The following is a 144,179-nucleotide window of genomic DNA, read 5'->3' as shown; positions in this document are numbered from 1 at the left end:
TGCCTCAGAACATGTCCTACCAACCGATCCCTTCTTCTGGTCAAGTTGTGCCACAAACTTCTCTTCTCCCCAATCCTATTCAATATTTCCTCATTAGTTACGTGATCTACCCATCTAATCTTCAGCATTCTTCTCTAACACCACATTTCGAAAGCTTCTATTCTCTTCTTGTCCAAACTATTTATCGTCCATGTTTCACTTCCATATATGGCTACACTCCATACGAATACTTTCAGAAATGACTTCCTGACACTTAAATCAATACTGGATGTTAACAAATTTCTCTTCTTCAGAAACGCTTTCCTTGCCATTGCCAGTCTACATTTTATATCCTCTCTACTTCGACCATCATCAGTTATTTTGCTCCCCAAATAGCAAAACTCCTTTACTACTTTACGTGTCTCATTTCCTAATCTAATTCCCTCAGCATCACCTGATTTAATTAGACTACATTCCATTATCCTTGTTTTGCTTTTGTTGATGTTCATCTTATATCCTCCTTTCAAGACACTGTCCATTCCATTCAGCTGCTCTTCCAAGTCCTTTTCTGTCTCTGACAGAATTACAATGTCATCGGCGAACCTCAAAGTTTTTATTTCTTCTCCATGGACTTTAATACCTACTCCGAATTTTTCTTTTATTTCCTTTACTGCTTGCTCAATATACAGATTGAAAAACATCGGGGAGAGGCTACAACACTGTCACACTCCCTTCCCAACCACTGCTTCCCTTTCATGTCCCTCGACTCTTATAACTGCCATCTGCTTTCTGTACAAATTGTAAATAGCCTTTCGCTCCCTGTATTTTAACCCTGCCACCTTTAGAATTTGAAAGAGAGTATTCCAGTCAACATTGTCAAAAGCTTTCTCTAAGTCTACAAATGCTAGAAACATAGGTTTGCCTTTCCTTAATCTTTCTTCTAAGATAAGTCGTAAGGTCAGTATTGCCTCACGTGTTCCAGTGTTTCTACGGAATCCAAACTGATCTTCCCCGAGGCTGGCTTCTACTAGTTTTTCCATTCGTCTGTAAAGAATTCGTGTTAGTATTTTGCAGCTGTGACTTATTAAACTGATAGTTCGGTAATTTTCACATCTGTCAACACCTGCTTTCTTTGGGATTGGAATTATTATATTCTTCTTGACGTCTGAGGGTATATCGCCTGTTTCATGCATCTTGCTCACCAGATGGTAGAGTTTTGTCAGGACTGGCTCTCCCACGGCCGTCAGTAGTTCCAATGGAATGTTGTCTACTCCCAGGGCCTTGTTTCGACTAAGGTCTTTCAGTGCTCTGTTAAACTCTTTACACAGTATCATATCTCCCATTTCATCTTCATCTACATCCTCTTCCATTTCCATAATATTGTCCTCAAGTACATCGCCCTTGTAAAGACCCTCTATATACTCCTTCCACCTTTCTGCTTTCCCTTCTTTGCTTAGAACTGGGTTTCCATCTGAGCTCTTGATATTCATACAAGTCGTTCTCTTATCTCCAAAGGTCTCTTTAATTTTCCTGTAGGCAGTATCTATCTTACCCCTAGCGAGATAGGCCTCTATATCCTTACATTTGTCCTCTAGCCATCCCTGCTTAGCCATTTTGCACTTCCTGTCGATCTCATTTTTGAGACGTTTGTATTCCTTTTTGCCTGCTTCATTTACTGCATTTTTATATTTTCTCCTTTCATCAATTAAATTAAATATTTCTTCTGTTACCCAAGGATTTCTACTAGCCCTTGTCTTTTTACCTACTTGATCCTCTGCTGCCTTCGCCACTTCATCCCTCAAAGTTACCCATTCTTCTTCTACTGTATTTCTTTCCCCCATTCCTGTCAATTGTTCCCTTATGCTCTCCCTGAAACTCTGTACAACCTCTGGTTTAGTCAGTTTATCCAGGTCCCATCTCCTTAAATTCCAACCTTTTTGCAGTTTCTTCCGTTTTAATCTACAGGTCATAACCAATAGATTGTGGTCAGAGTCCACATCTGCCCCTAGAAATGTCTTACAATTTAAAACCTGGTTCCTAAATCTCTGTCTTACCATTATATAATCTATCTGATACCGTTTAGTATCTCCAGGGTTCTTTCATGTATACAACCTTCTTTCATGATCTTAAACCAAGTGTTAGTTATGATTATGTTGTGCTCTGTGCAAAATTCTACCAGGCGGCTTCCTCTTTCATTTCTTAGCCCCAATCCATATTCACCTACTATGTTTCCTTCTCTCCCTTTTCCTACACTCGAATTCCAGTCACCCATGACTATTAAATTTTCGTCTCCCTTCACAATCTGAATAATTTCTTTTATTTCATCATACATTTTTTCAATTTCTTCGTCATCTGCAGAGCTAGTTGGCATATAAAATTGTACTACTGTAGTAGGTGTGGGCTTCGTATCTATCTTGGCCACAATAATGTGTTCACTATGCTGTTTGTAGTAGCTTACCCGCATTCCTATTTTCCTATTCATTATTAAACCTACTCCTGCATTACCCCTATTTGATTTTGTGTTTATAACCCTGTAGTCACCTGACCAGAAGTCTCGTTCCTCCTGCACACCGAACTTCACTAATTCCCACTATATCTAACTTCAACCTATCCATTTCCCTTTTTAAATTTTCTAACCTACCTGCCCGATTAAGGGATCTGACATTCCACGCTCCGATCCGTAGAACGCCAGTTTTCATTCTCCTGATAACGACATCCTCTTGAGTAGTCCCCGCCCGGAGATCCGAATGGGGGACTGTTTTACCTCCGGAATATTTTACCCAAGAGGGCGCCATCATCATTTAATCATACAGTAAAGCTGCATGCCCTCGGGAAAAATTACGGCTGTAGTTTCCCCTTGCTTTCAGCCGTTCGCAGTACCAGCACAGCAAGGCCATTTTGGTTATTGTTACAAGGCCAGATCAGTCAATCATCCAGACTGTTGCCCTTGCAACTACTGAAAAGGCTGCTGCCCCTCTTCAGGAACCACACGTTTGTCTGGCCTCTCAACAGATACCCCTCCGTTGTGGTTGCACCTACGGTACGGCTATCTGTATCGCTGAGACACGCAAGCCTCCCCACCAACGGCAATGTCCATGGTTCATGGGGGGGGGGGGGGGGGGGCATTAGCGTTATGGTAAGTTAAAAACTTCTACGCACTGCTATAATAGCCTAATTACCTATCTATAGCAGTTTAATGTTAGCCCTAGAGTCGTTATTTGGAGACGGGTAGAACTTTGGGATGCAATATTTCAGTATTTCACTATACAGCGGAGAGGTAAACATAATTACAAATAACATTAAATTAAAATAAGTGTATTAAAATACACTTCGATTTATTTTGTACGCCAAAAATCGCATTGTTCAACAAAAATCTCACCCAAACGGCTATAGCTGCAGTCCTTTACAAAATTTTCTCAAAATTCTATCATTATTAGCCCAAATGGTAAAATATTGTACAATCTGGTCGCCCAGGCGATACTCAATTATAAAAACCAGTTCCGATACGGAACGATGGGGAGGGGTTTGTGGAGAGCGGAAGGGGTATTTGTGATGATAGCGCATTCCATAGTTCGTTCGTTTCTAAAAGATCTTTCCATCGCACTGCTTGATTTCAATTGAGCTGACTGCGCCTTGTATCCCCCTCCCCTTTCATACAAAATCTATTTTCGCTTTTCAACACTACAATAACTGAAAAGGGCTCTGAGCACTATGGGACTTAACATCTGTGGTCATCAGACCCCTAGAACTTAGAAGTACTTAAACCTAACTAACCTAAGGACATCACACACATCCATGCCCGAGGCAGGACTCGAACCTGCGACCTTAGCGGTCACGCGGTTCCAGACTGAAGCGCCTAGAACTGCACGGCCACACGGGCCGGCTACAATAACTGAAGACACGAATTCCCTGTACAATTAAATCTTAAAGTAGGCATGCATTCATCTACTATCAGACGACGAAACACATACAACTAAAGGAAAAACATGCAATAACAGTGTTGTGATGCATTTTATTTTATTTGGAAACAGTGCACAACAACCAGTTTTTCAAATTCTCCAATGTGTGGGGTAGCTCTTTGCCTTGAGGTGCTGAGAGAGAAATTCCTGGATTCGAGAGGCGAGCTGTTTCGAATCCATCCTCCGGCAACTTTGTAAATAGTGTCCTATGGTCTCCCATTATCAATTTAGGCAAATGCTAAGGTTGGTCCCTTACTATAGGCTACAGAAAATTCCTCTCAAGTTCCTTTCTTTCCTGACGGTTTCCTCCCCCTTGAGGATGCAGCCTCTCTGATTAAATGAAAAGTGCTCCATTGAACATCTCTTTGGAGACTTCTGGCACTAAAAGCTGCTGGCGATCGTCATTTTCTACTATGTATTTGTGCATAAACATGCCTCACTTGTGGAACGGCGATGTATTGTGTCTCCAAGTTTTGCTGCAAGAACGATGTTCCACTGTGGAATGTCTTATTCGTAACATCCTCGGAACAGTGAGTCTGACCGTCACAACACTAACGTATTTGTCAATAAATGTCATACAAACAACAACGAATCGTAGAGGCGTTTATTGGAATCAAAGGAGGTAAACTATATTATCATGGGTAAATTCAAACTCATTTATGAGGTCACATACTCTAGAAGTCTAGTTGAAATTAATGTGTGATTTAACTGTGGCTCATAGTATTTGTGTATTGGTTTCGTTTTATAAATACACTATGTGATCAAAAGTATCCGGACACCTGGCTGAAAATGACTTACAAGTTCGTGCCCCCCCCCCCCCTCTCCCCCATCGGTAATGCTGGAATTCAATATGGTGTTGGCCCACCCTTACTCTTGATGACAGCTTCCACTCTCGCAAGCATACGGTCAAGCAGGTGCTGGAAGGTTTCTTGGGGAATGGCAGCCCATTCTTCACGGAATGCTGCACTGAGGAGAGGTATCGACGTCGGTCGGTGAGGCCTGGCATGAAGTCGGCGTTCCAAAACACCCCAAAGGTGTTCTATAAGATTCAGGTCAGGACTCTGTGCAGACCAGTCCATTACAGGGATGTTATTGTCGTGTAATTACTCTACCACAGGCCGTGCATTATGAACAGATTCTCGATCGTGTTGAAACATGCAATCGCCATCACCGAATTGCTCTTCAACAATGGGAAGCAAGAAGGTGCTTGAAACATCAATGTAGGCCTGTACTGTGATAGTGCCACGCAAAACAAGGGCTGTAAGCCCCCTCCATGAAAAACACGACCACACCATAACATCACTGCCTCCGAATTTTACTGTTGACTCGACCATGAAATCCAAGTTTTCTCACCTCCCTCCTAACTGTCATAGTACTTGCAGTGGATCCTGATGCAGTTTGGAATTCCTGTGTGATGGTCTGGATAGATGTCTGCCTACTACACATTACGACTGCCTTCAACTGTCGGCAGCCGGCCGCGGTGGTCTAGCGGTTCTAGGCGCGCAGTCCGGAACCGCGCGACTGCTACGGTCGGAGGTTCGAATCCTGCCTCGGGCATGGATGTGTGTGATGTTCTTAGGTTAGTTAGGTTTAAGTAGTTCTAAGTTCTAGGGGACTGATGACCATAGATGTTAAGTCCCATAGTGCTCAGAACCATTTGAACCATTTTTGAACTGTCGGCAGGGTCTGTCAGTCAACAGACGAGGTCGGCCTTTCCGCTTTTGTTCTGTACGTGTCCCTTCACGAATCTACTTCACTATCACAAGTGGATCTAGAGATGTTTAGGCGTGTGGAAATCTCGCGTACAGACGTATGACACAAGAGACACCCAAACACCTGACTACATTCGAAGTCCGTGAGTTCTGCGGAGCGGTCCATTCTGCTCTCTCACGATGTCTAATTAGTACTGAGGTCGCTAATATGGAATACCTGACAGTAGGTGGCAGCACAATCCACCTTATATGAAAAATTTATGTTTTCGGGGTGTCCGGATACTTTTGATCACATAGTGTAAATTTGGTTGCTATAGTTTCAAGTTGACCCCTGAAATAATAATTTTTTAAAGTGTTTTAATCATTTTATGATGTTGAAGGATTTTATTCAAATGAAAGATGTTAGTTTGCTGCAAAAGCTCGTAACGGTTTTGATTTTTTCATGTTGGTATTCTGTTTGCTCTGGTTTTATTTATCGATTGTCATTTTTATCTATAGTTCACTGTTGCAGTCTGAGTTTACATTTTGTCATTTAGAGATAGTGAGTGGGGCTGTGGACTCCTGAAAATGGAGGGCCAAGTGGAGAAATCAGAACATTTCTGGCATATTCTTCAATTTGTGCTCAATAGAGGAGTAATAGCAGCGGAGGCGACCAAAAACATTTGTGCCATGTATGGGATAATGCTATGTGACAGTGCACGGCAAGAAAATAGTTTTCTTGTTTTAATAAGGATCGTTTTGACATTGGTTGCTGTCTTCCAAGTTCATCAAGATCTTCGGGGTTTGATGAAATCGTTTAAACGCATTAATCCACAGTGGCCCAAGTAAGCGTACTCGAGAACTCGTAAATGTGGTGAACTGTGACCATTCCACCATGGTGCGACACCTGCATGCAATGGGGAAGGATCAAAAATCGGATGTATGGATACCTCATGTTCTAATCCAAAATCGCACAAAGTAGGAGGCCCCATGTGCATTTCTGCTTGCTTGTCACCAATTGGCTCGTGAAAAACACCGACCATTCGTGTCCTGTATCGTTTAGGATGACGAGAAATGGTGTGTTTATGCTAACATAAGGAAAAGAAACGGAAGGTTTAGCCCAAACAAAGCAGAAATTCCCTGTGCAAAGATCTACACGCATACACAAAAGATAATGTTATGCATCTGGGGGAACGGTGTTGTGTGCTACGAATTGCTTCCCTGAGGTGTAACCATCACTGCTGATATTCACTGTCAACAACTGAGACGTCTTACAGACTCCACGATAACGCCCGCCCGCGTTCTGTTAGACAGACAAAACCACTACACGGGACTCGGGTTGGGAAGTCATTCCGCATCCACCTGATTCAACTGATCTTGAGGCCTCAGATTTTCACTTTGCCCTCTCTCTATCGAAGAAACTTCAAGAAACTTTCTTTTCCGATGAAAATGCGCTCCGAACATGGCTCGACGAGTTCTTCGCCACAAAACCACGTGATTTCTACAGTCACCCAATCGAAAAGTTACCCCAGCGTTGGCAGGCTGCTGTAAATAGTGAACAAGAATTTATTATTGATGACTGAAGTCTCTGTTATGTGTATTTGTTGTGTTTATTAAACTTATAGGAAAATGCTACGAACTTAGGCACCAGCCTATTACTTTAATAAAATTTGAGACTGAATTGAGGAACTTGGGAAGCACTGATATGCTGAAGAACTTATGACTTGGTTTCAGGTAGATCGTAAATTTAAATACAAGATGGTAGTAGGAGAACGGTAGCTACTGTCAAAAGGGATTTGAATCCGTTTAACTTTATAAGTTATTCAACCCAACGTTAAGAGTCTTCTACTCTACGACGATGAACTTCATATTAGAAGACTGAAGTGTGTTTTGTTAGCAAATTGGCAATACATTATATTCGTATTTTAAATCGTTTTCCAATAGAGTGAAGTTACATTGCCAAATAAAGAAATATTTAATTGCGATTTAGGGTATTTCTTGTATATATACTAAAGAGAACATACATCTTACTTTTTAAAACACAATTGCTTTTCTTGCTTAATTTTTTAGACCACATACTATTTGTATGGAGGCCTCACAAAGGCAAACTGTATACAAAAAATTAATAAAGAATATATGTGTTTGAATATAAAATGAAAAACATGAGCCATTTTAAGGTCCTCTTTAGCAAATTGGACTCCCCCATTGACAAAATCCTGGCTGCGTCCTTAAGTGTTGTTGTTTTGTTTGCGGAAACGTATGATTAACTGATTAATAACAGTAATATTGTACTTATACAGGGTTAATCACCTAAAATTTGCACTACAAATATCACGGAAATGGAAAGTGCTACTGACGTGCAGTTTTCACAGAATGGATTGGTAGTCAGGGACTCGCACTGTTAAATGCGCTTCATTTATGTTGGCGGCCGAGTTTAGGTTCGTTCTGCGCATCTGACGTCACAAAACACAGTCAGCCAATGAACAGAGAACGACGTTGCCACATCTCGACTGCAGTGCAGAGCATGGACGAGTGTCTTCAGTTTTAGAAACGTTCAGTCATAAATAAAGTAATAGAACAAAAGCAATGTCTTGATAGCAGACATTCTTTTATAGAAAGTTTGGAAAAAGCATTCTTTATACCAATTGCTTCATATTCTATTAATTAATTAAACCAAACAAGGAATAAGACTCCTAATTCAGGCGATAGCAAGAAAAGGTGTTTGTATCACTCTCACGAACCGCTTTTTCGCAATAAAGAACAGCGGTAATTGTTTATTTCCTATTGTACTTCGACGAAGCGTGAGTAATTCATAGTCATATCAACAGTGTCTGTCAGTATTTTGCGTGACGTCTTATACTCCTTGTGGCGTTATGCAGTCAGACGAGGTGCGTTAGCGTAACGGTTAAGGTGTTGGGCTGCTACGTGATAGATTATGACTTCAAACCTTGTGTGGTGCTTTATATTTTCCTTATTTAAAAACAATATCGAAGTGCCTTACTTCACGAATTATATTCATTTGAATGCAATTTTTTGAAATTTCTAGTGCTTTGTCTCTTCGTTAACCCTTTCGGTGCTGCAGACACGTGCTCCCCGCATTCCGCGCTGTGCGCGATTTTGTCATCACTGCACTGCTCGCCTGTGCGGACACATGGTGTTCCCACTGCTTTGACACACTTATCATTCGATTTCACAAAAACTATTTGGCCCAAAAATTTAATTTTTACACGTCTTCTTGACTGATATCTTCCCCCCATAAATGACTTAATTTTGTTTCGATGTTCAACGCAGTTATTATGCAGCATTAAATGTAGTAAACCACTGCACGAAATTTTGAAGAGTTTGCAGAGGTAGAAGTCCATAGCGTATACTTTCCGTATGGTTGATTTTACTTGCCACAATGTTGAGAATAAAATGTGGACAAGATACCTAAATTTCATATAAAATTTTCTGTATAACAATATCTCATTTAATTTAAGTACGACATAGGTGTCGTATGTAATATTGAGAAATATTCCGTCTTTCGCGACTGTAATAAAAGTATTATTTACGCCGGACGCGTTTGGCTTTATTTTAAAGCACTTCAATCAAGGAAAGGTATGGCACATACACAATGGTACTCATGTTCTCTTTCTTGTTTTTGTTCCACAGTCGCAGTTTTACCAATGGTACTGAAATATATTCCTCTTCTGCAACTGTAATAAGGGACTTATTTAGACCAGACGCGTTTCTCTCTTTTGAAGCATCTTCAGTGGACAGCATTTTGTCTCCTCCATTGCCAAGTCACTTTTCGTAGTTTTGTGCTGCGGTAACACAATATTCAACGTTTGTGTTGGCATATCAGTGTTTTAGCAAATAAATGATGTTTGTGTGTGCCACACACAAAAATTATATTTGACATAGCTCAGAGCACTTCACTGATAGACGGTATATTCAAGTCCTAATATTTTTGTAAGTCCACAGTTTTGTTTAATGTATTATGTCTACTTCCTTTTGATTGATTGAAGTGCTTTAAAATAAAGCCAAACGTGCTGTGCTCAGTGTAAATAAAACTTTTGTTACAGTCGCGAAAGACGGAATATTTCTCAATATTACATACGACACCTATGTGGTACTTAAATGAGCTATTGTTATACAGTAAATTTTATATGAAATTTAGGTATCTTGTCCACATTTCATTCTCAACATTGTGGCAACTAAAATCGGCCATACAGAATGTATACTCTATGGACATTTACCTCTGCAAACTCTTCAAAATTTCGTGCAATGGTTTACTATATTTAATGCTGCATAATAACTGCGTTGAACATCGAAACAAAATTAAGTCATTTGTGGGGGGAAGGTATCAGTCAAGAAGATGTGTAAAAATCTAATTTTTGGGTCAAATAGTTTTTGTGGAATCGATTGATAAGAGTGTCAAAGCAGTCGGAACACGATGTGTCTGCACAGGCGAGCAGTGCAGTGACAAAATCGCGCACAGCGCGGAATGCAGGGAGCACGTCTTTGTAGCAGCGAAAGGGTTAATGCGGCCGTGGTGGCTTTACTTCACGAACTGCGCACTCCCCCCTACACGTAAGCTTGCGAACTATGCTATACTATGGCGCTGCTTCTATTGGTGCGTGCGTCGTGTGCAACTGGCAACGCAGCAATCTCCCGCGTCTGGGCGCGCATGCGCGAGCCGCCAAGATAAAAGAATTGAACTTATAGCCAATGCCGGTCGTAGTGGCCCAGCGGTTCTAGGCGCTACAGTCTGGAACCGCGCATCCGCTACGGTCGCAGGTTCGAATCCTGCCTCGGGCATGGATGTGTGTGATGTCCTTAGGTTAGTTAGGTTTAAGTAGTTCTAAGTTCTAGGGGACTGATGACCTCAGAAGTTAAGTCCCATAGTGCTCAGAGCCATTTGAACCATTTTCTGTTAGCCAATAAATAGGCTGTAATAATACATAAAAAGTGTATCTTTTGTGCAAACATGCACTTTTTTCAATGAAAAATGCCTATCGGTATTAACAAGCTGAAAGCAGGGTACATTAGAATGTCAGTGGTGTTTGTTGCGGGGTTCTAGTGCGAGTTGTTTACGAGATATCGCATTTTGAAATGTTCCCACACTGACGCAATACGTGTGACAGCACACACTAAAGAACAACACAAATGCATATCTACATCTACATACATACTCCGCAATCCACCATACGGTGCGTGGCGGAGGGTACCTCGTACCACAACTAGCATCTTCTCTCCCTGTTCCACTCCCAAACAGAACGAGGTAAAAATGACTGCTTGTATGCCTCTGTACGAGCCCTATTCTCTCTTATCTTATCTTTGTGGTCTTTCCGCGAAATGTAAGTTGGCGGCAGTAAAATTGTACTGCAGTCAGCCTCAAATGCTGGTTCTCTAAATTTCCTCAGTAGCGATTCACGAAAAGAACGCCTCCTTTCCTCTAGAGACTCCCACCAGAGTTCCTGAAGCATTTCCGTAACACTCGCGTGATGATCAAACCTACCACTAACAAATCTAGTAGCCCGCGTCTGAATTGCTTCTATGTCCTCCCTCAATCCGACCTGATAGGGATCCCCAAACGCTCGAGCAATACTCAAGAATAGGTCGTATTAGTGTTTTATAAGCGGTCTCCTTTACAGATGAACCACATCTTCCCAAAATTCTACCAATGAATCGAAGACGACTATCCGCCTTCCCCACAACTGCCATTACATGCTTGTCCCACTTCATATCGCTCTGCAATGTTACGCCCAAATATTTAATCAACGTGACTGTGTCAAGCGCTACACTACTAATGGAGTATTCAAACATTACAGGATTCTTTTTCCTATTCATCTGCATTAATTTACATTTATCTACATTTAGAGTTAGCTGCCATTCTTTACACCAATCATAAATCCTGTCCAAGTCATCTTATATCCTCCTACAGTCACTCAACGACGACACCTTCCCGTACACCACAGCATCATCAGCAAACAGCCGCACAATTCTATCCACCCTATCCAAAAGATCATTTATGTAGATAGAAAACAACAGCGGACCTACCGCACTTCCCTGGGGCACTCCAGATGATATCCTCACCTCCGATGAACACTCACCATCGAGGACAACGTACTGGGTTCTATTACTTAAGAAGTCTTCGAGCCAGTCACATACTTGGGAACCAATCCCATATGCTCGTACCTTAGTTAGGAGTCTGCAGTGGGGCATCGAGTCAAACGCTTTCCGGAAGTCAAGGAATATGGCATCCGTCTGATACCCTTCATCCATGGTTCGCAAGATATCATGTGAAAAAAAGGGCGAGTTGCGTTTCGCAGGAGCGATGCTTTTTAACGCCGTGCTGATGCATGGACAGCAACTTCTCTGTCTCAAGGAAATTGATTATATTCGAACTGAGCATATGTTCGAGAATCCTGCAACAAACCGATGTTAAGGATATTGGTCTGTAATTTTGAGGATCCGTCCTTCTACCGTTCTTATATACAGGCGTCCCCTGCGCTTTTTTCCAATCGCTCCGAACTTTACGTTGGGCAAGAGATTCGCGATAAATGCAAGCCAAGTAAGGAGCCAATGCAGTGGAGTACTCTCTGTAAAACCGAATTGGAATCCCATCAGGACCTGCCGATTTATTTATTTTCAACCCATTCCGCTGCTTCACAACCCCAGGGATGTCTATCACTATGGTCTCCATACGGGAATCGGTACGAGACTCAAACGGCGGTATGTTTGTACGATCCTCCTGCGTGAAATATTTCTCAAATGCTAAATTTAAAATTTCAGCTTTCGTTTCACTGTCTTCCGTTCCAGGCCAGACTGATCAGTGAGTGACTGGATGGAAGCCTTCGACCCGTTTACCGATTTTACGGAAGACCAGAATTTCCTTGGGTTTTCAGCAAGATCTTTTGCTAAGGTATGACGATGGTAGTGGTTGAATGCTTCGCGCATCGCTGTTTTTACAGCAGCACGAATCTCGACTAACTTTTGCCTGTCCTCATTCTCCCGATCTTTCTTGCACCGCGAGTGCAACTTCCTTTGCTTCCTGAGCATTCTCCGAATTGCGCTGTTAAACCACGGTGGTTCTTTTCCGTCCGTAACTCACTTTTTCGGCACATACTTGTCCAATGCGTGATTTACAATGTGTTTAAAATTTGCCCATAATTCTTCCACGTCCATCGTACCGGCAGTAAATGAAGTCGATTCATTTATTATTAGTTACATGGATTCTGACCAGTAACCAGACAACTGACTATCACAGGCTGTGTTCAAAATTACCACCGGCATTGGCAACACACATTTCCAGACTGGTATGGAGCGACTGCTGCAGACGTGCTAGCATTTCAGCGGAGATGTATGAGCAGGATGCAGTAATACGTCATTGCATATCATCGGGTGTAGTTGGTACGTCCTTGAAGACAATGTCTTTCAGCTTTCCCCACAGAAAAAAGTCTAAAGGCGTCAAATCCAGGTAACTAGTCAGCCAAGGAGCAAGTCCTCTGCTTCCAATCCAAATGATTTGGAACCAATTCGCGAAGACATGCTGTAATACTTGGCGCACTATGGGCAGGACAGCTATCTTGTTGGTACCACAGGTTCCTCCTAGTCTGCAGAGGAACGTCTTCTAGCATCGGTGTAAGGTGGTCTATCAAGGAGGCTGTAATATTTGTGCGTGTTCATTGTTCCGTCTATGAAGCACTGGCTTTTGAGCTGATGGTTCCCTTCCCTATTCCACACCACACGCTTCCACTCCATGTTCGCTGCTATTCCACCTGACGAAGTCAAGAGGTGATTGTCAACAGACCAAGAGTGCATGTTTCGGCAGTTTACCTGGCCACGATTGGTAAATATGGTTTCATCACTAAAGAAGATACATGATACGTCTGGAGTATCCTGTCTTAATGCTCATGTACGGAAGTTAACACGATTCTCGTAATCGTTCCCATGCAGCCCTTGGTGGGGAAAGACGTTATAGGGGTGTAACCTATCTCGATGGAGAATGCGCTGGACACTTGCCTGATTCCTGCCACCTCCTCGTGCGATTTTGCAGGAGTTAGCGTGCGGATCAACTGCAACAGCAGCAAGAACATTTGCCTTCCCCTTTTCTGTCGTTACTGGTTTCCTTCTGCTACGTTGTCTAGGTGTTACTCCACCATTTCACATAACTGGTTGAAGAGGTTGATAAATTATTGCCGAAATGGTTTCTATCTATTTGGATATCTTGATGCCTACATCGTGAAGGACGAATTGCATTATTCCTAGACTCTCCATACACCATGAGCATGTCGGCTTTTTCTGCACTGGTAAATCCCATCGTCCACTCACGACCTACTGTTTGTACTGGCACACACTAACTGAGGAGTAAGTCACAGTGCACTCAAGAAACTCACAGCACACAGTAAGTAAATATAATAGCATCACACCTAGCGACTACGAAGATTAAATGACACAAACAAGTGTAGGTGTGCAAACTTTTCACGATACGGTATCTCGTAAACGACTCACACTAGACTCCTGCAACAAACACCACTGACATTCGAATTTACCCTACAGTACTTACAGTTTGTTAATGTCAATAAGCGTTGTTCCAGTTAAAAATTGTGTGTTTGCACAAAAATACACTTTCCAAGTGTTATTATAATCTGTTTATTGGCTAACAGTGAAAGCCCCTGACTACCAACCCATTCTGTGAAAACCGCACATCAGTAGCACTTTCCATGGAAGTTTTAGTTGATTCACCCTGTTTTTAACAGCGTTAGACAATCTGCGGTACGATCACAAATGTTTACTAAATATTTCGAACGTAACTTTTTTCCTATTCATTGCGTTGTACTACAACAGCCTTATTTTAATTTAGTATTCCTTGCAACAAATATGTACCGCATTTGAAGATGGCCGTCTCTATAATGCGCATTGACCAATCCACGGTACTTAAAGCTAAAATTTGTACCACAGCAGCTGATCGCTACGAGGCACACCCACCCAAGAGTTCTCAGCTCTGGATGACAAACAAGAATATACTCCAACTAAACCACCATCTATCTGTCCCAGCACACAGCTTCGCCCCTGATAATGACAGGCGCGGCTCCTATAATTCCAGATTTGACGAAGAGATCTGGTACAGTCCCTTCTAAATAACCTTGGGTACAGTCAACAGATCCAACTGGTAAGTATTTAACCGTTACTGGTTTCGGATATACGTAAGTTATCCTCCTTCAGAAGCTATTAAACGTTAGCTGCTGGCTGTAACTGACTCCTTCGTCGAATAAAATTATTGTGTAGTTGCTGACAATGATTAGCCATGTTTGTGATATCAAAATCCTCCAATATAGAGCAAAAGAATTTTAAATTGCCGCGCACCGGTTTGACAACAATTACTGAGCAAAAAAACCTCTCTTAAGAAGTTCTTAACGTTACTTGTTTTTGGATTCGGCTGTTGGTTATAAAATACAGCTGAGAACCAAAGCCTGCAGTAATACTTGACTAGGGCTACGTGTGGCCCATGGGGGTTGCAGTTTGACGACCACTGACTCAGATGGATTACGGAAGTCTGACCTCTCATCTCTTATATGTTACATTCCTTGTCGAAAATCATGTCTTGAATGTCCAGTCCACAACGACAAATTTCTTCTTCTTTGAATGATGGATACTGCAGAACTTTTATGAGTGTATTGTTCCTTTACAAGCACTACATCCTGCTGCTTCATACATTCAATGCATGCCTGCAAATTGAAACTCCGTCTTAAACAAGCCAGTCATGAATGGTAAACAGTGGTTAACTCTAATGTGGCCATATCACAGATGATTATGTATTATTTCTCAAAGTAGTGACACAAGTGTCAGTGCAGCAGGTAGACGCTTCTTATAAAACATATTCAGCTCTTAAGCATGTGCATCCCACCCACTACTAGATCAGTAGGGCCTATACATAACTGAACATTTATTTCTTATCTCAAAATCCTCCATTCAAGATCTTCTGTCATCTGTATAATTTTGAAGATAAAGTTTTGGGATACACTGTACATTTAGGAGCTCGAAAGTGGAATAAAATGAGGTGCCGCATTAAGAGCTGAAAATGCACAAAATGGGTGCCTTTCCAAACAATGTGATATGGACATCCACTATCTCTAAGATGATAAATGAGACAGGAAATTGGTTTCGGTATAACAATTTGGTCACATACTAGGAAAAAATGGTATGGTTGACTTTCAGTAACATTATAAGCAGTGTAAAAGCTGAGTTAGGGAACCATACTATTACATAAGCTCCATAGAAGTATCTAGAAGCTTTGAATAAAAAACTATTACATGCTAAGAATTGGGAATGTTGCAGCAATGGATCACTGTTCTGTGCCTATTATGCTTGGGTCAACAGCTTGCTTAAATATGGTGTGATCTTCTGGGGATGTACGGGTATGGCACAGCAAAGTATCAAGTTCCGAATAAGGACTATCAGAATAATGAAAGAAGTTCCCCATAGAGAGGCATGAGGGGAAATATTTAAAGAATTTAAAATAATGACACTTCCTAGCTTATACATTTATGAATGCATATGTGTCCTAAAAATTCACCAGGAATTTTCAACATTAAACAGCTACAAAACAAGAAACAGAGATGATTTTCTCAGAGCTGCTCACAAAAAATTCCTTTAGTAAAAAAAGTGTCCATTATCAACCCAAAATGCTTTTTAGTGCATTGCCTGCTACAATACGGAAAACTACAGAATTTCATAACATTAGAGTACAGATAAAGCAATTTTTAATAACATGTAGCTTTTATAATATTGAAGAATATATGAATATGAAAAAAAAATTAAATTTCTTACGTATACTGATGTTAGATGATTTTATTTATATGTAAGTTTGTAAACAAGTTAACTATAAGAAATTTTACTGTAACTAGACCTGGCTATGAACTGACTACATTCATACAATGTCTTTTGTTCATGGGTGAATAAAGGGACCCAATTATGTGTGCTTTTAAAAAATGGTATATTCAAGTAGTGTCAAGTATATAATAACACAAATATTGCCTCTATTGAGGAATGGAGTGCTGGAAGTGGAATGAGTATAATTTGTGATGTGAGTAGGTGTTGTTGACTAGAATATGCCATAACAATTTAATTGTTATCCTATATAGAAGCATAGAATTCTGAGGATTAGAAGTGGAACAAATGTATTCAGAGTCTGCCAAATCATTGCCTATACTGTAGAGAGTGATATCCACAATCACTAATAGCAAGACTTAACAGGCAAATTTGCCTGATGACTAGTGTCAGAACTAATAACATCATAACAACCACACTCTCTAGGTAAACTGTCAGTTAGTAGCTGCACACAGACATAAAAAATAGCTCTTGGCAGGCTTTTCTAGAAAATGAAGAGAAAATAAAGCCTAATATTAATGACATCTGAAGAATACAGAGACAGCAGTTAGTAAAAAAACATTATCAAATGTCTAAAGGTCTTTTCTGTTATTATTGAATTTTTAATTTTTCTGTATTTTAATATTTTATGAAAACTTTCATATGCTAGTCTCTAAATAGGCACCATGAACAAAAAATGGTGCACTCAATCATCAGTAAGCCACACTCGAGTTCAATCAGTATGAGTGAATATAAATTCAGCCACCATCAAAGTCATTCCACATTGAGTCAGGTTCGAAGCATCATTGTTCCCCTTAGAGTAGTAGTAGTACTTGTTGATGTTGTTATGGTCTTCAGTGCAAAGATTAGTTTGATTCAGCTCTCCACACTACTCTATCCTGTGCAAGTCTCATCATCTCCAAATAACTGTTGCAACCCACATCCGCTTGAATCTACTAACTGTACTTGTCTTTTGATCTCTCTCTGCAATGTTTACCCCCATGGCTCCTTCAAATACTAAACTGGAAATTCCTTGAAATCTCATAAAGTATTCTATCACATGATCCCTTCTTTTAGTCTAGTTATGCCATAAATTTCTTTTCTCCCCTATTCTACGTACTACCTCCTCATTAGTTATGCAATCTATTCATTTACTCTTCAGTTTTCTTCTGCAGCATCACATTTCAAAAGTTTCTATTCTCTTCTTGGTTGAACCACATATCATCCATGTTTTACTTGTTTGCAAGGCTACTCTTCAGACAAATACCTTCATAAAATACTTCCTAACACATTTGTAGTCAGTGTTCACAAATTTCACTTCTTCATAAACACTTTTCTTGTTATTGTCAGTCTACATTTTATATCCTATCTACTTTGGCCATCATCAGTTATTTTACTGCCCAAATAGCAAAAGTTGTCTACTACTTCTAATATCTCATTTTTTAATCTAATTCCCTGAGCATCACCTGATGTAATTTGACTGTATTCCAATACCCTTGTTTTCCTTTTGTTAATGTTCATCTTCTATCATCCTTTCAAGGCACTGTCAGTTCCATTCAACCCCACTTCCAGGTCCTTTACTGTCTCTTACAGAATTACATCATCATCAGCAAACCTCAAAGATTTTATGTCTTCTCCCTGAAATTCAATTACTTCTCCAAATTTTTCTTTGGCTTCCTTTTCTGCTCACTCAATGTACAGGCTGAATAGCATTAGGGATAATCTACAAACCTGTCTCATTTCTTTCTCAGCCACTGCTTTTCTTTTATGCCTTTCAACTCTTACAATTGCCATCTCGTTTTTCACTCCCTGTGTTTTAACCTTACTACCTTCAGAGTTACAAAGAGAGTATTCCAGTCAACATTGTTAAAACCTTTCTCTAAGTCTACAAATGCTATAAATGTAGGTTTGCTGTTCCATAACCTATCTTCTAAGAGAAGTCACAGGCTCAGTGTTGCCTCAAGTGTTTCAACATTATTCCTGAACCCAAACTGACATCCCCCAAGGTCAGCTTCTACCAGTTATTTCCATTCCTCTGTAAATAATTCATGTTAGTATATTGCTGCTTTCTTAGGAACTGGAATTATTACATTCTTCTTGAATGTCTCATATTTCTTACAGACTAGATGGAATAGTTTTATTTTGGCTAGAACTCCTGAGGATATCAGTAGTTCTCAGAGAATGTCATCTACTCTGGATGCCTTGTTTCAATTTAGGAATTTCAGTGCTATGTCGAATTCTTCTTACAGTATTGTACACTATGTAATCAAAAGTATCCAGACACCCCCAAAAACATGCATTTTTCATATTATGTGCATTGTGCTGCCACCTACTGTCAGGTATTCCATATCAGCAACCTCAGTAGTCATTAGATATCATGAGAGAGCAGAACGGGGCACTCTGAAGAACTCACAGACTTTGAACGTGGTCAGGTGATTGGGTGTCATTTGTGTCATACATCTGTATGTGACATTTCCACACTTCTAAACATCCCTAGATCCACTCGTGATAGTGAAGTGGAAACATGAAGGGACACATACAGCACAAAAGTGTAAAGGCCGACCTCGTCTGTTGACTGACAGAGACCACTGACAGTTGAAGAGGGTCATAATGTGTAATAGGCAGACATCTATCCAGACCATCCTCACACAGGAATTCCAAACTGCATTAGGATCCACTGCAAGTACTATGACAGTTAGGCACAAGGTGAGAAAACTTAGATTCCATGGTCGAGTGGCTGCTCATAAGCCACATATTATGCCGGTAAATGCCAAAGAATGCCTCGCTTGTTGTAAGGAGGGTAAACATTGGATGATTGAACAGTGAAAAATGTTGTGTGGAGTGATGAATCATGGTACACAATGTGGCGATCCAATGGCAGAGTGTGAATATGCCAGCGTGTGTAGCGCCAACAGTACAATTCGGAGGTGGTGCTGTTATAGTGTGGTCGTGTTTTTCATGGAGGTGGCTTGCAGCCCTTGTTTTTTTGTGTGGCACCATCACAGCACAGGCCTACATTGATATTTTAAGCACCTTCTTGCTTCCTGCTGTTGAGGAGCAATTCGGGGATGGCGATTGCATCTTTCAACACGATCGAGCACCTGTTAATAATGCACAGCCTGTGGCAGAGTGGTCACATGACAATAACATCCCTGTAATGGACTGGCCTGCACAGAGTCCTGACCTGAATCCTATGGAACACCTTTGTGATTTTTTGGAACGCTGACTTCATGCCAGGCCTCACCGATCAACATCGGTACCTCTCCTCAGTGCAGCACTCCATGAAGAATGGGCTGCCATTTGCCCAGAAATCTTCCAGCCCCTGATTGAACATATGCCTGCAAGAGTGAACGCTGTCATCGAGGCTACGGGTGAGCCAACACCGTATTGAATTCCAGCATTACCGATTGAGGGCGCCACGAACTTGTAAGTTATTTTCAGCCAGGTGTCTGGATACTTTTGATCACATAGTGTATCTCCCACCTCATCTTCATCTACTTCCTCCCCCATTTCTATAATATTGCCTTCATATTCATCTCCCTTGTATAGACCCTCTATAGTCTATATATTCCTTCCACTTTTCAGCTTTCTCTTCTACTTGTTTTCCACCTGAGCTATTGTTATTCATGTAGCTGTTTCTCTCTTCGATAGGACACTCCCATTTACTGTAGGTGGTATCTGGGTATCTGTAATTCCCTATTTATACATGCTTTTAGAGACTTGTATTTACCCTCCAGACATTTCTACTAAGTCAATTTGCACTTTCTGCCACCTTATTTTTAGATGTCTGTATTCCCTCTCATCTGCTTCATTTGTTGCATTTTTATATTTTCTCGTTTCATCAAGTATCTTCTGTGATATCCAAGGGTATCTGCTAGGCCTTGTCTTTTTTTCCTTTTCGATAATCTGCTGCCATCACTATTTCATCTTACAAAGCTACCAATTCTTCTTGTACTGTATTCCTTCACCACTTCAGTCAACCGTTCCTTAATGCTCCCCTTTTTGCAAATTCTTCAGTTTTAATCTACAGTTGATAACCAATAAATTATGGTTAGAGTCCACATCTGCCCCTGGAAATGTACTACTGTTTGAGATCTAGATAATAAATCTCTTTGTTACCATATTATCAGTATGAAAACTTCCAGCAGCTACAGATCTCCTCCACCTGCAGAACCTTCTTTCATGGCTCCTAAACTAATTGTCAGTGATGATTAAATTGTGCTCGGCACAAAATTCTACCATGCTTCTTCTCCCCCCCCCCCCCCCCCCCTGCCTTCCCAGTCCACGTTCTCCTATTCTCCTGCTATTCTTCCTTGTGTTACTCTTCCTACTATTCAACCTCTTCATCATCTGCGTAGTTAGTTGGCATATGAATTTGTGCTACTGCGTGTTGGTGTTGTGTCTGTCTCGACTACAAAAACATGTTCACTATGTTGCTCTTAGCACCTTACCTGCATTCTCAATTTCTTATTCATTTTAATTTTGTATTTATAACTCTGTACACCTGACCAGAAGCCCTACTCATCATGTCACCAAACTTCACTGCTCCCCACCATATCTAACTTCAAACTATCCATTTCTCTTTTGAAATTTTCTAATCTACCTACCTGATTAAGTAATTAACATTATATGCTTCAGCCCACAGAATGGCAGTTTTGTTTTTCCTTATGACATCATCCTCCTGAGCAGAAGCCACCCAGAAATCCAAATGGGTACTATTTTACCTCCGGCACATTTTACCCATGAGGATGCCATCTTCATTTAACCATACAGTAAAGCTGTGTGTCCTTAGGAAAGGTAATGGCTGTAGTGTCCTCTTGCTTTCAACCATTCACAGTATCAACAAAGCAAGGCCATGTAGGCTGGTGTCACAAGGTCAGATCAGTCAATCATCCACATTGTTGCCTCTGCAACTACTGTAAAGGCTGCTGCCCCTCCTCAAAAACATCATATTTGTCTAGCCTCTCCACAGATACCCCTCCAGTTTGGTTGTGCATATGGCATGGCTATCTTTATCATTGAGATATACAAGCTGCCCCACCTCAACAATGACTGTGTCTCATGGGGCAGTCCACTTAGTTCTTATCTAACAATGTCACCACTCAAACTTGGAACAAAATTTCCTCGGAATTCCAGGGTGAGGAGGAAGATGGTGTCTAGAAGCTCCTGATAAATTAATAGTGAACAGGGGGAAGGGGGACGGGGCAGCATACAACAATAATAACCTTTCTTTCCTCTCAGCTGAGCTATATACCAGCCATAAGCAGTATTTTAACCACGGTTTTTAAACATCGGTAATTTATCTGGAATAATATGCATAATTATAATTAACACACTTTGAAATATTAAGTATTTTAAAATTTTTGATTTAGAAAACTCAATAAAATCCAATATCAATGCTTGGTTGTTGTTGTTGTTGTGGTCTTCACAAATTCCATGAGATTTCTCTGATTTTTTCCAGGTAAAATGTAATTGCCTGAGAATTCCAGGTTTTCCAGAAGAATTGCCACCCTGAATTTATGTTATTTATTCATCCATTCATTGGATTATACAACTTTACAAGCAGACACACCAAAATGGATCTAATAATTGTACTGTGACTCCACTTACCATTTTATGTTATATCTATGTAAAAAAAAAAATCACATTTTACAGGAACATAAAAGGTCTTTAAATATTCTTCTCAAGTGACCATTGGATACCATAAATTGTGGCTCTTTTATATACATGGAAGGATGTGTGCTATGAATTGTCACTGTTGCCCCCTAGCGCGAGTGAACCGATAGCACCCCAGTGGTGAAAGTCGGCAAAAACCAGTGAATCACTATCGACTACCACTGTCAACATATTCTGCCAGCTGAATGAATGATCACCATTTATAATGGCAGATAAAAAAGGTTCCAAATTTTGCTTAAAGCATAACCACTGTCTCTATTTAAAATGCTGCCTGAATGGTAAGATTAAGGGCAAAGTGTTTGTGTCTGCTCCACCTCCACAGATTTCTCATGCTTCATCAATTGTGTGTGGATATGCTGCTCAGTACATGTGTGCAGAATGGTGTGAATTGTCCTGCCAACATAAATTCCCCACAGTGGCAAGGGATTTAATAAACATTGGTGAACTGTGAATTTACTTTCAAAACCTTTTCTGAAGAATTTACTTTATTTACTAGCGATTCATCAAGAACATTAACACTTTTAATCATACTCTGTGAGCATGGAAGTAGTTGCCAATGGGTAACTGATGACACAAATTAAATTTTTTTTAATAAATGGGAATTTTATTCCTAAAAGCCTTTTTTTAACAGATTTAAAAATTATGATCAGAAAGCACCCTGTAAATATCAAGTTAAAAGTTATTCAGAGCCATAAATAACATGAGCTTTCGGGCTGAGAAAGTTGCCACTCCCTTTTAACAACATGGCCGTGGTCACGACCACTCACAACAACCTGTGAAAGACTACACTGGCGCAAATCTGTAACACACCAGATTACTTTAAACTAAAAATTTCAACAACTCACACAAACACATAAACTATGCATCCCATACGAGTGATGGAAATGATACAAAACACTCACATTAAAAATATTTGCCACTGAAAGTGCAACTTGTTTTTAAAGGAACTCTTACGGTGGAAGGGTGGCAACTTTATATACTAAAATGACCATTTAAATAAAATCCATACAGTGCAGTTTTACATAAAATGTACCAACATGCTCTACATTACACATATACCACCTCTCAAGATGATAGGCCAGATAAAAACATATTTCAGAAATTCGGCCTTTACACTTTAAGCAATAAATTTGCTAACACTGAATCCGACAAACATGACACAGGTAACTATTAACATACAGCAGACCAACAGACAGACAGACACTAACTGCCTAACAAATGCGAACGAGGGACAGATGAGCAAGCTGGGGATTGTTTTGTTTTTGTTTTTGTTTTGTTTTGTATTTATTGGTCCAGTAAATCTTACATGTACAGTACAGCACATCAGATATTGGACAGGTCAAAGTATATCTTATAATTAAAACACTTTAGAAACTAGAAAATTATGTTCACAAAATTTTACAGCACTTCATATACTGGGCAAGTTAATGTGTAAGTTATAATTAAACCACATTAGAAACTTGAAGTTTACAACTGAATACATGTATAAGCCAATATTAACGATTAAAGTATTTGCATGATCCTCACTTAAGCTCTAAGGATTTTTGAGGAACTCTTCTACACTATGAACTGACATGTACACTAGAGAATTACATTCACAGAATTTTACTTCATATACTGGGCAAGTCGCTATACAACTTATACTTGAACCCCATTATAAACTTGAGAATTACATCTGAATGTATTTATAGGCCAATATTAATGGTTGCAGTATTTGCATAATCATCACTTAGACTCTCGAGGATTTTGGAGGAACTCTTCCACACTATAAAAGCAATGTGTCAACAGATATTCTTTTAATGCTGCTTTAAAATTTTTTACATCTGTCATTACTTTAATTTCTCTTGGCAATTTATTGTAGATAATTTTTCCATGGTGTAATGTTCCTTTTTGGCACAAACTGGTTTTTGTATGGAGTACATGAAAGTCAGTTTTCTGTCTTGTATTATGATGATGAACATTTTCATTTTTGGGGAGGATACTAGGATTTGTTATTGTATATTTCTTTATAAACATTGCACTTTCAAATAGGAAAATACATGGAAGGGGAAGAATCCCCATCCTTTTAAATAATGGTCTACATGGTTTGTTCCTTTTTATTCCAGCCATGATTCTCACTATTCTTTTTTGCATCCTGAAGAGTTTTAGGCAGGATGGCGAGTTACCCCAAAAAGTGATCCCATATTTTAGGACAGAATGTATATTAGAATAGTAAACTGTCATTAGACAGTCCTTATGACAGCAGTTTTCTAGCACTCTCATTAAATAACACATGGTACTTAACTTCTTTAATATGTTGTCAATGTGAGTTTCCCATCTAAGATTATCCTGTAGCCAGACCCCCAGAAATTTTGTATTAGGCACACTTGCAATATCCGTGTCTGACATCTGAATTTTTATATCCTCTTCAATGTTTCTCTTGATATTATGAAAATTTAATGCTACTGTTTTGCTTTTATTTATTATTAGTTTGTTTTGGTTGAACCAGTTTACAACATTTGTTAATGCTTCAGACAGTCTTGTCTGTAGTATCTCTGCAGTCTTCCCGCTGACTAATATGCTTGTGTCATCTGCAAACTGGATAGTGCTATGACACTGGTTGGCTGATGTTAGGTCATTTATATATATCAAAAATAGGATAGGGCCCAGTACCGAGCCCTGCGGTACTCCATATTTTACTGCTTTATAATCAGAATAGTGTCTTGTTGATTTATTTTCTTTGTGAAAATGTATTTCTACTACTTGCTTGCGGTCAGTAAGATATGATCTAAGCCAGCTGTTAGGCATACCTCTGATACCAATTCTTTCAAGCTTCTGCAGCAATAGAGTGTGGTCTATGATGTCAAAAGCCTTAGACAGATCAAGGCATATGCCAGTTACTTTTTGTCCACTATCAATTTTTTCGAGTACTTCACCCAGAAATTCATATATTGCTGTTTCTGTTGATCGGCCTTTCCGGAAGCCATGTTGGGTTGTGGATAATATTTTGCACTTTTCTAGAAAATCTAGCAACCTCTTATGAAAAATTTTTTCTAGTATTTTAGAAAATGTAGATAGCAAGGCAATAGGTCTATAATTGGCTATGTCTTCTTTCTTACCCTTTTTGAACAGTGGTTTTAGTTTCACTGTCTTTAAGCAGGAAGGAAAGACTCCATTTAAGAGACTGATTAAGAAAACAAGTAGAATTTAACAAGTAAATGAAACAAGATATCATGAATCACTTAACTTCTAATAAACTGCGATGTCTGGCGAAGACCTGGTGCAGCACCTCCAAAAACGCTCTCCTCAACCGCCGCTGCCAGCCGCTTCAACGGACGTAGGAAGGCGCGCTGATCTCCCGTCTCACGGTGTCGCAGCTCGCACCGGCCAGTCCGACGTTGTGGGCTGTTCCCTGCTGCTCCTACGTCGGCCGCGAAGCCACTGCTCCTGCTACATGGCGCGGCCCACTGGACTGACGTGGCGACCTCACACGCGCCATGCCCAAGACAGACAAGTCATCCCGTGTCTCAGCGTGGGACCGACCAGCCGATCGATGCAACTTCCAACGACCACTGCCCAGACTAACTCGAGCAGACTGGCAGCCTAACCCATACTAGCACTCTAGATGACAGACAGACTCTGACGGCCCCACACTGAGCCAGCTGACCAACTGACTAGCCTCTCCCAGCCTGACAGACTGACCGACTTACCGACATCACTGCTGGTCTGTCTCCAACTGCCTGCTCAACGAGCTGATAGCGCCCCTTAAATGCACATGAAGAGGCAACATTTCCCCTTTCCCACCAGAGGGAGACACCAAAGCTGTGATTGCCATAGCGGTGCCACTGCCAGAAACGGAAGGCGACTGCTTTACACTACGCACTGCAGCGCGCTCTTCAAAACAGCAAATTTTTCCCACGGCTCAAATGGGCTTCCTCAATCCTCCATCAAAAGGGCAGCTATCTGATCCATGAGAGACAATTTTTATTTGTTAATCCTATTAGCAGACAAAAGGTAATGCACTGGTTTCTCTTTCTCAGGATGATTATGTGGGCAAAATGTATATTTTACTTAAGGGCTTGGTATACAATGGATTGCAGAATACCACAACTGAATTAATAAAACAGAAGACACTATCACTTTTCAAGAAGAGTTAATTATCTGATGATGTGTTTAAAAAACATCATCCTGCATACCTATGAGATTATATGGTTTACCCAAAAGTACACAAAGGAGGAGTTGCACTATGTCTCATCATGAGTGATTTGGGCATGAACACTTACAACTTGGCTAAGTATTTAGCATCTGTTCTTAGCCCTCAAAGAAGAAAATGTGAATATATTTCCAATTCTATGATTTTTATCCAGTGGTTGAAGTCTCTGTGTCTTGGTCCATCAGATTTGCTTGTGAGCCTCAATGTAGTGCTGCTAATTACCTGGGTTTCTCTTGAAGACTCCTTGATGTTAATTAATGAAAAACTGGACATGGAAATGAAAAAGCTTTGTCATCATGTGTTGACATCGATATATTTCTTTATTCAGTGAAAACTATTTTGTGCAAACTGATGGAGAGGCTATAGGGAGCCCATTATCCCCCATAGTTGCCAACTTATTTATGGAAGATTTTGAAGACAGAGTGCAGAGGATGGCATTTTTAAAATCCACCTGTCTTTGGAGGTATGTTGACAATATGTTTATGGTATGTCCACAAAGAATTCACACTCCTAATTGTTTCCTGGATCATTTTAAATGCCTTCACCCCAGCATCAAGTTCACAGTGGGGGTCAAAGAGGATGGAAAGCTTCTGTTTTTAGAAATATCAGTCTATAGAAAGGACAATGGGACACTAGGACACAGTGTTTGTTGAAAAATTTATGCACACAGACCAGTATCTGCATGCAGTGAGTTACCATTCATTGTATAAACACACAGGGATCGTGCAGACTTTGGTAAAGAGGGTTTATGCCATCTCAGATGCTCATAATTTGACACAAGAGCTTGATCACCTTAAGCTCATGTTAAGTCTGAATAGCTACACAGATAGACCAGTTTGGACTTGCACCAGAACCTCATGAGAAAACCTGTAGATCAGCAACTTTTCTATCATATGCCGGGGGCATAGCTTCAAAATTAGGAAGAATTTAAAAAATATATCAAAAGTGTATTTCATCTGCCAGCCAAGGTTAGAGCATTCCTTGGTTCAGTAAAAGATGACACAGGATTGAAGAAGCCTGATGTTTATAAAATCCCTCGCCACTGTGGGAAATTGTATATTGGCCAATCAATTTGTACCACTCAACACAAGTGTACTGAGTACCATCACCACACACGCTTCATGCAACCTGAACAATCTGAGGTGGTGGAGCACTATGTTACATAGAGCACAGAATGATATTTGATGAGACAAAAATGGTTGCCCCTACATCTCATGATTGGGACTGTGTTTTAAAGGATCCTATCAAAATTAGATTTCCAGACAACATTATCAATAGAAACAAATGTTACCCTTTAAGCCAGACTGGGAATGCTGTTTCATCTGATATTAGAAAATGTTGTTGACTCAGCTGGCAGAATGTATTGACAGTGGTACTTGACTACGCTTTATTGTTTCTTTCCAACTGTCACCACTGGGGTGCTGTAAGTTCACTTGCACTAGGGAGCAGCAACAGTCATTTCTGGCGCTTGCACTGTTGGCCTTCTGCGGCTTACAGAAGGGCCACCATGCATGTTATCAATCAGTTCCAGTGAGGTTAGCATACAGTGTTGTCACCTGAACAGCATGGCCAGGTGGACCATAAAAATATTGTGTTCAGATGATTGCATGATCTGGCTGCATACCTGAGAAAAATTTAATCTGTTAATAAACTGGAAAAGTCTGCTTGGTACTTTATTATATTGTGTACACATTTCTTTGAGACATACACTTTGCAATGATTTTCAGATAATTTATTTGCTCTTATTTCTTTAAATGAGTTATTTCCTACATTTGTATTTTATCTTTTGCTTTATAACTTATCAGCGTACTGAAATGTATTAGGTTAACATGTTTTTAATCTTTTTAATTATTTTTATTTTATGATGGAAGAATCTCTTTTACGCTATATTGCTATACTAGCCAATGATGTGTGCATATCATGTGACTGACTATAAGTTTTTTTTTTTTTCATCACTGAATCTTGTTGGTTTTATGCCATTCATAGCACTATTGACAAACTACACCTTCTGGCACAAGGTATATGTGGGTTTCATGACATTATTTGTGATTCCTTTGATGGTATTGTTTACAACATTACATGTTTTTAATTTTTGTTTTGTCATCTCTCTTTCCTTTTCCAAGTTAAGTGTCAAGATGACCTGCAGACCAGATTGAAACTGGTGGTCATTAATAACACTGCTCTGCATTTTAAAATCTTTAAATGATTTTTTGGTTTTGAATAATGGTTTTTCATACTTTTGGGGTGTTGAAAGCGAATATGTTATCAGTTTTTTGGCATCACATCACATTTTCTTGCAAATAAGGATAATAATTTGTGCATCCACATACATTTTTAATTATACATCACATTTTTTCAGTCATATTATTTCTTACAAATTACTATCAATAATTTACAAGAAACAATGGAAAAATAAACGAATAAGTAACACATTCAGATTTCAGTGTGTAGGGAAGAGTTTTTTTTCATTTAACCATTTTACCTTAACCTTCTCTAAGGATGTTGACTCTTTTTCAGAGAACAAAAAATCCAAACCCCATAATACCATTTTTCAATGTCCTTTAAGCCTTGGTGAAAGTGTTCACCATGTTCCTCACTGTAAACTCCAAGATTGTGAGGGAAATGGTCTATGTGAGAATGTAAAGAAATGCAGTGTAATACTCACGTTGCATGTTTTCAAACAGTTCTTGAACCATTTGTTTGTACTGTGGACTCATGTAGTTACAAGGAAGTTTTCAGTAAAATTTTTGAAACTTGTCCATGGTTGTTTCTCAACTTGTGTCATAGTATTCTCAAATTGTGGATAATATTGTAACATTCTTTTCTCAGGTCCAGTAAATACATCAGCCGCAAGTTGTAAATGACATGCAGGTATATTTGAAGGCATTACCATTCTTAACCATTGCATGCACAAACTGGGACATAATTCCCAATTTAATATGTTTTGGAAGAAATAATATTTTGTTACATTCCACAAGCATCTCATGTTTGATATTCATGTAACCAGCAGACAGAGATATTCAGGATGGCCATTCTTTCCATTGCCAAAGCTCAATCCTTGCACAAAAGTTCAATTCAGACTACAACACCCTCATTGGCATTGTAGCAAGAAGGAAGTACTTCTCTGGGGGGTATCACTAACCTGGTGTCTTGCTGCTTCAGAAAGTCCCTCATCACTCAGTAGTAGCGCTCAGTCGCTAGGTTCCATGTAGGTGGTGATCCTGCTGAAGTGGAGTGTTTAGGGATGCCAGTCGTTAATTGTCAACAATGTTTGTAGTATACTTGTTTTAATACAGAAATTGCTTTGTCACACACATCACAGAATCAGTATTTGCAATATGGCGGCTCTGGACTATGCCGTTATATTCGACCCTTTCCACACATTAACATTGTTTTCTGACTGTACATAATAATAGACGCTGCCCACGAGATGTGGCATTCTTATAATTAATAACTTCACTTTATATCTTGTTTAACATCCGAAATATGCACTCGTGACCGTCCTTTTAGAGCCGCCCTGGTTACTCGACCGTGTGTTTTGAGTGGCTCCTCACGACTGACTCGCCCTGTCTTCCCGAAGGACAAGAGAGACCCCCTTTTCTCCCTCAGCCAATAAGGACACTTCTCTCACTTTTATATATATACAGGGTGAGTCACCTAACGTTACTGCTGGATATATTTCGTAAAGCACATCAAATACTGACGAACCGATTCCAATAAAAAAATGCCAGAAGTATGTTTTTTAACACAAACCTACGTTTTTTTAAATGGAACCCCGTTAGTTTTGTTAGCACATCTGAACATATAAACAAATACGTAATCAGTGCCGTTTGTTGCATTGTAAAATGTTAATTACATCCGGAGATATTGTAACCTAAAGTTGACGCTTGAGTACCACTCCTCCGCTGTTCGGAACACTGTCTCAGATTGTAAGATCCTACTCCCGAATAGTCGGATCTTGTCCCTACTAAGGTTGTACAACATTGCCTCCTATGATTTCATCACTAATGCTCTTGCTGATGCTTAATTGTTAAATGTACATGTAGCCTGGCTGCTACTGAGCATTCCCGATCACATAAATGTGCGTAATACTTGGCTTAAACATGTGAAGGGAATGCATATATGCATTACAAGACAAGAGACAAGAATGTTTGGCATAGTCCATTTGAAAGCCCACTAACATGCTTATCATCTCAGTCACCACACAGAAGCCACTGATGATCTTTTTAATTAATGCACTGCAGCAGACACTTAATACTTTCGTAAGTTCTTTCATGTGAATGGAACAGACAACAGGAATAGACCCAAGGTGATTTCCATTGTGGAGCAACACATGCTTTAAGCTTGACTGCATGAAGTCAATAAAAGGTCTCCACTGAGACGCCTGATAGTCGACACCAAGCCACTCTACCAGTCCTGATATATCACTGCAGTAAACCACAGACTTGTGTTTGGAAAAGAAAGATATGATATCCTGTTCCCTTATTCCATACTTCACAAAAGTAGTCCCAAATGCGAAAAGATTTTTGAATTTGCAATTTGCTTCTGCACTTTCTTTTGATAAGTTCAGTTCATTGATCAAGTCATTAAGTTCTGGCTGCGTAAATAACTCTGATGGTGGCACTAACACTGGGCTCAAATTCATCACTATCTTAATGTTATGCTAAAGACACGCAAGTTGCAGACAAGTAAAATGAGAAGACACTTAAAGCTTTCAGCCACAGCCTTCATCAGTAAAAGAGAGGCACACACCATTCACACACACAAGCAAGCACACCTCATGCACACATGACTGACAACTACAGCATCTCTCGCCTGAGATGGAGCATGCGTGAGGCATGCTTACAATCACAATAGCAACACCGTGTCCAATGACCTCGTTGTCAGCAGGACGTTAAACTCTGATCTTCCTTCTCTTGCAGCATCAGCAACAACAACAACAACAACAACAATGCTCTCCCTACCCTAGTTTGCAAAACTATAGTTCCTCAGTGAGATGCAGTGATTTCTACCAAAAGAGTGCCATTTCATAGCCGTTTGATCAATTTACGACTAAGTGGAATATTTTCCTGTGGGTTATGGTTGCCCTGAAGAACTCATCATTTTTAACACTCCAGGGGCAATCTGTAACTTATCAAAAAGTATGACTGACATAAGAATTACCACCTACTTCTGCAATGGGCATTATTAACCACAAAACAGATGGGCATTATGAAGAAAGATAAATATGAACCAATTAATATTACAAAACTGATTTGTATTTTGCAACTCCAGATTGACATCAGCTGTTTGTGTGTCTGAAAGTGATTGTAATTTGAAGATACAGACTTTGTACAAGCACACACATTGTCACTATCAATGATGAAACCAATTAATATTAGCACAATCCTAGTGCTGAAATATTGTCATAAGATACACAGAAGTTGAATCTCCCATTATATATTAAGAAAGAGCTTCAACACTTTTTTAACAAACATTTTGACAATATGATAATATGAGAAGGCAAACTGCCTTTCAGTGTACTTTCTCATCTTGTTCAAGGTGATTGTAATAGACAGTCTGTAAGGGACCAATCTCATAGACTGGTAAGCATAATGTAGTTATCTGGATGGACAATTCCATGTATTAGTTGTCATTTCATTTTCTTCTCTCCCTGATCTTCAGTATGGACAGGGAGCTAGTGACAAGGTCACCGTTTTATTATTGTTATTATTATTAAAGGTCTTGACATCTGATAAGGAGGGTTGTAGTGGAGGTGGAGAGCAAGTTGACTGCCATTGAGCATTGAAAGTTATTGGCCAAAGGCTTATTAAAGAAACTCTCTCTGAATTAATGAAAATCAGTAAAATACAATATCTCATCAACAGTATCCAGACACCTACAGTCCCTGGCCAAATTATTAGATGCACTGCACATTTTTAATGTTATTTGTAATAATTACACAATGAGTACTAACTATATTTACTGCAATTAATCAGAAAATTTATGACTGTTATTCAGGGCACTTATCATATTGTTGAATTTTGTATCTGTTGTTGGTACGTGACACTGGATTGTTGACTTATTTTAGGTATCAATGTGCAGAGTACAGCATACAGGAAAGGACCAGTTCAGTGGTGTTCTCATGTATAACTGGTGTAATACTTTGTTCACTTTGATTATCAATTTCATAATATTGATATCACAATTGATTGTTTAACAGCCAGATATTACTAATTGTGACCTTTAAAAATGGGTAAAAGAGGGGGCATTTCACAATGTAAAAAAGCTGAGGTCAACGCCCTCGATAATACGAAAATGTATACCAATCGTGAAATTTCATGAAGGTTGGAAATGTCAGAAGCTAGCGTGAGGCACATAAAGAAGAAAATTGATTCAGGCAAAGACTTGAGCCCTAGAAGGAAGAATGAAAGTGGAAAAAAACTAATTTTCACCCCAAGAACAGAAAGATTTCTCACAAGAATTTGCCTACAAAACAGATTTGCAACAATGAAACACACAAAATCTCAACTGGAAGAGGCCGATGTGAATGCATCCAAACACACTGTTTGCAGAGAGTTGAAGGATATTGGTTTCAAGGCCTGTCGACCCGCTGGAAAACCAATGTTAACAGCCACAATGAAAGCAAAGCATCTGAAGTGGGCTAAACAGTGGTGTGATAAGGATTTGGACTTCTGGAGATCAGTAATTTAACTCTAAAATTATTATTTATGATATGATATAACCTATGTATTCATAGTATATTAATTATGTTTCTTGATTTTTACAGGTATGCTTCAGTAATGAAAGCATGTTTGAAATTTTAACTAACAAATCTCTGTATGTGTGCTGTTGAACGGGAGAAAAATTTCATCCCAACTGCATTACTCAGGCCATAAAAGACGTAACTAATGCGATGATTTGGTCTGTCATCTGTGGCAAGGGTACAGGATGTCTTTACGTGGCATAATTGGGCAAGACAAGTATGTGGAAGTCTTGCAAAAACAGTTAATACCACAGATCAGAGAATGGTTCCCAAATGGGCAACCCTTTATTTTCATGCAGGATGGAGCTCCCTGTCACACAGCCAGGTCAGTTAAATCCTTTATGAAGGCACAAACTATCCCTCTGTTAGACTGGCCAGGTAATAGTCCCAACGTGAACCCCACAGAAAATGTATGGGAACTAATGAAGAGGAAGGTGACAAAAGAAGTCATCACAACAAAAACACAGCTCTTAGGGAAGATCATCCATGTGTGGCATCATCATCCACCAATGCAGGACACAGTACAGTCCTGCATTGAAAGCATGCCACATCGTATTAAGGCTCTCATAGCTCCAAAAGGTGGCTCAACAAGATATTAAAAAAATGTTTCCACTTTCACAATATTTTAATTTCTGTTGTAATTATATAATCATTTTATCACAATCTATGTATTAAAATAAAAAAATTTCGTTAGACATAAATCAAAATTTGCTTACAAACTGTAATGCATCTAATAAATTAGCCAGGGACTGTATTTGTGGCATTACTACGGCATGTGTCCACCCTTCACCTTTATGACCGCTTGAGCTCTTCTGGGGATACTAACAAAGAGGTGTTCCACAAAATTTCGGGTGAACTGCCAGATGTTTGCAACTTCCTGCCACAATATTTCAGCGCAGAGTCTTCTGGCCATCTTCAGGTGATACTGGCGAAAACTCCCTGAACTCTGGTATTTAAGGCTCCTCTGGCACATGTGTGGTGGATTCACTGGGAGTCGCGCATGTGCTACTTGAGCGCATTCGATTCTGCTGTGCCGCGCGCCCTGTATGGTGAAAACTCGCCGCATCGATATCAATTTGATTGTCTTCCTGTAGTTCCATCACAGAACTATGCCAGCTACAGAGGTCACGAAGTTTTCGATTATTGTATTCCATGCTGAATTCAGTTGGTAACCGCCATCATGATTAATAAGAGACTCATTGTCAGACAGCCATATTTCCACAGATTCATTAATAATAGACGTCCAAAAGTTAGACATATAGGCCACAATTTTTGTCTCATTGTAGTTCATTGCATGACCAGTGGAAATACAGTGTTCGGCGATGGCAGACTTACAAGGCTGAAGAAGACGAGTATGCCGCTGATGTTCTGCAATGCAATCCTGCACAGTATGCATCATTTGACCTACATAGGATTTGCACATTCACACGGAATCCTGTAAACACCTGCCTTGTGCAGCTCTAGGTCGTCTTTGATAGATCCCGACAGTGACGAAATGTTTGAGGAGGGCGAAAAATGGTTTTCAGTTTATATTTTCTTACAGTTCTGCCTATTTGTGCTGAAATATTACCAATACATGGTAAATAGGCAGAGGTTTTAAAGGCCTCTTCTTCTTCCTTGCTCTGTCATTTGCAGGTCTGCAGCGCTCTCTCCACTTGCTGGGATGAATACTCATTCTTCAGAAGTATAGTCTGCAGGTGCTCAAGCTCCATTTGTAAACTATCGGTGTCAAAGATGACATGGGCTCAGTGAATAAATGTCTTCAAAACACCCATCATTTGTGCTGGACGGTAGAACTAGCAGCTTGCAAGTAAAAGGCTGTGTGAGTGGCTTTCTACAAACGATGGGTGTTTTGAAGACATTGATTCACTGAGCCCACGTCATCTCTGACACCGATAGCTTGCAAATGGAACTGGAGCACCTGCAGACTGTATTTCTGAAGAATGGGTATTCATCCCAGCAAGTGGAGAGAGTGCTGCAGACCTGTAAACAACAGAGCAAAGAAGAGGAAGGGGCCTTTAAAACGACTTCCTATTTACCATATAATGGTAATATTTCAGCACAGATAGTCACAATACTAAGAAAATAGAAAGTGAATGGAATCTTTCGCCCTCCTGCAAAAATTTCGTCACTGTCAGGATCTGTCAAAGACAACCTACAGCTACGCAGGGCAGGTGTTTACAGGATTCCGTGTGAATGTGCAAATCTTATATAGGTCAAATGATGCGTACTGTGCAGGATCACATTGTAGAACATCAGTGGCATACTCGTCTTCTTCAGCCTTGTAAGTCTGCCATCGCCGAACACTGTGTTTCCACTGGTCATGCCATGGATTACAATGAGACAAAAATTGTGGCCCATACGTTTAACTTTTGGACTTCTATTATTAATGAATCCATGAAAATATGGCTGTCTGGCAATGAGTCTCCTATTAATCATGATGGCGGTTACCAATTGAATTCGGCATGGAATCCAATTGTCGAAAAACTTTGTGTCCTCCCTAGCTGGCATAGTTCTGTGATGGAACTGTGGGAAGACAATCGAATTGATATCGATGCAGCAAGTTTTCACCACAGATGGTGCGCGGCACAGCAGAATCAAATTCGCTCAAGTAATGCACACGCAACGCCAAGTGAATCTACCACACATGTGCCGGAGAGGCCTTAAATACCAGAGTTCAGGGAGTTTTCGCCAGTATCACCTGAAGATGGACAGAAGACTCTGCATCGAAATATTGTGGCAGGAAGTTGCAAACTTCTGGCAGTTCGCCCAAAATTTTGTGGAACAATATGTACGCTCGGAAACTTTTAAATCTCATAACAAAGAGGTGTCTGAATCTCTGTGGAGGAATGGCAGCCATTCGTCCTAAACAGATGAAACCAAAGAATGTAGTGATGGTGGATGCTGAGGTCTGGAGTGACATTCTAACTCATTTCCAAGATGTTCCATTCGATTCAGGTTGAGACCGGGCAGGTCAGTCTATTTCAGGAACGTTGTTATCCACGAACTATTGCCTCATATGCTGGTTTATGAGAAGATGAGTTGTCAGCTGATTCAGTCAACCATCCATAGTGTTCCTCTAATTGATGCAGTACACTTACCGTAAAATGTGTTCATATCCTTCTGCATTTAGCATTGTCTTAAGCACATTAATGGACCACACACTAGTCACAAATAACACCCCCATGTCATAGCATCAGTATCTTTGTACTTCACTGTTGGCACTACACATGATGGCACATAACATTCTCCATGCATTCGCCAAACCTAAACCCTGCCATCCAATTACAACAGGGTATAGCATAATTCATCACTCCTAATCACTCACTTCCAATCACCTATTGTTCACTGGTGTTTTTCTTTACACCACCTCAGGTGTTGTGTAGCATTCACTACAGAAACGTGTGGCTTCTCAATCACTGTGCCCCATTCTTTTTTATTTCACTGTGCTAGCTGAACTGCTGGTAGCACCTTGGAACTCATGAGTGATTCCTTCTGCCGATTTCATGCAGTTTTTACAACCACCCTCCACAATGCTTGACTATCCCTATCCATCAGTACATGACGGCTGCCTAGTCTTAGTTTAGCTGTCGTTGTTTCTTCACTTTTCCACTTGACAATCGCATCAACAACATTCAACTTGGACAGTTGTACAAGAATTGAAATGTACGGGATGGATTTGTCATATGGGTGACACCCAATGTCTAGTCAATGTTTGAAGTCACCGAGCTCTCCTGACCAATGCATTCTGCTATTATTGCTTTTCTACTGGCAACACAACAGTGCCTGCCTCCTTTTATACTGGTGGGTCAGCCTCTCGTGACTTCTGCTGGTCAATTCCATGTTACATAGGAGTGTCCTAATACTTTCGTTCACACAGTGTAGTTATACTAGGAGTTCAGACAGCTTCCTCCTCAACAGAACTCTATTATTTTTCCGCTGTCACCTTCACCCCTCAAACTACTCCATGTTATGTTAGTATATTGGGATATCCTCACAACATATCCATTCTTCTCACAGTATTTTCTTAACTTATTCCCTCCACTGTTCTACACAAAACCTAATTGTTCTATGGACTGTAAATCCATTTAATCTTCTTGATCCCACCACTGCTCATTTTTTAAGATTCCTGTCTTTCAGCTATCTGTAAAAATTGATTAGTGGAGACATTCATACATTTTGTGCAGTAATTATGTTTAGTCATGCATTTAGAAACCAAAGATGCAACAATTTACTTTTATTATTATTATTTAATAGGTATAGCTGTATTTGACCAAGTGATTATAAGATATTTGTAGCAATTTGGTATAATCAAAATTTGTGAAGAGTTCAGCAAGAACTCTGTCTCATGGCCCTTTCCCTCAGTTGAAATAGAGCATGATTATGGGAAGTTATACCTTTTGGTTCCGGGCATGGGTTAAAGTTCAATGATGTAATTATAAGTCTGTACCAACCTATCAGCTGATAAGTGATGATAGTGGTATCCAGATGGTGTTGTGGCTTGTATTGCAGCAGAAGCTTAGTTGGCTTATGCTCCTTCTCCCCGGCAGCATGCAAATACTATCCATAGACAGCACAAAATTTCATGAAGACTACTGGTACCAGTGTCACATTTACACACATACTATCTAAACTGCAGGCTAGGGAGGCCACATCACAAAAGTTTTAAATATAATATGGCTATCTTTTGAAACTAAGATGTGGCCATTTTACAAATGCAAAAGATATAGCTGTAATTATTTTATATTGGTTTATATGGTTGAATTTTTCAGTAGACTGCTGTCATTTCACAGACCACATGCTCCCACATCAAATACCCAATAATGTCTAGTCAAACACATGACATTTCATTTGGCAAAATTGCCACAACTTTTTAAAAAATGCATGATGGAATTGTGGTAGTTCTTCCATACCTCATTTCAACGAAACCAGGACCCCTAAAATTTGTTACTTTCTGGGCCCAGATACAAATCCTCAAGTTCTTTAAACTGGGGAAAACTATTTTTGGGTAACTTTATTTGTTACCAAGATACTGCAGGAAATGTGCAAGCTGTCTTAAGATCCATAGTGTCTGAAATGTGACATTATAGCAAGGTCATGCAGCCACAATAAGCATTTTACCAGGAGATTCAATAGTCAAATAAACAAATTCAGTTCTTTAATACAAATGAATTTCTATAAAAATATTATTTGTCTTAATAATTATATTACTACAAACTGTTTATGGTTATGTCATTTTCAAAATTAAACTATTGGTTTGTGCATGGACATGAATCTCAGATTTTTTTTTAAGGAACATAGTTCTTAAAAGTAATGTTAGTAAATCAATTTGAATACCTTAATGATTCCCAATCTCTTCATTTTTTAAATCTCATCACCTCATTAAATAACTTCATTGTACAGCAAAATTTTAAAAATTAAATAACAAGCCTTAATTGTGCCTTATAGGCTTTTAATTGAAAAATTGCTCTGAAGTGTTGTTTTTGCCGGTTAATTATAAAAAAAAATGTCATCCAGAAGGGTCCACACCAGAAGTTCAGCTTAGGAGTATATACAGCAGGAGTCTGTGATGATGTTACAAACTTTCAGGGATGATGGAGAAGGGTAAATGTATCAATTTAAGGTAAGGGAACCTAATCTGGAAATGACCAAGTTGAAAGGTAGAAGTGAAAATTTACTGAAGTTCTTCCTTAGTCTCACATAGCAATCAAACTGAGGGCTCCAACCTTTGAATTCTGATCATAACCTACAGAATTCTCACTAAATACTCCCCAACACACTCAGATAATTTCACCTGTTGATAGACTAGTAATGGCACACATAACTTGATGTCAGAGAGACTGAGAGACTGTGGTACAGTAGTAATGAATTCCATTTAGTTGCAAAAGTTACACAAGCTGCTACATTTACAACAGTTGTTCAAAGTGTCAACACAGACATATCATTAAATTGCACAAAGTTCTGTCATTCCCATTTTAATATCCCCGGGGTTGTTTGAACAGTGTTGCAGGCAGTGAGAATTCTTGCCACGAGATTCTCATCCATCTCAACAGACATCTTGTACACAAGACTTTTCTCATGGGCCAGTAGGAAGAAATCAAGTGGGGTAAGATCAGGTGAACATGCTTGCCTGAAATAGGGCCTCCTCTGCTTATCCACTTTTCAGGGTATGTCTGATCCAAGTGTTCACAAACCCTCAGTCCAATGTGAGGTGGGCTTCCACTATGTTGGAACCACACCCATTGATGAATAGCAAATTGGGTATGATCCAGGAACCTACAGTCCCAGTAACAACACTACTGGTCCTTGTATTCCGCTGTTAGAGGTATCAGAACAATTTTTACTCATAACTATCGAATTGGTTATTTCCGGACATTTCTCCATCATCCCTGAAACTTTGTAACATCATCACATAATCACCCTGTATATAATAAAAATGGCCCTCACTGTACCGTTAACCTTGATCTGGAATTCCAGCGACACTGTCCAAACAGGGAAAGGGATGGTTGGACTTAAGATCCCATGACAAAAGACTCCTATAATTGGCCCTTCTCCATGTAGGTGCATGATTTGGGTCTTCCTGAGCCTCATGATACAACACCTGGTCACAACTGAATAAAGTACAGCAAGCTGTAGCAACTTGAGGAAAACCAACAAAAATACTTCTAGAACTTTTTAATAAATAATGGCAGACAGGATAGTTTCTCAAATTATTGAGAGAGTCAATTTTAGTCCCCCTCCTAAAAGTGGGAAAAGATGAAACATGCCCCAATAGTTATCAAAGTGCCACCTTAACTTGCTGTGTAGGAAACATCTCGGAGTGAATAGTACATTGACACCTGTGTGGACCCAAGAGATGACACATTTGCCTCTCTCAGTGTGGATTCTGTGGGTATTGTTCCACCACTGATAACCTGACCTCCTGGACATAGCTCTACAACAGACTGTCTTACACAGAAGCAATCTATAGGCATATTTTTTCTATGTAGATAAGTTATATGATACTGCTTGGAGGCACAATATTCTTGGACAGCTCCATCAATGGAGCTTCCATAGGTGACTTCCTATATCTTAAAGTCCTTCCCACACAAACAATTCTTTAGATACTGAGGTAGCGAATTACTGTCTGGCACATTTTAAAAGGAGAATAGTGTCCCTCAAGGCAGCATTTTGAATGTAGCTCTATTTTCTATTGTTATAAAGAGTATAACATCCACAGTAAGAAGGAAAGTGCTGTGTTCCTTATTTGTAGTATTTTGTTCCTCTTCCAGCCCTATTCATAGCATCCTGCCAACTGCAACATACTATTATAAGTTTGGAAGAGTGGGCTGATCATACAAATTTTGGATTTTCTATATATAAGTGTGTGTGTGTTTTTTTTTTTTTTTTTTTTGTTTTAACTGTACTTGACCAATTTTTAATTTTTACCAGAGTTGCAAATAAGGGACATCGTTTTAAATTCCAAAGAAATTTCTTGGTCTCTTATTTAATTCAATGTTGTCATGTTTATCACACTTAAGGAACCAGAACGAAAGGTCTCCAAAGGCACTGAATATCCTGAAGTGCCTTAGCCATAGGTCTTGTGTAGCAGACTGGGAACATTTACTACAGCATTATAAACCTTTCATGAAATCCCTGATACAGAATGAATGCACATATCTCAAGACAATCAAAATGCTACCCACCAAGAGGGGATTAGTCTGGCTAGAGTTGCCTGCAGGACCAACCCTATACCTAGCCTCTGTGCCGAGGTTAAGGAGCCACCACTTGCCACTGGCCGCAGCTCCTCACTGTACATCAGGCATACAGGTTCTTCACTATTACACAATCACCTGCTTACCAAACCGCTATTTTCCCTGCTATGAAAGCAATTTTCACAAAGCATCCATAACTACTGAGGCCATATGAGATGCATGCAGAGTGACTACACAAAATGTTGGAATCCAGCTGGACACATAGAACAAAGATTAACGATGTTCAGTGTGTCCCATTATTAACAATTCAATGCATTTTACCACCTCACAGCAGTAAAACAGGATGTATTTTATGCTACTTGAAGTTTTAATACTGCCTTGTAAGATGTTATAAATGACCTTAAGATAGCTGAAGATCATCTCAAGACTAAAACCAGTTATGAATAGAGGTAAATTTATTGGCAGATCTTGAAATTTCAACTATGAAGCTATTTTCTGAAATTATGAGTCTGAATTTTTTAGTAGTCCCTGCATTTTATTGTCTTGGCAGTGAAAAAATTCAGGCAATGAAAATTAACACTGCAAATGCTCCAGAAATATTCTGCACAAGGTGGGGCACACATGTAACTCTACATCTAATAGCACAATGAATGCAACACACTCAGTGCAAGTAGGTGACAGACAATGTGGTGTGGCACACAAAAGCAAGGTCTTCACTGTTGCCCAAGTGGGTTGTAATTAGTTCGTCTGCAGTAGTCAATGGGTTAACTACACTTCTGGACTGATGTATTGTCTGTTATGGTAACTGCAAATTCACCATTGTGGTCTGACAGATCAGTTCAGAGTAAATGTTTTATGGCATGATAGTATAAGGTCATATTTAGAGTGATATACTGAGAACAGTTATGTTTTGCTTATGATCTATTGGTGCCTTCAATTTCTGTATTAAAGGGGAAGAAAAGACAACATTTACATATTACAGTACTTACATCTGGTGTAAGTAAAGCAAACTGAAATGATACAAAGAAAATGAAACAAAATTCACAAATTATCTTCAGTGTAATGATTCTTCTCAGAGAGACAACTTGAGCTGTTAACACAGTCCCTGAGCTGTATCAACTGGACAATACACAACAAGAATACTCCTTTGAATAAAAACTTTTATTCAGGCATGCCACCACGAAAGACTGAGGAGGACAAATGAATACTTCTCTGCATGGCAGATGATCCATATCTATTCTGTCCATTCTTCTAACATGTCACTGAAAGATAATTTCTGAAGGTATGTATGTGTCTTCACATATACCTAGTAACCACCAAAGGTAAATATTAGAGTTTTACAGAAGTTATATAGAATGTCATTCCTCAAGAATGTTTTGAAAGTCTACGAGGTTTGTCTAAAAAGTGTCTGACCTTTGCTTTTCCCGTGCAAAATAGAGACGATAGAGTGGCACCACTGCATACAGTAATTCTCCGCAATATTGAGAGTGGTAGTGATGTTCAGTCCCAATGGGGCACTGTTAAGTGGGGCGTTCCCCAAGAGTCGGTGCTGGGGACACTGCTGTTTCTTATTTATATAAATGATATGCCTTATACACTCCTGGAAATGGAAAAAAGAACACATTGACACCGGTGTGTCAGACCCACCATACTTGCTCCGGACACTGCAAGAGGGCTGTACAAGCAATGATCACACGCACGGCACAGCGGACACACCAGGAACCGCGGTGTTGGCCGTCGAATGGCGCTAGCTGCGCAGCATTTGTGCACCGCCGCCGTCAGTGTCAGCCAGTTTGCCGTGGCATACGGAGCTCCATCGCAGTCTTTAACACTGGTAGCATGCCGCGACAGCGTGGCCGTGAACCGTATGTGCAGTTGACGGACTTTGAGCGAGGGCGTATAGTGGGCATGCGGGAGGCCGGGTGGACGTACCGCCGAATTGCTCAACACGTGGGGCGTGAGGTCTCCACAGTACATCGATGTAGTCGCCAGTGGTCGGCGGAAGGTGCACGTGCCCGTCGACCTGGGACCGGACCGCAGCGACGCACGGATGCACGCCAAGACCGTAGGATCCTACGCAGTGCCGTAGGGGACCGCACCGCCACTTCCCAGCAAATTAGGGACACTGTTGCTCCTGGGGTATCGGCGAGGACCATTCGCAACCGTCTCCATGAAGCTGGACTACGGTCCCGCACACCGTTAGGCCGTCTTCCGCTCAGGCCCCAACATCGTGCAGCCCGCCTCCAGTGGTGTCGCGACAGGCGTGAATGGAGGGACGAATGGAGACGTGTCGTCTTCAGCGATGAGAGTCGCTTCTGCCTTGGTGCCAATGATGGTCGTATGCGTGTTTGGCGCCGTGCAGGTGAGCGCCACAATCAGGACTGCATACGACCGAGGCACACAGGGCCAACACCCGGCATCATGGTGTGGGGAGCGATCTCCTACACTGGCCGTACACCACTGGTGATCGTCGAGGGGACACTGAATAGTGCACAGTACATCCAAACCGTCATCGAACCCATCGTTCTACCATTCCTAGACCGGCAAGGGAACTTGCTGTTCCAACAGGACAATGCACGTCCGCATGTATCCCGTGCCACCCAACGTGCTCTAGATGGTGTAAGTCAACTACCCTGGCCAGCAAGATCTCCGGATCTGTGCCCCATTGAGCATGTTTGGGACTGGATGAAGCGTCGTCTCACGTGGTCTGCACGTCCAGCACGAACGCTGGTCCAACTGAGGCGCCAGGTGGAAATGGCATGGCAAGCCGTTCCACAGGACTACATCCAGCATCTCTACGATCGTCTCCATGGGAGAATAGCAGCCTGCATTGCTGCGAAAGGTGGATATACACTGTACTAGTGCCGACATTGTGCATGCTCTGTTGCCTGTGTCTATGTGCCTGTGGTTCTGTCAGTGTGATCATGTGATGTATCTGACCCCAGGAATGTGTCAATAAAGTTTCCCCTTCCTGGGACAATGAATTCACAGTGTTCTTATTTCAATTTCCAGGAGTGTAGTATTACAGGTGATTCAAAAATATTTCTGTTTGCTGATGACACCAGCTTGGTAGTGAAGGATCTTGTGTGTAATATTGAAACAGTATCAAATAATTTAGTTAATGAAATAAGTTCGTGGCTTGTGGAAAATAATTTGATGCTAAATCACAGTAATTTTTACAGTTTCTAACTCACAATTCAACAAGAACCGATATTTTGATCAGATAGAATGGGCATATTATAAGCGAGACGGGACAGTTCAAGTTCCTAGGCGTTCGGATAGATAGTAAGCTATTGTGGAAAGCCCATGTTCAGGATCTTGTTCAGAAACTAAATGCTGCTTTATTTACCATTAGAACAGTATCTGAAATAAGTGAAAGTTCAACACGAAAAGTAGTCTACTTCGCATATTTTCAGACGCTTATATCATATGGTATTATTTTTTGGGGTAATTCTTCTGATTCAAAAAGGGTATTTTTGGCTCAAAAACAGGCTGTTCGAGCTATATGTGGTATAAGTTCAAGAACCTCTTGTCGAGCCCTATTCAATAGTCTGAGAATTCTGACAGTGACCTCACAGTATATATTTTCTTTCATGTCGTTTGTTGTTAGCAATATTAGCTTATTCACAAGAGTTAACAGCTTTCACTCAGTTACTACTAGGCAAAAATCAAATCTGCATGTGGAATGCACTTCCTTGACTCTTGTGCAGAAAGGAGTGCACTATTCTGCTGCGTCCATTTTCAATAAGCTACCACAAGAACTCAAAAATCTTAGCAGTAGCCCAAACACTTATAAGTCCAAACTGAAGAGTTTCCTCATGGCTCACTCCTTCTACTCTGTCAAGGAGCTCCTGGAAAAGCTGAAAAATTAAGCAAATTCCAGTGTTACACTGTTGATTTTCTTTATTTAAACTTACGACTTGTTGCCTGAATATGTTTCTTATATTTCATTTTATCCGTTTCTACTATCGTGTTATAATTTCATGTATTGACTCGTTCCATGACCATGGAGACTTCTCCTTAATTTGGTCCCACGGAACAATAAATAAATAAATAGAGAGACCTTTATGCACATGCGTGAATTATGTCCCCCGCCTTCCAGCTCATCATTCACTGCCTGTCGGTCACTGAGTGAGATGCTACACACTGGGTTCGTCGGATTACTGTTTCTCTCAAGATGACTGTATGTGTTAAGCAAACATACTGCACCAAATTTTGTCAAAAGGTTGGTGATTCTTAAAGCAAAACAATCTGTAAGATTCAGCAGGTGTATGGAGAAGATGCGATGGGTGTAACACAAATTAAGGAGAGGTTCAACTGATTCAAAAATGGCTGCACATCAGTGGAGAGTGACTAGTGTTCTGGCAGGCCCCAAACTGCTCGGAGTGCAGCTGTTGTTGAGAGGGTGCAAAATTTGGTGATGGCAGATCATTGTTTGACCATGTGGGAGATTGCCCAAGAGGTTGGAGTGAGTAAGGATTCTGCACACGCAATTTTTTGTGATGATTTGAACATGCACCGAGTGGCTGCGAAATTCGTGCCCAAGTTGTTGTCATCGGAACAAAAAGACCTCCGTTTTGAGGTTGCACAGGACCTTCTGGACACCACCAAGACTGATCCTGGGTTTCTGAATACTGTGATAACTGGAGATGAGTCATGGGTGTACGGGTATAATCCAGAAACAAAAAGACAGACATCGCAATGGAAGCATCCAAGTCTCCAAGGCCGAAGAAAGTGCAGCAGGAGCAAAGCAAAATCACGGTGATGCTAACTGTCTTCTTCAATGTCCGTAGAATTGTGCATCACGAATACGCACTGGAAGGACAGTGACAAAGGAGTACTATCAAGATATTCTCCGGCGACTCCGTGACGCAGTTTGGCGCAAAAGACCAGACATGTGAATGGCGAAAAACTGGCAACTGCAACAGAATAATGACCACACACATTCATCCCACTTGATCCAAAATTTCTTGGCCAGACATGGAATTACACCCGTTCGCCAACCTCCCTACTCTCCAGACATCGTCCCTTGCGACTTCAGGTTGTTTCCAAAATTGAAGCCGCCCCTGAAAGGATCCCATTTTGAGAGTAGAGAAGAGATAATGCGGAACATGACAACGGAGCTGAACACCATTCCAAAAGAAGACTCCAGAGGTGTTTCCAGCTGTGGAAGGATCGGTGGACTAAATGTGTGGAAGCACAAAGGGCCTACTTTGAAGGGGATTATGGTCCCAATCCCATCAGGTATTCGAAATATTTTTTCTGGCCATACGTCGGATACTTTTTAAGCAGGCTTCGTATTTTATTTTATTCAGCAGTGTGCGGTGTCTCCAATTGCAGCAAGTGGCATATCCTCAAATGTTTTGGTTTTGAGCAAGTAGTATAATTTCAGTGCTTTGCTCACTTTATAATTTCTTTGCACAGCTACATGCCATGTTTAATGTAACTTCCATTCTTTTACAAAATTCCTTCTTAGTGTTGCAGTTTTCATGAATTAGCAATAAGTGTCTAAAATATGGGAAGAAAAAATCAATTTGATACACATCTGCTGGCTACTGTCACTGCAACCCACTTTTTAATTATGCCTATTTTTCTAATAGACAGGGACAAAAACTCAGACTAACAATATCTGGCTTCTTTTCAGTAACCGCTGACACAATAAGGTGATGGTTTTTATTGGTAAGTCTTATAATACAACTGGGGTAAATTTCAAACAGTACACATTCTTAAGTTAAATGTTGAAGGAAAGTTCTTTTAGAATGTAAATAATTCAGGATTGAAGGAGACAACTCATCAAAAAGCAGAAGCATTGAGATGTTGATAGGCACACATAACAGAAAGAAAACTTGCTAGATTTTGGAGTTCTCCTTTGACGACCTAGAGGAAAAACACACACACACACACACACACACCTATGCCCTTACATGGTGCCAGCTAGACAAGAGTGCCAATACTATTTTGCAGCAGGTGGACTGGTAGTCATGAGGGTAGTGTCAGGTACAGTGGGTGGAGGGAGAGGGAGGCAGGGAGAGAGACTGGGGTGGGTGGCTAGCAGCTTGGAGGGAAGTGGCCAGTTTGCTAGCTAGGAATGTGGGAGGGAAGGGTGGTAAGTATATGTGCTGGTATTATTGTAGTAGCTGGTGAGAAGCAGCACACACTGAATGTGATGTGAATTGTGATGGAATGACTGGACAAAAGAAGGGAAAAATGTTGGGTGGAGGGTGTGGGGACAGTGGGTTACCTCAGATTGAGGTCAGGACATTTACAGTAATGGGGGATGTGTTGTAAGAATACATCCCGTGTGTGTAGTCCAGAGAAGCTGGTGATGGAGGAAAGGATTCAGCTGACTTGGGTTGTAAGCATCCGTCGAAACTGAGCACGTTGAGCTTAACTGCATGTTGTACCACAAGGTGTTCAACTCTGTTCTTGATAACAGTTTGGTGTGGCCATTCATCCTGTTGAACAGCTGGTTTGCATTCATACCAACATATCAGGCTGTACAATGTTTGCAGCAGAGTTGATGCATGGCACGGCTGCTTTCACAAATGGCCTGGTCTCTGATTTGGCGAGATAAATCTATGACAGGCTGGGCCACATGTGAAAGCAGCCATTGTTGTTGTTGTTGTGGTCTTCAGTCCTGAGACTGGTTTGATGCAGCTCTCCATGCTACTCTATCCTGTGCAAGCTTCTTCATGTCATATATAAAATTTGATATGGCTACCTGGTGGTACAAAATGCAGCTGAGTACAACACGCTCAATTGCAATGGCTGCTTCACAACCCTAGCCATCTAGATCCTTCTCTTTGCGACAAACTTCTCTGAAGTATGCAGATAGGAGTTATCCTTATAACACATTTTCCACTCCCATAACTGTCCTGACCTCAATTTCTGACAGTCCACTGTCCCCACATTCTCCACTCAATAGTTTCCCCTTCTTTTGTCCTGTCACCCCTTCCCAAATCATATCAGTTTCAGCACGTGCTACTTTCTGCCAGCCACTATAATCATGCCAGCCCATATGCCTGCCACCCCGCCCTCCCGAACTCCTAGCCCGCAAACCAGCCAACTCCCTCCGAGCTGCTAGCCACCCACCCTCAGTCGCCCACCCTGCATCCCTCTTCCTCTACCCACCGCACCCGACACTATCCCCAATGCAACCACTCAATCTGCTGCAAAATAGCCTAGCTCACACCATGGTGTGTGTGTGTGTGTGTGTGTGTGTGTGTGTGTGTGTGTGTGTGTGTGTGTGTTTACTCAAGTTTGTCAAAGGATAACTCCAAAATGTGGCAAGTTTTCTTTCTTTTATGTGTTCCTATCAACAACTCATACTTAAGTTAACCTCTTTAAGCACACTTTCAACTCAGAGTAAAATGACATGTCACATTATAATTTCTTTTATATTAATGTAACTGTGTCATAAAATTTGATATATTTAAAGGAGGGATAATTTTACCTTATCATTTATCATCCTGATGAATTGTAACTGAAATACACAGGTAATAGGGAAAACATTAAGGAAAGAATGTTGTACCATTCAGTGGTTTTTATTTGAATAAAAATAACAGAAAGTATTAATGACTCTTGAAAGGCGCTCAAACTGAAGTACATATCAGCAATATAATAAAAACAAACAGACTGTTTACAAATACATGGGTACATAATACTGTTGAGTGCTCACAATATTTTTTCCACAAAAATAGCTTTTCAATTTGTAATCAATTGCTCCACCATTACCTCAAATATACAATTATTTTGCATGTAACAGTGACAGATTCCTTTAACATACAATGCTGCTTGCAAAATTACATTCATTTTGTAATGTAGTCAGTCTTTTACAACTCCTACATTCATATTACATTATTGCCCACTACACAGGACTTGTAAATCATTCACAAAAACTATTTCCTTTTTTTAACAAAAATCTTTGTTTCACGGAACATCAATTTTTGTTCCACAAAAAACTTTGAAAAACTTCACACATGCAAAAGGTTTTATCTCCCACACGAGCAAAATTTATAAAATCCAATGAAAATTTACAGTGCCTAAAATTATTTCACTGCCAGTATACTTCCTGCCAATAAATAGCAATGTAGTCTTAACTTTTACCTGGAATTTAATAAATATAACTAGTAACTTTCAGGTCTTTGTATCACATATATAATAACAGTCACACAAAATGCAGTGCACAAGAAATGCAGCAATCATTCATAAACAACACCAGCAATGAGCTGCAAGTATAGAAAAGTACAGCTATCCTTTGGTTTTAAAAGAAACCATTATAGCTGAATGCCTCCAATTAGCTCAAACTGGCAACATTAATAACATAAGGCACATTTTTCAGCAAGAAACACACATTCCTTCATTTACATACAAATGCACCATTTGAATTATTAAACTTCAATATTCATTAATTCTAACAAAAGTATCATGTGTTTTACTGTGTATAAGAGAGATGGCAAATGAATATTGTGAATTGCACCAACTTGGGCATATAATACGCAAGTTTATTGCATATGCATTTTAAATTACTTCACTGTCAAAATATACTTATGCACACCTTATTCACAACCCTCAGCAATCTGTTATATTTATGTGTATTGAAAACACTAAACTTTGTCACAAATTTAAGCACTTACTCTGTTAGAGGCACATTTCAAAGCAAATATCCCAGTTTCTACACTTTTGTGTGTGTGTGTGTGTGTGTGTGTGTGTGAGAGAGAGAGAGAGAGAGAGAGAGAGAGAAGAGAGAGAGAGAGAGAGAGAGAGAGAGAGAGAGAGGGTGGGGGGGGGGGGGGGAGGGGAGAGGGAAGGAGAGGTAGGTGTAGAGAAAGAGAAAGAGAGAAAGAGAGAGAGAGAGAGAGAGAGAGAGAGAGAGAGAGAGAAAGAGAGAGAGAGAGAGAGAGAGAGAGAAACAATGATTCTTGCTGCCTGAAGTGTGAGGTTATTCACATCACCCTCTAGCAGCTGCCAGATAATGTAGAGAAAACCACTATTGCTCCTACAATTCCCACTAAGTTCATTTATTACCAGTTTATGATGAATGGAATGTTTGAACCAGAGAAAGATGATTCCCTGACTAACTTTATTGATCTGTCATAATTTATAAAACTGTAGGCTCACCTTAATCAGTACTGGATTACACAAAAGAGCGATTTATCTATTTAATGGACTGTATAAATGAGGATACGTATAAAAGTTGCTCTTTCTCATATTGTATCTTCTGAAAACACAGGTATGAACAGCTTTGTAAGAATCCTCATTCAAACAGTGTTTACGTGCCTATAAAAATGATAACGAATTGAGTGACTGGATACTGTATTCTGTATTTCATTAACAACTGGATACTGTATTCTGCATTTCATTAACTTCAAATACCATCTTTTGTAAGGGTTAGTAATCCAACATTTGGTACAATTTGTTTCCACAATCTGGTCAAAAATGGTGACCTTGGGCTAAGAACTTGTGTTCTTGTTGGTCACATTCAATGACTGGTTGTGGAACACAATGAACATTATTTTGTGTGTACTCAGAATGGTGTTCATGTTATAACAAATATTTCTTATTTGGTGTATCACTTATGAATATAATGAGTACACACAGATGGTTAAAAACATTTGTACATTGTATTTCCAGGCACACCTAATCCCAGCAGTTCACATGGGATAAGTGTAAAAAAAAAACACCTGATCAGTAAAAGAAAATAAGTCCTGAGACCATTGACAACTCCTTAAATATATTTGCACGGCATAAAAATGTCACCTTTGTAACTGTACACAAGGTAGTTTGTAGGGAACTCAGCCTTGTCCCATATAAAGTAAAAGATGTTCAAAGAGTAGAAGACATGTACTGAGGAAACGAATTCAATATCGTGAATAGTTTCAATTGGTTCTAGTGGACATTTTTAATGGTATTTTAAACTATGTTTCCCACACCACTGACTCATGAGAATGGATCACAATAGCAAGGAAATGAAATGACTCATCCTCTTCAGAAACAATTATAATCAATATTGTTGCACTAGTATGTGATAGACTTATAGCTACTTTTGAAGATTTGCAATCCTACAGTCAACTGTCACAGCAAAGTAATTGACTGTGAAATGCTAAGGGAAAGAACAGCAGAATTAATTAATACTTGGCACTCAATTAATTGTACCTTACAGACTGTAGTGAAACCATCATTTTCAATTTACTATCTTTCATAAAGTTGCAGAAAATAGAGGAACAGTTGATATAAATTCTTCATAAAATATGGTGTCTCATATACTTGTTACCTCTACAACTCATAAAAATTTATTTTTCTTTGTTTTGTGATGGAATACCATATGGTAATACACCAACAACTCTGTTCTTTTTGATAGTATGGTCACTAGAAACTAGCACAGCAATAATAAACATTTGCATTCCCTAATGAAGTGCAGTAATCTCTTAAGTACAATTTACAAAGTTTTTATTCAATCACAGTTATTCAAAGCAACCCATAGGCCTACATTATTAATTTCAGCTGGTTATAGACATCTTCTGATGTGATGCTATTACGCCAATTGTCAAATTGTGATTTGTCATAAACGTGCAAAACATCAACTTATACAACAGCATTTCAATACATGTGAGGCAAATCACTACAGCAAACCAAGCAGAAATCATTACTGTCATGAATGGCAGTAAGTATCCCATTAAAATGGGAAGGAGTGGAGAAGGGTAAAAGGAACAGGGGCATAGAGCTATGAAATTGCAGTACATTCTATGTGAGCACATATCATACAGTACACATTTTTCTTGGCTAAAACAATGAAAAAAATTCTAAACCAAATTAGAGAAACAATACATTCTTGAGTAGTGTAAGTGCTCAGATCTTATTTCAGTATAAAACAGTTGATAGTTATATGGGGAAAAAAAAGAGAAACATATTGCTGCAAACCCACAGCATAACTTCCAACGTCTTGCATAGAGCTAGTGACAGACTACTACTGGACATCCTTGAAGAATTGGAAATGAGTGATCACTGAAAATTTCAATAAATAAATGTTTTTGATTAAATTACTGAGAAAAAGATCTTGCTGGATCTTAAAAGAAGATGGAAAAACTAGTGTGTGGTAAAACAGATGTGCGACTTCAATGTGTACACATGGACCAACACAAATGCTGTTTTTGATATTATGTCAACAACAATGATACAAACACTGCAAATGAGTCACATTACAATACAATGTCAGCCATTATGTAGAGTCTGTCAGAGCACTACAAGCAATGCCGTACAATCTATTTTCAATATTTATTCTTTATTTTTAAATATCTGCACCTGTGTTGTTGTTTTCTTTTCTTTTCTTTTAAGCAATGAATTAATATTTTAGCAAATGTTTTCTGTTACTGGCAATGCTATTTTATAATCAGCTACAATTTTATTGTTTAAATTACACAATCAGTATACCACTTCTCTAATTTCCTTTAGCATAAGACAGCTCTATTAATATGCTTTGCCCATTGTTTTACAGAATAAGCAATGAATAAGCTGTGATACACTTTCCAATATAATTTGAAATAGTCTAATAGTTTTCAGCTCTTGATCACCCCTACTTTCTCTATCTTCAATGCAATACTCACTGTCCCAGTACTAATAATATCAAGTCAGTTTTCTGTACTTATTAGTCTCAGAGGTATCAAGTTGTTCTGGCATGCTGCTTTTTGTATCTATTGATGTTTGCTGCATTTTAATTGATCATGTCACAAAAATCGGTGTATAACTATCACATCAGAAACAAGTAACATGTGTTACCTTGTGGAACCATGACTGTATTAAAGCACTTGTAAAATGGTAGCACCACCACTTCAGCAGGATAGTAGGAAGGAATCAGTTATCCTTTAACGTTATGCTCAACAATCTAAATGCATATTCTGTGGACACTAAATTTTAGCTCAAGCTATGTTAGGTGAAGAAGAAGAAAACTGGCCATGAATATTATAGAAATCATAATGGTAATTACTTCAATCACAATGGCGAGATGGGGATTTGGGTCCACACTTTTTGGGCAAATTCATGCCTGACTGCATACATAAAATCATGCCCATTAGAGAAACAATTTACATTATCTTTGATTAGATCTAATATTGCTGTTTAGATCCTTAAAGACCAAGATAGATTGTTATGGGACAGAAGAATCCTTAAAGACTGAGATATATTGTTATGGGACAGATATTTTAAACAACTTTTAAAACTTCAATCATTTTGCCATTTGTAATTACAAAATCAAAATTTCTTTTATTACCTGAATTAAGAATACCTCCATACAAAAGAAACCAGTGGCTCAAACCGTTTAAAATTAAATGAACAATAAGAGCAAAGAAACGAAAGTGGAAAACTTTTAGTAGAACTATGAACATATTAAGAAATTTTGCAATATTCTTTCTCTGTCCATAATCTATTAAACAAGAAATGTACTATCAAATTTTCAATGATCACCATGCTTAGAAAAGAACATGAACCCCCTACATGTGAAATTTATGAAATGAGCTGTCACTTCTTTGTCAGTTTAATGCACAGAAAACTGAGACTGATATTGGTGAACAATTTCTTAGGCCATATAAAAAGTAAAGACTTTTAGGAAGCAAACACACTCTTACAGTTAATTGTAATGGAGAGACTTTTATGACACAAAAATTTGAAGAAAGCTTTAGGAATTGTAAACTGGAATAAAATGAATTATCTCTTAAAGAAAGCTTGACTGAAATACTGAGACAGAGAAGTAACTGACAAAAGCTACAAACATTAACTGGAAGCATCACTGAGTAAGGAACATAAAAAAGTCCTGCACCTATTAAATACATTGAGGTGGTGTTAGGAATCTGAAAACAAAATAGGATGGCTGTGCAGAACCAGTCTTGAAATTGACAGTTCTGGAAACTTTCAAATGTGCCTGTAACAGGAATAAATTCAATTTAATACATCGATACTAATAACATATTTTAGAAATAATAAATTAGAACAACATACTGTGCAATATATGTTCATACATCAGCAGCAACAACCTATTTAGCAACAGTAAGTACTATTTAGGCAGTGCTCTTGCTCAACAGAAAGTAAAGAAAAAGGACTGTGCTTTACCTATGAACCAAATCTGACTCACATGGTTGCACATAATTCAATGTTGGGAAGGTTAGTTTCACTATATGTTGCACATCACAATTCCTTCATTACAAAGAAAAATGTCAACATTGCACATTATAAATACTTTTAAAAAAATGTTAAAAAAGGGTAGTACAAGGAACTTTATAATTCAGTTCTATGTTGCCATAGTAAGAAATAAATAATAAGGAATATCCAATATTAAATGTAAAACCTGGGCAGTGCGTTAATTAAACTTTTACTGTAGGCAGTAGTTATCTTAGTACTGAAAAAAAGTCTTCACATTTCCATCTCCATCAGTATACGTCATACTATTTTCTTTTGATCTTGTCATGTCATTAGATGCTTAAAGACAGGGACACATATGGAAAACTTTAATGAAGCCACAAAAGAAGTTTGGTGCTTCTGAACCAACTTCTAAATGGAGATGTCACACTTGCGAGGTTTGATGATATCCATATTCCTCTCATACAAGATATACTGAGTTACTGCATCACCACACGTTCTCTATGTGTGTTAACGTTACGTTTTGGGTGGAACATTTTAGTTCTATTCGGCGGGTTAGCTCATGTGGTATTACTCGATAATACTGCTCATCATACGAATGTCTGTAAAATAAGAATAAAATTGTTTATGTATATATTCAGGGAGCCTTGCATTAGAGATTAAACAATGATTTCACTAATTAACTTTTATTGTACCCCTAAAAATACAGCATTCATAGAAATTGCAATGATACACAGCACAGTCCAATTATAAGGCAAAGCAGCAGAAGTTAGCATGCTTTCAGACATGGGCAAACACTGGAATTCTGAAAAGAGGTAATAATTATAATCTAGTGATAGGGAAAATTTAAGTGTGATTTTTTGATTGTAGACACAATCACATAACATGATAATCATAGCCAGTTTTGCCCTTACAATGGTAATTTTTCGATTGTATACATTAACTCACAGGAAGCCCTTGGTAAATATTTAGTTCGCCAAATACCACTTACCTTTATCATGCCCTTATCCTGCATCTTCATGAGGTTGAAATGTTAATCTGGATAGTTGGCAATGTTAGTAGAAGAAGGTCGCTAGATGCCCTTTCTGTCGCCATCCCCCCCCCCCCCCCCCACCCCCACCCCCCTCAGGGATGGAATTTGTGTGTACGACATCCACCTGCATCTAGTTATCTCACGTGAAAGTGTGAGAACATTTTCATAATGTTTGTGAATCATGTAACTGAAGTGGGATGTAAGTACCAGCCAGGTATTGGTTGGTTGGTTTAAAGGAGGGGGAAGGGACCAAACTGCAAGGTCATCAGTCCCTTGTTCCCGGTAAAATAATTACACAATGGAAAGAAGAAAAGAAAGGTGCGTACAGCACAGTAACAGGAGAATGGAATAACCAGAAGAATGACAGAAGGACAACCAACACTACTATGGACAAAACAGGAAAAGAAAACCACAGAGAGAAGCAAGAAACAGGTAGAAGGGATAAAAACAAGAGAGCAAATGACCGTGGCTGGCCAACCACAAGAATAAAAAGGAAAAGCCAGCCATTCTGTGACACATTGAAACATCTGGACTAAAAGCATTAGAGTGGAGAATACAAAGGGACAAAGGACACGCATGAAAACTTATATAGAATGATAAAACTCACTGTTACGTATAAAACTAAATTAGCCTATGAGGTGTTGTCAGCTAAAATTAATGGCAATGAGTCCGGTAACTGAAGAGTCCATCTCAGGGCAGCCAAAGAAGGACAGCTCACCAAGAAATGGGCCACTGTCAGCCGGGCACCACACCGACACTGAGGTGGGTCATCACGGCACAGAAGATAGCCATGTGTCACCCAAGTGTGGCCAATGTGGAGCCAACAGAGAACCACAGAGGCCAGCGTGGAGGTCTCCAACACATTCATAGTCTCTTTAATGGCACACAGTTTGTTGTGTGTACTGAGGTTATGATATTCCATCTCCCAAAGCCACAAAACCTTGCAGTGTAGTACTGAACACAAGGTCAGTTGCAGAGAAGCTGATCTCCATAAGTAGTTTCCGTGTAGCCTGTTTGGCCAACCTGTCGGCACGTTCATTGCCTGGGATTCTGACGTGACCTTGGGTCCAGACAAACACCACTGAACGACTGGACCATTCCAGGGCATAGATGGACTCTTGGATCGTTGCTACCAAAGGATGGCGAGAGTAGCACTGGTCGATAGCTTGTAGGCTGCTCAAGGAGTCAGCACACAGAAGAAACGACTCCCCAGGGCATGAATGGATGAGCTCAAGAGCACAAGAAATAGCCATCAGCTCAGCAGTGAAAACACTGGAGCCATCAGGCAAGGAATGCTGTTCAATATGTCCTCCATGGACATACGTGAAGCCGATGTGATCATCAGCCATCGAGCCATTGGTGTAAACCACTTCATGGCCCTGGTACATGTCAAGAATCGAGAGGAAGTGGCAGTGGAGAGCCATGGAGTTAACTGGGTCCTTAGGGCCATGTGAAAGGTCAACGCAAAGCCGCAGCCTAGGTGTACACCATGGAGGTATACGTGAATGTACCACAAGTATAGGTGGCAAAGGCAAGGACTCCAGTTCGGAAAGAAGGGATCGGACACAAACTGCAATTGGAAGCCCTGAACTGGGCCACCGATGCGGGAGATGAACCGCCATGGGTGTAAAAAGGAGATAGTAATTCTGATGCGCAGTCCACTTAAGCTGACGAAGGTGAGGAAGCCAATCCAATTGGGTGTCGAAAACCAGTCCTAAGAATCGATATGTTTCCACTACAGTGAGTGGATCGTCATTAGGGTAAAGTTCCAGTTCCAGATGAGAGCAGTACAACACTGACAAAAGTGCATAACACCTGACTTTGTGGCCGCAAACTGGAAACTGTGGGCTAGAGCCCATGATTGCACCTTGTGGATAGCTCCCTGTAGCTGCTCAGCAACACCACTACTGGAGGAGCAGTACGAAATGCAAAAATCTGCATACAGAGAAAGTGAGACGGACGGCCCTACAGCTGCTGCTAGACCATTAATGGCCACTAAAAATGGAGATACACTCAATACAGAGCCTTGCGGGAGCCCATTCCCCTGGATCTGGGGGAGGAACTAAGGGGGGCACCAACTTGGACATGAAAAGCATGAAGTGACTGGAAATTTTTGATAAAAGTCAGGAGCAGGCCTAATATACCCCACTCATATAATATGGCAATGATATGATGTTGCCAGGTCATGACATACGCTTTTCGTAAATCAAAAAAGACGGCAACCAGGTGTTGGTGTCTGGAAAAGGCAGTTCAGATGGCACTCTTGAGGGACACAAAATTATCAGTGGTAGAGTGAACCTGGTGGAAGCCGCCCTGACAAGGAGCCAGCAGGACATGTGATTCCAGGACCCAACCCAACCACTGACACACGACACGTTCCAGCAGCTTACAAAGAACATTGGTGAGGCTGACGGGCCGATAGCTAGCCACATCAAGTGGGTTTTTACCGGGTTTGAGCACCAGAACAATGGTGTTCTCGTGCAATTGCAATGGAAAGATGTCATCGCACCACATTCAGTTGAAGATGATGAGGAGATGTTGCTTGTAGTCAGATGAGAGATGTTTAATCGTCTGACTGTGGATCTGATCTGACACAGGAGCAGTGTCTGGGCAGTGTGCAAGGGCACTGAGGAGCTTCCACTCTGTAAATGGGGCATTATAGGATGCACTGTGGCGTGTAGTGAATGCGAGGACTGTCCCTTCCAGCCACCATTTGAGAATGCGAAAGGCTGAGGGGTAATTCTCCGATGCAGAGGCTCATGTAGAGGCTCGAGCATAGTGCTCAGCAAAGTGCTCGGCAACCGCCATTGTGTCGGTAGATAACACGACATTTATGTTAACACCCGGAACACCTGGTGGGGTCTGGTACCCAAAAACACATTTGATCCTTGCCCAGACTTTAAGGAGATGTATCTCTCCCAACACTCCTGCTTCCATCATTTGATAAGTTGGCGAATGTGGGTACAGAGCCATTTAAAGGCTATGAGATGCTCCAGGGAAGGGTGCCATTTATGCCGCTGTAGAGCTTGCCAATGCTCCTTAATTGCTTCAGCATCTTTAGGCGACCACCAAGGGACCGTCTTTCGCCGGGGGCACAATAATAACGAGGGATCACATTTTTTGCCACAGAAACAATTGTTGTAGTCACCTGCACAACCATCACATCGATGTTTTCGTGTTTGGGAGATTCAGTGGTGACAGCAGAGGTGAAAGTTTCCCAGTCTGCCTTGTTTAAAGCCCATCTATGCAGGCATCCATGTGCCTGACACTGGAGCAGTGACAGGAAGTGGGGAAGTGGTCACTACCACACAGATTGTCATGTGCTCTCCAGTGGATAGATGGGAGAAGTCCTGGGCTGCAAATTGATAAATCAATGGCCGACTAACTACCATGAGCCACACTGAAATGTGTGGCGGCCCCAGTATTTAAGAGGCAGAGGTTGAACTGAGACCCCACAAGGGGTTATGGGCATTAAAATCTCCCAAAAGTAGGAAAGGTTTAGGGAGTTGATCAATCAGTGCAGCTAATACATTCAGGGGTACTGCACCATCTGGAGGAAGATATACATTGCAGACAGTTATTTCCTGTGTCATCCTTATTCTGACAGCCACAGCTTCAAGAGGGGTTTGAAGGGGCACAGTTTCACTGCAGACTGAGTTTAGGACATAAACGCAGTTCCTGTAATATCCCTTATAGCCATGGAGGGCAGGGGACCGCATTGCCGGGAACCAGATTTCCTGGAGGCCAATGCAAAAAGCAAGTGTAAAAATTAACAGTTGCCAGAGCTCAGCCAGACACTGGAAAAAACTCCGCGATTCCACTGGAGGATGACGTCACTGTGAGACTGGGAAGGCATGTAACATTCAATGAGGCAATTTACGCCTCAGGGTCACCTGCTGCCACTGACTTACTGCCTGAGCAGTCTATATTCATTGTGTCTGAGGGTATGGCAAGATCTACATCCTCAGCGGATGCCAGAATCTCCACCTCATCCGCAGACGCAGAGCTTGTAGGTAGTGGTGGTGTGGGTGCCACCGCAATTTCCTTGGTCTTGGGGATCTTCTTCAGGATTTCTCTCAATGCTCCTTGGGTTTCCCTGGCTGGGAGGACTCCACTGATTCAGTCTCTGGGACTGAGGATGATCATGAAGCCCTATGACCAGCTGCTTTGGGGCTCTTCAGCCACTGGCGGGTGTCATATTTCCCACTAGCGGAAACCTGGGATGGGAGTGACCCATGGGACCCCTTCCTAGCGAGAGGAGCCGAAGATGATTTACACTTCTCTGGCACAGAAGAGGGAACTCATATCCCCAATGGTTGGGGGGTATTGTTCCCGAAGTAAGTGGTGCAGGAGCAACAGGGAAGGAAATGCCCCCATTATCAAGGGGGCAGGTGTAGTCTTCCGGCTCTGAGAGGTGACTGGGGTTGGCGGAGATGATGGGGCTAGAACTGTTGTAGCGGCAGTTTAAGACGATGTCATACGTACAGGATGTAGGTGTTCAAATTTCCTCTTAGCCTCAGTGTAGGTCAGTTGGTCCAGGGTCTTGTACTCCATGATTTTCCTTTCTTTCTGGAGCATCCTGCAGTCAGGCGAGCAAGGTGAATCGTGTTCTCCGCAGTTGACACAGATGGGAGGCAGGGCACATGGAGTATTGGGATGTGATGGGCATCCACAATCTCGACATGTGACGCTAGAAGTACAGCGGGAAGACATATGGCCGAACTTCCAGCATTTAAAGCACTGCATTGGGGGAGGGATATAGGGCTTTACATCACAGTGGTAGAATATCACCTTGACCTTCTTGGGTAATGTATCACCCTCAAAGGCTATGACTGAGGCACCGGTGACAACTTGATTATTCCTCAGGCCCCGTTGGACGCGCCAAACCAAATGTACACCCCATTGCTCTAAATTGGCGCACAGCTCATCGTCAGACTGCAAAAGAAGGTCCCTATAAAATATGATACCTTGGACCATATTCAAGCTCTTATGGGGCGTGATGGTTACAGAAACATCCCCCAGCTTGTCACACACGAGTAACACCAATGACTGGGCAGAGGATGCTGTTTTGATCAAGACTGACCCACATCTCATTTTGGGCAAGCCCTCCGCCTCCACAAACTTGTCCTCTACATGGTCAACAAAAAACTGAAGCTTCATCATCATGAAAGATTCCCCATCAGCTCTCAAACATACAAGGTAACGGGGCGAATAAGAGTGGCTGCCATCCATGGTGTGCCAGGGAAGGGAACAATTTGGGGTCGTACTTCTGTGCATTGAATTGAGCCCATGAACACTTAAGAGACTGCTGGTGTTTGACCACCACAAGAGACGATGTACTACACTTCATCGCATGTCATCCACCCTGATGCCACCCACTCCAACTAAGGGGCCTCCCCACGGCGCCACACAACCAACAGGGTACATGGCGGTCCCACCACAATGGACTGGCTACCGTGCTGGATATCAGGTGCAAGCAAACAAACAAGTCCACTATCATCATCAGCGTAGAAAACGATACTGCACACTTGATGGAAAAATACGCACCCAGGAGGGTGACCTTGCCCAACTTTTGGAGAATGAGCAGAAGTGGAGATCCACGTCGATGAAGGATGCCATAGGTCTCAGCGCATGATGGACATGCACCATGTAAGGCGCCCTTTCCCAATTGGCTCGCTCTTCAGGAAAATTTTGAAAAATGGAAGTCAAACTCTACAGGGGACAATCACATAAAGGCTGAAACATGTGAGACTCCTTTTAGTCGCCTCATGACAGGCAGGAATACCTCGGCCCTATTCTACCCCCCAGACCCGCAGGGGGTCCTGTTCCCAGTAAATGGTAATATATTAAAATGGAGCAAACAAACTACGAACAATACATAGTCTATATTAAAAACTGTTTACACAGGATTGTTAACAAGTTCTGTAAATGTTTACTCTCTCTCTCTCTCTCTCTCTCTCTCTCTCTCTCTCAATGTATTTAGCCAGGAAGATTGTGCATGCACAACAGATCTATGACAAGTCAATCAAATGCTAGCTGGACAGGTTCCACCTGATGCCAGTATCATGGCAGCAGTGCCCCAAAAAGTTGTCTCTCATTTGTTCCCCCACCATCTGCAAGGTTTTGTCAGTGGTAAGGTTCCTTAATGCACAAAACATAGTGCCCATCAAAATTCATCATTTGTTCTGTCAGCTACATGGGCAAAACGTCATGAGCAAACAGATGATGTGTCACTGGTGTAGGATTTTTTCTGAAGGTCATCAAAGTGCACATAATGAAGACCAGAATGGGCAACTATCCCTCATCAATAATCACCTGCTTGAGCTGGTGTGGCGGCACATCCTGGAGAACCATTTCTTCATGATTACATAGTTCAGCAGCAATTTTCCATGAATATCGTGAGCCTTGTCACATGAAATTGTCACTAAGCACCTGCTGTTCAAGAAATTGTGTGCCATGGTTGAAGAAGACTGTCACACACTGGTTCCATTCAGAGGCGACAGACTTCTATGACACAGGAATACAAAAGTTGATCCCATGATATGACATGTGTCTTAATTATTTTGGTGACTATGTCAAAAAATAGCTCAAACATTGCTGTACCTGTTGCCAATAAAGTTTTTCATGTAACTATGTTATCTTTGTTTTAAAAGATAGGGAAACTTACTTTCTGGATGCACCTCATACAAATATCATCGGCTATCATCATCATCATCATCATCATCATCATAAATCATTCAAGTTACTCCCTCACACAGGGTGTATATGTGGACAAGGAAAAAAAAATCTCAGATTTCCCGGTTACAAAATACGTTTTCCCGGGTGAAAATACTTTTTCCATGTTTTCGTAAATATGGACTTATAAATTCAAATTCCACCAAGCACAGCAAGTTAGTTGCCAAAGCATTGAAATCAAGATTGCAATGCCCTTTTGTAAGCCAATCATAATTCTTGTCACATGATCTTGCCAGCCGATGACAGCAGTTATTCAGAGCAGAGGGAACAGGATGTTGTCAGCCAATAGCAACATCACTTAAATGGTTTAAATTAACATATGTAGTGTAGCTACAACAAAAGCTAAGCTTTCACATATAATATAGATCTCGAAGATTAATAAGTGCCGGCCACTGTGGCCGAGAAGTTCTAGACACTTCAGTCCGGAACTGCGCTGCTGCTGCTGCAGTCGCAGTTTCGAATCCTGATTTGGGCATGGATGTGCGTGATGTTCTTAGGTTAGCTAGGTTTAAGTAGTTCTAAATCTAGGGGACTGATGACCTCAGATGTTAAGTCCCATACTGCTTAGAGCCATTTGAGACATTTTTGATTAATAAGCTACAAGAGAAGCTGAGCTTTCACAAGTAATATTAGTCTTTTTTTGCAAGTGTTACACTTTAAGATACATCACAGAAATGTGCCAGTAAAATTTAAAATAATGACATAAATGTGTGGTCTTCTGGGCTCGAAATTCTTCTAAGTGGCTGGTCCTCAACGTGTGATTTAAGAAATACATTGCTCATTCTCACACGTAATATGTTTTATATTGTGTAAAAGAAAATTTACTTTGAAAATAATACTTTTCAAACCACCATTCACAATATTTTCCTGAAATCTGTCAGAAATAGATTCGTTTTGGTAGTTGACACAGAGCGCCAGAAAGCAGGCATTATGCAGCTACGATGGCATAGGAAGCCCATATGTTCGTATTTATAAAGCATTAAGAGGTCTTACAATAAGTCATAAAAGAAACAAGACATCAGAGGATACTCCAAGAGCATCGGAATTTTGTAAACCATACTAAAGTGTATAATTCAGCTTGATGTGCACATTCGCATGTCCATATTCGGAATGAAGTAGGTCCCAACCTCACATTAAGCTTTTCACTATGGTTTTCGGGATGAAAATTTCTTGGAGTACCAGAACTGTACTATCTCACATTTGGTTCTTTATTATGGTAAAATGCCGTACGTGCCAGAAGATGAGAATGTGCACTTGAAATTCTGTGAACAATTGGAACTAGCCATACTGTGGAAGGAAATGCTTTGTTTCAAATAAATTGATTGTCTCCGTGGAAAATATTAATAAAAACCAAGTTTCTTTAGAAAACCGATGAAAATAACTTCACTGTTCCGCAAGGCAATTATTGCTTGCAAGGCGATTATTGTTTGGCTGTCAAACACGTGGAAATAAAATCAGAAAAGTGAAACTAATAATTGTTTTCAGCCTTCCATAATTATGTGAATGTATTTTAATTCATTTCATAGCTCCTGGCCACAGAAGCCTGTTTTGTTTCCATTTGACGTGGGAGCTGTAAACCAAGAGGAAACAGCAAAAAATCACTAAACATAAACACAGGTCACGTGGGAACTACCTCACCCCCCACTACAATTAAGACTGCTCTGTGCATGCATGAATCTGGCAGTTTGGGCGCTCCAGATAAATTTATCCGCTTCGCATCTGCCTACAAGTAGCCAGAAGCTGGAGAAGGTACCGCTCACATGTGACTGAAATGCAAATGTGCATGAGCCCACTGGCAACTGCCCAAACGAATCTAAGGTAAACAGCTTTGATGTCACGCTCATCAGAAGCAATTAGTTGTTACGAAGTACTGCATTGTCTTCATCCGAAGGCCACTGACACAATTTGCTGTTGGCAGGCGGGATGTTGTGAAGTGCGCATTTCCTTTGCAACTAAGCTTTTATTTTTTTTCTCTCTCATTTATGTTTTATTGCTGCAGCATTATTTTGCAGTAGTGGGATAAAGTAATATTCTTTGCTAGAGTATCAGTTTTTAACAGTCAAAATTACATAAATTTAACAGAAAACTAAAACAATGAAAAATTCCTGGAATTCTGAAAAATTCCCGGGTTTTCCACGGTTTTCTCCCGGATGAAAAAATTCCTTGGTTTTTCCCAGATTTCCCGGTTGTCCCAGAGCGTATATACCCTGCTCCCAATATTGCCAACTGCCTCCTCACCACTGCAGTATTCCCAACCACAAAGCGTTGTATGTAAAACATCTTTTGACCAGAAAATGAAATGATAATGACTGTATGTAAAATATAGAAATGAAATAGCCTTTAATTGTGAGTCTCTATCTGTGTCATACAGACAGCTGTACCTATTGGTTGGTCGTCACAAGTTAAGTGTGCATGTCTATCCAAGTTCTGTTGTAAAGGAATCCATACACAAACTGTATCACAAAACAAACAAGTGTCAATTAAACAAGATCATATAAATCAGAAGATGAATCACGGCATGAATGAAGATCCAGTAGTAACTAGAATCCTTTGCTGTGAGTGGAAGTGTAGTACTCATGAGTTATCCTGCTCGGTACCACACTGTTGTAAATCGACTGACCAACCATCATCCATGCAGAGACATCAGCAAATGCAGGTTTTTGTAAGTTACTGATTGACATGCTTGACAATTTTGCAGTTGTGGGTATGACACAACCCCCTCAGGAGACACCGCGTTAACGAAACACTGTCCGTGTAGGCAAGGGAGTTTGTGTGATCCAATGAATTGGAGGGCTATACCAGCGGTAGTGTAACTACCAGCAGGGGCTCCCAAGCCGGACAGGTCTCCATAGAGGATCCTCCAGACGAAGTGTGTCTCCCAGTGTCCTGTCCTGTCCTGTCCTGTCCTATTCTATTCTATTCTATCCCATCCTATACACTCTCTTCCTTTCCTTTTCCTCCCTCTGATTGTGTGGCAGCAGACACAGTCCCTTAATGTGGACAGCGGAAGATCCTTGGAAACCAGGACAACGTTGATGTACATAGGCCTTACTGCGAAGGGATGGATAGTGTTTTGTAGTCGTGGTGAAGACAAGCTATCTAAGGAGTAAGGCCCTGAAATAAAACCTTGGCAGCTGTCCAGGCTATGAGGTGACAGATCCACCAGGACACTCAGGGGCTGTGGGCTGATAACCCACACAACCAAAAAACACATATCACAGAAACTAAAAGGAGAAACAGCCGGGTGGATCTTAAGGATATGACCTTTGGCCTGAAAAGAAAAACCTGTATTGGTTTTTGGTATGTAAGGACGTTGAGAGAGGAAAGGAGGCTAAGACAGGTTAAAAAAGAGATGGGGAACTACTGACTAGATATATTGGGACTACGTGAAATAAGGTGGCCAGAATCTGGGGAATTCCAAACACCGAATGGTGGAGGGCTGCTGTATATGGGTCAGACAGTTGAAGACACAATGCATAGGAATGGTGAAGGGCTCTTACTATCTAAAAGCAGCAAGAAGAACTCACTGGAGTGGAAACCAGTCTCAGAAAGGATAATAACCGCACACTTTAAAACAAATGTGTGATATGTCACTGTAATTCAATGCTATGCACCTACTGAAATAGCTAATGGAGAATTAAAAGATGCATTTTATACAGAGCTTAACAGAGTCCTTAGACAAATAAATTCTAGAGACATAAAAATTTTAATGGGTGACTTGAACGCAAAAGTTGGTTCAAAAAATGAAGGGCTTGAACATATGGGTGTGCATGGTGCGGCGATCAGGAATGTAAATGGTGAACTGTTGATAGATACATGCGCTGAACATGACCTAGTCATTGGAGGCACATTGATTCCACATTGTAGCTGCCATAAGATAACGTGGGTTTCTCCAGACCACGTTAGCAAAAATAAAATAGACTACATAGTCACAAGCCGCAAGTTCCGACACTCTGTTAGATGTCAAAAATAGAAGAGGAGCATACGTTGGAAGTGACCACCACCTAGTTTTGGCAGAATTCAGACTGAAGATAGTGGCAAATAGAACCAAGCTCAATCACAGGTGAAAGAAAATAGATGTGGCGAGATTAAAAGACCAACAGATCAAAGAAACATTTGCCCTTGAACTACAAAACAGATTCCAGGTCCTCTCTGAAGAAAACTTTATGGAAGAGGGAATTGAAACATGTTGGCAAAAAATCAAAGACAGTTATTTAGATGTGGCAGAAAAAATCTTAGGATTTAAGGCAAATCAAAGAAAGGAATGGATCTCTGATGCTACATGGAATAAAATCATCCACGGGAAAGAACTAAAACTTACGTTAAATCTTTGTGAGACAAGAACGCAGAAGAGCGTAAGGAATACACAGAGGCGAACAAAAAAGTGAAAATAAGACTACGTTGAGATAAAAGAAAATGGATAGATGAGCAAGAAAAATTAGCAGAAGAGGCAGCAAGACAAAGAAATATGAAAGAGCTCTACAATATAACCAAACAGTTGTCAATGAAGAACTTCAGACGTGGAGGGCCAGTTACGAACAAGGATGGGGTGATGCTTGCAACTCAACAGACACAGCTACAGAGATGGGAGGAGCACTTCAAGGTACTGTTAAATTGTGAAGACAACCAAGATGAACAGGTAAGAGACATTCCAGAGGAAGTCAAAGAAGATCAAGATATAAATTTGCAGAGCCCCACAATGGACAAAATTAGGATAGCTTTGAAAACACTAAAGAATACAAAGGCTCCAGGCCTAGACAACAGGGCACTGGAGCTCTTAAAAGCTGATACTGAAAGCACTGTTAAAATGTTCCATCCCTTGCTGAAGCATATTTGGCTTGAAGAGAAATCTCCACAGGAGTGGAAAAATTGGTTTGGTGGTAAAGCTCCTGAAAAAGGGAAATTTGTCAGACTGTGACAATTGGCATGGTATTACATTGTTGTCAGTGCCCATAAGGTCCTCACCAGAATTATTTTGAGCAGAACTAAAGAGTCTCTTGGAAAGCGACTGCGTAAAGAACAGGCCAGTTTTATGGCACAGCACAGTTGTGTTGATCGTATTAACACCCTTAGGATCATTTTAGAGCAAAGCAAAGAATTCCAAGCAACCATGTACCTGGCATTCATTGATTTTCAAAAGGCCTTTGATTCTGTGAGACAAAGTGCTCTGGCAGGTGTTGCGGAAGAATGGCATACCACAGAAGATCTTAAACATCATAAAAGATCTATATGATGGCTACAAATGTTGTGTACTCCACAAGGGAAATATGACAGAGGCCATAAAAGTAACAACTGGAGTCCGGCAGGGTTGCATTTAATCACCAACACTTTTTCTACTTGTTCTAGACTCAGTTATGAGAAGAGGAGACGAGGAATCCAGTGGGGGATCCATGAACGTCTGGAGGATTTGGATTTTGCAGATGACATAGTTTTATTAGCTCAAAGGCTGACTGATACGCAAGCTAAATTAAACTTGCTGAAAGAAGAAGTAGAGACTGCTGGCCTCAAGATAAATACAGGCAAAACAAAGGAAATAAGAGTAAATTCAGGGAACACGGAGGTGCCACTGTTAATAGGGGAGCAGCAGGTGGAGACTGTCAACTCATTCCTGTATCTGGGTAGTATAGTGACGGAAGATGGTGGAGCTGGAGATGATGTGAAAAACTGCATTAAAAAGGCAAATGCTGCCTTCATACAATTGTATTCATTAAGGAAAAACAGAAATATCACATACAAAACAAAAATCTGTATTTTTAATACAAATGTGAAGGCTGTCCTTCTGTATGCCAGTGAAAGCTGGAAAATGGATAAAAAGATAACATCCCAGTTACAAAGCTTCAGAAATAGGTGTCTTCGGTGCATCATGAATATCTGGTGGCCAGAAAAAATATGTAATGAGGAGCTCTGGTGAATAACAAACCAGATACCTATAGAAGACCAGAGACGAGAGAGAAAGTGGAGTTGGTTGGGGCACACCTTGAGAAAACCAGATGGAGCCATCAGGAAAAAAATATTGGAATGGAATCCCCAGGGAACAAGGAAGAGAGGAAGACCTAAGGGCACATGGAAGAGGACAGTGGAAGGGGAAGCAAAAAGAGTTAGCAAGACCTGCGCAGAATTGAGGCAAATGTCCAAAGACAGAGACGGATGGCGAGTTCTCCTGGATGCCCTATGCCCTCATAGGGGCCAAAGGAATTAAGTCAAGTCAAGTCAAGTAAGTATGACACATCCATGTGTTGATATAAAGTTCTAGTAAAAATTATTACAGATGGTGATGCATGGTGTTACAGTCATGAGAGCTACTGCAATAATTACAGGTTGCAATGTGGGTATGAGATAACTGGTTCTTCACCATGACAATACTCCAAATTGCAAAGTGTTGTGCATCAACTGTTTTTTTGGCCAAAATACAAAATGATAATGACTTTATGTGACAAGATAAAGATTTGTATTGATCTGTAATCTGTATCTGTAATGAGTTATAGCTAAAAGTGAGCCTCTGTGGGTGGAATAACCGGTACTGTACCGCTCAGAAAGGGCAGGAATCTGGGTTCAAATTCCAGTTCAGCATACCATTTTTACTTGTCTCATACAATCATCACAGCTAATATTGTAAATGGAGTCATCATTTCTTCCTTGTGCCTTTGTCCCATGTATCAACATAGGGTCAGCATGGTCATTAACAGATTTGGCATGGTTAATTTAAGTGTTGGCTGGATGGCCTTCCCCACCACACTATTATGCCCCCCCCCCCCCCCTCACCACCAGAATGGAATATGGGCACCGAAACTGCATGCATGTATTGTTATTAATGTGAAAGTGAGTAAAAGTTCTCTATATGTTTGCAAATCACGTGATTGATGTGGGACTTGGGTACCAGCCCAGTATTCACTTAATGGGATGTGAGAAACCAAAAATAGCTCTGAGCACTATGGGACTTAACTTCTGAGGTCATCAGTCCCCTAGAACTCAGAACTACTTAAACCTAACTAACCTAAGGACATCACACACGTCCATGCCCGAGGCAGGATTCGAACCTGCGAGCGTGGCGGTCACGCGGTTCCAAACTGAAGCACCTAGAACCGCTCAGCCACAACGACCGGGTGTGAGAAACCATCTACAATCCGTATTCAGGCTGGCCAGCACACCAACCTTCACTGTTAATGTGCCAGGCAGATCCGGGCCCGATGCACCTCCCCAACCTGTAAGCAGCATGTTAACACACATGGCTGCTGAGGTGGGTAAATATTCTGCATTGAGTAACATAATTAAGTCTTAAAACTAAGATAGTTTCACACCCATCCTATTCACTGGGTCTGTGTGACTTCATCTTATAATTTAGATTAAAAGAGAGTCCAAGCCTTTTCAGGATAAAGAAAAATGTGAAACGAAAATCACCAAAACTGTGAAATCATTTTTATGAAAACATGCACTCTGAACTAAATGAAACTTCTAGACAGATCGTGATTGCTCAACTGATTCAAAACAGTGTGTAACGAAGTCATCCTGTCAACCTCTACATGGAAGGCAAAAGAAGGTAATGTCCACAAAGCTGCCCCTTTATGTCTTGAAAGCATATTTGAGGTCTTGCCCATTGCTGAGAACGTATCTAATCCAGCATCAGACTCCTCTCTTGTTAGAACCAAAGCCAATCTCGCTGAAAGGTCTGGAGAAGTGCAGAATTTAGATATGGTAGTCAGTGGGAGCTCCAATGTTGGGTGGATGATGGAAGGCCCTCGGAGAAACAGTGCACAAGTTGGGAAAGAAAGCCAGTGTCAGCTAAGTGCGTTTTCTGAGGCTCTCATCTGAGATATGGAAGAGGTCCCACCAGTAGCCACTGAGCACACTGGGTGCAGCTAGCTGCAAATTGTTCATCACTGATGCCTGCCTTCTACATTCAGGGAGAATCTCTGATTTCTGTTGGCAGCTGACTGAATTGTCATTCCCAAAATCAGTTGTGGTCCTCTTCCTTACAACAAATAAAATATCTGAAAACAAAAGCTCATATGATTTTAGAAGAATTACTGTATGACTGAGAAATAGTGCATTGCAATCATATGATCAGTCGATAAGTTCCAACCCCATTAATATAGCAGTCCATTCACTGTTGTGACATTTGATTATTATGTATGCCAACTGATAATCTTAAAGAAATCAGTAAGACATCTTGCAAAAAGGGCACTGAAGCTTCAGGGCACAAAGTCACTGTTACATGCAAAAACAATGATGCTATCTGCTTTTCACAAAATCCATTCAAGGAACATAATAGGTACTGGTTGTACCTATGTAGAGTTGTAGAATTACTGCAGGTTACTGTAAACTACCGTAAGTAAGAGAAGACTACAGTAATTTCCCTAGTTAACTTGGTCAGTTAAGCTCATAACTGCATTTCCTGTATGTTAGGTGTGTTGCATATCTAAGGGGCATTACCTCATTTTCATTGCTCTGTTTGTGAATGAGATCAGTGTCTTCAGTGTCTTACTAGGTTCCCCCAGAAAACGGAAGTGGTGAACTGCTTAGAAACTGGATAAGGATATACAAGGGTTGCCCAGAACGTAATACACCACATTCTTTTTCTCAGCCAAAAACAATGCTACAAGTGTGAAACGTTACATATGTATTATTTGAAGTCTCCTGAGTGAGCGTACCAAGTTTCCGTCACTTCCGACAGATAGTGTAGCTGCAGGACAGTTTCAAAATGTCATCTGTTGGTGATGTACCTTACAAGCAATGTGCTGTTATTGAATTTCTCACTGCAGAGAAAGAAACTGTGGGAAATATTTACAAACACTTGCGCAAAGGTTATGGAGCATCTGCTGTCGACAGAAGCACAGTTAGTCACTGGGCATGGAGGATGAGGTCATCAGAAGGCAGTTCAGTGGAGCTCCTACAATTTGCAGCGGTTGGGGAGGCCATCCATGGCTGTCACACCTGACTTGTTGCAGCGAGCTGATATAGTCATTTGCAAGGACAGACACATTAGGACTCGGCAGTTGGTGCTACACCTGTCAATTAGCAAAGAAAGTGTGGATGCCATTATCTGCCATCAGGACAAGGACTGATACTGACAGGGCAGTCATGCCCTTGTTTCACACTGGAGGAAGGATATAAAATGAGATGGAGATTATGTGGAAAAATAGGGTGTGTAGATAAAACACCACTCTTGTGTGTGTGTAACTCTCATTATGTTCCATAAAGAATTGCTGAAGATGGAAAAATGCAGTGCATTAATTTCTGGGCAACCCTCATATAAACGGCTACATAAACTATGGAACATTTTTGTTCTATATAGTTATCCTCCCATCTGGTGCTTAAAAATAAGCAGTATTTACAGCGAGATTCAAATTTTCAATGTTTAATTCAGGTTTTACTCAAAAGTTATTGTTGGTTTGTAACGTGAAACAGAAGGATGTTGTAGCAAAAATCAAGACAAGCAATACAGTTATATTATGTAGCTCTAGAAAAAAAAATTTCCTTAAAACCATATCAAACTTTGCTCCAATACTTCATTGAACTTATATAAAACATTCTATTGTTATTCATAAACAACTTTCACACTTATCAATAATAACAGGAAACTGTTGCCTTTGATCATGATGAAGCATGTTCTATTGGGTACGGAATAACAAAAATAATTATATAGATTTGTACGCGTAAACTGTACTTGCATTGAAAGTACTCAATATTGCTTTGGTTACATAAAAGAGCAAAAGTTACGTGGTCCACTAATTTTTATTACTTATAAAATGCAATTTATATTTTTTAAGAACATAAAATATACAATGGACTAACACCCAAGTGCATGCTGTTCTAATAATGTGCAAAACACACAAAAGGCAGAGAGAAGTCATCAACTTCCGGTTTCCCTCTCATACACTCACTTATGTTTCTTTCCTTCCAACACTACCCATAATCCTATCATTTACCACATCATTTATCTACTGTTTTGGTAGAGTGAAACTCTATATCCAAGTCATCGTAGCAGTAATGAACAAAGGAAAAATCCAACATCAGTGAAGATCGTAGATACCATAGAAATGAAAGATGTCACCAAAGCAGAATTAAGATTAAAAGATGGAACACTGTGTAAAAATTATTATGACCCAACGGGATGCAAATGGTTGCTCACCATCCCAGTTCATTTACATACTGAAGTATTTTCATGACACTCCAATGTCAAGTCATCGGGTAGTTTCAAAGACCTTTGATATAATCAAAAGCAGATATCATTTGCCAAGTCTCAATTGAACTTTTTTTGTTGGTGGTTTTAGGGCGCAAAACTTCTACGGTCATTAGCGCCCAGCCCGTGACTTAGGAAACAGGAAAGAAACCAAAATTTAAAACCAGCAGCAATGGGAACAAAGTCATAAAATTTGAGAAACTAAAAGCAGAAGGAATGCTTAAAAATCCACTGCAGAAAGGGGTTGGTTGTCCCCAAAATAGCTTCAAATGACTGACGTCATTTCACTGTCACTAATAAACTGGAGAACGCAGTCGGCTGAGCACGTGTCATCTGCTAAAATCGACGATAGATCAGGCGATAGCTGTAGACGGGAGCGTAACGGATTAAAATAGGGGCATTCAATTAAAAGGTGTCTGACCGTCCACAGCTGAGAGCAGTGGGGACAGAGTGGGGGAGGATCGCCGCTTAAAAGATGTCTATGGCTAAAAAGACAGTGCCCTATCCGGAGTCTAGCTAAAATTACCTCCTCCCGACGACGCGTTCGGGAGGAAGAGGTCCAAGCGCAAGGAAGGGCTTCACTTCCCGCAATTTATTATGGGGAAGTGTTGACCAATGCGCATACCATAAATGAGCAACTTGGCGACATAAACCGCTCCGTAGATCGGTGAAGGGAAGCGACTGAATAGCTGGCCGAGGAAGAGAGACTGCAGCCTTGGCCGCTATATCGGCCGCCTCATTTCCACAGATACCAGCGTGTCCTGGGAGCCAGAGGAACGCCACCGAGACGCCCCCCAGGTGGAGCAAGCACAGACAGTCCTGAATCCGGTGGACCAGAGGGTGCAAAGGGTAAAGAGCTTGGAGACTGAGGAGAGAGCTGAGAGAATCTGAGCAGATTACGTACTGTATCCGCTGATGGCGGCGGATGTAGTGGACAGCCTGGAGAACAGCGTAAAGCTCAGCAGTATAAACCGAACACTGGTCGGGAAGCCGAAAGTGATTTGGGGTGTCGCCAACAATATAGGCACTCCCTACACCTAACGATGTTTTCGAGCCGTCGGTGTAAATAAATGTGGCGTCCGTCATTTGTGCACATAGAGCAGCAAATGCCCGACAGTAAACAAGTGTAGGGGTACCATCCTTGGGAAATTGACATAGGTCACAGAGCAAGTAGATCCGGGGACGGAGCCAAGGCGGTGCTGTACCCCAAGTTGTCAAGAAGGTTTTAGGAAAGCGGAAGGAGAGAGAATGGAGCAGTTGACGGAAGCGGACTCCCGGGGGTAGTAGGGAGGAGGAGCGGCCTGCATACCCTACATCAAAGGAGGCGTCGAAAAAAAGGTCATGGGCTGGATTAGCAGGCATAGAAGACAGATGGCTAGCATAACGACTCAGAAGGACTGCCCGCCGATTGGACAGCGGAGGTTCAGCAGTCTCAGCATAAAGGCTTTCCACAGGGCTGGTGTAAAAAGCTCCAGACACTAAACGTAATCCACGGTGGTGGATAGAGTCGAGACACCGAAGAATAGACGGCCGAGCAGAGGAGTAGACTATGCTTCCATAATCCAATTTCGAGCGCACTAAGGTGCGATAGAGGCGGAGAAGGACCACTCGGTCTGCTCCCCAGGAGGTACCATTCAGGACACGGAGGGTGTTAAGGGAACGCAGACAGCGAGCCGAAAGATAGGAAACGTGGGAGGACCAGCACAGTTTTCTGTCAAACATAAGACCCAAGAATTTAGCGACGTCAGAAAACGGAAGGTTGACAGGACCGAGATGTAAGGAGGGCGGAGGAAACTCCTTACGTCGCCAAAAATTAACACAAACGGTCTTACTGGGTGAGAAACGGAAGCCGATTTCGATGCTCCACGAGTGGAGGCGATTGAGACATCCTTGAAGACGTCTTTCAAGAAGGCTGGTCCGTTGAGAGCTGTAGTAGATCGCAAAATCGTCCACAAAGAGGGAGCCCAAGACATCAGGAAGGAGACAATCCATAATTGGATTTATGGCGATCGCAAACAGTACAACACTCAGCATGGAGCCCTGGGGTACCCTGTTTCGTTGGGAGAAAGTACGGGAGAGAGTCGTGTTCACCCGCACCCTAAATGTGCGCTCTGCCATAAATTCGCGAAGAAAAAGGGGCAGCCTGCCCCAAAAGCCCCAAGAGAACAGTGTGCGGAGGATGCCTGTCCTCCAACAGGTATCGTATGCTCTCTCCAGATCAAAAAATATTGCTACCGTTTGGTGTTTCCGGAGAAAATTGTTCATGATATAAGTGGAGAGAGCTACAAGATGGTCAACTGCAGAATGATGCTTTCTGAATCCGCATTGGGCTGGTGTTAAAAGACTGCGGGATTCCAGCCACCAAGCTAAACGGTAATTCACCATACGCTCCAAAACCTTACTGACACTACTCGTGAGAGAAATGGGGCGATAGCTAGAGGGGAGATGTTTGCCCTTTCCAGGTTTCGGAACGGGAACGACAATAGCTTCCCGCCATCGTCTGGGAAAGGTACTGTCGGTCCAAATTCGATTATAAAGGCGAAGGAGGTAACGCAGACTATGGGTTGATAAATGCAGCAACATTTGGACATGGATACCATCCGGTCCTGGGGTGGAGGAGCGAGAAGAAGAGAGGGCATGTTGGAGTTCCCGCATGGAGAAAACAGTATTGTAGCTTTCGTGATTTTGAGAGGAGAAAGCATGATGTCGCACTTCCGCTGCACGTTTCTTCGGGAGAAACGCTCGCGGGTAATTTGAAGAGCTCGAAATCTCAGCAAAGTGCTGACCCAATGAGTTAGAAATTGCGACGGGGTCCACTAATGTATCATGTGCGACAGTGAGCCCAGAGACCGGGGAGAAACTAGGCGCGCCTGAGAACCGTCGAAGCCGACTCCAAACTTCTGAGGAGGGAGTGAAGGTGTTAAATGAGCTAATAAAGAATTTCCAGCTTGCCTTCTTGCTATCGCGGATGACACGACGGCATCGCGCACGGAGCTGCTTATACCGGATACAGTTGGCCAAAGTTGGACGGTGACGGAAAATGCGAAGAGCACGTCGCCGCTCACGTATTGCGTCACGACATGCCTCGTTCCACCAAGGAACTGGGGGGCGCCAGGGCAAGTCGGAGGTGCGTGGTATTGAACGTTCCGCAGCTGTAAGAATAACGTCGGTAATATGTGTGACCTCATCGTCGACGCTGGTAAAGCGACGGTCATCGAATGTTGCTAGAGACAAAAAAGGTGTCCAATCGGATTGGGCAAACTTCCAGCGTCGCGAGCGCATATATGGCAGTTGAGGCTGCAGTCTAAGAACACATGGAAAGTGGTCACTCAAGTGTGTATCATCAAGGGCGAACCATTCGAAGCGCCGAGCTAGCGGAACAGTACCGACCGCAAGGTCCAAATGAGATAAATTTGTCGTGGAGGCAGACAAAAATGTGGGGACCCCAGTGTTGAGGCAAACTAGATCTGCTTGGTGGAAGATGTCTAGCAATAGTGAGCCACGGGGACAAGGATGTGGAGATCCCCAAAGCGGGTGGTGGGCATTTAAGTCCCCAACCAGCAAATAGGGGGGTGGAAGCTGACCAAGAAGATGAAGGAGATCAGCTCGTGCCATTGGTGTGGACAATGGAATGTATACCGTACAAAGAGAGAACGTGTATCCAGAAAGGGAAAGACGGATGGCGACAGCTTGGAAGGAACTGTTTAAGGGGATTGGGTGATAATGGATAGTATCATGGAGAAGAATCATGAGTCCTCCATGGGCTGGAGTGCCTTCAACAGAGGGCAGGTCATATCGGACGGACTGAAAATGAGGGAGAACAAAGCGGTCATGGGGACGCAGCTTTGTTTCCTGAAGACAGAAGATGACCGGAGAGTAGGATCGTAAGAGGATCGACAATTCATCTCGATTGGCTCGAATGCCGCGGATATTCCAGTGGATAATGGACATAGGGTGAACAGAAAATGGAGGAATGTGACCAAGGGTGCTGTCAACTCAACGACTGCTCAGAGCTTGCAACCGACAGCATGGAATAGCATTCAGTCGAAGGCAGATGATCCTGATCCATAGGTTGGTCAGGAGCAGCTCCTGCCACCAGTGATCGGCCGCTTGACCGGCCACCAGCAGTGCGCCTCGGCGACACAGAAGACGGCCGAGGGCGATTTCCGCCAGGTGGTGCTGTAGATGGGACACGCCTTGGCGGAGAAGGAGAGGAACTGTGTTTCTTCGTAGCCTTCTTGGAAGTATGATGTTTAGATGAAGGAGGAACCAATGGTTGTGAAGTTGCGGTACGTAAAAACTCTTCACGAGTATGCTCTTTTTTCGAAGACTTGGCGTCTGACTTTTGGGCTCGAGATTTAGCAGAACCCGACGAAGGGTGAGCCATAGAGTGGGCAGGCGAAAGTGGTGAGGTTGAACGGGCGATCTCTGTACTGGCCGATCTGACGACCATGGTACTAAAGGTGAGGTCGCAAGTCTGCGTGGCCGCCTCCTTTGTTGGCCGAGGAGAAGCAAGGACAGTGCTGTATTTTCCTGTCTGAGGCACGGTGGGCTGTCGACTGGCGAATAATTTTCGAGCAGCAAAGGTCGACACCTTTTCCTTCACTCTTATTTCCTGGATGAGCTTTTCGTCCTTAAAAACGGGGCAATCTCGAGAGGAAGCAGCGTGGTCACCCATACAGTTGATGTAGCGAGGGGATGGAGGGGGACAAGTACCCTCATGGGCGTCCTTGCCACACGTAACACATTTGGCCGGATTGGAACAGGACTGGCTGGTGTGATTGAACCGCTGACATCGATAGCAACGCGTAGGGTTTGGGACGTAAGGGCGAACGGAAATTATCTCATAGCCTGCTTTGATTTTCGATGGGAGTTGAACTTTGTCAAATGTCAAGAAGACAGTGCAGGTTGGAATGATGTTCGTGTCAACCCTTTTCATAACCCGATGAACAGCCGTTACGCCCTGGTCAGACAGGTAGTGCTGAATTTCTTCGTCAGACAATCCATCGAGGGAGCGTGTATAGACGACTCCACGCGAGGAATTTAAGGTACGGTGCGGTTCCACCCAGACAGGGAAGGTGTGGAGCAGAGAAGTACGCAGCAATTTTTGAGCCTGGAGGGCACTGTGTGTTTCTAACAACAGGGTGCCATTCCGTAATCTGGAACAAGACTTTACAGGACCTGCAATTGCGTCGACACCTTTCTGAATAATGAAAGGGTTGACCGTGGAGAAGTCGTGACCTTCGTCAGACCGAGAAACAACAAGGAACTGTGGCAACGATGGAAGAACCGTCTGTGGCTGAGACTCAGTGAACTTACGTTTGTGAGCAGACATAGTGGAAGGTGAGGAAACCATTGCGGAAGAATCCCCCATGATTACCGGCGTCTCCGATGGCGCGCTCCTCCCTTGTGGGGGCCCTCACCGAGGGCACATCCGCCTTAGGTGATTGTTCACACCTCAGGTCACACCTCCCGACAAACGGACGGAGGGACCAATCGGCACTTGCGGAAGGTATCAGCTCGGGTAATCACCCCTCCCTGGGCCTGGCCGTTACCAGGGGGTACGTACGTGTCCTACCTGTCAACCCGGGGCGGGGAATTACGCGTTACCCCGTCACCGGCTACGCATGGAAGTGCATGGGTCGGCCTTCAGACACGCACAGGGAGGAAAAAAGAGAAAGGGAAAGGAAAGAAGAGGGGGTCTCAAATGCCGCAGCAGAGAAAAGGGCAAGGAGAAGAGGGAAGGAATAGAGAAGGACAGAGGAAGGACGAGGACTTGCAAGTGTAGAAAGCAAGGAAATTGGAACAGTTTCGGGCGTCCGTCTCCGGATGTAGGCGGAAACCATACTCCCAGAGGGGGAGAAAGGGAAGGAAAGAGCCAGAGGTGGGGGGGGGGGGGGGGGGGGGGCGAAGATGGGGGACGGGGAAGGATGCGGAAAGGGAAGGGAAGGTATGCAGCCCGGAAAGGGAGGAGGGCCACATTAGCTCGGGGTCCCGTGCTCGCTACGCACATGTCCACAAAAGAGTTGTGGACCCCCTGGGGGGTCTCAATTGAACTGTAAGACGTTTTGTAAGCCACTGTAGGGAACTGCCAACAATGGAAGCCCATGCCTTAGTATTCCCAGGACATCTCGTACCAATTCCTCCTACAGTTGCTCCACTTCATTACACTGGAATTTCCTTTTTCGGGAGGTTAATCGAGTCAACAAATGGGAATAAATGGATAACAAGTTCACTGACTACTTCATCCACTACACAGTCATCAAGGCTATAGGAACTGTCAAAGTTCTGTAAATCGTGTGGTTTTTTGTGGGAGATATACTTTTGAATTAAAGTTCATTAATCATAGAAAAGTTTTTTAGTCAAGATTGGTGTCAGGAGTAATTTCATAATGCAACATCATCCACAGGATGACATCTACCTACCAGCAGCAGACAAATGTCATCACACAATGTTTTAATAAGATGTTCACAAATGTGCTCTCAATATACATAGACACTGAACAGAGACTCAAATACAATTCCGTCTGTCACAATATTCAGATACAACACAGCAAACAAAGACACTATGGGTTTTGCGCCATTTTTCCTGATCTATGGGTGAGAGGATGAAAAAACAATGGATAGTTTGTTCCCCCTTCAAACTGAGGATGCTTAAGATGAGTATAACAAATGAGGCAAGATAGCTGGCATGTGTATGGACAGACCTTTGCAACCTAGGCTACAGACCACAGACAGTATTATTCGCAACTGCCACATACCTTAAAGTAGCTGGTGGAGTCAGATGTAGATTCTGTTGTTCCACAACAGTAATCTTCTGGTGAAGTAATTGATGATCAATCAATTGAGGAACTAGAGAGATGGTGATAAGGAATTAATAGTTACCTTAGTAAAAGTTCAAGGTCAATTTTAAGGTAGCCACTGCTACGATTCCTCACACCTTTTGTTCTCACTTATCTATTTTCTTCATTTTTCTTAAACATTTGTCCTCCTTATAAGGGAAGAGGACAAGAGAGGGTGGAGACAGTATCGTTGGCTTAGTCAGTGTCTGATTGTTCTTGTCTCCTGTAATTTGTGATATAGTGCTACTGCATTTACCATCCATAAATTGTGGGATATACTCTAATGTTGAAATCTGTCATTTTGTAACTACACTCCTGGAAATGGAAAAAAGAACACATTGACACCGGTGTGTCAGACCCACCATACTTGCTCCGGACACTGCGAGAGGGCTGTACAAGCAATGATCACATGCACGGCACAGCGGACACACCAGGAACCGCGGTGTTGGCCGTCGAATGGCGCTAGCTGCGCAGCATTTGTGCACCGCCGCCGTCAGTGTCAGCCAGTTTGCCGTGGCATACGGAGCTCCATCGCAGTCTTTAACACTGGTAGCATGCCGCGACAGCGTGGATGTGAACCGTATGTGCAGTTGACGGACTTTGAGCGAGGGCGTATAGTGGGCATGCGGGAGGCCGGGTGGACGTACCGCCGAATTGCTCAACACGTGGGGCGTGAGGTCTCCACAGTACATCGATGTTGTCGCCAGTGGTCGGCGGAAGGTGCACGTGCCCGTCGACCTGGGACCGGACCGCAGCGACGCACGGATGCACGCCAAGACCGTAGGATCCTACGCAGTGCCGTAGGGGACCGCACCGCCACTTCCCAGCAAATTAGGGACACTGTTGCTCCTGGGGTATCGGCGAGGACCATTCGCAACCGTCTCCATGAAGCTGGGCTACGGTCCCGCACACCGTTAGGCCGTCTTCCGCTCACGCCCCAACATCGTGCAGCCCGACTCCAGTGGTGTCGCGACAGGTGTGAATGGAGGGACGAATGGAGACGTGTCGTCTTCAGCGATGAGAGTCGCTTCTGCCTTGGTGCCAATGATGGTCGTATGCGTGTTTGGCGCCGTGCAGGTGAGCGCCACAATCAGGACTGCATACGACCGAGGCACACAGGGCCAACACCCGGCATCATGGTGTGGGGAGCGATCTCCTACACTGGCCGTACACCACTGGTGATCGTCGAGGGGACACTGAATAGTGCACGGTACATCCAAACCGTCATCGAACCCATCGTTCTACCATTCCTAGACCGGCAAGGGAACTTGCTGTTCCAACAGGACAATGCACGTCCGCATGTATCCCGTGCCACCCAACGTGCTCTAGAAGGTGTAAGTCAACTACCCTGGCCAGCAAGATCTCCGGATCTGTCCCCCATTGAGCATCTTTGGGACTGGATGAAGCGTCGTCTCACGCGGTCTGCACGTCCAGCACGAACGCTGGTCCAACTGAGGCGCCAGGTGGAAATGGCATGGCAAGCCGTTCCACAGGACTACATCCAGCATCTCTACGATCGTCTCCATGGGAGAATAGCAGCCTGCATTGCTGCGAAAGGTGGATATACACTGTACTAGTGCCGACATTGTGCATGCTCTGTTGCCTGTGTCTATGTGCCTGTGGTTCTGTCAGTGTGATCATGTGATGTATCTGACCCCAGGAATGTGTCAATAAAGTTTCCCCTTCCTGGGACAATGAATTCACGGTGTTCTTATTTCAATTTCCAGGAGTGTATATTTACTAAAAATTTACTGATGGCTTTGAAACTGTGTAAGTAGGTTTACTTTATAAAATACAATTTCAAAACTGTGATAAAGGATGTAAAAACTTTAGATGGGCGAATGACCCAAAACCTCAACTTAAGGTATGTGCTGAGTGACATTAATTTCTTGAGGCATTTTTCTTCTTTCCATCAGAAGAAAACCAATGTGTACTGCATTGTACATTTTATTAACAGTTGACTGAGACTAGTCAGGATGGTCACTGAATTACTCATGTATCAGAATTGAAACCACATCCATCTCTCATCAGTTTTCTGCTGCATGTTGATGTCACATGCCTTGCCCTACCTCTTTGACCCTATTAACTAAGTTAACTGTATAAGAGGCAGTCAAATAAAATTAGAACAGATCGGAAAAATGAAAGTAGCTGCTTATTACTTCAATTTTTTTTTCCATAACTGTTAAAAAATTTATTCTACTGTGTGATAAGACGATCAATGCCTTCATGGCAAAATGTTTGTGGTTGCCTATGGAACCATGACTGTACCCATGTGGGCCAACATGTTGCTAAGGTTGTCTCCACTACATTCCAGAAGTTTTGCTGAGAAACCCTTACATATCCCCACATAACCCCCAGCTCTCCCCGTGTGATTTCCATATTTTTGGGTCCCTGAAGAAAGACATTTGTGGCCATCGATCTGCTTTGAGCAAAGAGGTGCATGCCTGGGTACAATCATAGTACTGTACAACTGCAACATTTTTCAATTAAGGCATTGACCATCCTAACTCAAAGTGAGTCAAATACATTATGTTATGGTGATTATGTCTGAAATAAACAGTTTACTTACTTTTTTCCATCTGTCTTATTTTCACTTGGGTACCCCTCATAATACCAGCAATGTACCTAAATGACAATGTCTTCCACATACAATTATTACAAATGTTTATTATTATGCAGAAACCAGCTGTGGCCTAAGTGCCAACTAGAAAACAAATATAATGTGTGCCTAACCACTCATTCATTTGAATTTCCCCACAGACTATTTACACTATGTGATCAAAAGTATCCAACACCTCAAAAACATAATTTTTCATATTAGGTGCATTGTGCTGCCCACCTATTGCCAGGTACTCCATATCAGCGACCTCAGTAGTCATTAAACAATGTGAGAGAGCAGAATGGGACTTTTTGTGGAACTCACGGACTTCGAATATGGTCAGGTGATTGGGTGTCACTAGTGTCATACATCTGCACGCAAAATTTCCACACTCCTAAACACTGTTCCCAATGTGATAAGGAAGTGGAAACATGAAGGGACACTTACAGCACAAAAGCGAACTGGCCGACCTTGTCTGTTGACTGACAGAGACAACTAACAGTTGAAGAGAGTCATAATGTGTAATAGGCAGCCATCTATCTAGACCATCACAAAGGAATTCCAAACTGCATCAGGATCCACTTCAAGTGCTATGACAGTTAGGGACGAGGTGAGAAAACTTGGATTTCACAGTCGAGCGGCTGCTCATAAGCCACACATCATGCCGGTAAATGCCAAACGATGCCTCGCTTGGTGTAAGGAGCGTAAACATTTCACGATTGAACAGCGGAAAAACGTTGTGTCAAGTGACGAATCACGGTACACAATGTAGCGATCCGATGGCAGGGTGTGAGTATGGTGAATGCCCGGTGAACGTCATCTGCCAGCGTGTGTAGTGCCAACAGTATATTCGGAGGCGGTGGTGTTATGGTGTAGTCGTGTTTTTCATGGAGGGGGCTTGCACCCCTAGTTGTTTTGCAGCACAGACCTACATTGATATTTTAAGCACCTTCTTGCTTCCCACTGTTGAAGAGCTATTCCAGGGTGGTGATTGCATCTTTCAACACGATCGAGCACCTGTTCATAATGCACAGCCAGTGGCGGAGTGGTTACACGACAATAACATCCCTGTAATGGACTGGCCTGCACGTAGTCCTGACCTGAATCCTATAGAACACCTTTGAGATGTTTTGGAACGCCGACTTCGTGTCAGGCCTCACTGACCGACATCAATACCTCAGTGCAGCACTTCGCGAAGAATGGGCTGTCATTCCCCAAGAAACCTTCCAGCACCTGACTGAATGTATGCCTGTGAAAGTGGAAGCTGTCATCAAGGCTAAGGGTGGGCCAACACCATATTGAATTCCAACATTACCAATGGAGGGTGCCACAAACTTTAAAGTTGTTTTCAGCCAGGTGTCCGGATACTCTTGATAGCATAGTGTATATGTAGTTTCATTCAATATACTGAGGCAAATTTCCCCTTCCTCTTACTTTGCTCAGTGTAGCTTGTCAAGTGTGTACCTGTGCCATGTAGATGGCTGTAAGGAGTGCTTGTTTAGTGTTGTATTTTTTTGGATCACTAAGAAAATTAAAGGGTACAAGAAGAGTGAACATCAATGCCAACGAGACCTTCTTTCAAAGAGCACCAATGGGGCCAGTCTTTAAAATCTTCATCCTACATAAAAGTCACTATAATCAGCACATGCTTTTCCTTCATTAGACTGCAAAGAGATAGGGCTTAACCTAGTATATTGAGGCACAGACTGGCAAATATGCATTTGCTGGTACTGTATCTCCGCACTTCCTGGCAAAATACTCATGTGGTAAACTTTTGACATGAACGGGCTACATCTGAATTGTGCCTTACCAGATCACCATGTATCAGTGACATCTGGTGAAGAAGTGAGTGGGGGAGGAGGGAATGGGGGAGGGAATGTATACTTAAACATACCCGGACTTTAAATACATACGCGCGCCCACACACACACACACACACACACACACAAAGAGAGAGAGAGAGAGAGAGAGAGAGAGAGAGAGAGAGAGAGAGAGAGAGAGAGAGGTGGGGTAGGTAGGAGAGAAGGAGAGGGGGAGAGGGGTGGGGGAGGGGGAGGGATAGGGAGCCACTACTGTTCATAAAAATAATTTCAATTAAATTTCTTCTAACCTTAGATATTTAACACAGTCTTACCTGACATTATAAGCACAGTGATGTAAATGGTCAGACATATTTCCTGAGTTTGTGTGAACCCAACCCTCAATAGGGCTGAATGCAGTACTGAATACCCATTTCTGAAATTAATAAAGAAAAAATACCACTATTCAGTAAATACTTACACATATAGGTTTTTTGCACACATTACAGATGCTACTAATTATAAAGAAACAATACATTGAAAGGTAACAAAGCATATACCATAAAGTTTGAGAAACCAAACAGAAGTAGAATATTTTTCCAACTGATGTCTATAATTTTCCCTTGGTTCACAAGAATAATTAATAAAAAGGTGAGTTACAGTAATTAACTTATTTTTCATGTGCCTAGCCATTTCCTAGCCCATCCTCTATACAAAAATTGCTTTCCTTTATTCATTCTGTTGTTTTCTATCATCATATTAATATGAGGGCTATTTACTTTTCAACCTGTGATAGTGCCGGAAATTAAATCACATGTGAGTATCAGAATGAGTATATAAACAGAAAACGGACATACCAGTTTTTCTGCACTCTTTGCAAAAAACTCTGCTAACTTTTGATAGAAATATTATCACAGTGCCTGGCATGTCCTCAATTGATGTGAAATGTCATATGCTCAATTACATCTTTATCTCAGTAAAAAGGTGGAAGCCACATATCAAATACAGACTGTAAAGAAGGTAATCCACCACATCCCATTCCATTCACTGAAGTATTATTAGTTACTTAGTTGATGCTGTAGCACATAGTCAAACACTGTTATGGTACCTTTATTTGTTTTCAATGGATGCATGTAGTCTTAGGAACAACTCAGTATACAGTTACTTCATACAGTTGTCAATGGAATTACATTCTTTGGCTTACACAAATAAGGAACTACAGGACACTGTACCAATGTGGTTTGACAGACACAAAGGTGCTCGTCTTTTACAGATGGGGTATTAAAGCTAGAACACCACAAAGACATATGTCCCAGTCACCAATACAATATGCCCACCAATGGCTGATACTGACCACGACTCAAGAGGTGCTACAGATTGTAGTGAACCATCATCAACAGGTGCATGTGTGGCATGTCATGTGGGTCAAGCCATTTGCAGCAACGAAGGCAGACAGGCAGTATGATTCAATCTAGTGCAGTCTGCTTTTGAGCTACTACCAATCATGCCACTCTGCTTATTGGATTTTGTCTGCATTGTACTTAGACTTTCTTGTTCTCATTATTGTCTTTCATTTAGTGTTCTGCTCTGAATTACATCTACACATCAAGGGCTGACAGAAAAACTATGATGGCTATTTACAAATGAGTATATGTTTAGCAACTTTGATAAGGTGACAGATTTGCTGCAGTATGGTTTTCACTTCCAAAACTGTCTTCTGCCTGCCAGTGTTTTGAAACCATTTCTATGCACTCAACAGTTGTGGTTGTTTGTAGACAAACCTAAATTTATACAGACAGATTTATAGTAGAAACATATCCCAATGTGTCAACCACTTTCAACCCATCAACATGTACAAAAGAACAGCAGTTTCTTTTCAGTTGCCACTTTATAGTGAACACTATGTTGGGATATATTGAGTTCATATTTTGCACAAACTGTTATTTGTGTCTTTAGTGCAGCCAAAACGCAATTGCGTATCTATATAGTGAAAGGTAAATAAAACAGCAGACTTCCATATAGCTGATTTCAATACTTCCTTTCAATTAACAGTATTATTATTATTATTATTATTATTAGTAGTAGTAGTAGTAGTAGTAGTAGTAGTTGTTGTTGTTGTTGTTGTTGTTGTTATCAGTGTCGTCACCATCAGTAGTTTGATGCAATTCTCCAACGTTGTGTATTCTGTGCTATTGTCTTCATATTCACATAAATATTGCAACCAACAGCCACCTTAACCTGTTTCCTTTAGATAAACCTTGGCTTCCCTCTACAATTTTTATCCCTCACACTTCCCTCCATAATAAAATTTGCTATTCTTTGATGTCTCAGGATGTATTCTATCAACTGATTCTGTCTTTTACTCAAGTTTTGTCCTAAAGTTCTTTTTCTCCCCAATCTGAATCTGTGCCTCTTCATTAGTTATTAAATCTACCCATACTACATGCAGTATTCTTCTGTAACACAACATTTGTAAAATGTCTGTTCTCTTCTGACCTACACTGCTTGTCACCCATGTTTCACTTACATAATCCACCAACCCAATTATGGGACCTAACATTCTGAGCCATACAAAATCAGTTCCCCCCCCCCCTGTTGAGAACATCCTTCTGAATAATTCCCGACCTAAGATCCAAATGGGGGACTCTTTTCTGCTCTGTAATATTTTCCTAGAGAAGATGTCATCATCATTACAGCAAGCTCCATGCCATCAGGAAATATTTAACAGCTATATTTTCACTAGTTTTCAGCTGCTTGCAGTACCAACATAACAGAGTAATGTTGCTTCATGTCAAAAGGCCATGTCAGTTACTCATCCAGACTGTTGTTCCTGCTACTACTGAATATGCTACTGGCCCTCTTCATGAGCTATATGTCAGCTAGACCTCTCCACAGATACCTCTCCAATGTGGTTGCACCTATGGTGTGGCTATCTGTATTGTTGAGTCATGCAAACCATCCCACCGTGTTAAGGCCCATGGTCCATTGTTCAAGGAGGGTTTAATTAGTATACGCACTTTCTGTTTTTTGAGAAGTCATTTAAAGATGTCTTGAGAACAGCCAGCTTGCTTAATTTCTGTTTGAAGTTTTCTCTGTTTTACAACTGATACAAATGTTGATCCTATCAACAATTTCTTGACTCTGTCCTTGCTTAACATTTTGACTGCTAATCCCATCAACTGACAGGATGTGAAAATTTTGGTAAACTGATGATCCTGCCATTTGGCAAGATATGATTTCTCCAAATTTTAAATATGAAATCACATATGCAGATGACATCATCAGTCTTCACTCTGTAGTTTCTAAAACAGCTCATAAATGGCAGAAATGCTGTGCCTAAAGAAGCTGGTAGATTGTGTTTGTTGTATGCAAACAAGCTGGTGGAGAATGGTAGTTGTTCATTCAGTATATAAAGAAATGAATGATGAAGCTTCATGTTTTCTTACCAATAACAAAATTCTGTGTGAATTGGAGGAAGATTTTATAGAAAATTACAGCGAGAATGACAATACCAATGATTCAAATGATCTTGATATTAAGCAAAGAACTGTGCCAAACTTAAAATGACTATTTCTACTTTTCATTTCGTAAAACATTTGTTGAAACACTTGTTCATATTACTTTTTGATGTCTCTTCATTTCTAAACTTAAAACGACTATTTCTACTTTTCATTTCGTAAAACATTTGTTGAAACACTTGTTCATATTACTTTCTGATGTCTCTTCATTTCTGAACTGTGATACAGTTTCTTTAAAAATTTGTCGAAGGATCAGAAAATACAGAAAGTAATTCCGCGACGAACGTAGAACCACAAAACATCAGTTCTGACAATCTTGAAAGGAGGATAAGACAATGGAATGCACAACAAAAAATTATACTGATTCTAAAGAAAGATGGACTGATACAGACTCCTTAATGAATATAGACATATTTAGTGCAGGTGACAGTGTCAGATTTGTGTGAACTGGATATAGATAGTTCTGTTAATAATTATTTTTTCCATGTTTAATGGACAATGGCTTTCTTGCTCATTTCAAAGAGCAGACTAACCTTTATTCTAGACAGGAGATAAGGAAACTGACTGTGCAAGCCAGTTCACTTCTTCATGTATAATATCTGGTTGGGACCCTCCAATGGGGGTGGGGAATCTCGGCTATAATTTTCCAGGCCAGCATCAGCCAAAACCCCCTTAAGTAAGATCTGTGAAACCAAGGTTCTTGTCTCTCTTGCAATTACTGCCCAAATTTATTCAGCAGAAACAGATTCCTCCAGATCATGTCAAACTTTCACCTGAATGATAATTCAATGGAAAACAAGCAAGGTGAACCAGGATATGACCTACTACAAAAGGTATATCCTCTAGTTGAAACTATTTATTTAGTGTTTCAGCATGTGTATCTGCCCACCAAAACATATCAGTCAATGAAGGTGTGTGTAAATATAGGGCAGAATTTATTTCAAGCAGCACTTGCCATAAAATCAGGCAAATATCACAAGAAATTATGCATGGTGTCAGTCAGATTTTGGTTATATATGGAGTTTTGATATTTTTTGTGGCCAAAGTAATGTTGCAGCTGACACTGTGAAAAGACTACTTGACACCTAATTGGGTAAGGGGCATACATTATTTACCAACAAAGCCCTAGTCTCGTGAGAGAGTGGGGGAGTAGACAGGTCTTATTGGAACTGTAAGAATAGGAAGAGATTGCTTTAGACTTTGAAATCATCTGGCGTACAAAGACAGGAACAGATGTACCAGCGGAATAGGAATCTATAATAGGAATCTTATAATAGTATGCTGGAAAGACAAAAGATATGTATTCATGCTAACTACTAGGCACTGAGTGGAAATAGTAAGTTATGAAGACAGAAGAGGAAAACCAAAATATAAAAACAGTTGGGGTTGATCTGTATGATCACAAGGCATTGTTTGGGGGCTTCTGAGCACAGAATAGCGAAATGGTGCAAGAAAATTGCATTACAGCAAAGCATTTCCTGGAGGGAAAAAGGAAGTCCACCTTCACCGGATAAAATCGGAATTCAGAGGATGTGCTAAGTATGTTCAGACAAAGGCTGCAAGAAAATACTCTACATGCCAGAGCAGTTGATACAAAATCACCATGTGCAAAGGTCCTCGTTTCACAGTGTATCACAAAAGAAAAAATACATTGTGAAAAAAATTTAACAACTTATAATTATGATTTTAAGATGTAAGTTTTCAATTATTTAATGTATAATAGTAGAATATTATAACCAGGATGGCAATCAAAAATTATCTTCACTTTGATAAACATTTATATATTTTGCAAAACCTAATATTCATTACAAAATACAAAAAAAAACTAAATGTTCAAAGAAACTGGACATATGTTAGAAGAAGTAGTTCCAGCCTTTCATAAAAGGTTAGTATCACAGTTAAATGTTTGCTAGTCTTCTTAATAAAAAATATTAAAGAACCACAAAAATGGTCAGCATTCTAAGAAGTGGCAAGATTTATGTGGATGGCAGTCAAAGTGTTAATGTGGCATGTTTCCAACCTAAAGACAATATGGGCATAAAGATGTGGAACAAAAACTTTTATTTATTTTTGTTACTTTTCTGTCTGTTATGTAGGTTTATCACTTGGTCACCATATAGTTATTGCAGTGTAGTGAACACTTTCTCTCTCTCTCTCTCTCTCTCTCTCTCTCTCTCTCTCTCTCTCAGAGAGGGGCGAGGGGGGCAGGGGTGGAGGGTGATAGAAGTTTGGAAGAAAGTAATAGAAGTTCTAAGTTTGGCCCTATTGATAAAACCCTCAAACATTTTTACATTTCAATATTATTCACATTGTTCTCTACTTGTAATTTACTTCTTTACTTCTCAACTCTCATCAGTAGCAATAGTTTTAACATTAAACTTGAACAAGGAATACTAACACCTCACTTACTTTAGTAAATAGAAAAGCAGGTTACACATTCCAATGTTTACAATCCACAACAGACTACTTGTAAGGTGCATTTAAAACATTCAGTGAAAAATATCGAAAACAAAAAACATAGAAGATATGAAAAATATACATTTTTGCCTACAGAGTAATCTCCATTGCTGTTAAAAACTGTCAGTGAAGGCATCATTTGGAATCAGTCAAAGCATTGGTGTCAAACTCTGTCAACATCTGTCAAATTGTGATGCAGACAGTTGTGAACCTCGCTGGCACTCTACACTACACCAGTGATCATGGCTTGGGGCGAAAATGGATTTCTGGCACACATGTCAATAAATCTACAGGAGTGTATTTGTGTCACATGAATTTGGAACAGCTATTCCACTTACTCAAATCTCTGAATGATGCTGATAACAATGTCCTCATTAATCCACAGTTTGTCATTTCAGTCTTATTGACAGTCACTAATTTTGTGCCAGCATCTGTTAACACATAAATCATATTGTCATTTCTCTTCTTGACAACTGACTAAAATGTGAAGCATGCCAACAATTTCCTTTCTGCCCTGAAAACATTCAGACCAGACAAACATGAATTCTTATGTTGGCTTCTGTTTCATGCATTTGCACCAACATTTCATGCCATTTCTGCAATTTTAATAAAAGTATGTTTATGCATTGCTCCATTACACTGTGACAATTCTTCACCCTTACTACATTTTACTGGCTGCAGCAGACAAATCTGCTTCACAGTTGTGTGTTCAGCATTACATGAGGCTTTGACACAACTCTTCATGCACATTTACATGCATTTTGAAAACATATATTGGTTCATTCATCGAACCATTTACACGTATGAACTGTAACTCACCACAATTCACAAAACACATAAAAATGGTATAAAAGGCCAAAACTACAACAAACAACATTTATGTCTAGTACCATTTAGTGTAACATGTAGTTTCACTGACAACTGCCATTTCTGTAAGTAGCTGGAAGTATAAAGTTAACAGTACCTAATTTGTACCAAATCAATGCAAAAACTCCATAATGACAAGTTCTTGAAAGTTTATCGATGCTCAAATCCACTTTGAATGAGACTGACTAAAATTTTAAGTTTTATTTGACTTTATACTAATGAGTGTCATTATGAAAAAACAGAATTAATATTCACATAAATAATTACATTTTACAAAAGACAGAATTTTCATAGCAACTTTTCATTAGAGTTTAAGACCTATTGATGGCCAAGACTTACCTGAAATCACTTTCTCTGAACTCTGGAGTGATTTAAAAAACACATAAGACAAGAAACCCAGAGCATGATCTGAACTAAGATTCCTCTAGTTACAGGCAGAGACCTTAGCATGAGGTTTGTCAGTTTTCTCCTAATAATTTAAAAGTGAGTGACAGAAGTAAAATGGCTTTGAAATTCAGAAGTTTTTCCTGTTTCCATATCTGAACAATGGAATGATAAGACCCCTTGGCCAATCTTCAAAGAATTTCTCACACTTTTCAGATGGCAGAAAATACTTTATTCATTCATTTAACAGCAGTGGGAATGAAGTTTCTTACGACAACATCATTGTACAAAGTTTTCTCTACCTGTTTGTCACTTAACACAGAATTAAAATTTTAGATAACATTTCACTGACATTTATCATTAGTTATCACACGTAGGGGTTCTTTTCCTTCCTCTCTTTAGTTTAGTCTTTTAGCATTGCTATCTCTATCTTTGGACTATCATTAATATTTTTTACCATATTTGCCATACAAAACATAGTGTTTTAATTTATAGTCATTCAGTTACAGATAATGTGTCCTGTATATTCAATCTAATGTTCAGTGAATAATCTGATTCACACAGATACTGTCTCAGCAATCCACTAAGCTCTGAGTCCATGTCAGTTTGAGTATTTGTGTCCATTATCACAGTGGTGTCCACTGACATTTCATTCTTCCTCTTCCAGTTACCCAAACAACACTATACACCTACACTTTGCCAGACAGGCAACAACAGAATGAAGCTGATTACATACATCGTAATCAGAGGTGGAAGAGTGCTGTCTAGTCAACTACAACTGGATCTGGAGCTAATTTTGGATCAGATCATGAGCTCTTAATTGCAGAATTCTGGTTGAAACTGACAAAAGTAGCCAGAGCTATTCCATCTTAAAGAGACAACCTTAATAGCATACCTTCTGATTATCCAGTAGAAGTCAAAAACACATTTAATGCATTAGAGTTAGAAGACACAACAGAAAAATACATTCCAAACATAAAGAATATCAAGAATGCCAGATGGATACTGGATGAGGCATTGCAAATTGCAGATGAAAGAAAAAAAGCAAAAATCAAAATGGATGGATCAGTAACTTTTAAATTAAATACAAAGTTTCAGAAATTAGCCAGAAAAGAGAAGAATATTTCCTTAAATGAATAGTGCTAAGAGGTTGAAGAGGGTAGGAGAATGAGGAAGACAAGGGATCTTTACAAGAAAACTAAAGACATCAAAGGTGGAGATGCTGAGTTGCAGATAGGTACAACAAAAAGACCATCTCATTTGTGACAGTCTTTTTGTTGGGCCTACCTGTGACTCAGCATCGCCACTATATGGTGAGTATCAACTTACCTTTTCATAATGCTGTTACATTCCATCCTGGATTTTCCACTGTTTGAAAGACATCAAAGGAAAACGCCAGGCAAAAATTGGAATGATAAAAGACAGAAATAGTAAAGATCTAACAGAAGCAGAGGACATTAAAGAAAGAAGGGCATAATATGTAGAAGATCTATATAAGAAAGAATTAGATGATGATGATGGAGTCAATGAGATTTTAGAAGCAGAGCAAGGTGTTTTAGAGATTGAGGTCAAGTCAAATGGGCCCTATGAAGTACTGTTAAAAACAAGGCTAGTGTACTTGGAATTCCTGCAGAAGTGTTCAAACTTATTGGAAAGAATGCAGTGAAAGTGTTGCATTCAATATGTCAGAAAATATGCAGAACCCAACAGTGGCCAAAAGACTGGAAAATCTCAGTATTCATCCTGATTCCAAATAAGGGAATTTCTAAAGAATGTTCAAATCACTGAACAATTGCACTCCTCTCTCATGCTAGCAAAGTCATGCTTAAAATCTTACAAAATAGACTTCGCCAGTATATAGACTGAGAACTACCTGAAGAACAAGCTGGATTTTGTAAAGGAGGAGGGTCCAGAGATCCAATTGCTAACATACAATGGATTAAGGAGAAGGCAAGATAATTCCAGAAAGGTGTGTATCTCTGCTTTATTGATTATGTTAAAGTCTCTGACTATGTTGACCACAACAAATTATGGGAAGTACTAAAAAACATGGGAGTACCAGATCACCTCATTTACAAGTGGCATTTATACTCTGACCAAGAAACCATGGTGAGAACCATATATGGGGCAACTAAAAGGGTCAAGATTCAAAAAGGAGTACAGCAAGACTGCAGTATGTGGAGCACATTATGAGGAATGTCAGGTTAGATGAACAAGAAATCAGAATTAAAATAGCTGAGATACATAGAACCTTACATAAGCAGATGATGCCATACTAATGGCAGAAAATGAAGAACTGTTAAAAATCCTCTTACTGAAGGTGAAAGATGAGAATACGAAGTGTGGTCTAATGTCAAATATCACGAAAATGAAAATTATGGTAACTACACATATCACTTCATGGCAAATACAAAGAGAAACAATGGAGGTAGTTTCTATGTTCAATTATCTCTGCTCCCAGATTGCTGCTGATAGTGATGCAGCCACGAAACCAAGAGACGTTTATTACTTGGCAGAAAGGCAATGTCCAACCTTGTCAATGTTTTGAGGAGTAGAGAAATAAATTTAACAACAAAGATCTATATAATATTTGTTTTGGTCTTTTCAGTTGTGTGATGTATGGATGTGAGACTTGGACCATAAGGAAGGCTGAACGGTGTAGAATAGACACCTCTGAATTGTGCTGTTGGAGGAAGCTCCTTAACATTCCATGGACTTCAAAGAGAATGAATAGGTCAGTATTACAGCAAATAAAACCAAAGTGCTCCTTGGAAGGTCTGATTCTGAAACAAAAACTCACTTAGCTTGGGCACATTATGAAAAGACATGATTCACTGCAAAAGAAGTTAATGCTGGGGCATACTGAAGGCACAAAGAGAAGAGGGGGCAAAGGATGAGATGGACAGACAACATCACATAAGTAATGGATTTCAACATGGAAAGTCTGTGAGAGGAAGCAAGATCATGGAGGGTCGGAATTGGCTAAACGAATAGAAATAGGGAGAGAGAGAGAGAGAGAGAGAGGGGGGGGGGGGAGGGGGGATGCATCCTATATGTGTTTTCTGTTTTCTTTAAAGTGTATCCTTATGTTTCCTTTAAAGTGTATCCATGTACATGCATATGTCATATGATGTGCATGCCCAGAATGTAATCTTATCTAGCCGTGAGTAAAGCTGATGTGTTCTAAATATGTATCTTCACAGAAAAATATTGCAACCATAATAAACTTTCCACCAAGCCTCCTTAGAAACTTTATCATCACAATTTTATGTCAACACATTAGATAACAAGTACAGATATGTCATCAATATAATAAACTCTTCCAGAACAAAACACTTTTGGGAAGTTACCAACTGCGCACAGGCAGGGTGACGACTCCAGCGAGTGACCAATCAATGTAAATTGCCCTGAAGATGACCCCACTGTGGGTTGAAACCAGTTGGCGGCAAAATAAATAATGTGATTGTGACGGTCATTTTGAATAACTGATTATAAGTAAATTAATCACTGTTTATCTCCATACAACTATGTTGTTAAAAACTTTTGGGAAGTCTTAACAAGTGCATTTCAGTGCTCATTTCTTACGGCAGTGGAAGATGTTAGCATACTTGTACAGAAAGCTATCTTTTAACTGGATGGCAGCTGGTGAAGCAAACTGAAATGATAAATGACCTCCAACTTTTTGACAAGGGCAATTAAGCCCAGTAGATGCCTGCAACATGTTTATCAAGATTACGTGAGTCACAAAAGCATCAATGTCTGACATGACTGTGGAAAACAAGGCTAATGAGAAAGATCATAACCAAAAAGTACTAGTACACAAAAACTAATCCTTAGTGACAAAGGTCTTTGTGAATACAGGAAAGCAAGCTGCACAACATTACGTGTGTTTCATACAAACAGAATGGGACTTCAGGCAGAAGTCAATGAACTGAAAATGGATTCTGAATCAGATAGCATGTACTTCAGAGAACATCATATTCTATGGGAACAGATACAGATATGAATGGTGGGCTCCATGTGATTCCCAAGTCGAGCAGTGACCATAAACCATAAAATTATCAAATATGCAGCAACCAGTCGCAAAATCATGTTTTATTTATTAACTTTTGCAAATCGATTTCAACTGATTAACAGCCATCATTTGATGTTTAACCTCTGCTTAAGACGGTATTACTACTCAGAGCACATATTGGTTGATAGCACCGATGACGGCTATTAATCAGTTGACATCAATTTGCAAAAGTGAATAAATAAAACATGATTTTGCGACTGGTTGCTGCATATTTGGTAATTTTAGATACAGATATATACTCTTTCTCTTTTTCCAGTACACTCTGTGTATGAGAGAACCCTAATTTATTCTGGAGAAAACAATCCTCTCAAACAGGCTGAACTTTTTAAAATTATTGCTGTGAGGAGATATTTTAGTGTGAAGTTAGCTAAATAAAATTTTTAGTAATAGCATTTGCTGTTTTAACTTCAGAAATTTTGAAAGTACACTAACTTTCCTTTTTTAAGGGGGAGGGGTATGTATGAGGACTTTAATGTAGATTTGAGTATTCTCTGACAAAGATGAAGGGAAGAGCACATCTCCAAGTCCTCACTTGATTTGTTTTCCACAGTAATTTTCCCAACAATACTATACATAAGTAGCAGTGTAGTGCCGAAATTTCGTTAGTAGATAAGACCATTATGAAAGGTTACTAATAATCAGGTTACAGGGTACTGATCTTAGCAGTTGAAGATTTTAAGACAAAAGCTTTTCAACAGAAAATGTTATATATACTTTCACTGATCAAATGTTAAATGCTCTGAATTATCGAACGTCACCCATTGGGATATTTTGTGATCTCTCAAATGCTTTTGGCTTGTGAATCATGAAATTATTCTAGATAAGCATATGTATTGGGGTATGAGTGGGGCAGTGCATGAATGGTTCACATTTAACTGGAAGAATGCAGTAGGTTGAAATTAACGATATAGATAGTCTGCAATAATCAGCAGAGTAGTCAAACTGGGGAGGTATCAAGAATGGTGTCCCACAGGATTTTTTTCTTGGGTCCCTTATTGTTTTTAAAATACATTAATGACTTGCCACTCTATATTCATGAAGATGCAAAGCTAGTTTTTCTTGCTGATGATCCAAGTATAGTACTCACACCCAATAAACAAGAATTAGCTGAGGAAATTGTAAATAATGTCTTTCAGAAAATTATTAAGCAGCACTCTGCAAATGGGCTCTCAATAAATTTTGAGAAAACACAGTATATACAATTCTGTACAGTACACGGCATAACACCATTGATAAAAAATAGACTTTGAATAGAAGTCTGCCGCTAAGGCAGAACATTCAAAATTTCTGGGTGTGTGCACTGATGAGAAATTGAATTGGAAGAAACACTAACAGTTTCACCCACTTATGCCATTAGGATTATGGCAAATTTTGGTGATAAACATGTCAGTAAATTAGCCTCCTATGCCAATTTTCATTCACTGTTTTCATATGGCATCATATTTTGGGGTAATTCATCATTAAGAGAAAAATTATTCATCACAAAAAAGTGTGTAATCAGAATAATAGCTGGAGACCACCCAAGATCACCTTGCAGACATTTATTTAAGGAACTCGAGATATTCACAGTATGTGCACAATACATATATTCGTTTATGAAATTCGTTAATAGCCCATCAACCGATGACCTCAGCAGTTTGGTCCCATAAGACCTTACCATTAATAACCCATCCCATTTCAAAAATAATAGCAAAGTGCATAGCTACAACACTAGAAGAAAGGATGACCTTCACTATTCTGGGTTAAACCTGACTTTGGCACAGAAAGGGGTGAATTATGCTGCCACAAAAATGTTTGGTCATTTGCCAAATAGCATTAAATGTTTCACAGATAGCCTAGCTGCATTTAAAAGCTAATTAAAAGAATTTCTGAATTACAACTCCTTCCACTCAATACATGAATTCTTATATATGAATGAGTAAGTGAAAAGAAAATCATGTAAAGAAGGCTTATGTTAAACTGACATTTTCCATGTCATTACGAAATGTCATATTCATGATCTGTGAAACAAGTATTAATGTAATGTAATCGAATCAAGAAACTTGTTGCAACCTTGTGATATGGATTAATGACTGGAAGAGAATAACTTTAGCAGACAAGTCATCCCTTACTTTCGTACCCACAAGTCACATTTCTCTCGCCCTACAGTTCCTTTAAATGGCTGAATTGCAACAGTGTTTATGTGAATAAGGATGTCATGTAAAATTCCTGCGCAACTAGTGAAAGTGGTGGTGCAGCATACAACACGATGTACTCGTATCCTGAAGGAGACATTCACATTCCTGCCCAATCTATATAAACTAAGTTTTTCGTAATTTTCATATATCACTGTAGTGAATGCCATGATGGTTTCTTCAAAGTGTCCACTGCTGATTCCCTCCAACTCCCTCCCACATAATTGTGCAATGTAGGCTGGTTGTACCCCTCCAATGACTGCTGCATCACTGGAACAACACACTAACTGTCCTTCCTTCCCTTCTTGTGCACATAAATCTTTATAGTAATTCATTCTAGGAGTGTGTGCACAGGACTTCATTACTATTTTTATTTGTCTGAAATCATTTAAGGAATGCACAAAAAACTTTAATCATTAAGGCTAGAGCAGAATGTGAATATCACCTCTTTCTAATATGAGTGCATTGTATTACACACTGCAATAACCTGCTCATCTATTTGCAGAATTTCACAGTGATTAAGTGCTTCCTGCAGTGCAGACATTTCCCTCAATGAGACCACTATCTTTCACGCAACTCATTCTCAGTTCTGATTGTCAAGTGGATAGTGAGCAGAGAATTGGACAAACTTTCTGCTTCTTCACTGGTAATGGAGTTAAATGGCTCATTGTGTGACAAATGACACAAGACACTGAGTGTATTCTGAAATTTCATGGATATGTACAACAGTCAGAGGTGTCCACTGCATATTAATTATGTTCAGTTTCATATTATCCATTTTTCAGATGGGAGGTGGTGGTTCCTGTAATTTATGGGTAACAATTATTTACATTTAACCACTTTAATAGCATTTCTAATTCTCTTCTGCATGGGTGTATACAGCGTGCTTCGCAGGAAATGTTGCAAGATGAGGATGTTTAATGACTGTGCTCTCCACAATTATGTAGGGCATGTGATTTTTAAATTAATTACAATGATGTAATCACATATATTACTGGTGATGTGCTTGAGAATGGACTATGCTCAAAACCGGTAGTGTGAAAAATAAAAAAAATAATACACAGTCTGGTGGGGAAATGTTGTTCTTCAATATAATTAAACTATGTATTTCAAGAGACAATATTCTCTTCATAAGGTTGTTGACAGTTTGTGGAAGATTTTGTATAAAATGAATATCCACAGTCCAAAGTGTTTTTTTATTTTATTTAATTGAATGCCACAAACTGAGTGTCAGCAACCTGACGATGACAGAATTCACTCTTGAAATGCAAGGATAAATTTTATCAGTACTGTCATAGTGGCCAAATGCAAATAATTATTGCTGAATTATCTTCATCCATATGCAACAATCATTTCTATAATTACCTATGGTTATGAAATTACATCACATACAATATTCCAACAATAAATGAGAACAGTCTTAAAATAGTGCATCACCACTGGCACTAACACTACAGAAACTCAAGAATGTTTAACTACTGTAAATATTAAGAGTGTGAACTTCTGCTGGAAATAAATCATGTGGCACATACAGAAGAACTGGTATTTTCAACAAAAACTTCATTTTAATATTATATGTTAAATTAGGTCTCAAACTATATATAACTGAATTATTACCACTTTGCTGGTCACCCAAGAAACTCTTCCATTGACTAAAATTTTGTTCCACTGCTGCAAAATTATGCCTCTTTCTTTCAGACGAGAGAAACATACACTTCTCAGGCGACGACAGGTCTTTGAGAGATTGCACAAGCTGTTGGACAAAAATTGGCATATGACAGACTGACCAATATACACGTTCTCGAAGTCTATTCTATCTTCTTCCTTTATAATACTACCATAGTGCCATCAAAATGTATTCAATTTCAGACTAATCTCTGTTACCAATATTGATTTTTTTTAAGTTTTGTTAAATTCTGACCAGCTTTAAACAGTCAGAAGACAAATACATTTTTCAGATGGTTAAAAATACTGTTTGCTCATTTAAATACAAATGAGAATATTTTAAAGAAATTTACTTTTAAATAAATCTTTTCTTAATTACTCTGTGTAATTATCTGTATGCTATGTGTGCATGTACAACCTCTAGGATAGCTTTGCACCCTATCTATATCCAGCTGATGCATGCAAGGCAGTTTAGACTCAACTTATTTTTACATGGTTACAACTCGCTGCTGTTCACCAGAATGAGAAATATATCATGTTTATATTATATTTCCTGCCATTTGTTTTTAATCCCATACTGTAGTAGATAGAAATGTTTTTCTTTTTCTTTTACTTCTATTGTAGATTCTGAAGATGTCTACTGTCTAGCTAAAATCGGTAATTCTGTTCAAAACAATTTGTGGTCAAGATAATAATACAAAAATTACATACATTTATGATAGCAGTCCAAATCGACGTTTTATGGGAAATTCAACTCAAATTATAATACCAGCAGAAGATTTCAACTTACCACCAGCTATAGATTGGGAGACTCAAGTGATTATGGCATGTAGTAAGGAGAGGGAATTGTATGATATCTGTCTGGGTCACATAAGTTCTCCACAATATTTTGGCAAATACAATCAGTGCAGTCTTCAGTTAATTCATAATGACTGCTACTCTGCCCATGTCAGTGTCCTATATATGTTGACCATTATCACCTCCACAAATCTGTTCTGCTCCTATCACTACCTGTGCAACTGACCCAGTGGGTGGTGGTGGTGGTGGTGGTGGTGGTGGTAGTGGTGGTGGTGGTGGTGACCCCCAGCTTCTAACTGTGGTTTCCAATGTCCACAGTACTGTTGTGGGTTGCGCACCTCACTGTATGTCAATGCTTTGCTCTTCCTTGACACAGTACAGGGTTACACCCCTGACTCAGTTGTAGGATGCTGTCTTTCTTAATTAGATCATCTCACCCTAGACCCTAACTTCAAATGACTCATCAACAAGTCACTATTACCGAGAAAAAAATTCTTGTACATTTTGTGCAAAATGAATAGAATTTTGGATGTGATGTTGTCATTTTCCCACAGATGGACTCAGGAGACCTATCAGGTGTTTGGGCCAATACATATGTTGTTGCTGTGCTACTGCTAACTGCAGGCTGCACTGGGATGCCCTCTTTGTGGATGACAAGTACCATTCAAGAACCACCTAAGTGAATTATGATCAGCCTTACAGAGAGGACAACCAACGATCAGCAGCAATGCTGATGCCTGAGAAATGACTGAACTTTGCCCCAACTCCAACATCACTACCAATTGTGGAAATTATATACAATGTGATACAAACCACCTGAAGGGCCACACCACTGAAGAGAAACATTTCAATGGAGAAAGAGCAGCCTTCTGTGAGTTACATGACTGCCCAGAATTGGTCATCATGACAGCCGACAAAGGGAACTTATGTGTTACACAAAATTTATGAACTTATAGGTGATGCATTGTGAAGGAAAATGTAAGGCAATTTGAGAAGTTGTTTCAAGAGAAAAATTACTGCAGTTCCTTGCAATACCTTCAATGTGAAAACAGTCAAGAAACTTTGGCCACAAGCTGCTGCTTCACCAACACTGTACGGACTGTCAAAAATTCACAATGAGGCAATCCCACTGCAACTGATAAGAAACAATATAGAAGCAACTACATATGGATTGGCTGAACACCTGACTGCTCTCCTGAGACCATTTATCGGAAAATGCCATCATCATATCAGAAATTCCATTCATTTTGTACTACATCTACAAGAAATTTTTCTTGATGACAGTGACCTGTTGGTGAGTTTTGACATAGTGTCCCCCTTCACCAGCCTACCCCTAAAGGACTCCATGGAATTGTAAGCAGGAAATTCAACACCAATATGAATGAGACTCTTTGAGTTTGTGCTCATCTCAACTTACTTTCAGTTCAACAGAAATTATTATGAACAGATGGAAATCATCACCATGAGGTATCCTCTGTGGCTGGTTGTGGTGAATTTTTTCATAGATTTCGGGGAGAAGGTCCTCGAGTAAGCCCAACTAAAACCAACCTATTTCTACCATTATGTGGATGACATGTTTGTTGTTTGGTCGCTTGGATGGGGCAAATTTGGCTAATTTCTCCACCACCTCAACTTGTTTCACATCAACATTCAGTTCACCATGGAGGTGGAACAGGACAGTGTTGGCTCCCTCCTGTTTCTTGACATTCTGGTGGAAGAGAAACAAGATGGCAAATTGGACACAGTGAGCAAAGAAAGTTTACACAAATGAATCTGTACCTGCATCTCTCCAGCAGTCACCACAACTCCCAGCATGAAGGTCTCTTACACACATTTGTTCACATGGTGTGATGTACCAGCCACAAAGACAGCCTTCCAACTGAACCAAAGCTACTGAAGACAACATTCCAAAGGAATGTGTACAGTAATAAGCAGATAAGGAGTGTGTTCAGGAAAGTAATAGGTATACAACCATGCAATGAAAATGAGGAATGCAAATCAGTAGCATGCATCCAGTTTGTTGGTAACACCTACACAAAAGCAAGCAGAATCTTCGAATGACAAAATGTAAAATATGTATTTCGCCCACCCCCTATCCTTGACAATAGTAAGTTCGGTAAAGGATGATCTAAGCCTCCATAAGACATGGGTCTACCAAATCTGCTGCCTATGCAGCAAGGCATACGTTGGGGAAAGTGTTTGCAAATTAGTAGGGAGGTGCCATGAACACAGACATCACACTGAATTACACCAGACTACCAAATCAGACATGGCTGACTGCAATATAAAACTGGCCATACTACAGGCTATAACAAAACTAAGATAGGCAATCTTCCTCCTTCTGTGAGTGTATCATCAAAATGTCCACTGAAATTAGGGTCCAAGACAATCTAATTAACAAAGATAATGGCCTACAACAGGATCAGGTGTGGAACCCTGTACTGTGTCTACAAAAAGCAAAGCATTCCCACACAGTGAGGTCCACACCCTACGACAATACTGTGTACACTGGACCACAATTCACCATTTCACAGGTGGGCACCAGTACTCCCACCATCAGCACTCATTGCAGCAGCTGCACATATAACAATAGGAGCAAAGTGATGGAGGGAGTAATAGCCAACATATACAGGACACAGACATGGGCAGAGCAGCAGTCATCAGGAATCATTTGAAGATGGCTGAAAGTCTTTCTGCCAAAATAATGTAAAGAACTTACAATGTGAACCAGGTGGACACCCAAGAAATTTAAAATTTAGAAATATTCTGAAAGACTATCTGATGGCATACATCATATGAAATTTTTCTAAATGCCTTATCCTAAAATTACCTTGAGCAGTTAATCACAGGAGTGATTCAAAAAGCTAATATCTTAGATCTCCTGGTTAGCAACATTCCCAAAATTTTCAATTCAGTTAACATAGAAAAGGGAATCCGTGGCCGTAAGATCATTACAACACCACTGAATACTGATTTAAATAGAAATGAAAAGAAAGGTAGAAAGATATATTGGCTTAGCAAGTGTGACAAGAAACAGATTTCAGATTATCTGAGCAGTCAACATGAACATATCAATTCCAGCACTGATAATTTTGAGCATCAATGGACGAAGTTCAAGAATACTGTACAATATTCCTTGGACTGATATCTGCAGTCCAAAGTCATGAGGGATGGAAAAGATCCCACTGTGATTAAACAATCATGTTGGAAAGCTGCTCTACAAGCAAAGAGAGCTTCAATGGTGATTTAAACATAGCCAAAGCCTCATGGACAAACAGAAACTGCACAAAGCCAAAAGTAGTATATGGAGAGCCATGCATGCAGTGTACAACTTACTCAAAAACAAAATTCTATCAATCAATCTGACAGAAAATCCTACCAAGTTTTGGTCTTATGCTATGTCAGTAAATAGATCAAAGCCATATGTCCAGACACTCTGTGACCATAATGGTACTGGAATGGAGGATGACAGAAAGAATGTTGAAATACTAAATTCCTTTCTCCAAATCAGTTACACTGATGAAGATTGTATTGCGGCTCCTTCTTTAAATCATTGCACCATTGTCAAAATAGCATTTGTCAAAACAAGTGACCAAGGGATAGAGAACTGACTGAAATTGCTCAACAGAAGAAAGGTGACTAGACCTGATGAGATACCTCCACAACACTATGTAGAGTAAGCAAAAGAACTTGCTCCTCTTCTAGCAGCAGTGTACCATAAATCACCCAAAGAGAAACACATTTCTAGTGATTGGAAAAAAGCACAAGTCATTCCTATTTTCAAGAAAGGTCTTTAAACAGACACACCAAAGTATAGGCCTACATCACTAATGTCTATAGCTGTAGAATTTCCGAGCATGTTTTAAACTAATGTACTATGACATTTCTAGAGATCAAAAATCTCTTCTGTAGGAATTAACATGGAACTGAAAACAATTATCGTGTGGAACCCAGCTTACTCCGTTCATCCACAAGACCAAAAAGGCAGTAGATTTCAATGCTGAGTTTGATGCTGTGTTCCTTGACTTCCAGAAAATATTCAGTACAGTTCCACACTGCTGCCTAATGAACAAAATACTAGTATATGAAACATCAGACCAGGTGTGTAATTAAATTGAAGAGTTCTTACCAAACAGAACACAGCACATTACTCTTAATAAGGAGATCTTTTCACACATAAAAGTAACTTCAAGCATACCCTAAGGGAGTGTTACAGGACCATTACTTTTCGCAATATATTAGAATGACCTTGTGGATAACACCAGGCAACGGCCTTGCCACAGTGGATACACTGGTTCCCGTGAGATCACCGAAGTTAAGCGCTGTTGGGCATGGCCTGCACTTGGATGGGTGACCATCCAGCCGCCATGCACTGTTGCCATTTTTTGGGGTGCACTAAGCCTCATGATGCCAATTGAGGAGCTACTCGACCAAATAGTAGCGGCTTTGGTCAAAAATACCACCATAATGACCGGGAGAGTGGTGTGCTGATCCCACCCCCTCCTATCCGCATCCTCCTCTGAGGATGACACGGCGGTCGGATGGTCCCGGTAGGCCACTCACGGCCTGAAGACGGAGTGCTTTTTGTGGATAACACCAGGAGTTTGATGAGGCTTTTTGCAAACACTGTTGCAAACGGAGAAGTTTAATGCTAGGAAATTGTAGTGAAATGCAGGAAGAACTGCAGGGGGTCAATGCTTAGTGCAGGGATTGGCAGTTGATACTGAATAAATAAACATAATGTAATTAGCATAAATAAGTAGAAAGGTCTACTACTGTACAATTACACAATTGGGAACACTCACTGGAAGCAGTGACATCTATTAAATATTTCAGTATGCACAGAGAGTTATGTAAAGTGGAACAATGACATGAAATTAATCACAAGTAAGGCAGATGCCAGACTGAGATTCCTCCAGAAGTGCAGTCCACCCATGAAGGAGGTAGATTGTAAAAACCTCATTCAACCAATACTTGAATGCTGCATGTCAGTCTGAACTCCTACCAGACAGGATAGATAAAGGAAACATAAGTAAAACCTATGAAGAGTAGCGTTTCTCACTAGAGGTTCATTTCTTAAGTGAAAAGGTGTCATAGAAATGCTCATCCAATTCCAGACGCTTACCAACAACATTCCTCCTACAGACCATTCAAGGCTGGAACAGCAAAGGGGAAAAGTGACAGTGGTACATGAATTACTCTCCATCATCCATCATAAAGTGGCTTGCAGAGTACAGAGGCAGATGAAAAATAAAGTGACCAGTCCTGATATGTGAGCCCCATTTATAATTTACAGTCTCAACTTGAAAGTAATGCCTACAATTGTACTTAAGTAATCACACTTATCAATTTTCCATACCTTGTGATTAAGCCCTATCTTCATTTTGTATCAGGTCTCTATTGTGTTAAAGCACCTACCCACTGTGGAGCTTTTAAATGATAAGTTAAAAGCTAGTTAAAGGAAAGTGATTCCTAATGTCAGAGGATCTTCTGGATGAATGCAAGAAATTACACTGTGTCAAAGATATATGAGACACGTAACCCAAGAAGTAGTAGGGTTTGCTCTCTCTCTCTCTCTCTCTCTCTCTCTCTCTCTCTAAGGGAAGAATGATTATTGTGACTACTATTGTGACTACTTTTTTGATCACATTAGCACATGAAGAAATTCTGTGCCCTCACTAGAGAAATGTGCTTATGTGGTGGCAAAAATAGGAGGGAGGTGATTTGGTGTGCAAGCAATTCTATGTGCATGTGATATGATTATATACTGGTGTAGGCATTTTGTATAAATTGGTGTACAACTGAAAACCTGCCCACTGTACACCCATGACTTAATAATTCATGTGATTGGTGCCATTAATCATAGCTTTACATCACTTTGTACTACTTCCTCCACTTCTTGCTCACAATGGCTGGCACCTGATGATCGAGCAATAAAGCCTCCAAAATTAGTTGCGGAATAAAAGGATACATTAGCTACAAGTGCAGCAGATTTTTAATTACATTATTATGAGAAACTAGTTTGTGGGAAATTATGGCAGACTGCCGCTACAAGAAGGGGTATTTCTGAAAAATTCTCATTGGATGTTTGTTGGTAGATGTCCTAGAATACCCAAAGCTTCACCCATCCTTTCAGACATTGGAAATGGACTTTCCTGGAGAATGACTGCAGAAGTTTCGAACCACACAAAAACATGAATTGACTGGAACCTTGCTGTGGAAGAACAGACTTTCCTATGGCCAGAAGCATGCGGCAGCCTAACAGAAAATCCAATCACAGTATGTTTCTGTGTTTATTTGTTTGATGAATGCACAAAGTGGCAAGGAGAGCAAGCCACAAATGTGTAACACCACACTCCACCAGATAGCAAATGTACAACTGATGAACCCATAAATGTAAGCCATGGAAAAAAAAGAGGGGCTGGAGAACAATTTGGAAGACAGTTCAGTTCGGTTGGAGCCTGGTAGAACGACATTTGGCACACACAGTTCTGTTCCACTGGAGTCTTGGAGGAGGACTGGAGCACTGGTGACTGCTACTATGAGATGATAATCACCAGATGTCAGTGACAGTGGCCATCACATCCTGACCACCTGAGACATGAGGAAACAGTCCCACATGGGCCACAATGGTTGCCACGAGTGAGTTGTCTGCACCAGACTGGGATTATGTGCTCTGGCTAGTGTGTCATTCTCCATTTTGAGAGATACTAATCCTTTGTTTTCCTCAAGCCTCATCCCACATTAGATCATAACTTAATTACATACAACACATAAGTCTAGTTTCTAACTACCCAGAAGTTGATAAATACTTATCGTGTTCAACCTGTCACTCAACTGGAAAGATTTTGCCATGTTGTTTACCTCTTGTGCAATGGTCCAGTATATGCAGTCACCAATATTAATATGTCATTGCTTGACAAGCCATATTTCTGTATCACATTCTTATTAGCCCTCTTTCTGAATTATATGCACATTGTACCAAGTTTTAAGTGGCTTATAGTAAAAAGTCTGGCATCACACTCAATGAGTTAATTGAACCCTTCAGCATTATCTAACCCTAACAGTCTAACCATTCTAAAATTAAAGTACAATGTGTATTTTTATTAAATTAGTATTGCAGATACAACTTTTTGGCAACCACAGTATGGGCCAAGATGTTATGGTCCAAATTTTACAATAATATAAGTTTCTTTTAGTGCTGACCATCATACCTGTATTCCTTATTTTATTCTACCTTTACTTGGAAAGCTTGAGTTCCCGAATACCATAATGTTGCCATCACCTATACTTAACTTTCTTCCCCCCACCCCACAAGTTACAGCTTTCCCATCCACAATTTATAGTCAGAATATTTATTTCCACTTTTGTGAAATAATAAAGTTATTCACATGACTGTATGCATTACAAATTTATTTTTCCATCCAGTTGTGTTGCAACAGCTAAACATTCTTACAACAAACTTCAAATAGTACCATACTTCGCATTTTAAAATCATGGATGGTATGTGCTGGTTGATATTCTGTTTAAAAATCTGTTAACCTTTAATAACATTATTTTAAAGCTACCTTCTCTTCCTTCCAAGTTCTTACATTTCAATTTTTTTTTAGTTTGCAAAGAATAATCACATTGAAACAAGTGTAAACACTTCACTATATAAATATATATAAAATCAAAGATGAGGTGACTTACCGAACGAAAGCGCTGGCAGGTCGATAGACACACAAACAAACACAAACATACACACAAAATTCAAGCTTTCGCAACAAACTGTTGCCTCATCAGGAAAGAGGGAAGGAGAGGGGAAGACGAAAGGAAGTGGGTTTTAAGGGAGAGGGTAAGGAGTCATTCCAATCCCGGGAGCGGAAAGACTTACCTTAGGGGGAAAAAAGGACAGGTATACACTCGCACACACGCACATATCCATCCACACATACAGACACAAGCAGACATATTACCCCGCTCCCGGGATTGGAATGACTCCTTACCCTCTCCCTTAAAACCCACTTCCTTTCGTCTTCCCCTCTCCTTCCCTCTTTCCTGATGAGGCAACAGTTTGTTGCGAAAGCTTGAATTTTGTGTGTATGTTTGTGTTTGTTTGTGTGTCTATCGACCTGCCAGCACTTTCGTTCGGTAAGTCACCTCATCTTTGATTTTATATATAATTTTTCCCACGTGGAATGTTTCCTTCTATTATATTGATATCACTATATAAATAAATTTTCATTGCTTTGAAAGTGGCAGATTCCAAAGCAGAAAACTGAAGCTTGATTCAGATATCTATTCACAGATACATAATAAGACACTCTTCAAAAATTAAAGTCTCTGAAGTGATTCTCTCTCTTTTCTATAACAACATTGGTTTAGAAACACAATTATGTATCTATCTAATGCAGTCTAAAGAACTCAACAATACATCTTTACTGATAACATATAAATCTCAATAAAATAAAACTGAATAGGGATCTGAAACAGATAAACTACCAACAAAAAAAAATTATTTTTATGCAAATACTACATTAGGACAAACTTCTAGCACAATGAAGTGCTATATGGAAGTTCCTTCTATACATAGCATATCAGGTGTGATATATGTAAGTGCTGTTTATAATTATTGGTAAGACAAAACTATGTTTTACCTGAATGAGTCCAAGTATAAGCATATTTGACTCAGTAACTCAAATGGCAGTTCAGCCAAATGCAGCTGCTGTTGGTCAGAATCTGAATGTGATTCTTCAATGCTGTTAGCAGTCTCCTTGAATCCAAAACTTTCAAGCTCTTCACTGTGAATCACAGATGCTCCCAACTTACATGGGTGCAATCTTTTAATACTGTATGTGCAGCCATACTGTGCTAATGGGCAACGATATTCCACCCATCCATCCAATCCACCTTGAATATCACAGTGTACATTCTTATAGTGCCAACCATAATCATCTCGTCTGAACTCCTGAGCACATAAGAATGTGTATATGTCCATTGGTTTGCTCTGACTTCTTGGGAGTCTATCAATGGTAAGACTTAATGAAAACGACAAAGGCAGAACAACTGAAGAAATCTCTGAAAAAGTATCAATACCATTTTCATTTGCATTACTGTGCTGCTCCACAGCTTCTGCCTCAATATTATTTGACAATGATGTACTGGAAACTGGTGTCTCATTTGACACAAAATTATAGACTCTTTTGTTTGTGGAAGAACTGCATTGCTCTTGATCAGACTCAAATTCAGTAACATCATCGCTGCTGCTGGTGTTCAGCTGACCTAAAAAAAATAAACAATAGCAAAAATAGTGTTGTATGAAATAAAAATATTGTCTGATAGAATTGGGAGATTGCGACAGAAATTACACGTAACTCATTGGTATGATAGTAGCTTTTGAAACTGTGCTCATACAGAAGAGGGGTAACTATATGGTGGTATGAATGGCATAATGATGAAACCGTGATTCACCTTAACTTTGAAATGAATTCCAGCAAAAATAATAAATGAGAAATATGAAACTGGTTATTTCCACTAACTACTCAAGGAATTCTATAAGTTACACAGTAAGAATTTGGAGAGATTGTACAAGATATATGATATTATGCTGCAGACCACTGAAAGAAAGGAAGATGACAAGCTGCCAATAGCACAAGGTACTAACAAGCAATGAAGAAGGCAGAGGAAGTGAAACAGCAGCATATGTGGGTGTGTTGGGGGGAGGGGGGGGGGGGGCAGGAGGGGGAGGCACATGTGCATGGGTGTGGATACAACAAATGTTCAACATTTCTCTTACAATTCACTGCATTTTAACCCTGACTAGGTAACACACTTTTAAAGATTATGCGTAACCCATTCAAATCAGTTCAAATTATTAAGGTGGTTGTGGCCATCAAATGAACTGTAATACAAACAATAATTTTTAAGGAGAATACACATTAGATTAAAACACCAAAATTTTAACTTGGGGCCAACAGTATAAACATGACTCTATTGGCATATTTCCACAGCTATGTGGTGTTAATGTTAAACTGAATTGCACAACACTGTAACTCCACTAGAGAATTTCCCATCAACAGATATATGTATCTGTAGGTCACTACTTCATTGCTTTTTTTATCTTCTAGACTCTTACACAACACTTCAACTTAGAGATTAGTGAGGCTTATTCCTCCTCATTGCTACTTGTATTCTGACTAAGGCTTGTCACTATGCAAGTACAAAACAGTGGTATTAGTTTGCAAGTGTGCAAGACATTAGTTATTAGTCCTATTCCATCTGTAGATATGCAAGCCCACATTTCTCCAATTTTACAATACCATGTGCTTCATGGTTCACCAACATCCAAAATTTATTATCCAACAATGAATCTTGTAGATGTAAGACCTCTCACATTTTAATTCAAATATTTCATCACTGTATTAAGACAAAAAAGCTGTGAGGACAGAGCATGAGTCATGCTTGGGTAGCTCAGATGGTAGAGCACTTGCCCATGAAAGGCAAAGGTCCCAAGTTCGAGTCTCATTCTGGCACACAGTTGTAATCTGCCACTAAGTTTCAAAACTTTTGTAGTTTTTCTTTGTGTGCTACATATCTCAAAGTCCAGAATAAGCATTGTTTGTGACCATCATATATCCAAACTGAATTTATAGTGTCATTGGATGTTCATGGACTTTTCAATACTTAAGTATATCCAAACACTGTTTCTGTTACCTCTGAGGACAGCAGATAATTAATAATCTCCTGATCATGTAGTGTTGGTTCCTAATTTCTCAGTGAATTTTTTGAGATAAATTCAAAACAAGCAAATCTTGGTCCCCATGATGTAAGCAATATCAGAAGCTGATTTCACCAGAAAATAATACATACATCCCTCATTCAAAAATGTTCAGTTAGAAAATGCTTATTCAAACCAGCACATAATATTTTCTACTAGAAAAAGGACAACAACGACACTGTACAACTGATCAACACTCGCCTTAATTACAATTTATTCACTAACAAAATAAAACGGGTGTTAGTTCAGAGCACACATTTCCACAACAGAGGCAATGATGGTCTTTAGTGATCCAGTACATCACCACTTCCAAGCAACAAAATCCATCTAGTCTACAGATAATTTTCTTATCTGCCACAAATTCCTTCAAGGTTTGAAATGACAGTAAGACCCGACTGCAAAAAATCTGAGGATCAAAATTTCACCTAATTCGTGAGAGCCATATCATATACAGTACCATATACCACCTACCTAAAAGCTGGTATGTCTGCCTTTGGTTGGCATGGATAAGAGTGGTGATTCATCTTGGCAAGGAAGCAATAAGGCCTTCATAGGTCACTTGAGGGAGTTGGCGCCACATCTGCACACACAAGTCACCTAATACTCGTAAATTCTAGGGAGTTGGGGGGGGGGGGGGTGTCGATGAGCTCTTTCACCATGTTCAATCACATACCAGATGTGTTCAATCAGGTTCAGGTCTGGCGAGTTGGGGGGCCAGTACATCAATTGGAACTCACTACTGTGTTCCTCGAACCACTCCATTGCACTCCTAGCCTTGTGACATGGCACATCTTGTTGAAAAATGCCACTGCCGTTGGGAAACATGACTGTCATGAACGGGTGTACGTGGTCTGAAACCAGTGTATGGTACTCCTTGGTCATCATGGTGTCTTGCACAAGCTCCACTGGACACTTGGGTGCCCACATGAATGTTCCCCAGAGCATAATGGAGCCACTTCCAGCTTGTTTCCATCCCACAGTACAGGAGTCAGGGAGCTGTTCCCCTGGAAGATAATACATTCGCACCCCTCCCATCAACACAATGAAGGTATGGATATTCATCAGACCATGCAATGCTCCACCTTTGCACCAACATTTAGTACCAATGGTCACCTGTCCATTTCAGTCATAGTTGTTGATGTCATGGTGTTAACAATGGCACATGCATGGGCGTCAGCTGTGGAGACCCATAATTAGGAGTGTTCGGTGCACTGTGCTCTCACATGCTTGTACTCTGCCCAGCATCAAAGTCTGATGTTAGTTCCACCACAGATCACCATCTGCCCTGTTTTACCTACAACATCTGACATCTGTAATGAGGGGTGGCCACCCAAATCGACAATGTCTGGACATGGTTTTACCTTGGGTTCATCACGCATTGAAGACACTCACCTCAAACACCCGATAAGTCAAGCAGTTTCTGAAATGCTCTGAACTAACACCTGTCTTATTCTGTTAGTGAACAAATTGTAATTAAGGTGAGTGTTGATCAGTTGTACAGACCATCATAATCTGCCTTCAGTCAAACACAATTGGATCATGCACCTCTCCCTTTCTACACATGAACAGCACACACACTGGTCCTACATGCACCATGTGTGCCTCTGACTAACAGTCATTCCTCACCAGGTGAAGCTGCTATCACCTGGACAGCTTTCTATTAATAGTAGGTTGGTGGTTGTAATGTTCTGGCTGATCAGTGTAACTAAGCATCATTGAAAATTGTTTTCCAATTAACATCATTACACACAAATTCTGAGAGAAACAGGAAATTCTTTAAAGTGGGCAATGTCAGTGGTTTATGGTACCTTTTTCTAATGTTTTTTGGTGGAAGCTACCTAATCGTTTGCCACTGCAGTTTATACTGAAACGATTAAGGTGTTACTTGAATAAAATAAAGAATAAAACTGTATATTTTATCACATATCATGAATTTATTGAAGATCATTAGACCTCATAATCTGAATTAACAGTAATAACATAGCTTTCATATCTAAAAGAAATCAAAGAACACCAGCATCACAATACCCAAATCATTGCACCAGCCAAACACAAATATGATATGTTCAGGGCCACAGCACAGAGGACAGGCACACAAAAAACTGAGAACCTTAAAGCAATCGCATGGAACAATGCATATTCAACAAATAAGATGTATAGCAGAATATATTCTGACAACAGCACAATGGAAAAGACAATAGACAATTTTGATGTAAATAAGTATATTGTACTTGGGAACAGTGAATCAAAAGGCATCAACAGATTTAAGAATAAGATGTGAATACAGAGCTTTCCTTCCCCACAAAAAACGATCTTTGTAATCAGTTATCATCACCTGGAAGTGACCATCATAGCAGTAACAACTTCTCAGCAAATAAGAGACTGAAGGCGGAAAAAAAGGCAATGATAACACTGTAATACAATATGAAATATTTGCACATTAGTTATGTGCAATTCCCAGAGAAGACTAAATAGGCAAAAAGACTCAGCCCAGTAGAAATCCTTGGATAATGCATGAGACATTAAACTTAACTGACAAAGGAGAAAATATAAAAATGATGCAAATGAAGCAAGTTAATGGGAGTACAGATGTCCAAAAATTGTGACAGACAGAAAGTGCAAAGTGGTAAAGTAGGAATGGCTAAAGGAGGAATGTAAAGCTGTAGAAACATGTATGACTAGTGAAAAGATAGATGTCACCTGTAGCAGAATTAGAATTAAGATATACCTTTGCAGTAAAGAGAAGCAGCTGCATAAATATCAAGAGACCAGATGGTAAACCAGCACTAAGCAAAGAACGGAAAGCTGATAGTTGGTAGGAATACACTGAAGGGCTATATGAAGGAAATGAACTTGAAGACAATTTTATAGATGGGGAAGAGGAAGTACATGAAGACAACATGGGAGAAATGACATTGTGAGAAGAATCTGACATAACACTGAAAGATCCAGGTCGAAACAAGATCCCTAAGTAAAGGACATTCCTTCAGTTTTATTGCAACTCTTGGGAGAGCCAGCCATGACAAAACTATTTCACCTGGTGTGCAAGATATGTGAGACAGACTTCAAGAAGAATGTACTAACTCCAACCCAAAGAAAGAAGGCACTGACAGAAGTGAATATTACTGAACTATCAGTTTAATAACAAATCATTGCAAAACATTTACAGAAAGATTGAAACACTGATAGCGAACCTCGAGGAAGGTAAGTTTGGATTCTGGAGAAATGTAGAACCATGTGAGATAGCACTGATCCTCCAATTTATCACAGAAGATAGACTGAAGAAAGGCAAACATGTGTTTACATCATTTGTAGATTTACAGAAAGCTTTTGACAATGCTGATTAGGACACACTATTTGAAATTTTAATGGGAGCAGGGATAAAATGCACGGAACAAAAGATTATCTACAACTTGTATACAAACCAGACTCCAGATATAAAAATCAAGGGACATGAAAGATAGGCAATAACTGAGAGGAGAGTGAGGCAGGTATTAGCTTACTTCTGATGTTATTCAATGCACAGAGAGAATTAACGTTCAGGGAGAAGAAGTTAAAGCCCTGAGATTTGCCAATGACATTGCAATTCTGCAAGAGATGGCAAATGACTTGAAAGAACATCTGAATTGTATGGATAATGCCTTGAGAAGATATTATAAATTGAACACCAACAAAAGTAAAAGAAGGATACTGAAATGTAGTCTGAGGGAATTAGATTGAGAAATGAGACACTAAAAGTAGTGCATGAGTTCTTTTATTTGGCCAGCAAAATAAGTGATGATGGGAGAACTAGAGAGTATATAAAATGCAGACTGGTGATAGCAAGAAAAGCACTTTTAAAGAAGATAAATTTGTTGATTTGAAATATAAATTTAAATACTACAAAGACATTTCTGAAGGTATTTGTCTGTAGTATAGCCTTGAATGGAAGTGAAACATGAATGATAAACAGTTCAAGCAAGAAAAGGGTAGACTAGACACCTTTGCGATGTAATGCTGTAGTTCATATGGGTGGAAAAGATAACTAATGAGCAGATACTGAATATAACTGAGGAGAAAAGATATCTATGGCACCACTTGACTAAAAGAAGGGATCAGTTGATAGCACATACCCAGAGGCATCAAGGAATCATCAATTTGGGAATGGAAGGAAGTGTGGCGGTCAAAATTGGCTTGATGATAGTAACCAGGTTTAAATGGATATAGGTTGAAATAGTTATACAGAGATGAAAGGCTTGCACAGGATAGACTAAAATAGAGAGCAGCATCAAGCCAGTCTTCAGACTGAAGATCGCATCAAAGAAGAACTAGTAACTAATTGCCGTGAAGTGATATTTAGAAAAAAAAACTGTTACTTACATTTCCTAGAATTGCTAGTTTCTTCCTCACAAAAGAAAGAGGGATACATTGGAAATGAGGGAACTCATTCAAAACACAGGTTGATAGGGAATTACGTGTTGTGAGGAGAAAGAAGAATGAGGCGGCATCTGAGGCAAAACAGCTGGACAAATATTAGTACAATGATAATCAATGTGTCAGCTTCAGTCTGAAGAGGAGAACAGGTTGGAGTCAGAAGTGAACACGGATTAAGAAAAAGAGGAATGAGAAGTGGAATTAATAGTGGAATTAAAAACTAGGAGGAAATGGGGAAAACCCAAAGAAGAATATGATGGAGTTAAGGAAAACTAGTACTGGGGAGGATCCCAATAGCCCATGTTGTGTAGGAGGCTTTCAACCCCTTTAAGCCATGCTGTGGAGCAAGCTCAGCAACCAGGTACTCTGTGTCTCCAAGGCAGACACTATTTCTGTGTCCATTCATATTCCCAACCAGTTTAGTGCTGGTCACCTGTTCCAAAAAGCTATGCAGTGAACAAATGTTTCTTAGTAAATGGTATGCAGAGATTGATATGTTTCTCTGTGTTTGGTGATGTAAAATTTAGCAGTGACAGTGCTAGCACAATGGCAGTAGGTGTGTAAGTGGAGCAGATCTTACAGTGGAAATGACTGCACGTATAGGAATCTTGGTGTACAGGAAATAATCTGAGAGTAGGCAATAGTGGGTGTTGTGGGAAAGTATCTGTGGCACAAAATCTCATGCCAAGGCTTGACTTGAGTCATGGACTTGGAGCAATGGCCTGGATGATAACAGAGAGGGGAGTGGGTTTTCAGAGTTTTTAAGAAATAGGAGGTGTATTTGTGAAGGGACGAGAGGAGGAGACTGTCTGCAAGCTATGTTTGTGAACATGGTCTGCAGTGAAGTTGAGGGAGAGGAGATAATGGAAGAGATTGTTGATGCATATGTTGTGGGATTCAGTGTTGGTATGTTTTTCATGACAAGAGACTGTAGAAAAGGGAGAATTTGATGTGGAATGAGTGGAAGCTGTCAATGTGGAGATACTGTTGCTTCAGGGTTTGTTTTATATGGACTAAGGCTTGCACATGATGAAAGATGCAGGTTTTACAATAGGATCAGTGGCAGGAAAAGTAATCTAGAGTTACTGACAGTAGTCTCTGAATGTTATTGGGTTCAATATGAAAGTAGCAAACATTAAGGTCAGATGGGGTGACGTCAAAATGCTACTCTGGGTGGCATGGAGAAAAAAAAATGGCAAGGGATGACCTGATTAGAGGACTCAACTTGATAAACTTAGAATTGGCAGAGTAATCCAACAGATATTGGTGGCACTAGGTAACAAGGGAGGTGATTCTATGCCACTCGGTTCAATACAGATATACAAACACAGATGAAGTTAGAATAGTAATTTTGGTGCTGGGAGGGGAAGGGAGCCAGAGATGAGAAGCAGCAGCAGAAAGAAGACATCCTCCCCCTCTTGCCCCCCTCCCCCCCCCCCCCCCACACACACAAAAAACCTAAAATACCTTAAGATAACTATTCTGGCAGGTATCAAAGTGCTAACAAAATGTATCACCAATCTGATAGCAGTACCTCCAACAAATCACCCAGTCTTGCAGACCATATAAAATATACTACCTGAATCCAACACACACACACACACACACACACACACGTCTTCTGAAAACCTTGCTCCTTGTCACACTAGCCAACTTTATTCTCACCTATGGTTTTTGCATCACATCTACAAATGGAATCCTCGAGACAGTTATTTTTCAGGGACTGCATGGAAGAGTTATTCCTTAACTCTCAAACACCATCCACTGTCTTGGTATAGGTTCATCAATACTTTTATGATCTGGATTCATGGTTAAAAAAAAAGTCAGTTTTTTCAACTCCTCATCTCAGCTCAAAATATGTTCATCCAGTTCGCCTCCAACTCCAACACACTATCTCATTGAACCCAGTATCCAAACATCTGGCTACAATAAATCAACCAAGAAACACACAACAATATCCCTACTCCGATAACTGCCACTCGCCAACTACAACAAACAGACCCTTCCCCACAGCTAAAGCATCTGCCAAAAGCAGATTTGTTACACCAACAAATCCCTAAACACTTATACCAATAAACTCTCCCATTTCCTCTACCACAAATACCCCACTGACAATGAAAAAAAAAAAAACTATCTACGTAGCATAGTTCCTTTAGTATCCAACAGTGAACCAGATTCCCTGCTCAGCCCAAGAATCAATCTGGAAGACAGGTCAGAGATACTGAGACTACATACTGCAGTCGCAGCTTGGCCCCACAAGAGGCACTGCTGCAGCCACAGACATATCACATGGGCCCATCCTCCGATGAAAGAGTACTGGTAAATATCATGTCCCACACTTGGCAGTTAGTCTCTCACTAATCATTGAAGCTTTCAGTGTGCATCATTGATCCGTACAGTTTTGACCTTGTCTGTACTACGTTTGTGATTCAGATTGCTCCCTGGACTGTTTCTATACGATTAAGATGACTTTGCTAACAGTTTGAACTTGTTTCGTTAGCCATTCACTTCCTGAAATCTGCCATCATCAACCTCAGGAACCTCCAGTTTTGTTCCACTGGTCTCTGTGTTATCACCAGTGCAAGTGTTCTACAAATGCAAAATGGGATAGAAAAGTTCCTACTTTTGCTACTAGAGGTCTCCTTTTTTACTTGTTTGCTGATATGACTATTTTATCTAAAAAAGGAATTAATATGACTACTGATCACTTAAATTCATCCACTCTTAGTCATCTTTTCGGTAGATCCCACCTAACTTTCTGTAATGTGGAACAAGTTCACAACTAAAAGTACAAAAGGACAGAGAGAGAGAAGGAAGTGGGCATTGCAGAATTGCTCATGAAAGGTAAAGGTCTCAATTCAAAGGACTGTCACAGAGTTTCAATTTTTCAGTGTAAAAGTTCCTCTGTATATTTTTAGGTTTCCAACAATCTGAGTGCCATGGCATGAGACCACTTTATTATGTGAAACAAGATCAAAGAAATGTAGATGTCATACAATCACATGATCAAAACCTCATTCTGACTGCAAACACCAGTGCAAATAAAAAATAACGAAAATGCCCCATCAAGTCTCATCCTGTGCTGATAATCAGAGAATACCTTACAACTTGCAATAGAATTTGACACAAGTGGCTTGTTGGTCTATGATCCTGATTATTTATTTTTCTGATGATACATAAATACAGAGCAATAAATAAGAAACACAGTTTCATCATTCAACAATTTCATAATCATAAATTAAGATTAGGGGGATAAATAAAAATTTAGTTTTGGCAAAATGTATCATTCATTACCCAAATGAATTGTTTAATTAACATCTAATTTTATGGTTGAATACTTCTTACCCTACAGTTTCACTTATTGGAAATGCTACAAAAAGCTAGAATACCCAGTATTACCTATAGATTTTTCAGGAGAAGATGAACCATCTAAAGCCTCAACAAAAGTTCCTTCATTGCAATCAATTTGTTTCGATACAGGAACAGCTGGAAAAAAAAGTCAGCAATTACACTATTTCTAAATAATTATACCAATAATTAAAATGTTGTTCCACACAGAATAATTTATTCATCCAGACAAGAAACAATGCATGCTTAGAAATTTAAAAAAAATGTTAAAGTTTGTGGAGGGCTCATGGACACAACCCTCATAAAAGTACCCAGTAACATACAGTGAATCCTTGAAAAGGTGCATGTTTCAAAGACAACCTACTGCAAACAATAAAAGACTGTTACATTTTGCTGCAACTTAGGTAACAACAGAGACTGTAGTCTGAGGCCATAATATCCCTTTCTTTTTTTCTGAAGTAGTTTGCAAAGTTTGCCACAGCCACCAGCCGGCAAACTTCACATATGACGGCAAATAATAAATATAGATAATAATAATAATAATAATAATAATAACATAAAGGCAGTAGTGCTGCTGTATCAAATTAAATTATACCTGGAGAGCTCTCCTGTGATGAAAGTCCATCTTGTGTGTCATTGAAAATGAGCTCAATACCATCCTTCTCCTTTGATACAGGAATGGCTGGGAAGAAATTATTACAACAGTGTCGGTACTGTCTTTTCCACATGGGATTTTCAAATGACTTTACTAAGGCTCGCTCATCACTTTGGGCTAAATCGGCATCTGAAAAATGCCAGAAAATAAATAAAATAAATGTCTTGAAACTAACACTTCTGCAATTTTAAAACTTTTTTTTTTTTTTTTTTTAATCTTCAGACTCTGACTGTTATTCCAGTTATGTCAACTGTCAGTTAATCACATTGTCAGATAATCCAAAACAGTAGTTTCACATCTTTATGCAAATGAAAACCAAACAGTTCTGAAAGTCACTGAACCTTCCCCAAGATAGCTAACTAGAGACCATACAGAAATTTTGCTATGCATGAAATGCACCAGCATCAAATACTATCTCAACTTATCAGTTCACAGTACTTCCAAATTAAAATTCTATTCTGTACCTGGATCTCCATGGCATATGGATCCAACACTATTCAGATCCACTTAGAAAATATCTTATCCCTTTTGCCTATTCCTTCCATATCCTGTTAACATCTTAGCTACAAATTTACACTTCAGGCCGCAAATGTTAAGTACATACATTAAGAATTGCCACCAGGATGCAAGAATACTTTTCTCTCATATCAACTAACGCTCATCATCCAGACAAGAAATTCATTTTCTTCAAGATATTTGCATCATTGTTACCTCAATCTTCTATGGTCTTTCTCAAAGTTTAGTCACAGCCTGTGACATCAAAAGACTCTTTCTACCCTACAATTCATACAAAGTCAGTGAGTTTCAACAAAAGTCATACATCAACATGAGCATGGCAGTGTAATAAACAGGCTCTGACTTATAATCTATCTGTATTCATCACATATGCTGATTGACTTCATTTGTAGAATGACAAGTGCTAGGAAAATTATGCATAGTCGTAGCCATGAAAATACAATTTATTTAAGTTCATTAAGAAAGATGATAATCAAAAAAAGCCTACCAATTTTAGAAACTTTTAACTATATGTGGCAGACACTATGGCTGTATGTGTAAAAATCTTGAACTCATTTTAGGTGCCACTGGGGTGACAAGGAAGCTACATCATTTAAAAACTGAATAAGAAACAGTGATAGAAGGAGCTCAAATCACTCACTCACACACACACACACACACACACACACACACACATACAAATTCCATTAAGTGGCAGCAGCCTGAATGACAAAAACGGTTTTCATAAAATGAACAGTGAATTATGATGAAAGAAGAAAGCAGATATTTGGAAATTATTTAAGGAAATTGAAGAATTACACAAACAAAAGGTGTAATACTGTATGAACCATTCACTATCACAGGAATTTTTATATGTAAGCAAGATTATAAACTTCATAACAAGAGTTACTGCTGATGTTTGTTCTATGGGAATAATGCCCTGGTCCAAGGCATAATGCTCAGTCTAACTGGAAGTATGATACGAACCTCACCACCAAAGTTCTAGCAAAAGCAAGTGACTATTGTGCCTGCTGGTGGCAATAATGCGTGTGTGTCAAATGCATTATTATTGCAGCCTGGGACAAACACTTGTGATTACAACAACAAAATGAACTATCAGAACTGAGGAATGGCTCTTGCAATAGCAAGGACAGTGACAAACCAAAAAATTGTGTCATTCTGGAATGTGCACTTCTGGCTGCATACAGAACAGTTGGTATTGACTTTCGCACTAGTTTACACATAGTAAGGCTGTTTAGCGTTTCAGTCACATAAAGCTACCACTTCCATTTTAATTACATTAACAAGTGATATTGCTAGTTCTCAGCATACATAAATTTTTCACAAAAGCTGCATACCTAAAACAGTGTTTGCACATGGAACAGGTTCTAGGATTCCCAGTTTTCTGAGTAGCCAGCAGCTAAATCTTATGGTTTGGAAGTGAGGCAAAAAACATGCTCATATTACTGCAAAGTATTCCAGCTTTCTTTGCATCTGTGCACAACTCTTCATGTACCCACCATATCTTACACACCATAACATCTCAATTACTCCACTTACATTGTAATTTTTGGAAAGAGGAAATAAATCGGTTTTCAAAGAAAGTTGTAAATTCTTGTTAAAAGCAACATGAAAATATTTGAAACATTTAAAATTGATGCTATTATAACCACACATGGGCACTGAATTATTTAATTACCTCTTTAATCCTAAAATTTAAATACACTGAAGCAGATATTGGCTACAGTTAAAGACTATTTACAAAAGAGGAATGTAACATTCAGACTGGATGAGGCAATGTTTTGCACAGTAGGTAAAGTGAAGTGGGTTTTATGTTGCAGTCATAATTATCAATAAGAAAAAGATTATATTTTAGTGGAATGTACTACTTACACAATGGTAGCACAAATTATCATCAACTTACAAGCCAACAGTAGTAATTGCAGATTAAAATTGTATCAAACAGAGACCCGGAATGTCACCTTGTGATGGGAGTGCTCTTACTGACTGATATAGTGAGGTATTTCTGGCGATCACCCTTATGGGTTGAAATGGCGCTCCAGTACAGAGTTTTAGTATGTCAAGAAGTTTCAGAGCTGTGCGCACTACACTGCAGAGTGAAATTTTAATTTCGGAAACAAGATCCTATACTGTGTGTACGCCATTTCTCATCAATATCCTTTCTTCCATGAGTGATAGTCCAGCAAAGTGTGCAGGAGAGCCTCTACAAAGTTTGAAATGTAGGAGAGATGCACTGGCAGAAGTGAGGTAGCTAGGAGAGGTTGTGAGCTATGCCCTGACAGCTCAGCTGAGAAGAGCACTGTTCACAACAGGCAAGGTACTGGGTTCGAGTCTCAATCCAGCACACAGTTTTAATCCACTAGAAAATTTCAAAAGCATGCACTCTCCATTGCTGAGAAAGCAGTCATTGTGGAGGATTCATGTCAGAATCATTATGATAATAGTACAGCATTAATGGTGAAATTGACACAGAAGAAGATGACAGGGCAATTGGCAGCAACGACACTGATACAGCTGTGTGCACATAAGAAGGTAGGTTGTGGAGATATTTGCAGTAGCAACCAGCAGTGGTGCACCAGAAAATAGAAGTGTGAATAGAATGGAGCTATTATAAACCCAATTACAGGTGCATATATTTTGAGCACTACTGTTTATAGGATGGGTGGTCAGGAAGTTCATGAGGAAAATGAATTATTTACATTCAATAACAGCTACATAACCCACAACCCAACTGTCAAAAACATGTATTAGTAGAAAAAGGAAGTGAGGAACTGGGTGACAATTCATTGGCCCAAATACAGTATGATTTTTAATAGTGTGTGAAGAAACAGACATTGGTGATGGTCTTGCAGCAGTAGTTAATTTATGAAGTTTTTTTCACAATTGCAGAATCTTTTTTGACATTAGCTTCAGCAGGTATAAAGATCAGCCCCGGATCTACAGTATAACCGAACCGGGGAAAAATCTTGATAGTGTTGCCCCCTTCTATACTCCCCTCCCACACACACACACACACACACACACACACACACACACACACCAGTGTTTGAGATAGGACGTCAAAATTCAATTTTTCAAATATATGTTTATCTTCTAGTGCATATCTTTCTGAAGAGTTTGATGTACAAAACATATATGTTCGAGGAAATGTAGGATGTGTTATTAGGTCTTAAGTGTGGCAAAGAGCAGTTCCACACATCTTCACACAGCATTCTTCTATCGCACATCACTGTATTTCACTCTGTGGAATTCATACATTTATATTTTGTAACGGAAGCCATTAAACATCTATTCAGGGCAGTGGAAATTGAAATGCACTGTGGTGCCTTTCCTACTTTCAGTTGGTCGGTTTGACATCCTACCCTCCCTAAAAAAAATTGACAATTATTACAAGGTGGGATTGTTTGTGGCCGTGAGAATAACAACTCTTCAGAAAATTTGCACTCTTTATCGCCTATTACCTAATAATTTTCTCTTTTGTGTGACGTAAAATTAAATATAGGAAACATAAAACCTGTAAAGACAAGAGACAAGCAAGACAGTACACATATCTTCAATCCTTAGGTCCCAGCATTTTTTTCTCTCTAATCTTGCTACAACTTTACATCATGCTTTCCTTTCTGCAAAAGAATCAATTACCTCATCAAAGTTCATCAAACGTTTTACTACAAGAAAAACCAAAATGTCATCATCTAACACTGAAAATGCTGTCAGTACGAATAGTACCCAAGAGTGTTGTGGTTTCTCGATTTGATTACATCTATTTTGTCATTGTCTGCGAAATAAAACAAAATAGGCTTTCTAATATTGTAGCAACTGTAACACATGCCAAATAAGTGAGACTGTTTTGGCACAAATGGTCATTTTTATCTACTTCCTTTATATAAATAACACAACAGAATATAACACATGAAATACCAATATCAAATGTCTATTATGCCTATTGCAAGCAAAACGTTTTATGTAAGGAACAGTTTCACATTTCATTCATACACTCCAGTTTCTCAAGCATGAAACTGAAAAGTACCAGTGGAACGAAATTTTTGTATAAATCTGGAGCCAGCATGTTGTTCTATATAATTTGTGTGATGTCCCCTTTTCTTCTCATTCCTCATTCTAACAAACAATTTTGTCATCACTAATTCTGTAACTACTTCTGCCATTGTGAAAACTTATTCTCTGGTTAACTTCTCTAACACTGCCGGAATTACCAGTTCAGTTATCCCATGTTTATTCTCCAGTTAGGTGTTGTTATGTGTTTGTACAATGCATTTTCCACACTATTCTGAGAATAGAACTTAAGTGGCTGCTAACCAGGGACTGTAAAACTTGTCCTTAGTAGTGTAGCAATTTGTCAAGAATTTTCTACCAAAATTTCATTTTCTTGGATAAGCCAAGGAGATAACATGTAATCTTTCTTACCTGTTATTACTGTTAATCATTTATTTTCATTCTGGTGGTCTGAACCTATGGATTTTGCTAATAATTACAAAAATGCTAATCATTCGCACACCCAGTCAACTACATAAACAAACAGCAATTGGTATTCACCTGGCTCAGCTCCTATAGCCCCATCCCATTTTGTCTGTGGGAAAGATTGTTTATTTCTTGATGCAATGGGGATTCCCCTGCCCAAGACTTCACGTGCACTATGCACACATTCAAAAATCAACTTATAATTCGTTCAGAAATAAACTTAGAATGTGTTCAAAAATCAATAGGGATGTGTTTCAAAATCATATGAATAATCGATAGACCAATGGGCACTAAATGCTAGGTGCTTTGTGAGACAAGGTTTTTTTTCTTCAAGAATATGAATTTGGCACCCCCTGAAATTGCCACCTGAAAAAGATACCTGGTTTGAACCCCCCCCCCCCCCCCCCCCCCCAAGATCCGGGCCTGATGAAGATACTACCTACTGGTGACACATTAAAGTTTGTGGCAGACCAGGACTCAAACCCGGATTTCCTGCTTGCTGTGAGCAATCACCTCAACCACTTTGTCTATCCAAACACACTTCCAGCACTAACACCAGCTTCCATATGATGTGCTCAATAGGCAAAACGACAATTTCAGTACTAACGTTGAATACATTTGTTTCCTTGAAACCCTGTGATAGGAATCCAAGTAAAGTTGTGAACGATAGGGTCATAAAAAGTATGACATATGGAAGTTTGGGTCAGTCCTGAAAGCATGCAAGGATAGCTGAAGTAGTTAAGGTGAGCACTTGTGAAAAACGGGAAAACTAGGTTTGAGTGGCAGTGCACACAAATCTTCATGTGTCACCAACAGGTAATATGCAGACACTGTTTGAGATGCATTAATTATCATTTCTAGCAACATGCAATTTTTGCATAACATACATACTACAATATGAGGTCAAAAACCTGTATGGTTCTTTCTTCATCTGATTCAGTTACATTAGTCTGCTCTTTCTTTTGACTACCAAAGTTTCGCAGCTATACAAATTATACCTTTTCTCGCCAACATATTTTTATTGGCAACCTTTCAGATGCATCTGTGCACCTTTCTCACATTCTTGTTCAATTATTTCCTGTTTCTTGCATCCTCCCCCCCCCCCCCCCCCAGGCCACAGTGTGCATTTCCACTGTTTTCTTTATCTTATTTTTTATTCCCTCTATTTTCTGTCAAATTATCTTCTTGGGAAAAATGTTACATTTAAATTCCTTAGCAGTTACCTATGTATCTATTGTTTCTACTCCCAAGTGCAATACTCTCTGAATTTTGTTTAAATGCTGTTCTATATATGGGCTACATACTGGTCATTTATTGGTTTGTAATTGACTACTTACGTCTATTCAAAAATTCCTCCATGGTAAAGAAGGGGCTGTCATGCAAAACCACCTTAATATTCATTTAGAAAAACTTCTTCTGTCTGCCAGACATTCTATTTCCATGGTTAGACTAATAAAGAGTTTTATAGCTGTGAATTTCACTGCTTTCTGTGCCAAAGTTAAATTCACTAGCAGAAAGTGCAGATAAATTTTCCCTCTACAATTGTATTTGTCAAAATCTGCATTACTCTCAAATTACGGATGATTTTTGAGAACAAAGTTCATGAATGAATGAATAAATCTACTGTGAGGCTGTGTTTAATATTCCCAAGTGTTTAACAGATGCTTACAAGAACCCACTCAGTTTTAATAACATTGTTCCGTGCAATAAATACACTGCTGGAAATGGAAAAAAGAACACATTGACACCGGTGTGTCAGACCCACCATACTTGCTCCGGACACTGCAAGAGGGCTGTACAAGCAATGATCACACGCACGGCACAGCGGACACACCAGGAACCGCGGTGTTGGCCGTCGAATGGCGCTAGCTGCGCAGCATTTGTGCACCGCCGCCGTCAGTGTCAGCCAGTTTGCCGTGGCATATGGAGCTCCATCGCAGTCTTTAACACTGGTAGCATGCCGCGACAGTGTGGACGTGAACCGTGTGTGCAGTTGACGGACTTTGAGCGAGGGCGTATAGTGGGCATGCGGGAGGCTGGGTGGATGTACCGCCGAATTGCTCAACACGTGGGGCGTGAGGTCTCCACAGTACATCGATGTTGTCGCCAGTGGTCGGCGGAAGGTGCACGTGCCCGTCGACCTGGGACCGGACCGCAGCGACGCACGGATGCACGCCAAGACCGTAGGATCATACGCAGTGCCGTAGGGGACCGCACCGCCACTTCCCAACAAATTAGAGACACTGTTGCTCCTGGGGTATCGGCGAGGACCATTCGCAACCGTCTCCATGAAGCTGGGCTACGGTTCCGCACACCGTTAGGCCGTCTTCCGCTCACGCCCCAACATCGTGCAGCCCGCCTCCAGTGGTGTCGCGACAGGCGTGAATGGAGGGACGAATGGAGACGTGTCGTCTTCAGCGATGAGAGTCGCTTCTGCCTTGGTGCCAATGATGGTCGTATGCGTGTTTGGCGCCGTGCAGGTGAGCGCCACAATCAGGACTGCATACGACCGAGGCCCACAGGGCCAACACCCGGCATCATGGTGTGGCGAGCGATCTCCTACACTGGCCGTACACCACTGGTGATCGTCGAGGGGACACTGAATAGTGCATGGTACATCCAAACCGTCATCGAACCCATCGTTCTGCCATTCCTAGACCAGCAAGGGAACTTGCTGTTCCAACAGGACAATGCACGTCCGCATGTATCCCGTGCCACCCAACATGCTCTAGAAGGTGTAAGTCAACTACCCTGGCCAGCAAGATCTCCGGATCTGTCCCCCATTGAGCATGTTTGGGACTGGATGAAGCGTCGTCTCACGCGGTCTGCACGTCCAGCACGAACACTGGTCCAACTGAGGCGCCAGGTGGAAATGGCATGGCAAGCCGTTCCACAGGACTACATCCAGCATCTCTACGATCGTCTCCATGGGAGAATTGCAGCCTGCATTGCTGCGAAAGGTGGATATACACTGTACTAGTGCCGACATTGTGCATGCTCTGTTGCCTGTGTCTATGTGCCTGTGGTTCTGTCAGTGTGATCATGTGATGTATCTGACCCCAGGTATGTGTCAATAAGGTTTCCCCTTCCTGGGACAATGAATTCACGGTGTTCTTATTTCAATTTCCAGGAATGTATTTTCTGCCTACATGAAGAGTTACCTGACAATATTATCCTGTCAGACATCAGAGAATTAAAATATGTTAAGTTACCCATTTCAAATATTCACAAAGCTGTTAAATATTCTTATGGCGAAAGCAGTTCAACCTGAAAATTTTAGCAAGCCTGCTACAATTTTTTTTCCAGTTTCAGTTATTATCAACACACAAAGCCAAGAACTTAGAATTTGCTACCCAGTGTATTATTTTTTTTTGGTACACTACAGTGATAGAAGATGGATATTTTTGACAGTTGTAACAGCTGCTATCAAGCAAGTTTCTAATTCCTCAGGGATACTGGCAATCAAAAGTACTAATAATAATTTCAATGGTGTGGAAAATTTTGGCAGAACATAAATAATTTAGGAGTGAAGATAAAAACTCACCAATATTGAAAGAATTTAGGTGCTGACAGGACCACAAAAAACATTACAACTTTGATAGCTTTTGGATGAACACATTAGCACACTCATATATGTACAGCTACACTGTGCCGCCTGAAAACACAATACTGCTATTGTAGTTAGGCAGGTGAACTGGGTGAGGGGTTGTGTCAAGTGGTGCGGGTGAGGGGAGAAAAGGGGCGGAGATTTGGGAGAGATTGGTTGACAGCTTGGAGGGAGGCAGCAGGGGTGTGAGATAGAAATGCAGGAAGGAGAGGCAGGAAGTTCATGGGACAAAATGTGACACAGGGGCACCACCACCAATGAGTTTATGCACGATGACTGTGACATGGGGGTCTGGATTGGGAGAGGGTATAAGGACAAAGAAAGGGCAGCTGTTGGATAGACTAAGTGAGGTGGCGCAGTGGTTAGCACACTGGACTCATATTCAGGAGGACAACGGTTCAAACCCGCATCCAGCCATCCAGATTTAGGTTTTCTGTGATATCCCTAAATTGCTCCAGGCAAATGTCGGGGTGTTTCCTTTGAAAGGGCATGGCCAGTTTTCTTCCCCATCCTTGACACAATCCAAACTAGTTCTCCATATCTAATGACCTCAATGTCAATGGGATGTTAAACCAAATCTTCTTTGCTCCCTTTTACTGGTGGGTAGAGGTTGTGGGTGCAGGGGTTCAGCGGATATTAAGGCCTCAATCTCCGCTGACTTTCTGCACCAAAACCCTAACCAAGTCTCCCTTTCTTCTGTTCTGTCACCCAGTCCCAGAACACCCCCCTCTGTTACCATCATTGTGCACTGCATGAACTCGCTCACTCCAGTGCCCACGTGTCACATTCCTCATTCGTGCACCTGCTACCTCTTCCTCTGACAGTCCTATCGTGCACACCTGCCACCTCTCTCCAAGCAATCAGCCGCACTGCCCCAGCCCTCCCTCCCTCTTCATGGCTCTTTTCTTCCCTCACCCAGTCCACGCAGCACAATCACTCATCCTACTCTATCTGCCTAAATGCTGTCCAAGGATTGTGTAGTCAGTTGGCACAATGTAGCTGTATGGGTGTCTACATGCATATGCATGTGAAATCTAGCTCAAAAAATCATTTGTCCAGAAGCTAGTGAAGTTTTCATTCCTTTTTGTGTGCCTGTCTATGACTCAACACTTCCCTATTTGGTGAGTTGTTGCTTTGATGCCTACATTACATACATAATAATCATTTCTTAAGTTTCAAGATTAGTATGCAACATAACAGCAGAAAATGGCTTCTTACTGTACATACTAAACTCAACAGCAAATTTAGGTAAAAGTACATTTATGGTGAGCCAAGGTGCTCGATCGTTCGCTGCAGTTGGTAACTGACGATGAATCAGACAAAGTGAACTCGGTGAATATTGAGTTGTATGTGGGTAGCCAATGGCAATGGTAGTTCGTAATTTCCTTTGCTATATAAATGAAGTTACCTGGTATTTTGTCTAAGCAGAACTATTGGGTCCCAATCTAACGAACACCTCTGAAATCATGACATATTCTGGAAAAAATAGCCGAATATTTGTGACAATGAATATTATATGATCAAGCAATTCTAACTGGTACTGTATCCTATCATCTGACTGGCTAAGACCAACGATAAATTCCCAACAGAAGCACACAGTAAATTAGTCTAAGTTACATTTAACTAATAGAACACTTGCTTAGGATAACCTAATGAAAAAGTAAAGGAATTCATGTGAGAGAGGTTATCTAAGCCATTTTTCATGTAAAAATTATACATCTCTTTCTTCCACGCAAAAAGAAATAAACCTCTCTGTTAGACCGTAGTTGACACAAAGGCGAATTTATCAATATTAACTGCTGGACTTTTGGATTAATAGTGTCAGATATGCACAAAACATGTGAATATTTTTCATAAGGGTGAAGTTATAATTAACATCATCACTCATAAGTACACCCATTTCACAGAAAACATGTAGTTTTCACAGCACATAAGACATAAAAATAATGGAAAACTACTTTACCTAGTTGTCCTGATTTATGTGATTGTCGAGGCAAATGTGGTCCTTTAATCTTGCATGTTGGCCAACGGTTCCATTCCACTGTACACACGACGACACTGGCAGGGCAAGTCTCCAAGTGTTTTCCCCTCTCTTTGCGAGGCATGGTAAATGGGCACCCATTTCCAGAATTAATGCAAGGAACTCTTAAATTCAGACACAATAGTAAATGTTCTGACGTTTTGCACTTGTGGAACATAAATCCACAATCATTTGGGCAGTCAATAATACCACATTTCTCAGTTCTCAGTCCTTTTGCTTTGCATTCTTTAACTTTAATGCAGTTCTGACAATGACTGTGATCCTCATCAAGTGGAAGACCTAACTTTTTACACTCTGGATGCATCTTTTATGTCTTGTGTTCGAAATACTTCTTAAAATACCTGGAACAATGGAAAAGTAAAGCTAATATAAGTATAGTATCTCTTACTTAGTAATTATTTGTAGGCAGACTGTCACATCAAAACAAAAAATAAATTATATGAAACAAGACATTAATAAAACTTGTCCTCAGCCAACAGCCAATGTTACAACATCTGATTCAGCATTAGATTTTTACTCTAAATTACTGCTTACAATTTGAGATAAACTCTTTCTGTAACACAATGTGTCTTTTATTGTAAAAATATGATGCTGTTTAATCTAGTGCAATGTTGTTGTTGTTGTGGTCTTCAGTCCTGAGACTGGTTTCATGCAGCTCTCCATGCTACTCTATCCTGTGCAAGCTCCTTCATCTCCCAGTACCTACTGCAACCTATATCCTTCTGAAACTGCTTAGTGTATTCATCTCTTGGTCTCCCTCTATGATTTTTACCCTCCACGCTGCCCTCCAATCCTAAATTTGTGATCCCTTGATGCCTCAGAACATGTCCTACCAACCGATCCCTTCTTCTAGTCAAGTTGTGCCACAAACTTCACTTCTCCCCAATCCTATTCAATACCTCCTCATAAGTTACATAATCTACCCAATTAATCTTCAACATTCTTCTGTAGCACCACATTTCGAAAGCTTCTATTCTCTTCTTGTCCAAACTATTTACTGTCCATGTTTCACTTCCATACATGGCTACACTCCATACAAATACTTTCAGAAATGACTTCCTGACACTTAAATCTACATTCGATGTTAACAAATTTCTCTTCTTCAGAAACGCTTTCCTCGCCATTGCCAGTCTACATTTTATATCCTCTCTACTTCGAGCGTCATCAGTTATTTTGCTCCCCAAATAGCAAAACTCCTTTACTACTTTACGTGTCTCATTTCCTAATCTAATTCCCTCAGCATCACCCGACTTAATTCGACTACATTCCATTATCCTCGTTTTGCTTTTGTTGATGTTCATCTTATATCCTCCTTTCAAGACACTGTCCATTCCGTTCAACTGCTCTTCCAAGTCCTTTTCTGTCTCTGACAGAATTACAATGTCATCAGCGAACCTCAAAGTTTTTATTTCTTCTCCCTGGATTTTAATACCTACTCTGAATTTTTCTTTCATTTCCTTTACTGCTTGCTCAATATACAGATCGAATAACATCGGGGAGAGGCTACAACCCTGTCACACTCACTTCCCAACCACTGCTTCCCTTTCATGTCCCTCGACTCTTATAACTGCCATCTGGTTTCTGTACAAATTGTAAATAGCCTTTCGCTCCCTGTATTTTACCCCTGCCACCTTTAGAATTTGAAAGAGAGTATTCCAGTCAACATTGTCAAAAGCTTTCTCTAAGTCTACAAATGCTAGAAATGTAGGTTTGCCTTTCCTTAATCTTTCTTCTAAGATAAGTCATAAGGTCAGTATTGCCTCACGTGTTCCAACGTTTCTACAGAATCCAAACTGATCTTCCCCGAGGTCAGTTTCTACCAGTTTTTCCATTCGTCTGTAAATAATTCGCGTTAGTATTTTGCAGCTGTGACTTATTAAACTGACAGTTTGGTAATTTTCACATCTGTCAACACCTGCTTTCTTTGGGATTGGAATTATTATATTCATCTTGAAGTCTGAGGGTATTTCGCCTGTCACATACATCTTGCTCACCAGATGGTAGAGTTTTGTCAGGACTGGCTCTCTAAAGGCCGTCAGTGGTTCTAATGGAATGTTGTCTACTCCCGGTGCCTTGCTTCGACTGAGGTCTTTCAGTGCTCTGTCAACCTCTCCACGCAGTATCGTATCTCCCATTTCATCTTCATCTACATCCTCTTCCATTTCCATAATATTGTCCTCAAGTACATCGCCCTTGTATAGACCCTCTATATACTCCTTCCATCTTTCTGCTTTCCCTTCTTTGCTTAGAACTCGGTTTCCATCTGAGCTCTTGATATTCATACAAGTGGCTCTCTTTTCCAAGGGTCTCTTTAATTTTCCTGTAGGCAGTATCTATCTTACCCCTAGTGAGATAAGCCTCTACATCCTTCCATTTGTCTTCTAGCCATGCCTGCTTAGCAGTTTTGCACTTCCTGCCGATCTCATTTTTGAGACGTTTGTATTCTTTTTTGCCTGCTTCATTTACTGCATTTTTATATTTTCTCCTTTCAACAATTAAATTCAATATTTCTTCTGTTACCCAAGGATTTCTACTAGCCCTCGTCTTTTTACCTACTTGATCCTCTGCTGCCTTCACTACTTCATCCCTCAGAGCTACCCATTCTTCTTCTACTGTATTTCCTTCCCCCATTCCTGTCAATTGTTCCCTTATGCTCTCCCTGAAACTCTGTACAACCTTTGGTTTGGTCAGTTTATCCAGGCTCCATCTCTTTAAATTCCCACCTTTTTGCAATTTCTTCAGTTTTAATCTACAGTTCATAACCAATAGATTGTGGTCAGAGTCCACATCTGCCCCTGGAAATGTCTTTCAATTTAAAACCTGGTTCCTAAATCTCTGTCTTACCATTATATAATCTATCTGAAACCTTTTAGAATCATTAGAGACGGAGCACAAGGTCGGATTAGGGAAGGATGGGGAAGGATATCGGCCGTGCCCTTTCTAAGGAACCATCCCGGCATTTGCCTGAAGCAATTTAGGGAAATCACGGAAAACCTAAATCAGGATGGCCGCACGCTGATACCTTTCAGTATCTCCAGGATTCTTCCATGTATACAACCTTCTTTTATGATTTTGAACCAAGTGTTAGCTATGATTAAGTTATGCTCTGTGCAAAATTCTACCAGACGGCTTCCTCTTTCATTTCTTACCCCCAATCCATATTCACCTACTATGTTTCCTTCTCTCCCTTTTCCTACTCTCGAATTCCAGTCACCCATGACCATTAAATTTTCATCTCCCTTCACTACCTGAATAATTTCTTTTATCTCATCATACATTTCTTCAATTTCTTCGTCATCTGAAGAGCTAGTTGGCACATAAACTTGTACTACTGTAGCAGGTGTGGGCTTCGTATCTATCTTGGCCACAATAATGTGTTCACTATGCTGTTTGTAGTAGCTTACCCGCATTCCTATTTTCCTATTCATTATTAAACCTACTCCTGCATTACCCCTATTTGATTTTGTGTTTATAACCCTGTAGTCACCTGACCAGAAGTCTCATTCCTCCTGCCACCGAACTTCACTAATTCCCACTATATCTAACTTCAACCTATCCATTTCCCTTTTTAAATTTTCTAACCTACCTGCCCAATTAAGGGATCTGACATTCCACGCTCCGATCCGTAGAACACGAGTTTTCTTTCTCCTGATAACGACATCCTCCTGAGTAGTCCCCGCCCGGAGATCCGAATGGGGGACTATTTTACCTCCGGAATATTTTACCCAAGAGGACACCATCATCATTTAACCATACAGTAAAGCTGCCCTCGGAAAAAATTATGGCTGTAGTTTCCCCCTTGCTTTCAGCCGTTCGCAGTTCCAGCACAGCAAGGCCGTTTTGGTTAGTGTTACAAGGCCAGATCAGTCAATCATCCAGACTGTTGCCCCTGCAACTACTGAAAAGGCTGCTGCCCCTCTTCAGGAACCACACGTTTGTCCAGCCTCTCAACAGATAGCCCTCCGTTGTGGTTGCACCTATGGTACGGCTATCTGTATCATTGAGGCACGCAAGCCTTCCCACCAATGGCAAGGTCCATGGTTCATGGGGGGGAGGCGGTCGTCGGTATTGTCTTCAAATTTCCCTATGTAGCTTGTTCAAGTACAGCATCCTTAGCCACCACTATTCGTGATATAAAAAGGAAATTCGCCGTAGAGGGCACTCCTCACGTCTTGGTCTTGGACAACAGACCGCAATAGGTGATGCTATTCAACGGTCGTCTGCAGCTCGTGGTCTCATGGTAGCATTCTCGCTTCCTAAGCAAGGGTTCCCCAGTTCAATTACCGGCGGGGTCAGGGATTTTCACCTGCCCCGAGGTGACTGGGAGTTGTTGTGTTGTCTTCATCATCATTCATCTCCATTATGGCTGGCAGAAGGCAACAGCAAACCACCTCCATTACAAACTTGCCTAGTACGGCGATGCGGGTCTCCCCCATCGTTCCCCTATGCGCTGTCAAGAAGCATAGGACTTCATTTCCATTTCCACTCAACACACACACACACACACACACACACACACACACACACACACACAGGGTGCATACTTAGGGCTATTATCTTTACAGGCTATTATGCAGAATATTTACAAGGAGTTGTCTTGGGATAGTTATATCACATGCAGCTACAGGAAACAGACTAGAAACAAACCATTATTAAATCAATTTATAGGTGTTTCTCTTAATCCCCAACAATCAATCATATGATATGATAAAATTTATTTACATTCTTTTTATAGTTATATATGGGCAGGACTGAAAACTGTGTATTAATGCTCAAGTTGTACTGCCCCAGTAGTATTATCTGTCCCGATCAAGGCCACTTCCAGCAGTACCTGACACTTTAGTAAATCATTTAACAACATAATGCCATTTACAAACCAGAAATTTTTTATAGAATTATTATTAAATAATTCAAAAGTTGGGACTAAAATGGATGGAATGAAATATCAAGTATGCATATGAAGAGCAGCACACCACATGTTAGTGATGCACTGTCACCTGTAGTCTTTCCCCCTCAGATTTGGTAGATGCCAGGCAGATTAAAAACTACTCCTTAGTGAAACCACATCATACCATAAAATGAGAGATACACAATTTAGATGGCTGCAGGTTAATTTCCATAATACTATTGTTTTTACATGTTTCTGAGAACATTACATGCATAAGAGCAGGAACACACTTTTGGAAAACATAACATTCTATCAGCAGAAAAGAGCGGTTGACATTTTATACAGTTCAATTATTTTTAAAACAAAATATGAGTATATACTGCATAATATAGGTCCCATTAATTATTCATCTGAGCTACATGCAATGTTAAACTGAGTCACCCCAGACCAAGGGCACCCATATGACACTTGGTAGGGGGAGGTGGGGGGACTAGACGGAGGTGGGGTTGTGGGAGGGGGTAGGTTATGGAGTATTGTAAATATTTTGGAAGATGAATGGCGACTTGTAAGTATGCATAAAAAAGTTTCAGTTCCAACCCCATTAAAAACCTACATAATACTGACTTTTAAACCATTTTCTTGAAAGAAAAACATGTGATTACACTATTTTTTTCTTTCCCCTGTGATTACACTATTTTTTTTCTTTCCTCTAAGAGCCCGGGGGGGGGGGGGGGGGGGGGGGGGAAGTGGGGGGATGCGGAGCGCATAACCCCTTTCACCACACACCTGGGTGCCTTTGCCCAAGCTACCTACGGTGGAATAATTTATAGAAATTAAACTATTGCCTTGAGTATTTTCTACTGTCTTCAGTTAATCACAGATCCACTGAGCCAAAGAGGCTGCTAGGTTCAGAACAGATCCTTCAGGCTTTAAACTGACTGTCTCTGACTACAGGGCAACATTACACTAAATAAGTGGCAATCTCATATGCTTCCCTGAGCTCATGCAGATAGACGCAACTATATTTCAATCCACTGTTGTACGCATCAACATTTAAATAGTTGCTTTTACTGTAGTACAAGCTACATTCAGTAATATTGAGCCTTTTAATTGGCTGCATTTGTTTTCCTTCTGTTTCTTTAGTACTGTGTGAAAGAAGTCTAAGTTAATTTTATTTGAACAATTCTTTGCCAGAAAGAACCTGCCTGATTACTTCAGTCCCTGAATTTTCTGCTCCCAAAAACATACTCTGTTCAATATAGGGTTATCTACCTTGCAATTAATGGATGTCAGTGTAAATAAATATTGTTGGCCAGTCTGTAAAGATTAGCACACAGCACACTAGCTCGCAAGACAGGCAGGAGAGAGAGAGAGAGAGAGTCTCAACACCAGGAGCCAGCATGTTGTTCATATGTAGCATTCCCTCTCATGTAGGCATATGCTGGGCTAGTACCAAAGCTCTAACTCAGGGAATACTATACACAAACTGTTAAAATACAATAACACACATAACAAATGTTTACATAACTCACAGGTAGATGGCGTACACGACTTCCATCCCTTAAGTTAACCAATGACTGTTGTGACAGATGGCCATCTCGCCATAAAGTTAAAGTAAAATAATTCTGCCAAATCATAAATATAGAAGGTTCTGTATAACGCAATAAAGGCTAAGTAAGACAGAGACTAGAAATTTAGAGGATAACTCTGTTTTGTGTGCTGCTGGTCCACACCTATTGCAGGTCCAACCACATTTACATGCAACAATAGTCTGTCTTTATCTCTGACATCTGAAACACATCACAGGCTTTGACATAAAAAGTGTTGGAGTGTAAGCCCATCTGGACTCTGGCAAAGCATGTGAGCTGAATGTTTAAATGAGTACTACTCTTTTCTCCAATGTACCTTTTACTTTTATCATTTTTTTTATTTTTTATTTCTGTGACACCAGTATCTGCATAATCTTCCTGTGACTCTCATGTCTAGGTTAATAATGTCGCAGCATGACACAACATCCTTACAGAAGCTGAATGTTCTGTGCAGTAATTTTGCTGTTTGAATGGTGTTAGTCTATAGGTTAAATTTTGCAACATTTTTAGTTTTCAATAAAGCTAATAATATTTCCAACAATTTCTGATTTTGTGGAGGAAAAATATTTTCCAAGCAGCTTAAATCTCTCATAACAACAAGATGCCAATGTTGATACAATGCTGACCTTCTAATGACCATATGTTTGTTTTATACAAGGGTTGATCAGGAAGACTCCCTCCATAAGTTTGGCTTGGTGGGTTGACTGTCCATGCCCCTGATAGTACACAAATGGTGGGCTGACCGTTCATGTCTTGTAGCAAACAAAAGGAGCTAGGAGTGTTACAAGTTGACAATTTGTTTTCGCATAATACCTACACGTATCAACACATGTTAACACAGATAGTCAGGCATACATAAGTGAGATTAATACAACTGAATGTGGTAAATGCCCAGCAGACTGGTGACTGACAACTGTTCCACTTCATCAGTCATCTGAACTACTGACATGCCCACCACTATGATAGTGTCATGCATCAAAGAAGAGATGTGGTACTGACACAGTAATGTGTCTGGAAACTACTGCTGGTAGATATGAGATGTCTCTTTTTCTTAAAATCCCCTTTCAATGCTAAGCAGAAGTAAATAAGGTGCCTGCACTCTACAAAATAAAACAAAGTCTGAAAGATCATCATGAGGTCCTCATTTGATCTATGTACCTGTTCGAAAGTTACAAATTTAATATTCAGCTACCCTCAAATCAGCTAACAAAATAATACCACAAAAACTCAAGTCTTTGACTCAATCGGTATAATTATATCATCATTATACATAATTGCAAGAAATCCCATTTTTATTGTTATCAGTAAAAATAACAGCAGCATTTGGTTGTTACAAGTATTATTATGTTATTATCTCATAATTGAACCCAATGTATGTATCACTGCTGTTTAAATTACTGAACCAAGCAAACTATCACACAACAGCATATATTTTACTTCAGATTCATACCCCCACATGAAACATTAAAATATGGTATTTACTCCACTGCTTTAATTAGTTGTTCATGAGTAAGATTTTTCTACTGCTAAAAGCATAAATCCATGTTGAGAACTATGCCATGCTACATGCCTTGGTTTCATAACCATAATATTTCTATTACATGTTAATTCTCAACATTTCCTTCTATAAATTCTCTCTGTTACTCACTTAAATGTCAAAACAGCATTACATAATAATAAGATGCTTCAATATTATCAAGTAATCTAAAACCATCAATGGTAAACAATATATTAAAATCTTTCCAACCAAAATAATGACAAATAATACTGCATCTATTGAGTGAGCTCCCGAGACCAGTAACGCAAATTGTGATTTTCATTAAAATATCGTATTGCACGATTTCCTTCGCTCTTTGGCTGATATGCAGATGCACATATGGTATCATAGAACATAAAATGAGTTAATGTACAACAAGTTTTACAGATATGTTTTAAAAAATTGTCAAAGTGTTGACATACTAAACACATTACCAATTGTTCCGGGTCCAAAACAAAACATCATAATCCAATTTTTGCAATAATGTCGTTCTCATACATTCAAGCATATCCTAAATGAGGAGGTGGGTGGACTTACACAACTTTCATTTTTGTCACTAAACTGCCTGTTTACGTTATAACTTCTGACAACTACCTTTGAATTTAATAAAAAATCAACAACTGTTTAGCAGTCAAGGAAAAATACTTACAGTATTTGCAAAATATATGCCCTTTGGTTTATTTCATATTCTGAAGACGTTATTCTTTCGACCAATGGTGATACTTGAGACTTTTTTTGTACACGAGCAGCTTCGGCCGCAACTGCTGCTCTTGAGAACACATTGACAGTTCGTTTTGACACTTCCACCTAACCTTATCAAACAGTATCGTGGCGAGCATGATTGAAAGTTAGCCTCACAACATCTGTTTATATGAAAATTTTCAGGCTTAAATAACGCAATACACAAACATAACACTCAATCATTCGCTCTCTCTATTGTAAAACACACCTCATGCAACACTGCTTATCGGCAAAGATAATGCAAGACATGCCAAATGCTTAACCTCCTTGCTCTTTCTTGTGAGCCTTGGCGGGAGATAAAAAGCGTTGGTGGATGGAACCAATCCACTTCAAACCCGACCTCTAAGTATCGCCAGTGCAGCAATCTGATCAATATAAAGAAGTGCTGTAAACTAATTTCTGCTTGATGATGCATGGCTACAACAGCCAAATAATCATCAAGTACACTTCATTGTGTTAAACATTTATCATGACAAGTTCGTTATTATTTCATCAATGAAAGTAATTCAAACGTCTTTTAACATATTGTACATCCATGAGAAAAGTCTCAATTAACCTTCGCAATACCAGGTTGAGGGAGAGCCTACTTAACCATTCGCACGAACTAAGTTAACACTCGGTGCTGTGGCAGATGGGAGCGACTGTGTCAATGGGAAATGCCTTTTTGCGGTCGCTCCCATCAGCCATTCCTCTGAGTGTCAACTTAGTTTGAGTGAATCATACCTATCCTTTTAAAATACTGTAATCTGGTCACGTACTTTACATTTAAAAATTTCGAACAGAAGGTTAATTTTTACTGATTTCTTATACCAGATTCGGTAACTGATTTGAATTTTTTGCTTAAACATACACCAAAATTTTTAAGTATCCGTAGTAAATGTGACTTTTCGCAATAAAATAATGTCGTATTCATATTTTCAAGTTCACGATCCTCCTTACACATCCTTAGGTCTTTAAAAAGTATGTTGCGAATAATACGTAACGATAATTAATGAAACCTGTATTTATCAAAATACTCACAGTGGTGTGCCATGGCAATTCAGACAACTGAAGCACTGAATATTATAGTTATATTATTAATTATAATATAATTGTAAGGTGGCAGATTTCAGCACCTTACATGAGATTGATTCAGGAAGTAAATGACAAATACCACGTTGACAGGTAGAGCCATTAGGCAGAAATAATACTAATAGCAAACCCAAGGTTCATACTGGTACATAAGATTTTGAGAACTTTGCATATTATCATTGGGGACGTGGTTTGGATGGACACAGGAAAGAACTGTTTTGAGCTGTGGAACAAGCGAGGTGGCTGGTGGCTGGCCAGAGCTTCACACAGTAGCTGCTTTGGCGGCAGAGTGTCACCAGTGACTGTAGGGGGCGCCGGGCGAGCCTGAGACCACACAGGTGGAATGAGAGAGAGAGAGAGCGTACATGGGAGACAGAGAGAGAGACTGCTTCTCGCCGTTACGGCAATACAACGGTTGTAACGGGACACAAATACGGCCTGTGAAAGCTGGGAGAACTGCGCGAAATTTCAGAGTCCTGATTGGTAGAAAATCTGCAGGGACACATGTGAGAGGAGCTAGAAAGTTTGGCGGCAACAAGAGGTACTCAGGACTCTGGTATCTGGTGCGGTGCTGGGCAGACAAGGAGAGTCTTGTCGACGAGTGGAGGGCTAAACATAGCTAGGTTTGGAGATATTGCTGGCATTGTGACTCGTGATCCCTCTCCAACTGTTCAGAGTTAGTGCATACATATCCACAAAAGCAGTATCATCTGTTGCTCTGAGAAGAGAAAACATATTTGTGCTCGCTTGTAGCGTTGAATGCAACATTAAGTGTTCCCTTGCTGCCGCGCACTTGAGTCTACCAATTACTCCTGGCATTTATGCAAGTAGATTGTGTATCGACTCGTGACGAACTCTGTCCTGTTCCTTCGAAAGAAGAGACATCACACAGATCCCGCAGCTGTGAAACACTGTATGTCAATGGAAGGGGCGGGAGGGGTCACTGCTATCAGATGCAGCGAGACATTAAGCGGAATCTGCGCCGACGATCGAAAATGTGTACCGGGTTCGAATCCCGGTCCAGTACACATTTTCGGTCGTCACCGCTGATTCTGCTTAATGTCCCACAGCAATTGCCATCAGTAACCCCCCCCCCCCCCCCCTCCCGTTGAGATATATTGTAACAGTTCGTTGTGTCATTGTGGTGCCAACTGCTACTGAACTTGCTGCTGTAGATGCAATACAATGAGCCAGAGCCATATGCCGAACACAGTGGTCTTCCCTCTTGGTAGTGCCACATGGCAGTCTGGAGCCAGGTCTTCTTGTGACAATATATTCTCGTGGCCACCGGTGCCAGCAATCACGTAAAATGGCTACATTCCTGGGAAGTCTTTCTACAATATCCGAGAAGGAACATCCAGTTTCTCGTAGCCCTATTACACGACCTCGTTCAAACTCAGTGAGGTGTTGATAATGGCGTCTTCGTCGCCTTAAAGGCATTCCTGACTAACAACAACTCACCACATCTGATCCCATAGGTAACTGACACTCGCGACCGTTACAAAGTGTATTTAAAGCAAACGTGATTTGCATCCTCATAGTGGTTCTACTGATGCAACTGCTATGTGACTGGAGTGACATTTGAATAGACATCATCTTTCACGTGTAGAAATACGCCTATCAACTTTCGTTTCTGTCGCACAACTCCTTCTTGGTGTTGCATTTTTTTCATCAGTGTAGTTAGACTTAATGTCAATTTAAATTACGATAAGCATACTTTTATAGAAAATAACTAGTGTCTGGCTTTAATCTCTACCTAGAGCACCTCTGCAACATCAACGGAATGAAATTCTGTTCTTCTCTCCTGGGAAGCAAACCTTCTCAAAGAAATGTTCTTTCCTTCTTTCTTAGTCCTCCTAGTACACCAGTTTCAGTTGAAAGATGAGACTCTCTCTTCTCCAGTAGAATTTCGAGAGTAACTTTTGATTCTCTTCGCAGCTGAAAATGACTCTTTTACTAAAGATGAACTCTCAGGAAACGTATATAACAGTGACACTAACATATTAAACTGCTGAAAACTTTTGTTTGGACCTGTGTTAGCGCACAGCAGTTTTGCAACTTCACTCATGGTTTTGTTTCTAAATTCTTCAGTAATGGACACTATAGCCATCTTATTTTTCAATCAAATAGCATCGAAGAACTTTCCATTGGCATCTAAGGGACTCTGGAAGCTGCTTTCGAGGAACTAGTTACAGTATTGTCCATAGTTTTCATGTGATAGTAAATTTAAAAATTTCAGTTTAGAATGATCTTGAAATCTTAAACCCAGGTGGGTATCAATGTTATCAGACACTGCGTGACAGATGTGTCTATTCAATCTAAGAAAAAAAAGTACAGGTGACATGCATCTACAGTCAAACAAATGATCACAGTTTCAGAAAAATTGGATGATTTATTCAAGAGAAAGAGCTTCACAAATTGAGCTAGTGAATAACGCATTGGTCCACCTCTGGCTCTTATGCAAACAGTTATTCCGTTGGCATTGATCAAGAGAGTTGTTGGATGTCATCCCGACGGATATCGTGACAAATTCTGTCCAACTGGTGCATTAGACCGTCAAAATCGCGAAATCGTTTGGAGGGCCATAACCATAATGCTCCACACGTTTTCGATTAGGGAGAGATCCGGCGACCTTGCTGGTCAAGGTAGAGTTTGGCAAGCATGAAGACCAGCAGCAGGAACTCTAGCAATGTGCGGACGGGTATTACCTTTCTGAAATATAAGTCCAGGATGGCTTGTCATAAAGAGTAAAAAAACAGGCTGTAGAATATCGCCGATGTACACCCCTGTGCTGCAAGAGTGCCGTGGATGACAACCAAAAGCGTCCTGCTGTGAAATGAAGTGGCACCCAAGACCATCACTCCTGGTTGTTGGGCCTTATGGCAGTAGAGATGGGTAAACTCGTTCATCCTTGGGAACTAGTTCACTGCTGATCGTTCTTTTTTGGGAACCGTTCATTTTTACTCGTTTACCGTTCATTTGTCCTTGGTATATGGTTCTTATGAAAAACTGAAAGCTACTAGTGTAAGTGACTGAAGGATGGAGGGCACCAAGAGGGGGCACTTGCCTCTCTCTGGAGTATAGAGTTTTTATTCATTACAGAATTCTTACACACTTTTAGAAGTAATTTCTGTGATTCTGCAGAATCTCTCATTTAGCCAAGCGTAGCCTTGTGCGGCTGATCGCAGGGAAATAATACAGGGTGGTGCATGGAAAACCTGCCCCGAGTAAAGACTGCTCGTCAATTACGGACGATGTGTTGCCCGTTACGAGCAGATACAACAAACAGACAAACACGTAATAATTAGGCAGTGAAGAAATAACAAACTAATGCAAGCAACAATTGCGAAACAATCGATGACGATGTGTAGAGAGCTGGAGAAGAGAACATGAAAATCTCTCGCGACGCACTTGGGCTATAGCTCATGTAGTCATGTAAAGCTGTTGGTGACTGTTTCCCAACTTAATAACCCCCTGCGGGTTCGGGGGTTAGAATAGGCCAGCGATATTCCTGCCTGTCGTAAGAGGCGACTAAAAGGAGTCTCAAACTTTTCGGCCTTAATGTGATGGTCCGCTAAGGGGTTTGACCACTAGATTTCAAAATTTTCTGTTAGTGCGTACCATTTGGGGAAGGACACCTTACATGGTGCATTCTATATCCATCTTGTCCTCAGATCTGGCACAACCGATTTTGTCATGGAGTTGGCCTTACACCGAGCATCCGGCCACGTCAGCTGCAGTGTGTTCCGGGTGGCATACATGCCCTCCATTATGCACTTCCATCTTCGCACTCATGACACATATGGATATTTGACACCCGACATCCAGCACGGTAGCCAGTCCATTGTGGTGGGGTCGTCATGTACCCTCTTGGTGGTAGCCCCCTGACTACACAGGGATCGCACTGCTGATGCCTGAGCTGCTGCCTCCCCACGTATGCCGAGGAGTAGATGCCTATCCCTCTGGGGCATTGGGACTCCCGGCAAAGGCCATCCTGCCAGGTGGTCTTTGCTGCGGCTGGTTGGCGCCCGTGGGGAGAGCCCCTGGTCGGAGTGGGTGGCATCATGGCGGATGACCCACAATGAAGCGTGGTACCTCATCTCTCGCTGGTGGGCCTCCACCAGCAGTCTCTAAGCGATCGAGGTCTAACCTCAATGGCAAGCAATACAATCAAAGATTATTTCCCCCCCTAGCCACTCCATGGGAGGAACGCATGGCTAAAGACAGCGGTGGAGATTATTCACCTCAGTACCTTGTCTGTACGCGGGTTGATGGTGAATCTTTTATGCCAACCAAGCCTCAGTTTTTTGTGGAGCATTTAGAGGACAAGTTCGGGGAGGTGTAGGGCTTGTCCAAAATGCGCTCTGGGTCAGTTCTCATCAAAACAGCTTCCTCTGCCCAGTCGCAGAGGTTGCTCGCTTGTGACAAGTTGGGGGATGATTCAGTTAGCATCACGCCCCATAAGAGTCTCAACATGGTCCAGGGTATTATATTCCACAGGGATCTTCTTCTGCAGTCCGACGATGAACTACGCGCCAATCTAGAACGACGAGGTGTTCACTTCGTCTGGCGCATCCATCGGGGTCCGAGGGACAATCAGGTAGCCACCGGTGCCTTCATCTTGGCCTTTGAGGGTGATGTCTTACCCGAAAAGGTTAGGGTGATGGTTTACCGTTGTGATGTCAAGCCATATATCCTTCCTCCAATGCAGTGTTTTAAATGCTGGAAGTTCAGACACATGTCATCTCGCTGTACTTCCAGCATCACGTGTCGGGATTGTGGACGTCCTTCGCATCCCAATACTCCATGTGCTCCGCCTCCTATCTGTGTTAACTGCGGAGAACAGCATTCCCCCTGCTCGCCGGACTGTAGGATATTCCAGAAAGAAAGGAAGATAATGGAATATAAGACCTTGTACCGCCTGACCTACCCCGAGCCTAGGCGGAAATATGAGTGGCTCCATTATATGGCAATGACGTCAACTTACGCCGCTGCTGCCACGATGGTTCTCCCATCGTCCCGAATCGGCTCTAAGATCGGTCAGAAACCACCAGCCCCCTTGCTTGTGGGGGGCACTTCACAACCTCTTGCTCCTGCTCCATCTACTTCAAGAGCAACACACCCCCCCAACACTCGGGGACATCAGTTCCCCCTTCCCAGCCAGAGAAGTGTAAGTCTTCTTCAGCTCCTCTCGCCAGGAAGGGGTCCCTTGGGGACCTCCCTTCGCAAGTTCCGACCGGTACAAAAGCAGACAGCCGCAAGTGGCTCAAACAACCACCGGTCCCTGGTCGTAGGGCCTCACGGTCATCGTCTGTCCCTGAGACTGACCCAGTGAAGCCCTCCCAGCCTGAACCACCGAAGGCACAGCGAGAGAAACAGAAGAAGAAGAAAGTCCCCAAGGCTAACGATGTTGAGGTGGCACCCATCCCACCGCTTCCTACGAGCTCTGCGTCTGAGGACGAGGTGGAGATTCTGGCGTCCACTGAGGACCTCGA

At 40.5% G+C, this 144,179-nt stretch overlaps 1 protein-coding gene across 1 annotated transcript; it reads right to left on the bottom strand.

The window, feature by feature from the left end:
• Nucleotides 1–54,134: 54,134 nt before the first annotated feature.
• On the bottom strand, nucleotides 54,135–137,738 carry LOC124723052 (F-box only protein 30-like). Its single transcript, XM_047248233.1, has 8 exons — nucleotides 137,522–137,738; nucleotides 128,781–129,199; nucleotides 118,159–118,347; nucleotides 117,615–117,701; nucleotides 107,683–108,307; nucleotides 98,198–98,333; nucleotides 83,441–83,541; nucleotides 54,135–54,520 (listed from the first exon to the last, which is right to left on the bottom strand). Exons 2-8 carry the CDS (start codon nucleotides 129,160–129,162, stop codon nucleotides 54,406–54,408), a joined length of 1,635 nt encoding a protein of 544 aa, XP_047104189.1. The 5' UTR covers nucleotides 129,163–129,199; nucleotides 137,522–137,738; the 3' UTR covers nucleotides 54,135–54,405.
• Nucleotides 137,739–144,179: the final 6,441 nt, after the last annotated feature.

The sequence above is a fragment of the Schistocerca piceifrons genome, chromosome X, assembly GCF_021461385.2.
Source record: "Schistocerca piceifrons isolate TAMUIC-IGC-003096 chromosome X, iqSchPice1.1, whole genome shotgun sequence".
Lineage (NCBI taxonomy): Eukaryota > Metazoa > Arthropoda > Insecta > Orthoptera > Acrididae > Schistocerca > Schistocerca piceifrons.
Note: the sequence above shows the minus strand (reverse complement) of the source record. Positions and strands in the feature narration are given on the sequence as shown.

Excerpts from the sequence above, each read along its gene's own strand:
- LOC124723052 (XM_047248233.1), bottom strand. The coding sequence starts at position 129,162 with ATGCATCCAGAGTGTAAAAAGTTAGGTCTTCCACTTGATGAGGATCAC. Across the intron at positions 117,702-118,158 it reads ATCACAGGAGAGCTCTCCAG|CTGTTCCTGTATCGAAACAA; the intron begins GTATAATTTAAT and ends TTTTTTTTCCAG. Across the intron at positions 54,521-83,440 it reads CACTGTGCTTATAATGTCAG|ACATTCGTATGATGAGCAGT; the intron begins GTAAGACTGTGT and ends CTTATTTTACAG.